This window comes from Heptranchias perlo, chromosome 5 (assembly GCF_035084215.1).
Source record: "Heptranchias perlo isolate sHepPer1 chromosome 5, sHepPer1.hap1, whole genome shotgun sequence".
NCBI lineage: Eukaryota > Metazoa > Chordata > Chondrichthyes > Hexanchiformes > Hexanchidae > Heptranchias > Heptranchias perlo.
This window is the reverse complement of record NC_090329.1, coordinates 50,907,334-51,051,512: the sequence shown is the minus strand read 5'-3', so window position 1 is coordinate 51,051,512 and position 144,179 is coordinate 50,907,334. Positions and strand designations below refer to the sequence as shown.

Here is a 144,179-nt window from a genome sequence, read left to right as displayed (position 1 = left end):
AAATCTGTGCTGGCTTTCCTTAATTAATCCACACTTGTCCAAACAACTATTAACTTTGTCCCAGATTATAGTTTCTAAAAGTTTCCCCATCAGTGAGGTTAAACTGACTGGCCTGTAGTTGTTGGGTTTATCCTTTCAACTCGTTCAAAAAAAAAGGGGTGTAACATTTGCAATTCTCCAGTCCTCTGGCACCACCCCTGTATTAAGGATGATTGCAAGATTATGGCCAGTACCTCTGCAATTTCCACCCTTACTTCCCTCAGTAACCTACGATGCATCCCACCCAGACTGGATGACTTATCTACTTTAATTACAGCTAGCCTAATACCTCCCATTATCAATTTTTAGCCCATCCAGTATCTCAACCACCTCTTTTACTGTGACTTTGACAACATCTTCTTCCTTGGTAAAGACAGATACAAATTACTCTTAGTACTTCAGCCATGTCCTCTATCTCCACGCATAGATCTCCTTTATGGTCCCTAATCATAAGAAATAGGAGTAGCCATACAGCCCCTCGAGCCTGCTCCACCATTCAATCAGATCATGGCTGATCTTCAACCTCAACTCCACTTTCCTGCTTGATCCTCTTATCCCTTGATTCCCCTAGAGTCTCAGCCTCTAACCCGTCAAGCCCCCTCAGAATCTTATGTTTTGATGAGATCACCACTCATTCTTCTAAATTTGAGTGTATAGGCCCATTCAACCTCTCACAGGACAACCCTATCATCCCCGGAATTAATCTAGTGAACCTTTGCTGCGCCATCTCTAAAGGAGAGTATATCTTTCCTTAGATAAGGAGACTAAAACTGTGCGCAGTACTCCAGGTGAGGTCTCACCAAAGCCCTGTACAATGGTAGCAAGATTTCTTTACTCTTGTATTCCAACCCCCTTGAAATAAAGGCCAACATGCCATTTGCCATCCTAATTGCTTGCTGTACCTGCATGCTAACTGTGTTTCTTGTACCTGGACACCTAAGTCTCTTTGGAAACCAACATTTAATAGATTCTCACCATTTAAAAAATATTCTGTTTTTCTATTCCTCCTACCAGAGTGAATAACCTCACATTTCCCCACATTATATTCCAGCTGCCACCTTCTTGTCTATCACTAATCCTGTCTATATCCCTTTGCACCTAAATTTGTATCAGCAAACTTGGATACACTACACTCAGTCCCTTCATCCAAGTCATTAATATAGATTGGGCCTCAGCTATTTACAATCACTGATCCTTGTGGTTGCCCCACTAGTTACATCCTGCCAACCTGAAAATAACCCGTTTATCTCTGTTTCCTGTCAACCAATCCTCTATCTATGCTAATGTGTTACCTGCAATCCCATGAGCCCTTATCTTGCTTAATCTTTTATGTGGCAGGTCCCACCCTTCCTCTTACTACCCGTTTACATCACTATAGAAGACTTTTGGATTCCCTCTTACGTAGCCGCCAATCTATTCCCACTATCTTTGCCCCTTGTATTTCCTTTTTCACTTCTCCTCTGAACTTTCTATATTCAGCCTGGTTCTCACTTGTATTATTAGCCTGACATCTGTCATACACCCCCTTTTATCTGCTTCATCTTATTCACTATCTCTTTCGTCATCCAGGGAGCTCTGGCTTTAGTTGCTTTACCTTTCCCCCTCGTGGGAATGTACCCGAACCATCTCCTCCTTAAAGGCCGCCCATAGTTCAATTACAGTTTTGCCTGCTAATCTTTGATTCCAATTTACCCGGGCCAGATCCGTTCTCAACCCAATGAAATTGGCCCTCCTCCAATTAAGTGCTTTTACTTGAGATTGCTCCTTGTCCTTTTCCATAGCTAATCTAAACCTTATGATACTATGATCACTGTTCCCTCAATGACACTTGCTCCATTTGACCCACCTCATTCCCCAGAATCAGATCCAGCAATGCCTCCTTCCTCGTTGGGCCAGAAACATACTGATCAAGAAAGTTCTCCCGAACACACTTCAAAAATTCTTCCCCCCTCTCTGCCCTTTACACTATTATCCCAGTCTATATTAGGATAATTGAAGTCCCTCTATCACTACTCTGACTCTTGCACTTCTCTAATTTCCCTGCAAATTTGCTCCTCTATATCCTTCCCACTAGTTGGTGGCCTACAGAATACACCCAGTCGTGTAATGGCACCTTTACTGTTTCTTAACTCTAACCAAATAGATTCTGTCCTTGACCCCTTCAGAACATCCTCTCTCGCCAGCACTGCAATATTCTCCTTAATCAATACTGCCACCAACACCCCCCCCCCCCCACCCAATTTCTATACTCACCAGCACATGGCATCAGGAGTAATCTGGAGATAACTATCTTTGAGGTACTGCTTATTAATCTCTAACTCCCTGCAGGACCTTATCCCTCTTACTACCAATGTCGTTACAATCCCGCTACAAAAAGCCACATGGACTGCAGCTAATCACCACCTTCTCAAGGGCAATAAATGCTGGCCTTGCCAGCAATGCCCACATCCCATGAATGAATAAAAAAGTAAAATTACCAACACGAATCTAGTTCATGTAATATTTACATTATGGTGTTAACTGTATATATATTCAGTACAGAATAAACTCAATTACTGAATATCAATTAAATGACCACCTCTTCTGTTTTCAACAAGACAGGCTAATTAGAAAGTTTTGCATTAAAAAGGTAGAATGGGAATGCCTTGAGTAATATAATGAGCTATGTTATATGAAATTATTAGCAAGGCAGTGAATAGTTTCTTATTATTCAATGATTCTGAAAAGCAGCACTATTAACATAACAAAGAGAAATCAATTATAAAACACATTAGGTGTTAGCCATGGCTGAGTGGTAGAACCCACATCCGAGTCAGAAGGTTGCGGGTTCAAACCCTACACCAGAAACTTGAGATAGTGCTGCACTGTCGGAGGTGCTGTCTTTTGGATGAGACGTTAAACCACTTCTGGCTTCTCAGGTGGTCTTAAAGGGTCATGACACCTTTCACAGAAGTGCAGAGGAGTTCTACCTGTGTCCTGGCCAATTTTTAATCCTTCAACAAAGAACAGATCAGGTCATTTATCTCATTACTGTTTCTGGGATCTTGCTGTGCACAAATTGGCTGTCTTGTTTCCCTATATTACAAGTGATTACACTTAAAAAATAATTCAGTGGCCGTAAAGCATTTTGAAGCATCCCGTGGTTGTGAAAGATGCTATATAAATTCAAGTTATTTTTTCTTTAGAATAGAATTCCCACATTCTAGCACTCCTTTAGACTTAAAAAAAACTTTAAATGCTCAGATTTCAAAACTTCTACAGCACCATGACATCTGCTTTTGCAAATCAAGCCAAAATTATCCATTGCATATTTCAAGAAGTCTCCAAAAGGTGCCTCAGGGTCTTAGTACCACCAAAGAGACCACCGTTTATATTTTACAGCAACAGGATTAGCAGCAAAACTGCAGGTTCATAGATTTGCATGAAAAGGTTCAGATTACTATATGGCCCTTCAAATCTCATTTATCTGGTACTCCTATTTATCCCGCCTAACAATTAATTGCATTTTGTATGCCCTCATCTGACTATTGGATATAGGTTTGATTATTCCATGAATTCTTCACCCTCTGCGTAAAGAAAAGCTTTCTAAGTTTTAAATTTACTCACTAGTGGATCTCGTGATTTTGCTCATAGAAAGTTAGGACAATACAAATTTCCCCCAGTATATTAGTGATGCTGTAGGTATGGGGATATGCAGCTTGTAGAGCTCCAGCTGGTGGAAGACTATGGCTACAGGCATGATTGTCACAGAATGTTGATGTCCAAATATGGAGTGCATGACATACAAAGCAAAATTACAGGTAGATTTAAAACTTATGCCACTGTGTCCTACTAGCCAGAGTTAAATCGAAATAATGCTTTTCCATACCAAACCAAGTATGATTTGGAATTAGTACAATTATCATTGGTGCATTGATAGCTAATTCAATCAAAGCTGATGGTAATGTCATCTAGGAGAGTGCTCAATATTCAAATATAGGCACACTTATAGGCAAAATTTTCTACTTATTAACTACAAAGTTGGAAAATCAATTCATCTCAATCCAGGGACTTGTGGTCTTCAGTTTTCCACATATTGCTACACAAGATGGGACCATAGGTATGCAATGAAATCTCATGCATTTCACTAAAGACAGTTTCTAAGAATGGTAAGAGCTGCCGAAAGGTATGGATGGTGTCTGTTTTTAAATTATCAACCCAAAAAGTGTGAGTGCAAGATTAATTATTGTGCCCAACTGCATCTCACCTACTTTTCTGCTTTTGAGAGTAAATCTGGACAGTAGTTTTAGCCTCTGATGGGTCTTGTGCTTTTTTTGCCTTCTGGAGGTGATGGGAGAACATGGGCAATCTACACAACTTCCAGTAAGTGATTTAGGGTAGTTATACCAAGGGAAGAATAAAGATTAGGTTTTGATTACTAAGACACTCTGGTGTTGACAGCCAGAACAGTATCCATAAGCAGAACAAAGGTGCTGGGGAACTAATAGTTCTTGCTGTTGCTCCAAGGTCTTTCAAAAGTCTTCCTGTGCCAATTTTTTCATTGTAAAACCATGTTCCTGATTTTTTAACACCCACCCACCCCATATTATGTAATAGTTAAATTTTTAATACTAAAATTAATTTGCCATGTCTAAATCAATTGCGTAACAGCTAAGTCCTCCTGCAAATCCATATCTGGTTTAACCATATTAAGCATCATTAGCCAAAATTACCCATTATTCCAAGACTTTCCAGAAGGACAAGATAAACCCCAGGCTCCTCTTTTCTTTCCCCTTGTCCTGCCCAGACCGACCACTATCGTAAACCTCTATCATCTTCCACTACCCCCTCCCCCAAACTCTTCTAGCCTCACCTCAAACACCAAATCAAGTAGCTTATGAACTTAGTCTTCAAGATATTTGGAAGTTGTACAAATCATTAGCAATTTTTTTAATTATAAAAAAAGGTGTGAGATGTAGGCGAAGTTGCCATGGCCACATTACCCATCCCTAATTGTCCTTTTCCTTGAACTGCTGCAGCTCTTCTACTTATGCTGCTACCATGAAGGCGTTAGGTAGGGAATTCCAAGATTTTGACCCAGCTACAATGAAGCAACAGGTCAGTCTAGTGTGGGAGTTGGAGCAAAACTTGGACATGATGGTGTTCATGATCTTGCTGCTTTTTGTCTTTGGTGGTAGAGGTCACAGCACAGTTACTGTCAAAGTAAGCTTGGTGAGATGCTGCAGTGCATCATGTAGATAAATACATACTGTACAATGGCAAAGGGGGTGGATATAGGAACAGGAGTAGGTCATTTAGCCCCTCGAGCCTGTTCCGCCATTCAATGAGATCATGGCTGATCCGTGACCTAACTCCATATACTCATTTTAGCCCCATATCCCTTAATGCTTTGGTAATAATTTTCCAAAATTCTCTGGACTCAAAGGTCCTGGCAGATTGGAAAACTGCTAATGTAACACCCTTATTTAAAAAGGGTAGTAGGCAGAAGGCTGGAAATTATAGACCAGTTAGCCTAACATCTGTGGTGGGTAAAATTTGAGTCTATTATGGAGACAGTAACGGAACATTTGGATAAACATAATTTAATAGGACAAAGTCAACATGGGTTCACGAAGGGGAAGTCACGTCTGACAAATTTGCTTGAGTTCCTTGAGGACATAACGTACAGGGTGGATAAAGGGGAACCAGTGGACGTAGTGTATTTAGACTTCCAGAAGGCATTCGACAAGGTGCAACATAAAAGATTATTGCTCAAGATAAAGAATCACTGGATTGGGGGTAATATTCTGGCATGGGTGGAGGATTGGTTATCAAACAGGAAACAGAGTTGGGATAAATGGATCATTCTCAGACTGGCAACCAGTAGCCAGTGGTGTTCCGCAGGGGTCGGTGCTGGGTCCCCAACTCTTTACAATCTATATTAACGATTTGGAGGAGGGGACCGAGTGTAACATATCAAAGTTTGCAGATGATACAAAGATGGGAGGGAAAGTAGAGAGTGAGGAGGACATAAAAAACCTACAGGGGGATATAGACAGGCTGGGTGAGTGGGCAGAGATTTGGCAGATGCAATACAATATTGGAAAATGTGAGGTTATGCACTTTGGCAGGAAAAATCAGAGAGCAAGTTATTATCTTAATGGCGAGAAACTGGAAAGTACTGCAGTACAAAGGGATCTGGGGGTCCTGGTGCAAGAAAATCAAAAAGTTAGTATGCAGGTGATCAAGGCGGCCAACGGAATGTTGGCTTTTATTGCTAGGGGGATAGAATATAAAACAGGAGGTATTGCTGCAGTTATATAAGGTATTGGTGAGACCACACCTGGAATACTGCATACAGTTTTGGTGTCCATACTTAAGAAAAGACATACTTGTGCTCGAGGCAGTACAAAGAAGGTTCACTCGGCTAATCCCGGGGATGAGAGGGTGGACATATGAGGAGAGGTTGAGTAGATTGGGACTCTACTCATTGGAGTGAAGAATGAGAGGCGATCTTATTGAAACATAAGACTGTGAAGGGGCTTGATCAGGTGGATGCAGTAAGGATGTTCCCAAGGATGGGTGAAACTAGAACTAGGGGGCATAATCTTAGTTTTGAAAGAGCAGCCCCTTATTCTGAGATGAGGAGAAACTTCTTCATTCAGAGGGTAGTAGGTCTGTGGAATTTGCTGCCCCAGAAAACTGTGGAAGCTACATCATTAAATAAATTTAAAACAGAAATAGACAGTTTCCTAGAAGTAAAGGGAATTAGGGGTTACGGGGAGCGGGCAGGAAATTGGACATGAAGCTGAGTTCGGATCGGTCAAGGCCCTGTGGGTGGCGGAGTGGGTCCAGGGGCTGAGTCCTGCTCCTACTTCTTGTGTTCTTTAGATTTGAGGTTAGGATCAGATCAGCCATGATCTTATTGAATGGCAGAGCAGGCTCGAGGGGCCGATTGGCCTACTCCTGCTCCTATTTCTTATGTTCTATGTTAATACGTTTGATGAATTTTTGTTAACCAATCTCAGATTTAAAATTCACAATTGAGCTAGCATCAATTGCCGTTTGCAGAAGAGAGTTCCAAACTTCTATGATCCTTTGCACGTAGAAGTGTTTCCTAACTTTACGCCTGAAAGTCCTGACTAATTTTTAAGCTATGTCCCCTAGTCCTAGACCCCCAACCAGCAGAAATAGTTTCTCCCTATCTACCCTATCAGTTCTCCTTGATATTGCAAAAACTTCAATCAAATCACCCCTTAATCTTCTAAATTCCCAGAAATACAATCCTAGTTTGTGTAATCTCCTCATATTTATCGAGTCCAGTGGCACCAATCAAGTGGGGGTATACATGCAGAAATGTTGAAAAGTAGTCATGTCCAAATAATTTCTGTACAATTGATCCTTCATAAAAGAAAAACGGCTCCAATAGGCTATAAAAGCAATTTCATGCATTTTAGAATCTACTGAAAAGGGGCTTAATCACACTACTGTGTTATATTCGGACATTAGACTGACTGGATTGAAATTATCATTCCCTAGCCTTAGTCTATACTTACATAAGTTGAGGAGCAAACAATTTTAGTCTCTCCAAACAGACCAACAAAAGTTAGGAAATTGGAGCCAACTTGAACACAGGCCAGGGTGGGATTTTCTGAACTGAATCTAGCAAGAGTTACCTCTTCCGGGAGTGGCTTATGTATTCCTGCAGTTCAATATTGATTTCTGATGCAGAATACAGTAAACAGCAACTGTGTGCAACAGACCAATAAATTGCACAAAAAGTCTTAGTATATTGATATCCAGTTGAACATACTGAAGAACCTCACACTTATAAATTAGAATCAAGAAAGCAAAAGCCAGAACACAATGGGGACAGAACCACAGGGGCAGGAAAAGTCATTGGAATTAAGATCTGAGACCCTAAAGGGGAAGGCAAAGCACCAGGAAAGTCAGTGACAAAACTACTAACAAAAATACAAAAAGCAGGAGGAAGTAATGCTTACAAACTATTGAAGCAATGAGTATTGGTGTCAAAACCTAAAGTTCTGTGAAATGAGGCTATATGGACAGCCTTCCCCACCTCCTACAACCATTAGGCCCACCCTACCAGTTAAACAATACACCCTCAAACACCACCCTTCACAATCACTAGTAATACTAACTCCTGGGGAGGCAAGAAGCAGAGGGGAAAAGACCTATGGTCAATTTAATAACCTTGGGACATGCCTCCACAACACCATAAAGAAATCAAGTTTCAAAAAGATTATGGTTACCCACTTTCTTCCAACTCATTTTATTCAGTTATATGGTTCTTTTTCAGGTTCTTTTAAAAAAAAGGATCACTCAATAGCTCAGACAGTAATCAATGAGGTATGGTACTAAGCCTTGCAACTTATATTCACTGCCTTTAACATAGCAAAACATCCCAAAGTGCTTGACACCAGAGTCTTTTATTTCTCAGGATGAGGTAGTAAGGTCACATTTACTGCTCAACCCTAGTTATCTGAGAACATGGTGGCCCACCACCTTCTTGAGTTATTCTTACAACTGAGTGGCTAGCTAGGCCACTTCATAAGGCATTAAAATTCAATCACAGTGTGGGACTGGAGTTATATGTATGCCAGACTGGGTTTTTACAACAACCTGGCAGCTTTCATAGTCACTTCTGGTGCCAGCCCACAAATAAGACTAAAATTTTACAACTTGCCATGAAAGAATTTGAACTCATGACCTGGTACATACTGCCCACCAGCAGATGGAAAGGTAACAAAACACCAAACATGAGTTAGAAGAGGTGACCAAAAACATGGTCAAAGACAGTTTTTGAACAGGCTTTTGAAGATGATGAGTGTTGTAGCAAGGGTAACAGGTTTAGGAAGAAAACTCCAGAAGGCAGGTGCACCACTGATGTGACAGAGATAACACACAGTAGGCCAGTGTCCAAAGAACAGAAAGTGAGCTGGAATGTAGCTCTGGAGGTTGAAGAGACATGACGAGAGAGCATGGAGGGATCCATAAACAAGGATAAGTAGTTTGAAATCAATACATGTTATAGATGAGCAGGATTTGACATGGGATAACACATCACCAGCAGAGTTTTGGACAAGTCAAAGTTTGTGTACAGTAAAACAAACTTGCACTTATATATCACATTTCACAGCCTCAGTGTTCCAACACACTTTACAGCTAATTAAGTACTTTTGAAGTGTAGTCACTGCCCTGGGTACTAGCAAGGAGAGCAAATAAGTGAAAAAGAGATAAAGCTGGAAACACTATGAGAGGGCAGTCAGCATTTCAGGTGCACACCTAATTAGAAAACTTAAGCCTGAAGATGACATCAACATGAAAAAAGTTTCAGTAGTGGTAAAGTAGAAACAGAATTACTGATAGCAACAAAGACAGTGGATTTTCTAGGATTCCACCAAGCCTTGGGGGGGGGGGGGGGCAGCAGGCAGTGGGCATGGGCTCAGGAAATTGGACTGAACAGGGTCAGGCATGACACGTGAACCACTAACCCCTTTATGCAAGATAGTCTCTATTGAGACTAGCATTTTTAGGTGGGCTAACAATTGAATTCAGCTACACCAAGCAAAACACTAGAAAAGATGAAACAGTAGTAGCAAACCAAATCCTTCAGTTAATTTAGTGAGCCTTTTCAAAAAGTACAAGAAAATATTAATACTTGGATTCACACTAGGCAGTGTCATCAAGTTAGTTTGTTCTCTTAAATCATATATGGAAGGAGATATTTTGATACTTGTTTTCATTTAAAAAATCTCACCCAGAACAAAAACTCACATCGATAGCATGTAAAAAGTTGTTGATCTTTAAAAATTGACTCCTATTTCCCAGTAATGACATCAACCAACGTCACACAACCAGCTCAAGTCCAAAGATGGTGAACTCCGCATTTTCTATCTCCGCTCCCATATTATTGCAAGCAGTGAACTTATACAACAGTTCCAAAAGCGCTCGGCCGACAGACTTGGGCTCTATAGACTTGGGGGTTATTGGCATTTATTGCATGGGAGGGTAGAAAAGAGGCTCGAGGTCCCAATTGTAAACGGACACGTCGAGTGGATCTGTAAACCCGAGCGGAATCGGAGTCTGTGACTCTAACAGGGGGAAGGAGGGAGAGAGGGAGGGCGAGGAGAGAGAGGGACGAGGGACTGAGGACAGACCCCTCCAGTGAAGGCGGTCACACTCTCGGGCCAAGCGACACCGGCTCCTTTTCACCCTTTAAACTCATCACTCAGTCCGCTTACATCCCACCCTGGGAGGAGAGGAGGTGCGGGGGAAACCTCCTCGCACACCGCTGCCCTTGCCTCCTTCCCCAATAACTTGCCCCGGATCCGTACACAGGATGTGGGCCTGGGCCGGGGCCGGGCCCAGTCGGCCGTTTGTTTATACGACACTGCCCGTTTCCCCCACTGCGCACATTAAAATCCGAGCCGCCGGACCCACTCACCATGTACCAGGTGCCGAGGATAATAGTCCCGGTGCGAACATGACAGAAGACGCAGCACCGAGTGCTGTACAGGCGGCTGCCGACCGATTTGAAAGTCATGACTCCGTTCAACGACCACTGCCCGACTCCGGCTACTGCCACCGTCTCTCACCTGACCAGGCACACGTCACCCGATTGACAGCCAGCCTCCTCCAATCCGAGCGGTGCGCAGGCTAATTACGTAAGCGGGCCAATAGGAAAAAGGCGATGGGGCGGGACTTGAGCGATGACGTCATAGAGTTGCACTTTCCATTCATCATTTCCCATCCTCCGTCAGTGTGCGTAGTGACAGGTGGCACTGGGTGGAGGCCCGCCTTGCAGCGATGGGTGGAGTACAGAAGTACAGAAGTACAGAAGCAAGGAGGTGATGATGAACCTTTATAAAACATTCTTCCTAAAGTGCGGTGCCCAGAATTGGACACAATACTCCAGTTGTGGCCGAACCAGTGTTTCATAGCCCTTATTGATCTATCAGCTCCATATATGCAGTTTTTTGTAAAATAATGTACTGGTTAACTACTGATAGTTACATAGAATTACAGATAATAGAATTTTGTAATTGCTGATGGTGCACTACCAATTCATAATTGTAAACAATTTTACAACACCAAGTTATAGTCCAGCAATTTTATTTTAAATTCACAAGCTTTCGGAGGCTTCCTCCTTCGTCAGGTAAATGTTCAGGAGCTCCTTGAAGTCTACGCATTTATACATCACAGAACAATACATGGTGTCTGTAAACACCATGTATTGTTCTGTGATGTATAAATGCGTAGACTTCAAGGAGCTCCTGAACATTTACCTGACGAAGGAGGAAGCCTCCGAAAGCTTGTGAATTTAAAATAAAATTGCTGGACTATAACTTGGTGTTGTAAAATTGTTTACAATTGTCAACCCCAGTCCATCACCGGCATCTCCACATCATGACTACCAATTCATAGGTTGTGATCATCCCACTATGGCAAGTTGTGAAACTGAATTCAATAAAGTTGTTAATTTGTGAGCTGTAAAGAGCATCCCAACTGGTTCAGTCATGTTCCATTCCCTAAAGGACATGTCACCCTTATCTGTCTGGCCCATTTGGATGGAACAGCCCCGAAACCCTCCTCTGGGTCTTACATCTGACAACTTGAGCGTTCTTTTGCAAATTCACTCCATGCCAGTCTGTCCTGCATGGAGAGATTTCCTCCGTGCTGATCCACACTCTTAACTTCCTCACCCTTGTCCTCATACCTGACGCATCTTAGAATCATAGAATGGTTACAGCACAGAAGGTCTGTTGAGTCCGTGCCGGCTCTCTGCAAGAACAATCCAGCTGGTCGGACTCCCCCGTCCTTTCCCTTTGGCCCTGCAATTTTTTTTCTTTCAAGTACTTATCTAATTCCCTTTTGAAAGGCACGATTGAATCTGCTTCCACCATCCTTTCAGGCAGTGCATTCCAGATCATAACCATTTGCTGCGATAAAAAAGTTTTTCTTCAAGTCGCCTTTGGTTCTTTTGCCAATCACCTTAAATCTGTGTCCTCGGGTTTTCAACCCTTCCGCCAATGGGAACAGTTTCTCTCTATCTACTCTGTCTAGACCCCTCATGATTTTGACCACCTCTATCAAATCTCCGCTCAACCTTCTCTGCTCCAAGGGGAACAACCCCAGTTTCTGCAGTCTAGCCATGTAACTGAAGTCCCTCATCCCTGGAACCATTCTAGTAAATCTTTTCTGCACCCGCTCCAAGGCCTTCATTCTTCCTAAAGTGCGGTACCCAGAATTGGACACAATACTCCAGTTGTGGCCGAACCAGTGTTTTATAAAGGTTCATCATCACCTCCTTGCTTCTGTACTCTGCCTCTTTTTATAAAGCCCAGGATCCCATATACTTTTTTTAACCGCTTTCTCAACCTGCCCTATCACCTTCAATGATCTGTGCACATATACCTCCAGGTCTCTCTGTTCCTGCACCCCATTTAGAATTGTACCCTTTAGTTTATATTCTTCCTACTAAAATGTATCATTTCGCACATCTCTGAGTTAAATTTCATCTGCCATGTGTCCACCCATTCCACCAGTCTGACTATGTTCTCTTGAAGTCTATCACTATCCTCCTCACTGTTCATTACACTTCCAAGGTTTTTGTCATCTGCAAATTTTGAAATTGTGCCCTGTACACCCAAGTCCAAGTCATTAATATATATAAAGAAAAGCAGTGGTCCTAATACCGACCCCTGGGGATCACCACTGTATACCTCCCTCCAGTCCGAAAAACAACCGTTCACCACTACTCTCTGTTTCCTGTCACTTAGCCAATTTCGTGCTGCCATTGCCCCTTTTATTCCATGGGCTTCAACTTTGATGACAAGCCTATTATGTGGCCTTTTGGAAGTCCATATACACCACATCAAACGCTTTGCTCTCATCAACCCCCTCTGTTACCTCATCACAAAACTCAATCAGGTTAGTTAAACACAATTTGCCTTTAACAAATCCGTGCTGGCTTTCCTTAATTAATCCACACTTGTCCAAGTGACTGTTAATTATGTCCCGGATAATTGTTTCTAAAAGCTTCCCCACCACCGAGGTTAAACTGACTGGTCTGTAGTTGCTGGGTTTATCCTTACACCCTTTTTTGAACAAGGGTGTAACATTTGCAATTCTCCAGTCCTCTGGCACCATCCCCGTATCTAAGGATGACTGGAAGGTTATGGCCAGTACCTCTGCAATTTCCATCCTTACTTCCCTCAGCAACGTGGGATTGTGACTTATCTACTTTAAGTACAGCCAGCCTTTCTAGTACCACCTTCTAGTCACTTTTAGTCTGATCCCACCTAATACCGTACTATTTCTTACTCTAGTGCTATCTGTCTCTCCCAATCCTTTGTGCACCTTGTTTCTCCTTTCCAATGCTACATCCTGGTGCCCATCCCCCTGCCAAATTAGTTTAAACCCTCCCCCACAGTACTAGTGAACCTCCCCGCGAGGACATTCGTCCCAGCTCTGTTGAGGTGCAACCTGTCCGGCCTGTACAGGTCCCACCACCCCCAGAGCTGGTCCCAATGCCCCAGAAATCTAAAGCCCTCCCTCCTGCACCATCTGTCTGGGCACGCATTCATCTGCTCTATCCTCCTAGTTCTATACTCACTAGCGTGTGGCACCGGGAGTAATCTGAAGATTACTACCTTTGAGGTCCTGCTTGTAAATCTCTTTCCTAGCTCCCTAAAATCTGCCTGCAGGACCTCATCCCTCTTTCTACCTATGTCATTGGTACTGATATGGACCACGACCTCTGGCTGTTCCCCCTCCCCCCTCAGAATGTTCTGCAGCCGTTCAGTGACATCCTGGGCCCTGGCACCAGGGAAGCAGCATACTATCCTGGAATCCCGTCTGCGGCTGCAGAAACGCCTGTCTGTTCCCCTAACTATTGAATCTCCTATCACTATTGCTTTCCCAATCTTCCTCCTCCCCTCTTGTACGACTGAGCCAACCGTGGTGCCGTGGATTTAGCTCTAGTTGTATTCCCCAAGAGGAACTTTCGCCCTCATCAGTATACAGAACTCAATACCGGTTAGAGAGCGAGATGCCCTCAGGGGACACCTGCATTACCTGCCTGGTCCTCCTTGTCTGTCTGGCAGTCACCCAGTCCCTCTCTGCCTGCACTCTCTTAAGCTGTGGGGTGATCAACTCCTGAAACATGCTATCCATGCAGCTCTCAGCCTCGCGGATGCACTACAGTGATGCCAGCTGCTGCTCAAGCTTTAAAACCCGGATCTCGAGCTCCTCCAGCTGACGACACTTCCTGCACATGTGGTTGTTCAGAACATGAGAAGTATCCTGGAGTTGCCACATGGCACAGGATATCCATTTGACGGGACTGAGGTGTCCTGCCATGACTAAGTCAACTTAACAGGAATCAACTAAAGACTTGAAATACTCTTATCATTAATTTACTTACTGTTTACATACCCTGTTTAACCTACCCCTTTTTAGTTTCCCAGCTCTTAGTTTAAACCAATGTCCTAGTTTAGAGAGAAAAAAAACGGTAATACTCAACCAACCAAACACTTACCTGCTGTCCTGTGTCGTCACTCCTTGATTTTTTTGTTGGTGTTTTTGATCAGCTCGGGTCTGCTCCGCTCCGGTTTCAGGCCTCAGGTCCGCTCCGCTCTAGTCTCAGGCCTCAGGTCCGCTCCGCTCTGGTCCCAGGCCTCAGGTCCACTCCGCTCTAGTCTCAGGCCTCAGGTCCACCGCCGCTCTGGTCTTGGGCCTTGGTTCCGCTCCGCTCTGGTCCCAGGCCTCAGGTCCACTCTGCTCTAGTCTCAGGCCTCAGGTCCGCTCCGCTCTGGTCTCGGGTCCCCTCCACTCTGGTCCCAGGCCTCGGGTCTGCTCCGCTCTGGTCTCAGGCCTCAGGTCCACTCCACTCTGGTCTCGGGTCCCCCGCCGCTCTGGTCTCGGGCCTCAGCTCCACTCTGCGCTGGTCCCGGGTCCCCCGCCGCTCTGGTCTCGGGCCTCAGGTCCGCACCACTCTGGTCTCCGTCCTTGGGTCCGCTGCCACTCTGGTCTCGGGCCTCGGGTCCGCCGCCACTCTGGTTTTGGGCCTCGGGTCTCTCGCCTTTGGTTTCAGGCCTCGGGTCCGCTCTGCTCTAGTCTCGGGTTGCCGCTCTTTATATCCCCGTTCTCAAGCCTCTCTCCTCTGGTCTTAGAAGAACATCCTGCCTACTGGGAGGGTGGCACTTGTAATGATATTTTTTCTGATGGCGTTGAGCTCATGCCCAATGTCACCCTAAGTGCCCAGGTAAAAATAGAGCCAGTAACCCAAGAACAAATAAAATGACATCTTTTCTGGGACTATCTAAGAATCATTGTGATTGTCACCTCAAGGTTTCATTTATGTACTTTTACTTTTGTCTGTTGAGTTACATAAGATAGAAACAAAATTCTGAGGGATTTCTATAGCGCCTTTCAGGTCCTCAGGATGTTACAAAGTATTTCACTGCCAATAAATTGCTTTTTTGAAGTGTAATTACTGTTGTTATTTAGGTAACTAGGAAGTCATAAGTTTTCTGAACTTATCAATTTATTTATGTACTCTTGATAAGTGACAGCCTAATGCTTTCAGCCTCCAGTGCCAAATCTATTTCTTTTGCATAGAAATATTAGGGAAATATTTTGAGCATATTTGTCACATAGATGAGATATTCACAGTCATATGGCAAGTATCTGTTATAAAACAGTAGGGCATGAATTTTCACAGGTGTCAGCTGTGGCTCAGTGGTAGCTCTATCATCTCTGACTCAGAAGGTTGTGGGTTCAAGTCCCACGTCAGAGGCTTGAGCACAAAATCTAATCTGACACTTCAATGCACCACTGAGGTGCTGCACTGTCGGAGGTGCTGTCTTTCAGATGAGATGTTAAACTGAGGCCCTGTCTGCCCTCTCATTAAAAGATCCTATGGTGCTATTTGAAGAAGAGCAGGGGTGTTCGGGCCAATATTTATCCCTCAACCAATATCATTAAAAAAAAAGATTATCTGGTCATTATCACAACCTTGCTGTGTGCAAATTGGCTGCTGAATTTCCTACATTACAGCAATAACTAAAGTACTTATGCTGTGAAGAGGTGGATGATTAGAATATAGAAAAGGCCAGATGCGAGGCACTTAAGAGTCAGACATCACGGAAAGTATCTCCTATCTACATGCTCACACCCACTCACCATGTCTAACTTAGATTTTTCTGACCGTCAGTGCCTCAGAAGTTTGTGCTTCTCCCCAGAGGTTATTGGGAAAATATACCAACTTGCAGCCCACTTCCACCAGGAGAACAGCATTGTCTCTACCAGTCAAGGTCACCACTGCCTTGAATTTCTTTGTGTCTAAATCCTCCCAGGCAGCTTCAGGTGAGCTTTGCAAAATTGGTCATGCAGCTGCTCATCATCTGGATCACTGATACTCTATTCAAGAGGACTGTAGAATTCATATCCTTTCTAACGGAAGCAGACAAACAAAGAGAGCTGTCTAATTCTATAAACTGGCAGGGTTCCCACAGGTATAAGGAGCAATTGAGTCACTCACAGGCCTGTTCTTTCTCCCCTTGTAGAAGGGAATGCAAAAGGCAAGGGAGAGGAGTGGAACTGGAGGGGGTCCACCACAAATAGTCCAGTTGACAGATGCGGAGGAGGGGGCCATGGACATCAATTGGACGGTTGCATGCCTGGCCGTCGGAGATGGCGAGACTGTCAACCCACAGATGGCTGGTGACAGAACTTTAACATCCTTCGCACACATGATGAATTGATGTTATCAATGACCTGTTCCACACCTCAGTAGAGTCACTGGAAAGATTTCACTTCTCCGATGAATAATTAATATTGGTTTATGTTGTCTTCCATAGCCTTCACGGATTCAAGAAGAATCAGCCGCTTTGGAAGAAGGAGAGGAGCTCAATCCTTCTGAGGGTGCCCCATCACATAACATCCAGCCATGCACCAGCGCAGATACTGGCACTTTGGTGGGTCCTGTTAGCCAGTTAGTTGGGTTGTCACCTGGTGATTCATCACTTACAAGTCTGCACAAGAAGACATTGGTGGCAGGGGCAGCTGTGGAGAGTGGGGGGGACGCACTCCTCTCCAAGCTTTGCTCAGCTGGACACAGATGCTGAACCCTGAGGGCCATTGTTGAGATTGAGAATGATTGAGGTAAAGCTACACCTTTGCGAGGTACTGGAAAACATGCCACGCACACTCTCCACAAAAGCGGAGAGGATGGAGGTGTCCAACTGCATCGCTGGTGGATTGGTGGCGCAGGTAAGTGCAGGAATGTCTGCGATGGAGAGAATGATATCTTCTATTGAGCTCTCTAATCAGTCCATTCAGGCCATGACAATGGCCATGCGAACTCTGGATGCCAACATGTCTGCCGTCTTAAGCAGGCAGACCGAAACTTCATCCATGGCCTTGGAATGTGGCACATCTCCTCAACAGCCTGCTGTCCAGCAGAGTGATGGGAGTGATGTTGCACTGGCCCGGGAGAGGGATGATGGCGAAAGAGGACATAGAATTGGGGACAGCAGTTAAAGCGCTCCCACTTATCGCTCGTTGCCCCACCCTCAACCAGTACCTGCAATGCTGCCTCCTCTCCTGATGGCCGAGTCTGCCCTTACCTAGGTGCAGGTGGAGCGGTCTTTAGCAGGACTCTCACGGGCTCCAAAACCCAGAGGTCATAGGCCGAGAGCATCTCAGCAGTCAGGGCAGGGATCTGAGCAACCTGCCACGACCACTGCTGAAGCTATAGGGGATGCAACACGTGAAAGCATTGGGAAAAGGAAGGCGAAGGAATTGTAATTTACCAAAGGTATGCACAAGGGTGTCTGATGAAATGTCATGTTGTTAATTTATATATTTTTTTCTTTATGTCACATTAAATGTTATAATTCTCACCACCACTGCCACGTCTTGCCCATTATTGAGTCCCTTTGTGAATTCGCACTTTCATGTGCTTCATCATGATTGCCAAGGCATGATGCCACCCATTGGGCATGTGCGCAATGGGTATATGCGTGGTTGAAGGACTGGTTTGTGCAAAGGGAGGGGATGGGCGTTGGTGGTGGTGGTTGTTCCAGGCGGACTGAGTAGTTCAACGTCTTCATTTTGCGGATCTCATTATGAGAACCTGTTAGGGATGAGGGAATCCCTAGCATCACGGGTAGCTATCCGCGCTGCTGCTCTGACGATGGGTTCCCCATCTTCATTTTTCTCCTCCTCATCCTCTTCTTCATTGTTGCCGGTAGATGAGGATGCTTCATGAGCGCATTTGGCCTCCTCCACCTGTAACCCTCTCTGCTGAGCTATGTTGTGCAGGACGCAACACACAATGATTATTCTGGACACCGTCGCTGGTGAGTACTGAAGGGCTCCCCCAGATCTATCCAGGCACCTGAAGCGCATCTTCAGTATTCCTATGGCTTGTTCAATGACAGACCAGGTGGTGACAGACCAGGCTCTGGCTGTTGGCTCTCTGCCTCATTGATGGGGTTTCTCACATGCGTCATGAGCCATGTCTGCAGGGGGTATCCCTTGTCTCCAAGGAGCCAGCCCTTAAGTCTGTCTTGTGTGTAGAAGAGGTCCTGGATGTTGGACTTGTGCAAAATGAAGGAACCATGGCAACTGCCAGGGAATTTGGCTCGCACCTGCAGAAACCTCCTCTGGTGGTCGCAAACCAGCTGTGATGGAGTGATATCCCTTTTGGTTTATGAACAGTACTGGCTCATATGGAGGTCCACAAATTGGTACATCTGTGCGATCAATTGTGCCCTGCACCCGTGGGAAGCCAGCCAGAGAATGGAAACTCACTGCCCTCTCAGTCTGGCTGATGTCGTCGCAGGGGAAGTTGAAGTAGTCGGATGCCCTGGCAAACAAGCCATCTGTTACCTGACCTGTACACTCATATGCAGACAACTGACACACCCTGGAGATGTCACCGGTGGCACCCTGGAAGGATCTGGAGGCGAAGAAATCGAGGCCAATGGTGATGTTAACTGCGACGGGCAATGCGTGGCCACGAAGCAGCAAGCAGATTTCTGCGACCACCTGGCAACTCCTCAGAGAGATTCAGGAAGCTCAGCCTCTGCCTGTACACCCTCTCATGAGGGTGGTACCTCCTGTGAACTTGGCCCCTCCGTTGGTCCCCTCTCTGCTCTTCTCCAGGTCCTTGTGCCTTACCTCTGTCTTGTGCACCTGCAAATCCCAGAACTGCGCACCGTGCCTGCCACTGATGGTGATGTGCCTGCTCTTCAGATGTATTGTGGAATACATCCATTGCGCCCCCCGTCCCCCCCGCCATCCTGATGTTGTCAGTTTGAGGGGCTCCAAATATTGGTAAGTTTGTGTGAACACAAGAATTCTCAGTCTCAACAAAGAAATCTGAGTCTAAACACAAAGAACTCTCAGTCAAAGGTTTGTCTGAGTGAACTGAGTGCCCAGCTGCAATACCTCACCTTTTATTGAGATGTGTCAATCGCTGGTTTAGAGGGCCAAATGAGCTTCGGCTGCAACTCACCTCCGTTTCTATGGCGTGTTTCAGAAGCCATGGGAGACACATTCAGGACAAGTTAAATTCGATTCTGTTGCAGAATCCACAAAAAGTTAAACACTGTAAGTCTTTCAAGTGCCTAAATTGGTCCTTTAAATATCTAAAGCCGGCAGGACTTCCAGGTGTCTGTTGCACGAACACATCCAAACGCGCCCGGGTCAAACCCGGAAGTGGGCGCGCTGGAGCCGGGATGCGGTCCTGCTCCAAAAAGTTGGCACTTTAACCTCCCACCTGCCCTCAACCCACCTGTTCTTGTTGGTTAGAATTACCCCCATAATATTTTAATTCAGAATCTACTAGCCTCTATATTAACCATATATGTATATCAAATAAAGCAAGCCTATCTTATGATGATTACACTTTCATTCTATATCTATTTTACTTTTATGACTATGTTTCCATTCTAAATCTGATCTTGTAACAATTTGCATCAAAACCATTGTCCTCCATAGTCAAAAGTAGGTAAGATAATGACAAGATAGTGAAATAGAAACATAGAAAATAGGAGCAGGAGTAGGCCATTCGGCCCTTCGAGCCTGCTCCACCATTCAACATGATCATGGCTGATCCTCTATCTCAATACCATATTCCCGCTCTCTCCCCATACCCCTTGATGCTTTTTGTGTCTAGAAATCTATCGAGCTCTTTCTTAAATATATTCAGCGACTTGGCCTCCACAGCTTTCTGTGATAGAGAATTCCACAGGTTCACCACCCTCTGAGTGAAGAAATTTCTCCTCATCTCAGTCCTAAATGTCCTACCCCGTATCCTGGAACCCCCAGCGAGGGGAAACATCCACCCTGCATCCAGTCTGTCTAGCCCTGTCAGAATTTTATATGTTTCAATGAGATCCCCTCTCATTCTTCTAAACTCGAGTGAATCCAGGCCGAGTCGTCCCAATCTCTCCTCATACGACAGTCCTGCCATCCCAGGAATCAGTCTGGTGAACCTTCGCTGCACTTCCTCTATGGCAAGTATATCCTTCCTTAGGTAAGGAGACCAAAACTGCACACAATACTCCAGGTGTGGTCTCACCAAGGCCCTGTATAACTGCAGTAAGACATCCTTGCTCCCATACTCAAATCCTCTTGCAATGAAGACCAACATACCATTTGCCTTCCTAACTGCTTACTGCACCTGCATATTTGCTTTCAGTGACTGGTGCACAAGGGCACCCAGGTCCCTTTGTACATCAACATTTCCCAATCTATCACCATTTAAATAATACTCTGCCTTTCTGTTTTTCCTTCCGAAGTGGATAACTTCACACTTATCCACATTATACCCAATCTGCCATGTATTTGCCCACTCACTCAACTTGTCTAAATCGCCTTGAAGCCTCTTTGCATCCTCCTCACAACTCACAATCCCTCCTAGTTTTGTGTCGTCAGCAAATTTGGAAATATTACATTTGGTTCCCTCATCCAAATTATTGATATATATTGTGAATAGCTGTGGCCCAAGCACTGATCCCTGCAGTACCCCACTAGTGACTGCCTGCCACCACGAAAAAGACCCATTTATTCCTACTTTCCATTTCCTGTCTGTTAACCAATTTTCAATCCATGCCAGTATATTACCACCAATCCCACGTGCTTTAATTTTGCACAACAACCTCTTACGTGGGACTTTATCAAAGGCCTTCTGAAAATCGAAATAAACAACATCCACTGGTTCTCCCTTATCTATTCTACCAGTTACATCTTCAAAAAACTCCAGTAGGTTTGTCAGACATGATTTCCCTTTCATAAATCCATGTTTTACTTTGTCTAATCCCGTTGATATTTTCTGAGTGTCCTGTTATCACATCCTTTATAATAGACTCAAGCATTTTCCCTACTACTGATGTTAGGCTAACTGGTCTGTAATTCCCTGTTTTCTCTCTCCCTCCTTTTAAATAGTGGGGTTACATTTGCCACCCTCCAATCTGCAGGAACTGTTTCATAATCTATAGAATTTTGGAAGATGACAACTAATGCATCCACTATTTCCATGGCTACCTCTTTTAGTATTCTGGGATGCAGATAATCAGGCCCTGGGGATTTATCAGCTTTCAGTCCCATTAATTTCTCCAGCACTATTTTTTTTACGAATACTAATTTCCTTTAATTCCTCCTTCTCACTAGTCCCTTGGTTCCCTAGCATTTCTGGGAAGTTATTTGTGTCCTCTTCCATGAAGACAGAACCAAAGTATTTGTTTAATTGCTCTGCCATTTCCTTGTTCCCCGTTATAAATTCTCCCGTTTCTGACTGTAAGGGACCTACATTTGTCTTCACTAATTTTTTTCTTTTCACATACTTGTAGAAGCTTTTACAATCCACTTTTATGTTCCTTGCAAGTTTACTCTCATACTCTATTTTTCCCCTCTTAATCAATCTTGTGGTCCTTTTTTGCTGAATTCTAAACTGCTCCCAATCCTCAGGCTTGCTACTTTTTCTGGCAACTTTATATGACTCCTCTTTAGATCTAATACTATCCTTAATTTCTTTTGTTAGCCATGGTTGGGCCACTTTTCCTTTTGTGTTTTTGCGCCAGAAAGGAATATATAATTGTTGCAATTCATGCATTCGTTCCTTAAATGTTAGCCATCGCCTATCCACCGTCATGCCTTTTAATGAAGCTTCCCAATCTACCATAGCCAACTCACTCCTCATACCATCGTAGTTTCCTTTTTTTTAGATTTAGGACCCTAGTTTCGGATTGGACTAGTTCACTTTCCATCGTAATGAAGAATTCTATCATGTTACAGTCATTCTTCCCCACAGGACCCCGCACAACAAGATTATTAATTAACCCTTTCTCATTGGACAATACCCAATCTAGGATAGCCTGTTCCCTAGTTGGATCCTCAACGTACTGGTCTAAAAAAACCATATCTTACACACTCCAGGAATTCATCCTCCACAGTATTATTGCTAATTTGGTTTGGCCAGTCTATATGTAGATTAAAGTCATCCATGATTACTGTAGTACCCTTGTTACATGCATTTCTAATTTCCTGTTTGATGCCGTCCCCTACATTACCACTATTGTTTGGAGGCCTATAGACAACTCCCACCGGTGTTTTCTGCCCCTTGGTGCTTCTTAACTCCACCCTGACTGATTCTACATCTTGATTTTCTGAGTCAATATCCTTTCTCACTATTGCTCTGATTTCATCCTTTACTAACAACACCACTCCACCTTCTTTTCCTTTTTGCCTGTCCTTCTTAAATATCGAATACCCTTGGATATTCAGCTCCCAGCCTTGCTCACCCTGCAGCCATATCTCTGTAATTGCTATTATATCATATCTGTTTACATCTATTTGCACTGTTAATTCGTCTACCTTATTACGAATGCTTCGTGCATTCAGATACAGTGCCTTTAGATTTGTCTTTTTAACAGTTTTAGACATCTTAACATTTTTTTGTACTATGGCCCTATTTGTCTCATTACCATTTTTTCTTACCCGGACACTATTTGATAGCGCACTCTTTTGTTTGTACGCTCTGTCCCTTCCTGACACAATCTGTTTATCCTTACCCCAATCACTTTCCTGCACTGCTTCCTTGTCTTTTCTCTTTAGCATTCTAGAATTCTCTCCACCGGGATCCTCCCCCCTCCCCGCCTTATTTAGTTTAAAACCCTATCTACCTCCCTGGTTATTCGATTCGCTAGAACTCTGGTCCCAGCATGGTTCAGGTGTAGTCCGTCCCAAAGGAACAGATCCCTCTTTCCCCAGTACTGGTGCCAGTGCCCCACGAATCGAAACCCACTTCTCCCACACCAATCTTTGAGCCACGCATTCATCTCTCTGATCTTATTTACCCTATGCCAATTTGCTCATGGCTCAGGTAATAATCCAGAGATTATTACCTTTGTGGTTCTGCTTTTTAATTTCGTCCCTAGCTGCTCAACCTCTCAGCAGAACCTTTTTCTTAGTCCTACCTTTGTCGTTGGTACCTATGCGGACCACGACAACTGGATCCTCCCCCTCCCACTCCAAGTTCTTCTCCAGCTCGGAGGAGATGTCCTTAACCCTGGCACCGGGTAGGTAACATAGCCTTCAGGACTCATGCCCCTGGCTGCAGAGAACAGTGTCTGTCCCCTTAACTACACTGTCACCTACTACAACCACCTTCCTTTTTACTCCCCCCACTTGAACGGCTTCCTGTACCATGGTGCCGTGGTCAGTTTGCTCGTCCTCCTCACAGTCCCCGCACTTGTCCACAAGGGTTACAAGAACCTCAAATCTATTGGACAAGAGCAGGGACTGAGGCTCCTGCAATACTACTTCCTGGATCGCCGTACCTGCCTCACTCGCAGTCACACCCTCCTGTCCCTGACCACGTGTCAATTCTAAAGTATTTAATCTAAGGGGTGTGGCTACCTCCTGGAGCAAAAGGTCCAGGTAGCTTTCTCCGTCGCTGATGTCTCGCAATGTCCGCAGCTCAGACTCCAGCTCCTCAACTCGGAGCCTAAGTTCCTTGAGCTGCAGACACTCACTGCAGATATAGTCACCCTGGACAAAAATACTTCCCTTATAACTGCAGGATCAGCAAGGGCACACGGTGCTGAAAATGGGAGAATTTATGAAATCCTTACTTCACAAGCCATTTGTGATACAATAATGAACTGTGACAGTCTGAAGTACCTCCTTTGCAAATGAGTATTATAGCATTTAAACTGAGCTTTTAAACAAATGTCAAAGACATTTTGTTCTGAACTATCAGGTATCCCATAATTTTGCTTATGGTGAGTTGAAGGATACTCTGTTTTATAACAATAGAGAATTATTAAAAAGATATTTATAGAGCGCTTCATCGTGACTCTCAGAAAGTCTCAAAGTGCTGCATAGACAATGAAGTACTTTGAAGCATAATGACTTGTTATTCTGTAGACCATATGGTTGTAGACCTCATTTGAGTTTTACTGGCAGGCTCTTACAGACTCGTGAAATAGGATGCCCAAAGCCTCAGTGGCACCAATGATAGCGTTCATGAGAGAAAGCCGTTCTACATTTGTTCCCTCATGATTTGGGGCTGCCACTTGTTGCATGGTACTAAGCATTTCCTTATGTCTATCACCGTAGGACTTCAGTGATGTCAGAGCTGTACATTTTTGGACAGCTGCAGTAGACTGCTCTTGACAGAATCAAAGGATATAGCAAATCACCTTTTCTTGGCTGTGTGGTTGATAGTGAGGAGGAAAGCTGTAGACTGTAGGAAGATATCAATGGACTGGTCAGGTGGGCAGAAAAATGGCAAATGGAATTTAATCTGGAGAAGTGTGAGGTAATGCATTTGGGGAGGGCAAACAAGGCAAGGGAATACACAATAAATGGGAGGATACTGAGAAGTATAGAGGAACAGAGGGACCTCGGAGTGCATGTCCACAGATCCCTGAAGGTAGCAGGACAGGTAGATAAGGTGGTTAAGGAGGCATACGGGATACTTGTGTCATACCTAGCACAAAGGAAGATGGTAGTGGTTACGTTACTGGGCTAGTAATCCAGAGGCCTGGACTAAAATCCAGAGTCATGAGTTCAAATCCCGCCACGGCAGCTGGTGAATTTAAATTCAATTAATTAATTAAATTCAATTAATTAAATAAAAATCTGGAATTAAAATACTAGTATCAGTAATGATGGCCATGAAACTACCGGATTGTCGTAAAAACCCATCTGGTTCACTAATGTCCTTTAGGGAAGGAAGCCTGCCGCCCTTACCCGGTCTGGCCTATATGTGACTCCAGACCCACAGCAATGTGGTTGATTCTTAATTGCCCTCTGAAATGGCCTAGCAAGCCACTCAGTTGTAAAATCTCGCTACGAAAAGTCATAATAAGAATAAAACCGGACGGACCACCCGGCATCGGACCACAAGGCACCGGACACGACAACGGCAAAACACCAAGCCCAGTCGACCCTGCAAGGTCCTCCTTACTAACATCTGGGGACTTGTGCCAAAATTGGGAGAGCTGTCCCACAGACTAGTCAAGCAACAGCCTGACATAGCCATACTCACAGAATCATATCTTTCAGCCAACGTCCCAGACTCTTCCATCACCATCCCTGGGTATGTCCTGTCCCACCGGCAGGACAGACCCACCAGAGGTGGCGGTACAGTGATATACAGTCAGGAGGGAGTGGCCCTGGGAGTCCTCAACATTGACTCTGGACCCCATGAAATCTCATGGCATCAGGTCAAACATGGGCAAGGAAACCTCCTGCTGATTACCACCTACCGTCCTCCCTCAGCTGATGAATCAGTCCTCCTCCATGTTGAACACCACTTGGAGGAAGCACTGAGGCTAGCAAGGGCACAAAATGTACTCTGGGTGGGGGACTTCAATGTCCATCACCAAGAGTGGCTCGGTAGCACTACTACTGACCGAGCTGGCCGAGTCCTGAAGGACATAGCTGCTAGACTGGGCCTGCGGCAGGTGGTGAGCGAACCAACACGAGGGAAAAACTTACTTGACCTCGTCCTCACCAATCTACCTGTCGCAAATGCATCTGTCCATGACAGTATTGGTAGGAGTGACCACCGCACAGTCCTCGTGGAGATGAAATCCCGTCTACGCACTGAGGACACCATCCAACGTGTTGTGTGGCACTACCACCGTGCTAAATGGGATAGATTCAGAACAGATCTAGCAGCTCAAAACTGGGCATCCATGAGGTGCTGTGGGCCATCAGCAGCAGCAGAATTGTATTCCAGCACAATCTGTAACCTCATGGCCCGGCATATTCCTCACTCTACCATTACCAACAAGCCAGGGGATCAACCCTGGTTCAATGAGGAGTGTAGAAGAGCATGCCAGGAGCAGCACCAGGCGTACCTAAAAATGAGGTGCCAACCTGGTGAAGCTACAACTCAGGACTACATGCATGCTAAACAGCGGAAGCAACATGCTATAGATAGGGCTAAGCGATTCCACAACCAACGGATCAGATCAAAGCTCTGCAGTCCTGCCACATCCAGTCGTGAATGGTGGTGGACAATTAAACAACTAACGGGAGGAGGAGGCTCTGCAAACATCCCCATCCTCAATGATGGCGGAGTCCAGCATGTGAGTGCAAAAGACAAGGCTGAAGCGTTTGCAACCATCTTCAGCCAGAAGTGCCGAGTGGATGATCCATCATGGCCTCCTCCCGATATCCCCACCATCACAGAAGCCAGTCTTCAGCCAATTCGATTCACTCCACGTGATATCAAGAAACGGCTGAGTGCATTGGATACTGCAAAGGCTATGGGCCCCGACAACATCCCAGCTGTAGTGCTGAAGACTTGTGCTCCAGAACGAGCTGCGCCTCTAGCTAAGCTGTTCCAGTACAGCGACAACACTGGCATCTACCCGACAATGTGGAAAATTGCCCAGGTGTGACCTGTCCATAAAAAGCAGGACAAATCCAATCTGGCCAATTACTGCCCCATCAGTTTACTCTCAATCATCAGCAAAGTGATGGAAGGTGATGGACAGTGCTATCAAGCGGCATTTACTCACCAACAACCTGCTCACCGATGCTCAGTTTGGGTTCCACCAGGACCACATGGCTCCAGACCTTGGTCCAAACATGGACAAAAGAGCTGAATTCCAGAGGTGAGGTGAGAGTGACTGCCCTTGACATCAAGGCAGCATTTGACCGAGTGTGGCACCAAGGAGCCCCAGTAAAATTGAAGTCAATGGGAATCAGGGGGAAAACTCTCCTGTGGCTGGAGTCATACCTTGCACAAAGGAAGATGGTAGTGGTTGTTGGAGGCCAATCATCTCAGCCCCAGGGTATTACTGCAGGAGTTCCTCAGGGCAGTGTCCTAGGCCCAATCATCTTCAGCTGCTTCATCAATGATCTTCCCTCCATCATAAGGTCAGAAATGGGGATGTTTGCTGATGATTGCACAGTGTTCAGTTACATTCGCAACCCCTCAAATAATGAAGCAGTGCAAGCCCGCATGCAGCAAGACCTGGACAACATCCAGGCTTGGGCTGATAAGTGGCAAGTAACATTCGCGCCAGACAAGTGCCAGGCAATGACCATCTCTAACAAGAGAGAGTCTAACCACCTCCCCTTGACATTCAACGGCATTACCATCGCCGAATCCCCCACCATCAACATCCTGGGAGTCACTATTGACCAGGAACTTTACTGGACCAGCCATATAAATACTGTGGCTACAAGCTACAAGAGCAGGTCAGAGGCTGGGTATTCTGCAGCAAATCACTCACCTCCTGACTCCCCAAAGCCTTTCCACCATCTACAAGGCATAAGTCAGGAGTGTGATGGATTACTCTCCACTTGCCTGGATGAGGGCAGCTCCAACAACACTCAAGAAGCTCGACACCATCCAGGACAAAGCAGCCCGCTTGATTGGCACCCCATCCACCACCCTAACCATTCACTCCCTTCACCACCGGCGGACTGTGGCTGCAGTGTGTATCCACTGCAGCAACTCGCCAAGGTTTCTTCGACAGCACCTCCCAAACCCGCAACCTCTACCACCTAGAAGGACAAGAGCAGCAGGTACATGGGAACAACACCACCTGCACGTTCCCCTCCAAGTCACACACCATCCCGACTTGGAAATATATCGCCGTTCCTTCATCGTCGCTGGGTCAACCGGAACTCCCTTCCTAACAGCACTGTGGGAGAACCTTCACCACACGGACTGCAGCAGTTCAAGAAGGCGGCTCACCACCACCTTTTCAAGTGCAATTAGGGATGGGCAATAAATGCCGGCCTCGCCAGCGACGCCCACATCTCATGAACGAATAAAAAAAAACTTGCAATTGCTATGTGCAATTGTGTCCTCCACCCTCTGTTGTATGCAAGAGTGGTGTGAAAAAGGGAAAATGTTCTCTGTACACTCTCTCCCTTAGAGTGCAGGATAGAAATAGATCTTCTGAATGAAAAGTGTTTAAGAGAGGACACTTATCTGGGCATTTCTCCATGGTGGGTGTAAGGACTGGGTGAGATCATATGAGGGAATGCTAGTGCTCTGGGGAGTGGAGGGATTTTTGGGCACTAAAGGAATCAAGGGTTATTGGGATAGGGTGGGAAATTGGGGTTGAGATCGAAGATCAGCCATGATCTTACTGAATGGCAAAGCAGGCTCGAGGGGATGTGTGGCATACTCCTGCTCCTATTTCTTATGTTCTTATGATTCTTCAAGAGAACTTCTCTTCAATAATTTGCAGGCTGAGAGCTCTGGAAAATGGAAGCATTGCTCTTCCTCTGGAGCCTCCACCTCCTCGTTCCCTTCTTGCTGTTTCTGCTCCAGATTTCCTCCTTTGGCAACACCAAGGCTTCCCCCGTTTGTATTGCAAGGTTATGCAGATGGAATGGACGACTACAACTCTTGACACTTGCTCTGGGCTGTATTGAAGAATGTGCCCCCAAAGCTGTCCAGGCAGCAGAATGGGTTTTAAGACCCCTACAGTCTGCTTTGTCAGAACTCTGATGGTTGCGTGGCTCCCGTTGTAGCAAAGCTCTGGGTCTGTGCCCAGGTTCCTGACTCGAGTCATGAGCCAGGTGTTGTGGGGATACCCCTTGTCCTCAAGCAGCCAGCCTTTGACCTGGTGGTCTGTGTGGAAGAGAGGGCTGGCACAGGATCAAAGCGTCACGACTAATGCCAGGAAACCAGGCACAGACCTGCATTATTCTCTGCCTGTGGTCACAAACGAGTTGAACATTCAACAAATGGAAGCCCTTCCTGTTGTAGAAAATTCCTGGTTGATGACAGGGAGCTAGTGGGTGCAGCTTTTAACTCCCTGCACCTGTGGAAACCAGCAATTTTAGCAAATCCCAAAGCTCTTTCCTGATGCCAGCCTCCATGGCGAAGATGATGATGAATTCTTGCCACTTCGCAAGTAGTACATCTGTTATCTGCCTGATGGAAGTGTGCACAGCAAACTGGCTTATATTGGTAATGTTCCCTGATGGAGTCTAGAATGGTCCAGTGGCATAAAAGTTTAGAGCTAGTCACTCATGTTGCCACAGGCAGTGCTGTGCATGCCCCTGATGCTGGGCTCCAATTCCTGCTGCAACAGGTGACACAGTTCAGTAACTGCCTCTCTGCTGAAGCAGTGCTGCCTGACATGCTGCTCCTCTGTCAGGTTCAGGTATGATAGTCTGTTCCTGAAGACTCACATGCTGTAGTGTCTCCTGCGCCTTCCTCTCCTTTGCTCTTCTAGCAGCCTCTCTTGCTGCTGCTGCTCTGCCTCCTCATTTGGCAGTCTCAAAGGCAACCCAAGCAGCAGCCCCATCTTCCACGACTGTACAGAAGCCAATCCTGGAAATGATTGCAGCACCTCCCAGAACTCACTCTTCAAAACTACTGGACACCGAAACATCAGCCAAGATGGGCATAAAATTAACCCAAAGCCCTCCAGTAGCTTATAAAGCATAACCAGAGACTTACCTTAATGGATGTGAGGATCCCTTGAAATATTGCTGCTGTAGCCTCCTTCCCGACTGTTAATGCCATGTTTTGCTGGGCGGTGTTAAGAACTGACAAATCAGCCGCCCCCAGACACAAATTTCAAAAAAGGCTCCCGATTCAGGCGCAGGGCCCTTATTATCATATTTTAATTAGGCCAGCATTTGTTTCAGGCAGCCACCAGGAACGCCTAAGGAGCGCCCGAACCAATATGTTGTCAGACATACTTATGGCGCCGTTCAGGTGCAGGATGCTGTGCTACTAAATTGGTCATTTTTGCTTCCGTTTTATGCCCAAAAGCAGGTGAAACGGTGTCCGATTTCCTCCCACAGACACAGAACTAAAATATTTGGCAGGCTTTCAGAAAATGCTGTATCTTATCTGCTAAATAGATCTTTGAAAAAATGTTCTTGCTATGCAATGAATTGTAGGTCCAGTTAGTTGTCAACCTAACAAAGAACAAAACACTTGACTTTCCTTTTGACATGATTTGCCATTTATTTAAAATGGAAGATGCACAGACTGATAGCCTCATGAACTATAATGAATGCCCACAATTATATATATGCGTATTAAAGGGCAGGTCCTCAGAGTTACAAACACTGCATGATCTGACATGTTTCTACATATTTCCCATTAGTTAAAACAAAGCTAAAAATGACACGATTTTCCAAGTTTACCTTTTGGCTTCAAAATATTTAAACTGAAGTTTCAAAGAAAATGTGCAGTGTTTGAGAAGGCAAAGGTATTTTTAAAAGACAGTATGACTTTTGTTGACCTACATCACATTATTTCCTACATCTGCACCTTCTGATGATATCTGTGGTAGTGATGAAAGAATACAAGAGAAGCACTGTCACGATAGTTGACAAATTTTTGGGTAGTTCAACTATGAAAAGGTGAAGGAATAAATTCTTCTCTGTCAATTTTCTTTCCTCTTCTCGTCAAGGCACTGACTCACCCAGAAATATTGTTCCAAGGGCACCAGCAGCCCTCCGCACTTTACCTAAGTGGCCATTTTTCAAATGTCAGCTTAGACAATGAGTGCAGGTAGGCTACTTGACTACAGGGGGCATCACAGTTGAGGCTGATTCTTTCATCACCAGACTTCCGCATGATATGTTTTCCAGCAACAATCAATAGTGGGAACCCTGGTTGATGAGGCTAATTGTAGTGCCCCTACCATCATCTTGGCTGAGATCAGTTAACTTAGCACAGATTAAGGATTGAACCTAGGATCTTCATAGGTCAGAGGAATATATTTTAAAGGCACACTGCATAAATCAGATGATTGTTAACCATAGCCTGAGTAGACCAATTGATGTCTAGAGAAATTTTTTTCAAATGTCGTTCTGAAAAGCAGTTTATGTAGGACTAACAAAAGGAATACTGGCTTTTTACCAAAAAAAGATGAGACTTTCAATATCAGCTGTCAAGTAAAGTATCACTCTCTTTACACATTAAAAAATTATCAAACATTTAACAGCATTTGCTGAGAAAACCTTCACCATATTCACTGTATCGCAAATCACAATTCCACTGTACAAATTCCACTTTCACAGCTACATATGTAATGTAAAGTTTGAGAAATACATCCAAAAGTATTGCAAAAGGCATGTTAAAACAATTATTCTACATAAATTAACATAATGCAATGATTACACCACACGTTTGGTTTGCTATCATGAGATATTGTTTTACTATCCTTTTTAAGACCTTCGTGAAATGCAGGTCTATCTTATGGAAAGGATCAAATGTGTGTTCCACTATTCCCCATTGTGTAGCGTATTTATCTCTTGATAAATACTTGTTCTTTTTAACAAATTGTTTTGTTACTTTGATTGTTTTAACATAGAACATTCATCATATAACACAAACTAAAAATATCGCACAAACTCTACAATAAAGTGCAAACATATTATACAGTAATGCAGACTCATACTGAAAAAAAATTGTCCATTTTATCAAAAGACCAGCAACTTATTTCTAGACTAGCTTTAACCAAATGTCTGTTCAGCATTTTCCAAGTAGGAAAGCAGTAAGTTTCAGAAACCCAGAATTCAAATATGAAAATCAAAAAATAATTAAACTATTGTAAAAACGTAATTCCCTTGTTAAATCTTCTTTTCCAGCGTAAACCTACTGTAAAATCTGGTGTATATATTACAACTTCCTGCACATTTTTAAGTTTCCCAAACTGTAAGGGAATGACTTATATACTGATTCATCTTGCAACAGTTCTGTTACAAAACCAGTAGCTAAAACAGAGAAATTCTATGATTCTATGACTCTTACACTAGTGTGATTTATACACTAGATTTTAAGATATATATAGGTTTGAGTAAAACACCTCTTGACAGCACTAACCAAACTCTTATCATTATTTGCTACAGTAGCATTTCAAATTTAATCTAATAATAATTGATGTAGCAAATTATCATTGCAGCTCAAGATGTTTATAAAAAAAAGTCAGCTACTCAACTAAACACAAAACAGACTTAAAATGTAACTTTACAGCAGAATGAAGTCAGATGATATTTTGAAAGAAATGTATCACAGAAGTACATCGTAATCCTATATAAACCATTGCTGTTGGGGGAGGAGTACGAAATAAAGCACTCCAAGTTATAAAAAGGAAAGAATTGCTGTCTCACAAGAACGCACTAGTGAAAATTGTTAAATCTTCTTCTATAAAACTGTTAAGTCAGCATTAAGGCTAATGTGGCCACCACATGACCAGTTTAAAAGTTGTATTTTTGCACAGCAGGAAACAAAACAATTTTTTATGCAGTTAGAACATTCAGAACCTTGCATGGATTTATCACTGATCTTTAAAAAAATGTAACGGGTGAGCAACTGTAGCAAACACCTTTGTAAATCTGGATAGTTCAGCTCTTTGCAAATAGTAAATGCTATATTTAAGGATACTGGTTTAGGAGGTATTGGTTGTATGTTAACTAGTAGGCTATTTACATAAAACACTATGTTGGCTTGATTTCAAATCTCTCTTTAACTGATTTATCTTAAAAAAAAATTGGAAATTCTGCCCTATCGTATACAGTATTATGTCTAATATTCAATACTCTAGCAAATAATACACAAGGTATACACCTGGGGAAGTCACAAGTGCTGAATTACTTTCTAAGATAATTTGATGTGTGTGTTCTTGCCTCTAGTCAATTCTGTCGGATTACTTGTTGACTTCTTCACGCTTTGACAGCATCGACTCAGGTTTTGATGTTGTCAGCTTCTGTCACAGTAAGTACACCCCTTTAGTTTAAACAATTTTCATTATCTTTTAGGTTGTCACATCTCACAGGAGCTTACACTATTTGTCACATTACTGGTCAACAGTTCACTTCGTGTGAGCATACTGGATGAAACTAGAAAATAATGCAAGTCTATTAATTAAAAAAAACATGTAAATAGGCTTTAAGTTTCAGAAGGCAATGAACAGGTAATTATATTGTAAGGCTGAGTGTCTATGACTGATGCTTAATTTGGGAAAATGATCATGTTGCACCTTGAAATAGTAACATTTCAGAGTAACAAAATTATGCAAAAAAGTGGATTTTCTCAAATGGTCCCAATGATCAATTCAGCTAATTCTTACACTGCTATATTTGTAGAGCAACCCTGATTGGGTTTACATTAAAATGTTTTAAAATTAGCATATTTCTCAGAACTATATATCTTCAATGCTATTTAGGGCAATAACTGTAACATCAATCCAAGGATTCTCTTTTTATTAGAATAAGAGGTAATTTTATCAACTGATCAGATAACCTTAGTCTTTAATATCTATTTTAATTTTGGGGATTACTTCCCTATTTGTTTAATATAAGGATTTACAAATAAATCAGTCTGACTGATACAGAACACTTTTAAACATGATAGTAAGGATTTGTCAAAAAACAAAGTCTGAAAGTATCGGGACCACTGACGAAAAGGTACAAAACATGTTGGGTAGGTTGGGGTTCTACGGCATACTCCCCTGCACATTTCGCAAAAAGGATTTAGTGCATTTTCGTCCCAAAAGATGCAAAATTATATTATTTAAATATTAAATCTGGACAAGCAAGGTTACTGAGTAATACCTGAAGTACTATAATATTGCTATGAGCTGACAGTGGACAAATGGCAGGCTTTGTTCTTAGTATGGAAGTTACTCCACATGTACACCTCAACACTGTCAAGAGAAACCACCTCTTAACCTATATGATCCTACCTGCAAGAAACCGGTAGTATGATTTAAGACACAGACAGGCAGCCATGGTTAGTTTTAAAGTACAGTTTCACAATAAGACACAATGCATCTATTCTTGTATATATCAAGTGAACATGGACAGTTTTAAATGGATTTCAATTATATATGCAAAAAAAAATGATGTCTAGCCTGTTTCTATACTGCCATAAACCGAGGCTGCTTGGAACTGGCAAAGCTATTTTGCATTCCATGTTGTGCTAGAATAGAAAAATCTACAAAGTACGTAGGAAATACATCCCTTTCGTGACTGAATTTCACCCCAGTGACAATAAGCACTTGGCTTCAACAGCTCCATTTATTTTGCTCTGTGGTTTCCATAACTAGACCAGAGATTCCTACTGTTTTGTCCCTTTGTTCATTTTATGGACTTAGTGCAATGCTTCCTGCAGCGGAACGCTTGTAGCTAATTTAGCAGTAACTGGTGACAATATCAGAGTTAAAAACCTGAACCATTTGCACGAATAAAAAGGCAGCGTCAAGTTTCCCTTCTGGCCTTCATTTTCTTCTTCTCTGTTTTGGCACAGTCTAAAGTGAAGCCATTATCTGTGATGAATAAAAAAAAACTTGAGATTAAATAAGTTTTGCAGAATAATTTCTCAGCTGTCTACACACTGTTTATGGTTCCCAGTTTTGGGGACAATCTGGTAAAACCCAATAAAATAACCCCCTCTACTGAAAGTTGTTGAAATTGGTCTTTGTTCATTAATGCTGAAGAAAACAACTAAAATGCAGCATGTGATATTACAGATGTATTCTTAACATAAAATTTGAATTGTGGTATGAAAGATCGACAGAATAAAAACTCTTGCAGCAGAATAAAATTTACATACTCAATTCAAACCCCAATCCCAGCTCTCTGCTCCACCACACCCCCCAACTCACCCCTCCATGACTCTCTCAGACTCCATGGGCTGGATATTAACTCGGAGCCTGGAAGAGAGCGGCGGGGGAGGATTTTTGGACTCCGCAATTCATGACGATTTTGATGGTGGGATGTCTTTTACATTTTTTTCAACCGGTTTCGTGCCCGATAGCCAGCCAGATTGACAGGGTCTTCGGGGTTTGGATTGGGGGGGGTGGGAGGGTCGAGGAGAGATCGGGGTCTTCGGGGTTTGGATTGGCGGGGGTTGGGGAGAGATCGAGGTCTTTGGGTTTGGATGGGGGGAAGGGGCGATCACGGGGGTGGGGGGGGGGTCAGGGAAGTCAGACATCATGGTGGGGGTGGAAGGGGTGTTTAAAAGGTAAGCTTGGTGAACCGCGGGGAAGCACTCCTGCTCTTCCTGGCCCATAAGCAGTGTAATCCAGGTGCTTACCTCATGGATCCAGTCCTTCTCGACTCCTTTTACCTGCCGGGATTCCCGCGGTCCAGGAAACCCGTGCTGGAGGCATTAAATTCTAATGCTTGCTGAATTCAATTTAAAACCATCTCATTAACATCTGCTAATCATTTAAATTGCTCTGATAATTACTGACCTGCCTGTACTAATTATCGACCTGCCTCTGGCGAGTAGGTTACTCGCACGCTGCCAAATGCACCTCCGTTAAACTCAGAAGGGAGCCGGGTTGTGGTTGCGCTTCAAATTTCTATTACTTTAACTTCCTACCTGCCCCCAACCCACCCATTCTTGGGGTTGAAATTCCCTACCATGGCTCTCCTTGTTTAATGCCTGCTTTCCCAAGTATGAGGCTGATATTTAAAGGTTTTTGGCTTTAAACCAATTTTACGATGACTTTTGCTTTTGTTAACAATACAAAACAAAAGCGCTGATTAAGCATTGAATTTGCTGCAAATGAAAATGGTTAAAAATAACCACCAAAAACAGGAAAAATGTAATCATTGAAAACATGTTTAAAGGGCTCTGCTGACAAAACACAAAAACTGACAAATTTATGAAGATCAGGACAGCTGTTTGGCCTGTGTTTTTGTGCAATACTCATTGATGTTGCAAAATTACATCACAACCTCGCCCATCTCGAAAAGAAAAAGTTAAAAAAAATTATCTTCACTTCAGTATTTCATAGATCTACTTCCCAGCATTAAGATTAAAAGATTAAGGCCTAGAAATTCTAACGCTCCAAAGACAGCCCAAGCAGACCACCCATGACTGCGGTACAACTGTTGTGAAGGCCACCAAAAACAATGCCGCACTAGCAAAATCTTCACTGCAAAAAGAATTAAGTTTTCAGTCATAAAACAGGCCAAAAAACGCCCAGACGTTAACTAGTAGCCTTAAATGTCAAACCAGCAACTAACCTACAAGTAGCACTGCTGATGGGTCCTTCCTGCCTGTTAGTGCCACTAATTGCTGGGCGAGTTTATCACATGGTGAGTCAGGTGCTGGGGGCAGCCCAATATGAGAAAAGGATCCTGCAACAAGTGTAGGATCTTAATTTGAATATTTTATTCATTGTTTTAAATAGCTCTGGTGTCAACCCTGGACGCCTCTGGATACAATATGGCGGGCGGCGCATTTCTGGTTGCTATTGAGCGCACCCTGCCCGCCATTTTGGATGCTTAGGCACCCATTTTGTGCCTGAAAACCAGGCATGGCACCACTGGATTTCTAGGCCTATAGGCAAGATTTTAAATCCTGATGGGAGTCATACGGGCGGGGGCCGAAGCGGGCAGCGAACCGTCTGGGTGCTCGTAGCATGAGGTCTGGGAGATTTTAAGGTCTAAATTATTCTGGTCCCATCTCCATGCCCAGACTTAGGGCTACAAAAGCAATGCGCACCCGAAGCAAGAAACCTAAGGATCGATAGAAATCGGTCCTCGGGCCTCAACTGAATGATTGGGGCAAGCTGTCAGCGCCAGTTGCGCCTCCACAGGCAGCTCGGTCGACGTGGAAAAACTATTTCAGATCATCTGCTTAAACTAAAAACTGAACTTGCTTGGATGGTGAATAAAACGGAGTTCACTTCCTAATGGTGTTTTAAAACAGTCCTTCAACCAAATGCATTTAAATGACACTGATATTAATAGATGGAATTGTGTTTGCTTGCTTCAAACAAAGTGATTTGATAATATTTGGCACACAATCTGGTTCAAGCAAAGATGAGTATAAATGGTAGAGGATCAAATTGAATTGGGCTCAGCAGGTCAATGAGTTCAATTTCTCAGTTTAGCTGTGATGCAAGTTAGATTGTTCCAACAATTTCTATTTCAAGTTATGTCAAATTGAAATCACTAGTGTCCACTTAACTTGTATGGGTCATAAGCACAATCAACAGTTGTACTATTGCTATTTAACCAGCAGTTACACTGTTAGTTTACCACACTAATGATATGACATTTTCCAGGTATTCTGAAATCTTCATTTGCTAATTCACAATCTACGCACACAATGTCGTCCAAACAAGGGAGTAGGCCGAGGCATGGGGCAAGCGCAGGACCTTGAGGAGGTTGGGGGGAAGGAAAGGTCAGGACTTGGAGCCAGAGGCTGCAGGGAATAAAATTTGGGAGCTGGAGTTGGAAACCACAGAAAAGAAAGGTTAAGATCTAGAGCACGAGTCCAACGGGAGGAAAAATTAGGACCTGGAGCTCAAGCCTGCAGGAAGATTTTAGGAAGAAATTGAAGAAAAGACAAAAAAAAACTAACTGATGAAATTATTATAGTGCTGCTTATCAACAAGGAAAAACATTGGGGTTGAAGATATGGGTTTTCAACAATCAAAACAGCCTACAGGATTGACTCGTAATCGTAGACTACAGTGCACGGATACACCACCAACTGATTATGGCCATGAGAGCTATTTCAAATAGAAGCTACAGGTGCCAGGATAAAATAAATAAGCTCCCCTTCCGATTGCCTCTGCCCACCTCCGCCCTCCCCATCTACAATTGCGTGACAAGCATATTGTCATTTTAGCAATTGAGAAGTGAGCGTATTTTAGTCAACCAAAACTAAAAGTGGAACTACACCATATACTCATGTATACCCTCCACTACACATCTGCACGTAGAATTTCCACAGTGGTTCTTGGGCAGGAGATCGAAGAAACAGTGTAAATGGCGAAAAATTGCTGTTTATACTGTTTCTTCAGGGTTTCAAATTTTGTCTGATAACGCTCCTGTGAGGCGCCTTGGGACGTTTTACCACGTTAAAGACGCTATATGAATGCAAGTTGTTGTTTCTGCCAATCTTCTGCTGCAGGAGGTCGGAAAAACCCCAGAGAAATTCAGGGCTCTGCCCTCCGATATGAGGGAAGTAGCAAGCAATATAACACATAAATGAACACAGAAAAGAAATCCATCCCTATTCTAATGCACTAACTTGTACCATCTTCTTTAGAATACATTTATACCTTCCCAACCCTCCACCCCCAAAAAACTGTAATCTCACTTAGTCTGTTTATATTTAAATTGGAATTTTCTATTTCCACTTCCCCCAAACTCTGTAAACCTCACTCTCAGGCCCTGGGAGTCTGAGGAGTTTGTGAATACGTCACCAATCATTGTTGTGTCCAGGTATCTGCTGTCTTTTAAATAAAATTACTCTAATTAAATCCTGTTTTGTGTACTTATTAGGAGGTTAAAATAATGCTTATAGCCTGGAGTCTGGACGATATGCAGGTTTAATACCAATTGCGTAAAACAGGAATAGTGAAGGAAATTGTGTTTTTTTTATAAATTAAAAAATCTGCAGAATGGACCATATTTTACAATTTCCCTAAAATTGTTAGTAAAACTGCCTACTAATTTCCAGAATTAATGATTTGAGGAACTAATAGTGTAGTACTGGACAATTGGGAAGCATTGGGCCGTGTAGTGCCCGTTGTGTAGGCCCATTGTGCGGACTCCTAAGGACCCAAAATGACATCCAGAATGGCGCGCACACTTCTAGTGTGACGTGCGCCGGACGCTATATTGGTAAAGGCGTTCGTGCACGTGCAGATAACGAACGCTGGCACCATGTAAAGTAGGGAGAATATGCGGTAGATCAGTGTGTAACGCTGGTTTAAAGGGACAGATGCGATTTTGGAACTCAATGTTCCAGCCAACGCACTGTTTTAACCTCACACAGCTGAACGGGTCGTAAACAGCATGGACGACGTCCCACCAGCACTGTTTAAAGAGGTCATGCAGGAGTTACAGGTTAGTTGCTGGATTATTGCTTCTGGCTGCTTATGCATTTGTACCTATTTCTGGAGATCGCCTATACTTGAATACTAGGAATAGAGGACATAGCCTAAAAATTAGAGCCAGGATTTGCAGGAGTGAAGTTAGGAAACGTTTCTACACGCAAAAGGTGGTAGAAGTTTGGAACACTCTTCTGCAAACGGCAGTTGATGCTAGCTCGTTAATTTTAAATGTGAAATTGATAAATTTTTGATAACCAAAGGTATTAAGGGATATGGGGCTAAGGTGGGTATATGGAGTTAGGTCACAGACCAACCATCATCTCACTGAGTGGTGAAATAGGCTCGAGGCATTAAATGGCCTACTCCTGTTCCTATCTTCCTCTAATAAAATTTCAACACTCTACAGGGAGTGGGCTGGTTAGCTGACAGGCAACAGCAAGAGCACTGGCAGAGTGGCAGGGGTGGGACAGGAATGCTGTCATCCTGAGAGAGGACAGCAGGTTCATGTTCCATGGAGCCACTGCTATTTGCTGCCTCCTGTTATGCGCCACCTTCTCCTGCAAGAAAGCGGGACATGTTTCGGTGAATGTCCTGCAAGATGTTTGGGTGACGTGGTTGTCATGGTTGAATAACTGCCAGTGTGTGTGACCTGTGAGTTGTGGGTGTGTGGTTTGCAAAAGTGGTAATGTGTGAGGGTGAGAGGAAGCATCTGATTGGAAGAGTCGAGTACTGACTGAAAGAGTTTGTTGGTATGTGGGTGATGGGGGGTGTAGTGCATGGAGCAGTGGATGAGGCTAGTGGTGCAGTTGGTAGGAGATGCCACTTGACAGTTGACCTCACTCACCATGACCACTCGTGTCAAAGCACTGAACTTCTTCCTGCACTGCATCCATGTTCGTGGTGCTATGCGCCTGGCATTGACTTCGTTCCTTACTTCCTCCCACTGCCTCGGGAGCATATGTCTGGAGGGCCTCTTACCCCTTGCGGATATAGGATGCCCCTCCTTTTGTCCACCTCTTGCACCAACGCCTTTAGTGTATCATCAAAGAACCTTGGTGCATGCACTCTCGCAGGCAGATTGGAGGATGTGGATTTAATAGTGCGCAACCTTTATTCAATGTTTTAAAATGTTTAAAATGTTTTAAAGTATTTTATATTTTGCAAATATCAGTGTCCCGCAAACGTTGAGCAGCCCAGTTGTTGCTCATTAAAAATTCCAGAATTCCATGCTGCTCTATATTGCAGCACAGATTCACTTCCCAATTGATTTCCACCATTTCCTGCAGTCACAGTGCACCTTCCCTTTAAGAGGTGTAGGCTCCCTTTAAGTGGTGTTAGCCACTTGCAATATTGGGGTCCCCTGCTGGTGAGCAGCCACTCAACAGCACAGGTAGTGCTGGCTGTACGCAGCAATCAGGTAAATCACCAGGCAGCATGAATGTTATGTGTTGCCTGCATCTCAACGACCAGGCGCGGGTTAATCGTGCACCGTGACCCCTGTGCCCAGTTTCGGGGGTTAGCCAATATAACTCCCATTAACTTTTAATCAGCTTACTACAACTGCAGTGATACTGTAACCAGTAATTGAGAAACAAGTGGAGAATGTTTTGAATGAAGTAGGTTATTTTTGTTTGGGGAGGTCAATCTATGGAACAGGCTCCCTAGGGAAATGGTTGAAGCAGTTTCATTCAGAAAACAGATTTCAGAAAATAAAATTTTGGGATACTGTATATGAACAATCTGCGTCATGATGTGTGTAAGTGTAGCATGCATGGGAGGAACAGGTAACTTTGGACCTGTGGTTCCCAAAGCTCTCCACCACTGGGGTTTTCCTCACAACATGTCAGGGTCTGTTGTATACTAATTGATAGAGATTGATTGCTATGATTAGTCAACAACTCCATTATCATCGTATCATGTGACTACCAGGATGATCGAAGGCGAACCAGATGGACCTTGGTCTTTCTTCATCTAGCAATTCCTATGTTCCTAACTATAAATGAGGATTTTGAGGTTCTGAAGGTTGCCAAAATCGATGCCTCAGGTATAGTCGCATTTGATGCCCCCTCATAAAGTTGTGTTCCTTATTTTTAAATTGCAGCAGCAAGTTACAATATTGAGGTAAAGTCCTGTATATAAAAAAAAATTCAATATGCAAAAATAGTGCCCTCCACAGCAACAGAAATAATGCAGAGAACAAATGCAACTAGATATCAATGCTTCTTCGAAAAAAATAGTTTAGTATCAACTTTTCCAACACAAATCTAGCTTTAAGAATCCAACTTCAGCAGCCCTGGCCAGTGACTTATCCATTGCCCATTTTATATGGGTGAGGTGAGTACTGGGGGCAGAGCTCAGGGGAAAAAGGTGAAATTCAGCATGGGACCCGACTGCCATAATTATATTAAAATGAGACATGGCCTGCAGATTTTCTTTGCCACAAATGGTGGTGTACCACAAGCAGAGCCTCTCAAAATTGGGGCTAATGATTTGAGACGTTTCTTTACCCTCTCTCCCAATTTAAAAATGTTTTCCTCCCCCACTTTGATTCCCAAGTGCCATCTAAGAGCATAGGCAGGCGACCTGCTCCCAGATCTCTGCCAATGCTACTTCATTACCATCTGCTAGGAAGTTCAAGAGATCGTCTCAGGATGACTTGCCCTCTGATTTTTTTCCTTTCTTCCTCCCTTGTACCTCATTTCTCCTCTGTGCATGGAATGGCATCGCCAAGGTGATGAACTTTGGCACCGTGGGTGTGAACCCACATTCTACCAGACAGTGGCACTGGTTGATGTAATGCCAATGTACAGCATTGGCCTGAAACATTTAGGCTCCTTTAATAAATAAATACTTGCAATTATTAAAACTTCAAATTCTACAAAACAATATAATTCAAATGAGATAAAAACTGGAATGTTAAATATATTTTTAAAAGTGTTTAATTCACATTCCTATGGACACGTGTAAGATTGTGGCTCAGATGTTAGTTTTTCATATTATGTTTTATGAAAAACTGGAAGAGTAAAATATTTAGTCCTTGAATAAAGTTTGTTCCTACTTTAAATCACATGGCTTACTTTTACTAGGTGATGTGCTGGCCCCTGTATTCCATGGTTCAGTAAGAGCAATCTCTGTCGAACACTGTTCCACTCCAATTCCTGATCTTTCTAACACCATTCCCTTCGGATCCTCCTCTATTTGAATCTCCTTTTGAGAATCATCTCTGACCTTTCATGTAAAACAAAACAATGCGATATATTTTAATAGAACATGAAAACTTTGATGGGCTTACATTTTGGTCCTTCACATGATAAATCATTCAAGGATCATGGACTTTAAACTCAGAATCTTGATAATTCTGCCATTCCATTATTGACAAGCAGAAAATTACACTTTGAACAGTCAGGGTAGTTCTTTTTTAGCTTTCCTCCCAATCTCTCTTGATATTTCCCCTGGGCCCTTGGACCCCTCCGGTACCATGCTTAAATAGCCAGTCTTCAAGTGTGCGTCAAGACAATGATTGGAAGGCAATTCAACCATGGAAGGAGATCACAGCTGAACCTGATCCTGTCCTCAGTTGAGGTCTAGACACACAGGCATGCGTGCATTCATGCATTCACTTTGCAGTTAGGCTCACTAGTTTTTAATCAAGAGAGGGAACCATGGCTGACTTTTCCACTCTGTAGCCCAGGGACACCGAGGCCAATTGCTGCACTCTTACTGCGTCCTGGCTGTGATCAGATCATTCAGGGTCAAAATCCTGGAACTTCCTACCGAACAGCACTGTGGGAGTACTTTCACTACACGGACTGCAGCGGTTCGAGAAGGCGGCTCACCACCACTTTCTCAAGGGCAATTGACGATGGGCAATAAATGCTGGCCTTGCCAACCACACCCACATCCCATGAATGAATAAAAAAAAATTCTGTACAGACCAGGGCTTGAATATGAGTGTTCCTGGTCTGTATGGCTCAGTAGCACACTAGGTGAGTCATTATGGACCTTGTAAGGGTATTTTAGTGGTATTATTACCACTGCATTTCTGGGTTTAATACAGCAACAGTTATCAACAAACTAAAAGTACTAATTTAGACAATTAATGGAAGAAATTATTAACTTTGGCTAGTTTGATATTTTTCCATATATTAAATCTATTACTCAACCAGCACTATATGTCACAAATCAAACTTAAATAATTTTAAATCAATTCATTATTTTAATTTTTTTAAACTTATGGCAGAATTTGCAGTATAATATATTCAATGCAGGTGCTGTTGATTCATTCTGAACAGACAGCTAGCATATGCTGAATGGTCTTCTTCATTCACAACTATCTTGTGATCGTTCAATTATGATTTGTCTTGAAGCACTATAAATGGGGGCCAGAAATCATCAGTTGGCAGAAGCAGAGGAGCAGGCACTGATGACCTCAGCTGCTGACCCTGCTGAAGTATCTGAGGTCAGGGGAAGGTCACATTATTTACATGAAGGGGGCAGGCACCCACGACACTTTGGGGATATCTTCAACACCTGCATGGGGCGGGGGGTGGAGGTAGGAAAAGTGCCCCCACTGCAAAGATGGGGGTCAAAAAAAATTTCTGCCACCATATCAGGAGGGTCCAGACCTTAGTCTTGGCTTGGACATGAAGACAGCACTTCTGCCACTGCATGGACTGGGTTCATCCCAGAATGAGAATGCCTTCCGCTTGGCCTACCCTCCAACATCATGGGCCATGTTTGGGGCTGACTGAGGTGCCATCCCAAACAGGCTCTGATGGCTCTGCTGCCCAGGGCCTGGCATATTTGGGTTTTCCCTGCAGCCATGCTGCACTCCCAGCCAACTTATACCGAGAGTGCCGCTGACTCCATTTCATGGTTGGGCCTCATTTGAACGTGATCGCTGAGCTGCAGGAAATCCAGCAGCTCCTCTGCAGAGCGCAGCCAGAAGTTATCACTTAAGGGAGGGAGGAAGGGAATCCCGATGGGAAGGCATGGGGGCCCAGCAACGAGCTGGAAGGTATTAGAGGGGCCAAGAGGTTTTCAAAAAAAAATTTCACTATTTACAAAACAGTTTTTCAGTGTGAACAGGGAGCTAGTCAGATGAAAATTGCTCCCTTGGTCTCTATCCCGATGATGAGGAAAGCCATGAGCTCCTCGGACTTGTTATTAGAGGTGAGGGTGGAGGGACCAGGGGAGAGGAGTTTAAGGAGACAGTTGGTAGTAGAGGAAAGGAGCCTGGGGTTACCTTTGCTCTCCAGGATGATCCTAGAGTATTGGGCAGCTTTAGCAGAGGAAAGCGAGGGCCAGTAGAGCTTGGTGTGGAGATAACAGAATGAAGTTACAGGCCAGTCACTGTCTAAAGTGCCTTTACGACTACTGGGATGAATTTAGGGCCCAGGATTGTTATTGAGAAAATATTATGTAGACATTGCCACACACGGCTAATTTGGTCTTGTCAAAGTTTTAAGAGTAACAACCTCTTCTCCCTTGTCAATCTCAGTAAATCGCTTTGAAAGTGTATCCGTGTCCCAACAGTTTTTGAAACCAAAAGTTTCAAACTTTACTATGCTTCATATTAACAGAACAGAATACAGAAATAACTACTGTCACTTCAAAGACAATACAAAGTATTGCATTATCTCTGACATCATCTGAAAGATCCACAGACATAAAAATTATACCATACCTTATTTCTTTCAGATCCAATTAAAATCAAATGGACCTCAGAAGAGCCACTAATTACCAGATGGGTTTTTCCAAGTTCAGCTTGTGATTTAGTACTGCCTTTTTCCAGTATCACCTAGAATTGAAAGATCAATACCTCTTTTTTTTGTTTTATTTAATCTTCACTTTATTAATAATTGATATTCTAACACTTGTCAAAACCAAGGACAGCTTTTAGTACTTTTTTATCATGTATTCCTTGTCACTTTTCTTTCAGTTTTCTATGTGAAATATATTTCAATAATAAGCTCACAAATATTTGTAGAAATGATAATCTTCATGTTTTAGTCCTGTTTTTATTAACTCCTTGTGTATCGAATGGTGAATCAGAGGGGAGATAAGATTTTTTTTTACGTAGTGAGTTGTTACGATCTGGAATGCACTGGCTGAAAGGATGGTAGCAGACTCAATAATAACTTTCAGAAAGGAATTGGATATATACTTGAAAAAGAAAAATGTGCAGGGCAGGAGAGTGGGACTAATTGGATAGCTCTTTCAAAGAGCCGTCACAGCCATGATGGGCTGATTGACTTCCCCTTCCGGGCAGTATGATTCTATGTGGACTGTTTTACATCTAAGGCTTATAGGAAAGCTACTGAGGCTGCAATGAGACTGATATTGCCTCCAGACAGTAGTGGATCGTAGAGGAAAGCTGGATGGTTCGACACTGAGGGGCCGACAAAGTGGTCCCAGCGCAGACGACTTCTCATTAGGCCTCCGGGAAATTATGCAAAAAATGAGCTGACCTTGAGGTAAGCTCATTAAATATTTTAGTGGCATTCCCGGAGAACGTGACATGCCGGGGCCAGAAATGTCGGGCATCAGCAGCCAGTGAGAGGCTGCTGGCTGCCTGTAATGCAAAGATAACCCCCGGCTTCTCTTCTCCACTAAAAATAGGAACAGGAAATAGAGAGTAGTGGTGAGCGGTTTGTTTTTCGGACTGGAGAGAGGCGTACAATGTTGTTCCTCAGGGGTCGGTACTAGGAACACTACTTTTCTTGATATATATTAATGACTTGGACTTGGGTGTACAGGGCACAATTTCCAAATTTGCAGACGACACAAAACTTAGAAGGGTGGTGAACAGTGAGGAGGATAGTGATAGATTTCAAGAGGATATAGACAGGCTGGTGGCATGGGCGGACATGTGGCAGATGAAATTTAACCCAGAAAAATGCGAGGTGATACATTTCGGTAGGAAGAATGAGGAGAAGCAATATAAACTAAAGGGCACAATTCTAAAAGGGGTACAGGAACAGAGAAACCTGAGGGTATAAACATTGAAGGTGGCAGGGCAGGTTGAGAAAGTAGTTAAAAAAGCATATGGGATCCTGGGCTTTATAAATAGAGGCATAGAGTAGAAAAGCAAGGAAGTCATGATGAACCTTTATAAAACATTAGTTCGGCCACAACTGGAGGATTCTGTCCCATCCTGGGCACCGCACTTTAGGAAGGATATGAAGGCCTAAGAAAGGGTGCAGAAGAGATTTACTAGAATGATTCCAGGGATGAGGGACTTTCGTTATGTGGATAGACTGGAGAGCTGGGTTTGTTCTCCTTGGAACTCAGAAGGTTGAGAGGAGATTTGATAGAGGTATTCAAAATCATGAAGGGTCTAGACAGAGTAGATAGAGAGAAACTGTTCCCATTGGCGGAAGGGTCAAGAACCAGAAGCCATAGATTTAAGATGATTGGCAAAAGAACCAAAAGTGACATGAGGAAAAACTTTTTTACACAGCGAGTGGTTAGGATCTGGAATCTAACCAGAGGGGGTGGTGGAGGCAGATTCAATCATGGCCTTCAAAAGGGAACTGGATAGATACTTGAAAGGAAAAAAATTGCAGGGCTATGGAGATAGGGCGGGGAAGTGGAACTAGCTGGATTGCCTCTTGCATAGAGCCGGCCTGGACTCGATGGGCCAAACGGCCTCCTTCCGTGCTGTAACCTTTCTATGATTCTATGAAATCATCTTCTTAAACCTCTCTCCCCAGTCCCCTCCACCCTCACCTCCACAAAAATTGCGAGGAGCTCATGGACTTCTTTGTCACTAATATTGAGACCATCCGTTTAGCTGCCTCTGCCACTTTCCTCCCTTCCCCTAGCCTACCAAGCCAAACCTCCCCTAAAGACTCCCCCGGCCCTAGCCAAGAATTCGCACCTTTTTCTAGTTTCTCTCCTATCTCCCGATATGCCCTCTCCAAGCTCATCTTAACCATGAGACCCACATCCTGCTCCCTTGACCCTATTCCCACCAAACTGCTGACTACCCAACTGCCCTTCTTGGCCCCCATGTTAGCTGATATTGTTAACGGTTCCCTCTCCTCAGGTACTGTCCCCTTCCCTATCAGATCTGCCATCATCACCCCCCCTTTCAAAAAACCCACCTTCGACCACTTTGTCCTTGCAAACTATCCCCCCATCTCCAACGTTACTTTCCTCTCCAAAGTCCTTGAATATGTTATCGCCTCCCAAATCCGTGCCCATCTTTCCCGCAACTCCATGTTTGAATCCCTCCAATCAAGTTTAGCTATCCAGTCGTAGCCAGAGAATCACCTGTAATGGCTTCTCTTCCTGCTCCCACACTGTTACCTCTGGAGTCCCCCAAGGATCTATCCTTGGCCCCCTCCCATTTCTCATCTACATGCTGCCCCTCAGCGACATCATCCAAAAATGTCAGATTCCACATGTACGTTGGCGACACCCAGCTCTACCTCACCACCACCTCTCTCGATCCCTCCACTGTCTCTCATTTGTCACTCTGCTTGTCCGACTGGATGAGCAAAAATTTCCTTCAACTAAATATTGGTCCCAGCTGCAAGCTCCGTTCCTTAGCCACCGACTCCATTTCTCTCTAAGGCTGAACCAGACCATTCACAATCTTGGCGTCCTACTTGACCCTGAGATGAGCTTCCGACCACATTTCCCCTCCATCACCAAGACCACTTACTTCCACCTCCATAGCATTGCTCATCTCCACCCCTGCCTCAGCACATCTGCTGCTGAAATCTTCATCCATGCCTTTGTTACCTCTAGACTTGACTATTCCAGTGCTCTCCTGGCCGGCCTCCCATCTTCCATCATCCATAAACTTGAGCTCATCCAAAACTCTATCCTAACTCGCACCAAGTGCCGTTCACCCATCACCCCTGTGCTCACTGACCTATGTTGGCTCCTGGTCCCGGAACTCCTCGCTTTTAAAATTCTCATCCTTGTTTTCAAATTCCTCCATGGCCTCGCCCCTCCCTATCTCTGCAACCTCCTCCAGCCCTACAAACCTTCGAGATTTCTGTGCTCCTCCAATTCTGGCCTCTTGTGCATCCCCGATTTTAATTGCTCCACCATTGGTGGCCGTGCCTTCAGTTGCCTCGGCCCTAAGCTGTGGAATTCCCTCCCATACCTCTCCACCTCTCTCTCTTCCTTTAAGGTGCTCCTTAAAACTACCTCTTTGACCAAGCTTTTGGTCACCTATTCTTATATCTCATGTGGCTCGGTATCAAATTTTGTTTGAAAATCGCTCCTGTGAAAAGCCTTGGGCCGTTTTACTATGTTAAAGGCACTATATAAATGCAAGTTGTCGTTGTTGTTAAATGATGGAACACAAAATCCCCGTTGAAGAATAGGCTGTTGGAGACATGAGAAACAATGGAGGCAAGTAAGACTGGTTCTCAGTAAAGGGAGGGCGATCCTGGATCAAAGATTTTTCACAACTCACCGTGTAAAGAAATCCCTCCTAAATTCTTTATTTGATCTGCTAGTGGCTATTGTATATTTATGCCCCCATGTTAACGTTGTCAGTGAATGGGTTAAAATTAACCTGTGGTTGATATAAGGAGTACATGAATTGTTCTCATGCTGCGTACATGAAGGAAAAGCACTGAGACTAGATAAGCTGAGACTGGAGCATGACAGCAGCTAGCAATTTTGTGCCAAACAGGTCATGTGATATACTGCAGAACTAGACAGAACTGGTTTAAGTCAAGTTTAGACAAAGGGATAGCACATGGTGGTACAGTTACATCAAATCATATATCCAAAGTAGGTGTGCTTTAGTGAAAGATATAAATATGTGATGGAGCCATGCATTATTTGTTACTCAAGGCTAAGAACCACCTTGGATAGAAGCAGGTCTTAGTCTCTGATGGGTATCTTACTTGTGAGTATTTAGATGCATTACTTGCTTGTAATAATCTTTTAATGTTCAATAAATCTCTAAAGTTAATCTATCTCATGTCCAAGCCTGTTATTATACAGGGCTATATTGAAAGTCCTAACAGTTCTGGATCCATTAGAAAGCTGATAGGTATGTGGATTGTTTTTATATAATATAATAACATTTACATAACACCATGTCACATTGAGACACCTTAAGTACATTCCATAAGAAATGATTTATATGTCTGGTTTTGCAAATTATTCTGTTGTTTCTCTGTTGTTTTCAAATGGAAGATACTGACATAGAATAAAAAGAGGAAAATTATTACTTTGCCCAGCACTATTCTTCCTTATCCGAGTGAGCAGAAAATTCATCCAGAAATGTTAAAAAGATAAAAATCAGTGTCCGTTCCCTCTCCTCCCTTGTGGCATTTTAGACTATTAAAGATGCTAAATAAGTGCTGTTTATTGTTGTTACTCCAACAAAGATCAAGATGTTTCTCAAATTCTTTAAAAAATGCTTCACTTCTGACTTACTTGAAGATTAAGCAAACTGTTGGCCAGGGGCTGCAGTAACCTGAGATTCCCAGCTGCTGACACACAGGCAAGAGCAATTTTTGAACTGAAGTAACCTGAGTTCAGTTGCTGGCCTGAGCTGGCTGGAACCAGTTTGAATTAGCTAAGTTTTGTGAAAGACAAAGGAGATGTGATAAGACACAAGTCCTTATTTAGAAAAGGAGTAATGAGGTAATGCTGTCCTTGGGACAGAGCCAATGAGGAGAAGACACAAACTAGGCGAGCAAGCCTAAACCAAAGGGAGAAAGACAGCACAGCTTGAAGAGATAAGATTCGGAATAAGAATGAAGAATCTGGGGCGTGGAGCCAGAGCGAAGACTCCGGAGACCAACCATCGCGGAAGTGGAAGAACGTACGTCAGGGACGTAGAGACAACGTCGAAAGAGAGAACGGAAAGCCTGGCCAGCGTCAGCTCTCCTTTTCGGGTATTATCCTTTATAGTCTGTGACCACTCAGGGAGTGTCAGAGAAATCTAGTAGGTGTGCGTTTAGATCCTAGTTTGGGTATAAAACTGTATAACCTGGTGCAAACTGCATGTCTATATCTAACCAGACGTATTAGCTATATGTATATGATCTAACGGCGTGAATAAAGTGAATTGAGAGTTAAGAGAGAATTGACTCTTCTTTTTGTACTAAGCCAATAACCGTAACCGGTGACCTCCGGTCAACAAAACTAAAGCTTTTATTCTTTTTAGGCTTTCACAAAGTAAACATACCTCTTCGTTTCCAACAGAATCTTCTGTTTGTTTGCCCTTCTTCTTTTTCTTCTTTCGTTTTGATTTCCCACTGCCAGCAGGGTTCACCTGAGATTTTTCTTCTTCCTCTTCAGACACCTAGACAATGGAAAAAATGCCAACACAGGGAAGTCACTGGATTTGCTTTTTAATTACTGGTCTCTCCCTCACATTAGATGTATGGAGGGTGATTTTAAACCCCAAGAACGGGTGAGTTGGGGGTGGGTGGGAGTTGAAAATAGTTGTTTTTTTGGGTCACAACCGCAAAATTTTCAGACTTTGCATTCCCAGTGGAAGCCTGTACTTTTAGGCCCCGACGTTAAACCCAGAAATAAAGCCGGGTTGCGATTGCAACCCAAAAAACAACTATTTTCAACTCCCACCTGCCCTCAACCCACCCGTTCTTGGGGTTTAAAATCAGCCCCATCACTTTTGGGGGCATTCTTCGATGTTAAAGGTGCTAAAGCTTAAAGAGACTAGGCTAACACTTCAGTGCAGTACTGAGGGAGTGCTGCGCTGTCGGTGGTGCCGTCTTTCAGATGAGATGTTAAACCCCTCAGGTGGACGTAAAAGATGTTATGGAACTATTTCGAAGAATAGCAAGGGAATTCTCCCTTTGTCCTGGCCAATATTTATCCCTCAACCAACATTGCTAGAATAGAATATCTGGTCATTTATCTCACTGCTGTTTGTGGGATCTTGCTGTGCGGAAATTGGCTGTCATGTTTCCCAACATTACAACAGTGACTACACTTCAAAGATACGTGATTGGCTGTACAGAGGTTTGGGACTTCCTTGGTCATGAAAGTTTCTATATAAAAGCAAATTCTTTCTTTAAAAATGTACTTATGTCATCAATGCGAATTCCAGGGCTGTACTTTTATAATAGCCAATATTAAATTTGGTTAAAAAAAATTAGTCAGAAGGCTTAGAGTAAACGATACAAGCTAAATATTTTCAAAACATCAATCTGCACTATGCTATGCATAGCTCAGTCACATGCTGTCTGCTGTTTTTTTTTTATTCGTTCATGGGATGTGGGCGTCGCTGGTGAGGCCAGCATTTATTGCCCATCCCTAATTGCCCTTGAGAAGGTGGTGTTGAGCCGCTGCAGTCCGTGTGGTGACGGTTCTCCCACAGTGCTGTTAGGAAGGGAGTTCCAGGATTTTGACCCAGCGACGATGAAGGAACGGCGATATATTTCCAAGTCGTGTGTGACTTGGAGGGGAGCGTGCAGGTGGTGTTGTTCCCATGTACCTGCTGCTCTTGTCCTTCTAGGTGGTAGAGGTCGTGGGTTTGGGAGGTGCTGTCGAAGAAGCCTTGGCGAGTTGCTGCAGTGCATCCTGTGGATGGTACACACTGCAGCCACTGTGGGCCAGTGGTGAAGGGAGTGAATGTTTAGGGTGGTGGATGGGGTGCCAATCAAGCGGGCTGCTGTGAAGTATTCCAACTTACTTCCAGTTAAAAAGCCTAAGGTGTTAGAATTGAGTTGGAACACAAATCAAAAGCGTATTTTTGAATCATATTGTAGGACACGTTAAGAAATCCTGAATCTTTTCATTAGCAGTTCTGTTTAGGTAGTACCTTTTCATTATTACCTTCTGCTTCTCTTTCTCTATATCCTGGGCTGTTAAGGTTTCCTCCCCTGTCCAGTTGCCCCATTCCTCTGTCGGTGGGCTCCAATCTGAGTTAAGGTCAACTGCAAAGGGGTCATCTGTAAAACATAGGGATATCATGTTAACATATTCATGAATTTTTCTGTAATTCACTATAAAAACGATCTGAGAATATTGGAGGCCCATCATAGGTGTCCACTTCGGGGACAGGGGAAATAATTACACCACCAATGTTGAAATTAGGCACCCCCAATAACATGAAATGACCTCCTTAGGGCCTAGGCTTTGTCTCAGTGGAGGTGTGGAACTTGTTGCCGCCCAGTACCTGTCTGGCTTGGTTTGGGCTGGGAAGGGTCAGATGTGGTCATGTGGCCAATGCTCTATTTCTGTTCGTTGTGATACCTTTTATTGTCAGTAATTCTTCAGGGTTTGACTATTTAAATTTGTTAGGCCTGTTTTATGCGTTTGGTTCCTTACAAATCCTAAATCCACCAATGAAGGAGTAACGCTGAGAACAGGCCTGCCAAATCCAAAGTGGATTACTCCCAGTGCCGCCCGCTAATGAGTATAGGAATAGTAGGATAAGACAGGTAAATGCGTGGCTGGAGAAATGGTGCAGGAGGGAGGGCTTCAGATTCCTGGGGCATTGGGACAAGTTCTGGGGCAGGATGGATCTGTTTAAGATGGACGGGTTGCGCATCAACAGAGCTGGGACCAATGTCCTCGCAGGGAGGTTAACTGTGCTGTGGGGGAGAGTTTAAACTAATTTAGCAGGAGGTTGGGCACCAGGAGGAAACATTAGAGAGGAGAAACAAGGTGCAAAGAGGACTGGAAGAGACAAATAGCACTAGAGTAAAGAATAGCTCAGAAATAGGAGGGATCAGACAGGGGGCAAATGCGAGGCAAACTAAGATGAGTTTGGAGTGCGTGTGTGCAAATGCTCGTAGTGTGGTAAATAAAGTTGGTGAGCTAGCAGGCTCAAGTCGCCACACAGGATTATGATATAGTGCCAAAAACAGAAACCTGGCTCAAAGAAGGGGAGGATTGGGTACTTAATATTCCTGGCTACAAGGTATTCAGGAAAGATAGGGAAGGAAAGAAAGGAGGGGGGTGGTGGCAGTATTGATCAAAGAAACTATTATAGCACTGGAAAGGAATGATGTAGTTGAGGGGTCAAAGACAGAATCTATCTTGTTAGAATTAAGGAACAATAAAGAAGCTATTACGCTACTGGGAGTATGCTATAGGCCACCAAATAGTGGGAAGGAGATAGGGGAGAACATTTGCAGGCAAATTGCAGAAAGATGCACGAACTATAGAGTAGTGATAATGGGGGACTTCAATTATCCCAATAGAGACTGCGACAGTAACAGTGTAAGGGACAAAGAGGGGGAGGAATTCCTGAAATGTATATAAGAGAACTTTCTGGAACAGTGTGTTTCCAGCCCGATGAGGAAGGAAACAGTGCTGGATCTAGTTCTGGGAAATGAAGTGGGGCAGGTGGAACATATTTTAGTGGGGGAGCATTTGGGGAACAGTGATCTTAATATCATTAGGTTTAGAATAATTATGGAAAAGGACAAGGAACAATCAAATGTGAAAATACTTAACTGGAGGAGGGCTCATTTCAGTGAGTTAAAAAGGGATCTTGCACTGGCAGGCAAAACAGTGGGAGGCCTTAAGGGAGAGTTGGTTCAGGTACAGAGTAGATACATTGCTACGAGGGGGAATAGAAGGGCATCCATAGCTAGAGCTCCCTGGATGACTAATGATATAGAGATTAAAATGAAACAGAAAAAGGAGGCTTTTGACAAATGTAAGGTTCATAATACAGTAGAGAACCAGGCTGGATACAGAAAATATAGAGGAGATCTAAAAAAGGGAATAAGAGGGGCAAAGAAAGAGTGTAAGAATAGATTAGCAGCTAACATGAAAGGGAACCCAGAAGTCTTTTATAAACATATTAATAGTAAAAGGATAGTCTATGGAAGGGTGGGACCGATTAGGGATAAAAAAGGGGATCTTCTTGTGGAAGCAGAGGGTAAACAGCTGCCAGGACATAAGGAGGGCAGACAGAAGTGCCCGACAATCTTGGATGGAGTTTGCTGTTCACTACAAAAGGGGCAAAACTCTGGCGTGTCTGGGCCCCATCCTGTTATCCGACCCCTCAGTACAATTCCGCCAGGTTTGCGTGAAAGTGATCTTGCAATTTCTCCGCTCCAGCCTCTGCTTCTGTTCATATGCTGGAGTCCAGCTCTCAGTAGAATATGGAAGTGTCATCTGAAAAATAGTTTCATGCACTCTCCTCACATCCCATGATCCATCTCTCCTACTCCACAGTAGTTTCCATATGGTCTCTTAGCTGTCAGCTAAAGAACTGTGTTTCTTTCTCAATATTCCTGCTCATTGGACATACAATTTCCCATGATTATAAACCCACCTACCTCATCATCAATGTTCACTTTCCTTAGTTTTCCATCATCTTTCTCTGCTCACTCATGTACCACTGGCATCACCTTGGTCTTTGGGAAGCCAATGTTGATTCCCACTTCTTTAATTCAACACTCAGCTACTTTAGCATAATCATGGTGATAATTAAGGATCCAGCAAGAATGCCATCATCAGTATATTTTGGGTCATTTCAAAGGTTCTAACCACAAGGCTTACTGCTTAAAGTACCTCTACTTCCTTCTGCCTTGCTTATGAATTGCTCCAATGATAATGTTGATTGAAAGAAAGAAAAAGGAAAGACTTGCATTTACATAGAGCCTTTCACAACCTTGGACATCCCAAAGTGCTTCACAACCAATGAAGTACTTTTGAAGTGTAATCAATTGTAATGTAGGAAGATAGGTTTGATCAGCCACAGAGTGACGAGAGGGGAGCACTGTACATTTGTCTATAAGGAACTGACGGTAACAAGATGACGAGGGCGGAAAATAGTGCCCGGGTCTAAATGACGTCATTTGACTCCTACTTTCATGTACTCGTGAAGCTCTTGCTTGTTTCAGACAGGAGCTCTGGCCGTTAGGATTCATATCCACCTGAAATTAGAACTGCATGTGAAAGCAGTGGTCAGTGGGTGGGACCAGCAGCTGCTTTATTTTTAGGCTGCTACCACCCTGTTTTTGAGCGCAAACAAGATAGTATTGAGACAACAATCAGTTGCCTGATCAATGATGCAATTTATATTATTATATTATTATTCAATGGCCAAAGCAGAACACTGCACTTTTTTGGATTGTAGTGTACTGTATACATCAGGAAGTGTTTAGTGCAATACTCTATCATGCAAATATGAAGTTGTAATTTTATCAGGAAATCTGGTTTAAAGTGACATGTTTATTCTTTGTATTAAAAAATTGTGTTCCCCAAGATGAGGAATGCCATTTCTGGGGAATGGATCACCTTTCTACTTTTTGCAATTGGTGTAAGCATCAAGTACTGAATTCAGGTACAGCACAATCATATGCACAATTAAGTTTCTTCTGCTCTACCAACAATGTGCCTTACACCCAGCCATGGTTAAGCATTCCTACAGAACCAGCGTGAACTTTTCCACTCCCCAGTCACCCTGTTGATTTTTTTGAATGAGATTGTCAGCTTGTGCTCAATTGTGAGCTGTTCTGTGGTGTGGGCTTCCAAACCCTTAGGAGCTCAACCACAACTGTCCAATCTCATTTAAGGTAGGACCATTACAAATGGTGGTAAAAGGAGACTTTCATCATATCAGTCAGGGCTGGACATGAGCCTGGGTCCCATCGGTGGAAAGATATGAGGGTAATTATCACTTTGGGTGTGGCTGGAAAACTGGTGGTAACAGACTAGCCGCCCGTTTTACATCCCATCCGATTTGTCTTTCCATTGACTTCAATGTCTGGTGTGTTTTGATTGGTTGTACCAACTGAAATGAAGGTAAAGGGTTCACATGAATGCAAAGGAGAGGGTGAATCAAGTGATTCAGAGTTGTTGCACCACCTAGTGGTTCCTTAAGGTGCTGGCTGAATGAAAACAGTCATTATTTACTGATTTGGATTTCAAATAAAAACTTCAGCTTTCACTTCACCCTCTTTACAGCATACTTCATCGTGGGTGGACAGGCAAATGGCCTGCTTCTAGAGGTCTGCCAATGCTGCTTCATAATTGGCCACTAAGAGGTACAGGAGAACAGATTGAAATGACTTTCCTTCTGATTTATCTCCCTCGCTACGAGGAAGCACCCAGATTCAATTTAGCACTATTCCATGACTAAAACTATTAACTTATCATGCAGGGAACTCCACTGTGCCACTAAATGCCATTGAGCCAATTAGTGAAAAAAAGTTCAATATCTGATTAGATGCCATTTATGCATTTATTAAAATAGAGTTTTAATGTACTACCAAAGCAGTCAGTGTTTACGATCGCTTAAATGTCAGTTGGTGTAGTTTCTTAATATTACTTAATATTGAAAGGCACCAAAAGCCTGAAGAAAATGCTTTATCAAGTTCTGGGAAAAAAAATCACATAAAACATATTCATGTTATTGAGCTAAACAGTAAGGGGCCGAAATCCTGCAGTCCTTCCAGTACACTCCCGCCGTAACTCCAGCAAGAGTCCGGTGGAGGGGCCACAAATTAGACCCGGGACTCGGATAAGCCAGGTCCTGGACTTCCCCTGCATTGGAGCATATGCTGTCAATCTCCCTTATATTAACCAACTATTGAAAGTGCATCACTCTAATTACAATTAAAAAGAAACAGAAGATGACATGTCAGAAAGTAGTGGGTGGGTGACACCTAGCTTGGGTCTTAAAAGCCTGAGGATTGCAGCTGGAAGGGGAGGCTGAGGGAGGTTAAGTGTTCCACAGTTTTGAGGTCCTTGGGAAAGAATGAGTTAGAGTAGGAAACTGTATAATCAGTATTGATTTCAATAAAATGAGGATGCAGTGAGGAGAGACAGCAAATATGACTGAAAATCTTCAACTTGGCAGGAACAAGAGACAAATGTTTAGAGGAGCACAAGCCATAATAAAATGGAGACAAGATTGCAACAGAGATACAGGTTGAAGCTATTTCTTGCAGCCAGTCCAGGAGTGCGAGAGAAGCACCATCTTCCATTTTCAGTTCACCACCTTTTGTAAGTCAGTAACCCAATCACAAGATTTGCTGAGAGCGACTGTCAGAATGTTAAAAACCAAAGCATTCAATTCAAATGGGCATATTGGTATGTGAACCTGGTAACAAATAATTTGTGAAGTTGGACATTATTTTCACAAGAACTAAGACATTTGCTTTCAACTCTGTCCATAGCAACAGGCAGGCACTTTATCAAATTGTGTTATAATGCACATCATAAAGATAAGCTACGGTATTTTCCAATATGTCAATTTAAAATGTAAAAGTTGTTAGCTCCTTTACTGACTACATTAGGACTCTCATAGTGCAATAAATTTACGCTGGAAAAAGGATTTAAATAATGAGGCTCCCCTACCTAGTCCAAGCCATGCTTCATCAATTGTATGAGATGACAGTGAGGCACTCAAGTGACACCTGGACGGACTATCTTGAGATGAAGTATTGTCTGGGGTAACTTAAGGCAAAAAGAACATTTTTGTCAAACCAATTCACAATGTCCTCAAACGATAAGCTTGTAATATACCTCATAACACACGTAATGATGCCATCTCCATGTGCTAATTTACACATTTCATGAAGACAGTATCCAGTACCTCAGTTTGAAATAAATGACGTGAGGGAAAAAAGTATCACAAAATCCGTAATTTCGTTGATAAAGCTTCCACTGAAAATTAACATTTTCATTTCACCGTTTGTCATTTTAATTACTTACCTAATGTGATATAAATAGAATACATAATGTGGAGCCATGTAATATGATATATAATTACAGCTGTGGGGGTGGGTGTACTTTGGGGCAGAACCAGGACTGTTGGCTCTCTGTCCCATTGATAACTGTATGTGAAACTGCACTGGCTGCCTTCTTAAATCCTCATGGCAATGGCTGCTTTTACAAAACTGCAGCATGACGCACGTAAAAGTTTTGCAATCTTACATGTCTTGGAAGCCATTGTCAGGAGGATGCATTGTAAATCTTTCCCTTTCTCTTCCTTCGGGTTCTTACCAAGATGCGGAGGTCAGACAAAGCAGCGTCAGGTACTTTGCAGCATGTTGTGTACAGCACTTTATCTGCTCCAAGCACCAGCTCAGATACCAGCACCCTGGAGACTGTAGTTAGTGAGTTTGAAGAAGGGGCACTGGATAAATCACAAGTCACCAAGTGCGGAGCAAGATTTTGCTTTACAGCAGATAGTGGTCACTTTGGAGACTTTGGCTGGACTGTAGAGCAGGACCCCCCCACCTGAGCGATCCAGAATACGGAATCGTTGCTTAAGCATCCCTGTGGAGTGTTCCACAGTAATTTGGGAGGTGGCATGGCCTCATTGTAGCTGTGCCCTGCTGCTGTGTGCTGCTCTTCCAACTGGGACCATCAGCCATGGCTACAAATGGTATTTCTGGTCTCCATTCATTCACTCAGGATTGTCAAATAATATAAGCACAAGGGATTGCTGTAGAATGAATGCATGGTGGCTGCTCCCTGGATAATGGGCACTAGTGTGCAGGACCACATTTTTGTGGCCCTGTTAAAAGAAGCAAGGGAGGAAATTGCGGAGGCTCTCTCCATCATTTTCCAATTTTCACTAGATACAGACGTGGTGCCGGAGGATTGGAGGATTGCTAACGTTGTACCATTGTTTAAAAAGGGAGCGAGGGATAGACCGAGTAATTACAGGCCAGTCAGGTAACCTCGGTGGTAGGCAAATTATTGGAAACAATTCTGAGGGACAGGATAAACCGTCACTCAGAAAGGCACAGAGTAATCAAGGACAGTCAGCATGGATTTGTTAAGGGTAGGTCGTGACTGACTAACTTGATTGAGTTTTTTGAGGAGGTAACAAGGAGGGTCGATGAGAGTAGTGCATTTGATGTAGTCTACATGGATTTTAGCAAGGCTTTTGACAAGGTCCCACATGGCAGACTGGTCGAAAAAGTACAAGCCCATGGGATCCAAGGGAGAGTGGCAAGTTGGATCCAAAATTGGCTCAGTGGCAGGGAGCAAAGGGTAATGGTCGATGGGTGTTTTTGTGACTGGTAGGCCGTTTCCAGTGGGGTTCCACAGGACTCAGTACTAGGCCCCTTGCTTTTGTGATACATATTAATGATTTGGACTTAAATGTAGGAGGCATGATTAAGAAGTTTGCAGATGATACAAAAATTGGCCGTGTGGTTGATAGTGAGGAAGAAAGCTGTGGACTGCAGGAAGATATCAATGGACTGGTCAGGTGGGCAGAAAAGTGCAAATGGAATTCAATCCGGAGAAGTGTGAGGTAATGCATTTAGGGAGGGCAAACAAGGCAAGGGAGGATACTGAAAGGTGTGGAGGAAGTGAGGGACCTTGGAGTGCATGTCCACAGATCCCTGAAGGTAGCAGGACAGGTAGATAAGGTAGTTAAGAAGGCATATGGAATGCATTCCTTTATTAGCCGAGGCACAGAATATAAGAACAGGGAGGTTATGCTGGAACTGTATAAAACACTGGTTAGGCCACAGCTTGAGTACTGTGCACAATTCTGGTCACCACATCACAAGAAGGATGTAATTGCACTAGAGAGGGTACAGAGGAGATTTACGAGGATGTTGCCAGGACTGGAGAATTTTAGCTATGAGGAAAGATTGGATAGGCGGGGGTTGTTCTCTTTGGAACAGAGGAGGCTAAGGGGTGATTTAATTGAGGTGTACAAAATTATGAGGGGCCTAGATAGAGTGGATAGGAAGGACCTATTTCCCTTAGCAGAGAGGTCAATAACCAGAGGGCACAGATTTAAAGTGATTGGTAGAAAATTAGAGGGGAGCTGAGGAAAAGTTTTTTCACCCAAAAGGTGGTGGGAGTCTGGAACTCACTGGCTGAAAGGGTGGTAGAGGCAGAAACCCTCAACTCATTTAAAAAGTACCTGGATGTGCACCTGAAGTGCCGTGACCTACAAGGCTACGGACCAAGTGCTGGAAAGTGGGATTAGGCTGGGGGCTCATTTTCGGCCGTCACGGACACGTTGGGCCGAATGACCTCTTTTTGCGCCGTAAATTTTCTATGTATTCTATGAAACCACCTACCCTGACTGATTATATCATTTCCTGACCATGTGTGCATTTGGGGTGACACGTGGAGTCTTGATGGCCACATGGGTTCTTTCTATTATGCCCTGGACTCTTGGGATGCCTGCAGGTGGTAAAAATTTTGGGCCCAATGCAGTTGATGTCTCCTTTACAGTGGGAAAGTGATAAAGGTGCTTCCTTTGGCAAACATGATACCAGTCACTTGCTTTATACAGGAATGAACTGCAGACTGGCATATCCGGGAGATGTCCCCTGGAATTTCCTGGAACAATCCTGCTGCATAGAAGCTTAATGCCATAGTGATCTTCACAGCTGTAGAAAGAACCATCCCAGTCCTTAAAGTTGTCTGCAAATCAGCCTGCAGCAGCTAGTGTAGTTTGGTCACTGCCTCTTCGGTGAAGTTAAGGCACTGAAGAGAAGTGTCCAGTGATTTATCAAGGTAGGAGTGACTTGGTGTGTAAGCATGTGGTACTTGGGTAGTAATGGAATATACCCTTTGAGGTAATAACAGAAAATGCTGGAAAAGCTCAGCATGTCAGGCAGCATCTGTAGAGAAAGAAACAGAGTTAACGTTTCAGGTCGAAGACCTTTCGTCAGAACTGGAAGATGTTAAAGAGTTAACAGATTTTAAGCAAGTTCGGAGCCAGGGAAAGGGAGTGTGGGGGGGGGAGGGGAGGAAAGTACAAAAGGGAAGGTTTGTGATAGGGTAGAGGGCAAGAGTGATTAAATGACAAAAGGAATGATGGTGCAAGGCAAGGAGGGTGGTAATGGGACAGGTTAAGAAACAAAAGATGGGTCTAGGGGAGCTGTAAATGGCAACAGTGGAACCATTAACCAGTAGCTGCAGTGCCACAAAAAAAAGTGGGAGCAGTGGTTATGATCTGAAGTTATTGAAATCAATGTTGAGTCCGGAAAATTGTAAAGTGCCTAATCGAAAGATGAGGTGCTGTTCCTCAAGCTTCCGTTGAGCTTCATTGGAACAGTGTAAGAGGCTAAGGACAGAGAGGTCAGAGTGGGAATGGGACAGGGAATTAAAATGGCAAGTGACCGGCAGGTCAGGGTCACGCTTGCGGACTGAGCGGAGGTGTTGAGCAAAGCGATCATCCAATCTGCGTTTGGTCTCCCCAATGTAGAGGAGACCACACTGTGAGCAGCAAATACAATGTATTAAATTGAAAGAAGTACAAATAAATTGCTGTTTCACCTGGAAGGAGTGTTTGGGGCCCTGGACGGTGGGAAAGGAGGAGGTGAAAGGGCAACTGTTAACTCTTTAACATCTTCCAGTTCTGAAGAAAGGTCTTCGAGCTGAAATATTAACTCTGTTTCTTTCTCTACAGATGCTGCCTGACTTGCTGAGCTTTTCCAGCATTTTTTGTTTTTATTTCAGATTGCCAGTATCTGCAATATTTTGCTTTTGATACCCTTTGAGGTATTGTTGGGCCTGAAGATGTGCCCTCATCAATTGGTCTTCCTCATCCAATTCATCCAAGCACTATGGCAACAGCCAAAGAGATTTCCATCCACCAACTTTGTTAGCTGCAACGTGTACTGCAGCAGTAATTGGCAACTCTCCAGGAAAATGTGTCTTATCAAACTGGAACCTTCCACAAAAAAGCAAAATTTAGAGAGAAATAAAAGTATACAAGATGTTCAATGCACAAGATGAAAAATGCTCACTTTATCCAATGAAACTATAGCAACCTTGGTTTATGAGGTAGTCCAAAGCAGGCCAGGCCTGTTTTTCTGTCAAGCAACAATAGAGCCATATAGGTTTACAGCATAGAAAAAGGCCATTGGCCAGTTGCATTTGTGCCAGCTATTTGCTAAAGCAATACAAAACTAATCCCACACACCCCATAGCTCTCTACCTTCCTCCTATTCGAATATTTTTTCATTTTTTCCTTAAAGGATGCAATGGTCTCTGCCTCAACCACTTCCTATGGCAAAGCACTCAGTGTTCCATTTAATCCTCTATGTAAAGAAGTTCCTCCTAATTTCTCTCCTTACTTTCTTAGTGACAACTTTAAATTGTTGATCCCTCATTGCTGATTCTCCAACCAGAGGAAATAGTCTTTTCCTATTTACTCTATCACTACCCCTTCATGATTTTAAAAACATTTATTAAATCTCCTCTTAGCCTTCTCTGTTCTAGTGAAAATAGTTCCAGTATGTCAAGTCTTTCCTCATAACTATAGTTTTTCATCCCTGGAATCATCCTGGTGAACCTACATTGCACATTCTTTATGGCTTTAATGTCCTTTCTATGATGGGTCACCTAAAACTGCACATAGTACTCTAACAGTGGCGTAGCCAATGTTCTGTATAAATTCATCATTTCTTCCTTACTCTTGTACTCTATGCCCCTATTTATAAAACCAAAAATGCTGTTGGCCTTTTTATGACTTTGTCTACCTTCACTTTCAGAGAATTATGTATTTGAATCCCCAGGTCTTGCTGTTCATCTAAATCCTTCAGTGTCTTTCCATTGAACAAATACTCTCATTCCTTGTTTTTTTCCCCAAAAGATTTTATGTGGAGATACTAGAGAAGCTGGGATTGTTCTCCTTAGAGCAGAGAAGGTTAAGGGGAGATTTAATAGCGGTGTTCAAAATTATGAGGGGTTTTAATAGAGTAGATAGGGAGAAACTGTTTCCACTGCAGGAGGGTCAGTAACCAGAGAACACAGAGTTAAGATAATTGGCAAACAATCCAGGAAGGAAATTAGGAGAATTTTTTTTATGCAGCGAGTTGTTACGATCTGGAATGCACTGCCTGAAAGGATGGTAAAAACAGATTCAATGCTAACTTTCAAAAGGGAATTGGACATATACTTGAAAAGGAGAAATTTGCAGGGCTATGGGGAAAGATCAGGGGAGTGGGACTAATTCTCAATTGCCCTTCTCAAGGGCAATTAGGGATGGGCAATAAATGCTGGCCTCGCCAGTGATGCCCACATCCCATGAACGAATAAAAAAAAAATTGGATAACTCTTTCAAAGAGCCGGCACAGACATGATGGGCTGAATGGCCTCCTTCTGTCCTGTATGATTCTATAAGATATTACCTTGCACTTATACACATTAAATTACATCAACCTGAATTAGCATTCCTGAAGTCTTTCACAGCTGTCCTTGCTGTTTGCTAAACCCTCTACTTTTGTGTCATCAAAAAATTGCAAGGTTGTGCTCCCTATGCCCAAGTCAAAATCATTTATATATACCAAGAACAAAAATGGACCCAGCACTGACCCCTGGGGTACACCACTTCCAAAACTTCTCCAATCTGAGTGACACCCATTTACCCTATCTCTTTGTTTCCTGTCTGTTAGACCTTTTTCTATCAATGTTGCAAAATTTCCTCTTGTACCATATATCTGAATTATTCTAACAAACCTCTGGATAAGACACCTTGCTGAACGCCTTCTGAGAATTCATACACACTACATCTATTGACTTGTGCCCATTTTATATGGGCAAAGTGCATGCTGGGGAAGAGCCTTGTCCAGACTGGTGAAATTCAACGTAGAACCCAATTTAAATCATTTGCATATAGAAACGTGAGTTTTGCTTGGTAGTACTGATTGTTTGCTCCATCCAAAACTTCATATTGGAAAATTGGGCCCACAAAGTTGGGGCCCAATTTTTCAATCCAAGCTTACCACCAGCAAGGCTCCGTGCTACGTGTGGAGCCTCGGAAAATGGAGGCTATGTGAACTTAGTAAATTCACGTGATCGGTTATTAAAAACAACTGGTATTGTGTGTGGTGCTGTGTGGTATTCTGTGTGGTGAAAAGTCCTCTGTGAAATCCTGCATCACATGGCACTTCTTTAATACAGCAATCTATGACAACAAACAGTAAGGCTGCTGTTGATGCTATTTATTAAAAATATCAAAAATCCATTATCCTCTCAGCTTATGGCATAATTTAAACTCCTCAAGTGTATTATTGTTCTATGATTACTGGCTGCCATTCAGCATCCTCTATTTATAAAGCAGTTCGATGTAGCTCACTGCTGGCAATGAAATGAACGGAAAGTAGCATGTGGACGGGAGAATTCTCTGCCACTTACTTGCTTCAGGAGGATCAGGAGAGGCTCCAAAGGTCACAGGAGGGCTTTGTACACCTGCCTTGTTGTCCCATGTTCCTAAACACAAATCAGCAAGATCAATTCATGACAAAGCAACAAAACAGTTGCTTCTCAAATCACCGGGTTCGAGTTGCAAACCACAGATTACAATGTCATTTTGTGTAGGAGGACTCCAATTGTTCCGATACACTGGGAGTGGAATATGAGTGCTTATAAAAGGACTGATTCCCCAAATCAAGCATTTCCAGCATGTAGCATTACTTGCAGAAATTGCTGATTGGGAAATCATGGATTAGCAGCTCATTATTAAATCAGAGTTGCACCACTCCTTCATTTTCCCAACCAGCTCTCACTGCGAGCGTAGTTTCATGCCGAGAATGCCCCATCAGGGAAATCAGCCCTTTAAAATTTGTGAGATTCAGTGATTCCACATTTCAAGATCTGAAGTTTCAAGTTTGCAACAAAATTCTTGTTTGTAAACAAGCTGCCTGCTTAGCTCTTCTCAAGATATCATTAGAGTGTATGTCTCCTATATATACATTAATACAATTAGTTTGGAAAGTTTTTAACACTGCAATGTTGATGTAGAAGCTGCCACATGAAATCACATAATATTCTCAGCCAAACCTACTTGTACACGACTCCCACACTCCTAAAACCTTGCAGATAAGCAGATGTGCAAAGTCCATTTCTATAAATGTTGACAGTATCTGCCCATGCTCTTTAAAGTTTTCTATAGTACTATAGAGGGTCAAATAGCACTAAAGAAGAGTTCAGAAACAGGAGGGATCAGACAGGGGGCAAATGCGAGCAGACTAAGATAACTTTGGAGTGCATGTGCGTAGATACACGTGGCGTGGTAAATAAGGTTGGTGAGCTGCAGGCTCTAGTAGCCAAATGGGACTATGATATGGTGCCAATAACAGAGACCTGGCTCAAAGAAGGGGAGGATTGGGCACCTAATATTTCTGGCTACAATCTATTCAGGAAAGCTAAGGAAGGAAAGAAAGGAGGTGGGGTGGCAGTATTAATCAGAGAAACTATTATAGCACTGGAAAGGAATTATATAGCTGAGGGGGTCAAAGACAGAATCTATTTGGTTAGAATTAAGGAAGAATAGAGAAGATATTATGCTACTGGATCTAGTTCTGGGGAATGAAGTGGAGCAAGTGGAGCATGTTTCAGTGGGGGAGCATTTGGGGAACTCTGATCATAATATCATTAGGTTTAGAATAGTTATGGAAAAGGACAGGAACAATCAAATGTGAAAATATTAAACTGGAGGAGGGCTAATTTCAGTGAGTTAAAAAGTGATCTTGCCCAGGTGGATTGGAATCAAAAATTGGCAGGCAAAACAGTAATTGAACAATGGGAGGCCTTCAAGAAGGAAATGGTTTGGGTATATTATAGGCACATTTCTATGAGGGGGAAAGAAAGGACATCCAAAGCTAGAGTTCCCTGGATGACTAAAGATATAGAGATTAAAATGAAACATAAAGGAGGCTTATGACAAATGTAAGGTTCATAATACAGTAGAGAATCAGGCTGAATATAGGAAGTACAGAGGAGATCTAAAAAAAGGTATACGAGGGGCAAAGAGAGAGTATGAGAATAGATTAGTGGCTAACAGAAAAGGGAATCCATAAGTCTTTTATAATCATATAAATAGTAAAAGGGTAGTCAAAGGAAGGGTGGGACCGATTGGGGATAAGAAAGGAGATCTTCTTGTGGAGGCAGAGGACATGACTGAGGTAAGAAATGAATACTTCGCATCCATCTTCACTAGAGAAGAGGATGCTGCCATTGTAACAGTAAAGGAGCGATACAGGATAGGATAAAAATAGATAAAGAGGAGGTACTTAAAAGATTGGCAGTACTCAAAGTAGAAAAGTCACCTGGTCCAGATGGGATGCATCCTAGGTTACTGAGGGAAGTAAGGGTGGAAATTGTGGAGGCTCGGGCCACAATCTCCCAATCCTCCTTAGATATGGGGACAGTGCCGGATTACTGAAGGATTGCAAATGTCACACCCTTGTTTAGAACAGGGCTGAGGGATAAACCTGGCAATTACAGGCCGGTCAGCCTAACTTCGGTGGTGGGGTCATTTTTAGAGATAATAATCCGGGACAAAATTAATTGGCACTTGGAAAAGAATGGGCTAATAAATGAAAGTCAGCACGGATTTGTTAAAAGAAAATCATGTTTCATAGAATCATAGAAGGTTACAGCAGGATGGAGGCCATTCTGCCCATCGAGTCCGCGCCAGCTCTATTAGCATAAGCAATCCATCTAGTCCCATTGCCCCGTCCTATCCCTGTAGTCCTGCACATTTTTTCGTTTCAAGTACTCATCCAGTTCCCTTTTGAAGGCCATGATTGAATCTGCCTTCACCACTCCCTCGGGCAGTGCATTCCAGATCCTAACCACTCACTGTGTAAAAAAGATTTTCCTCATATCACCTTTGGTTCTTTTGCCAATCACCTTAAATCTATGCCCTCTGGTTCTTGACCCTTCCGCCAATGGGAACAGTTTCTCTCTATCCATTCTGTCTAGACCCTTCATGATTTTGAACATCTCTATCAAATATCCTCTCAACCTTCTCTGTTCCAAGAAGAACAACCCCAGCTTCTCCAGTCTATCCGCCTAATTTAAGTCCCTCATCCCTGGAATCATTCTAGTAAATCTCTTCTGCACCCTCTTTAAGGCCTTCACATCCTTCCTAAAGTACGGTGCCCAGGACTGGACACAATACTCCAGTTGTGGTCGAACCAGTGTTTTATAAAGGTTCATCATGACTTCCTTGCTTTTGTACTCTATGCCTCTATTTATAAAGCCCAGGAGCCTGTATGCTTTTTTAACCGCTTTCTCAACCTGCCCTGCCACCTTCAACAATTTATGCACATAAACCCCCATATCCCTTTGTTCCTTCACCCCTTTTAGAATTGTGCTCTCTAGTTTATATTGCCTCGCCTCATTTTTCCTACCGAAATGTATTACCTTGCATTTTTCTGCGTTAAACTTTGTCTGCTACGTGTTCACCCATGCCACCAGAGTGTCTATATCCTCTTGAAGTCTATCACTATCCTCCTCACTATTGACTACCCTTCCAAGTTTTGTGCTATCCGCAAATTTTGAAATTGTGCCTTGTAGTCCCAAGTCCAAGTCATTAATATATATCAAGAAAAGCAGTGGTCCCAGCACCAAACCCTGGGGAACACCACTGCACACCTCCCTCCAGTACGAAAAACAACCGTTCACCACTACTCTCTGTTTCCTGTCATTTAGCCAATTCTGTATCCATGTTGCTGTTGTCCCCTTTATTCCATGGGCTGCAATCTAATAGCAAGCCTACCATGTGCTACTTTATCAAACGATTTTTGAAAATCCACATTCACCACATCAACTGCATTGCCCTCATCTACCCTCTCTGTTACCTCTTCAAAAAACTCTATCAAGTTTGACTAACTTGACTGAGTTCTTTGATGAAGCAACGAAGAGGGTTGATGAGGGTAGTGCGGTTGATGTTCTGTATATGGACTTTCAAAAGGCATTTGATAAAATACCAAATAATAGACTTGTTAGCAAAATGAAAGCCATAGGGTTAAAGGGACAGTGGCAGCGTGGATACACAATTGGCTAAGGGACAGAAAGCAGAGAGTAGTGGTGAACGGTTGTTTTTCAGACTGGAGGGAAGTATGCAGTGGTGTTCCCCAGGGGTCAGTATTAGGACCACTGCTCTTTTTGATATATGACAATGACCTGGACTTGGGTATAGAGGGTATAATTTCAAACTTTACAGACGACACAAAACTTGGAAATGTAGTAAACAATGTGGAGGACAGTAACAGACATCAGGGGACATAGACAGACTGGTGAAACGGGCAGACACATGGCAGATGAAATTTAACGCAGAGAAGTGTGAAGTGATACATTTTGGTAGGAAGAATGAGGAGAGGCAATATTAACTAAATGGTACAATTTTAAAGGGGGTGCAGGAACAGAGAGACCTGTGGGTGCACATACACAAATCTTTGAAGGTGGCAGGATAAGCTGAGAAGGCTGTTAAAAAAGCATTTCGGATCCTAGGCTTTATAATAGAGGCATAGAGTACAAAAGCAAGGAAGTTATGTTAAACCTTTATAAAACACTGGTTAGGCCTCAGCTGGAGTACTGTCTTGAATTCTGGGCACAAGACTTTAGGAAGGATGTCAAGGCCTTAGAGAGGATGCAGAAGAGATTTACTAGAATGGTACCAGGGATGAGGGACTTCAGTCATCTGGCGAGACTGGAGAAACTGGGGTTATTCTCCTTAGAACAGAGAAGGTTAAGGGGAGATTTGATAGAGTCATGTACGGTTTTGATAGAGTAAATAAGGAGAAACTGTCACCAATAGCAGAACGGTCGGTAACCAGAAGACAAAGATTTATGGTGATCGGTAAAAAAGCCAGAGCCGACATGAGAAAACATTTTTTTACACAGTGAGTTGTAATGATCTGGAATGCACTGCCTGAAAGGGTGGTGGAAGCAGATTCAATAGTAACTTTCAAAAGGGAATTGGATAAATACTTGAAGAGAAAAAAATTACAAGGCTATGGGGAAAGAGCAGGGAAATGGGACTAATTGGATAGCCCTTTCAAAGAGCCTTCACAGGCACGATGGGCTGAATGGCCTCCTCCTGTGTTGTACCTACAATGATAATATTAAAGAAAAACTTCACCTACTTTAGAAAGCAGGGGTAGCAGCATCTTTGCATAATACATCTCTAACTATACAACTCCCAGCTTCCCTTAGAATTTCTCTTCTTCCCCAGCTTCCCCCACTCTCACTTGTGTTTTCTCCCTTTCCTCTCTACCCTTCTTCTCCAAATTTTGGCTTCTTTTGTTGCCCAGCTAGGTCTCCTTTACCTGCCTCCTTTCTCTCATCCATTCTTTCTCACAAATCCCAACTTCTGCACAAAATTCCAACAGCAGATACTGACAAATTAGAAAGTGATATAAACAATTCCTCTTGAAAGCTTCTCAGAAAAAGAAACTAGGATGAAAATCCTTTGGTCACTTTTTTTTTGGTAGGCAAATAGACCATCGGGTTTAACAGGCCAAAAAGAAATTATGTATTTAATGGAACAATTACTGCACACATCACTATCCAACAATGGCAGAAGACTGAATCAACAACTTGCATTTATATAATACCTTTAACAAAATAAAACATCCCAAGGCAGGTGAATTTTGTCCTTACTAAAGTCACTGCTTGGCATTGAATATATTTCTGTCCCATCCTGAGGCAGCCATCGGACTGTCTGACAGTCCCCAGGCCACAGTAGTGGCATCTCCTGCTCTCCCTCTTTGTAAAGTACCAGCTAGGTTGGTTTTGTCAGTGGCAGCCCCATGTCAGGTTTAACATGGGTTTGGTAAATTCCTCTCAGTGCTCCAACAATGTGCTTTAACTCCAACCTCAGAGGTTTCATTGCACCCAGTGTAAGATTTCCACTTTCAATCCACCTACGGACAATTTATTGTTGAATTATAGATAGTTTTGTGCATGGGGAATCATACTAACAAGGAACGGTATTGAGACTGCCTATACTTATCTCACTTAGGCTCCTAATCCCCAGCACAAGGAGGAGACTTTTGTCACATCAGTTTATACTGCCTGTCTGGGCTGTATTTTAATCAACTGCATCATCCAGTCCCTAGCTCTTACTGCATTTACAAACAACTTTAAGGATACTGACCTATGTTGGCAAAGATGTCCTGCTCGACAGAATCTACAGTATCCCAGTCAACCCCACTGCTGCTCAAGTCCTTAGCCATTACTCCCCAGCCTGAGGTAGCCATTGGTCTGTCTGAGAGTCCCCAGGCCACATCTCCTCCCCCTGTAAACTGCCAACCGCTGGCTTTGTCAGTTGCCTCATTCCAGCCGGACACTGTATCACCTAGAAAAGCAGGTGGAGTGTTCCACGTAATGATCTCTGGAAAAAATGAAAAGACAGTAGCAGGTTAAATATCATCTATTATAGAACCTGCAACATTTTTCAGTCTCTTTTACAGTTATTTATAAATCACAATTATTCACAATTCAGTTCAAGGCACAGATGTATAATTTCAAAAAATATTGTTTTTGCAGTGCATATCAAATTGTGAATGAGTGAACTTAATGCCAACATGTAAATATTCCAGGTAAATCTGAGATACTACAGAGCTACACATTTTCCATCATCGCCAACGCTGATATTGACTGGATCCTTTTCCTGGAAAGCAACAGTAAAAGAAGTGTTCTCAGAACAATTCTTTTATATAGCTTCGAGAGGTGCAAACCTGCTGCATGTTTGTGCTTTCACTTCATGTCTGACTAACTATTAAAAATCTCATACCTCAGATATGCCCAGTGTTGACAGATCTGCTCACTTTCTGCTTCATGGTCATTAAAAAAAAACCTCTTGGATTAGTTTTATCGCACAAGATGATGGGAGTACAAAAAATGTGGGTTTCTGCCTTCAAAATTAGAACAACCTTGGCAGGGTATTTAAGAGTATTTAAACTTTCGAGCTGATTTAGGGTCTTTGCCAGTTTAAAAACATTGTATGACCTACCACATTGGGAAAATGGAAAACTTCTGAGCGACCACAAATGAGGGAAGTGTGTGTAAGAAAGGAGAGAGAAACCAGGAAACTACAGACCTGTCAGTTTAACATCAGTTGTTAGGAAGTTACTGGGCTCTATCATCAGGGACAGAATGACTGAGCATTTGAACAAGCCTGAGTTGATCAAAGAGAGTCAGCATGGATTTGTGAATGGTAGGTCATATCTGACTAATTTAGTTGAATTTTTTGAGGTCACTAACATGGTGGACAGGGGAATGTCTATGGATGTTGTCTAAATGGACTTCCAGAAGGCATTTGATAAGGTTCTAGCAAAAATAAATGCAGACTAACTAGGAACCATATTGAGACTACCCAAAGTTATCTCACTTGGACTCCTAATCCCCAGCACAAGGAGGAGACTTTTGTCACATCAGTTTATCCCAACTATTTGCAGGTAACCTTGTAACATGGGTTGGTCATTGGTTGGGAGGTAGGATAGAGAGAGTAGGGATAAAGGGAATTTATTCTGATTGGCAGGATGTGACAAGTGGTGTTCCCAAGGATATATACTGGGGCCTCAGCTTTTCACCATGTATATCAATGATTTGGATGAAGGAATAGAGAGTTGTATATCCAAGTTTGCAGATGAGAGCAGGAAGTTACAAAAGGACAGTCAGATTAAGTGAGTGGGCAAAATTGTGGCAGATGGAGTTCAATGTGGGGAAGTGTGAGATCATCCATTTTGGATCGAAGAAAGAAAAATCAGAATATTTTCTTAATGGCGAGAGACTAGGAAATGTGGAGGAGCAAAGGTGTCCAAGGGTGTCCAGGTCACTAAAAGCTAGTGCACAGGTACAAAAAGTAATCAAAAAGGCTATATCTCAAGGGGGCTGGAATACAAAGGGAAGTGATGCTTTAGTTGTAGAGCCTTGGTCAGATCCCATTTGGACTACTGTGTTTAGTTTTGGGCATTGCACCTGAGGAAGGACACATTGGCTTTGGAGGGGTACAGCACAGATTCAGATTAATGGGTTAAATTAGGAAGACAGGTTGCAGAAACTTGGCTTGTATTTCCTTGAGTTTAGAAGGTTGAGAAGTGATCTAATTGAGGTGTTTAAAATGATAAAAAGATTCGAGAGAATAGATACAGATAAGCTAATTCCTCTGGTGGGGGAATCCAGAACAAGGGGGCACAATCTTAAAATTAGAGTTAGGCCATTCAGGAGTGAAATCAAGAAGCATTTTTTCACACAAACGTTAGTAGAAATCTGGAATTCTGTCACCCAAAAGGGTGGATGCTGGATTCATTGAAATTTTCAAGACTGAGATCGACAGATTTTTGTTAGGTATGGGTATCAAGGGATATGGATCAAAGGCGGGTAAATGGAGTTGAGGTACAGATCAGACTTGATCTAACTGAATGACGTAACAGGCTCAAGGGGCTGAATGGCCTACTCCTGTTCCTATGTTTGTGTGTGTGGGAATCTGAGTGCAACTAAATATGATTGGTGTTACACTTTGAATAACAGCAGTCAATACTTTGCTATATTTATTTTACAGTTGCAGCATACAACCACATTTTTTTGTCAACACAGATCTACAACTGTACTTTATGGATTATTTTTCCTAACTCATTTTCTCCCCCCTCCCCTTTTCTTTACCATCCAGCAACTGCGACTGAGAGGGGAAGTAGGCCATCTCATGCCAGATCTCCATCAATTCCTCTCTAATCCAGGGAATCAGAGGTGCATGAGAATAGTTTAGGGTTAATTCTTCACTGGGAGGCACCTGGCCTCCAGTCAACATTTGCCTACAGTGACATAGCCTCAATTTTGAATATTGAAGGCAGAGAGCAAAAAGATAAGTATCTGTTAAAACTTTCAGTGACATAAAGCTATATTTAGGTTCAAACAAAGAGTATGGTGCCTATGACTGTTGTTATCAATTTTGTAATCACAGTATCCATAATCATCCTCCGCAGCTATTCTTTTCACTGCTAGGTCTTCAATTTAATAACAGCTCTCAAAGGAGTTGTTGAACAAAAGCTCATTTCCCCCTCCACCTAAAGTGAGTTACTGGACCTTCATGCACGACAACATCAAGGAAATGCATTTTCTATTAAAGTTATATGAAGTGATGGTTGGCTGGCCAACCCAACCTCCCAGGGGAACTATAGGTCTTGGGAAAAAGACTTTAAATGTTGTATCTCAGACCATTTAAGTGTTCTCTTTGGAATTATGTCAATCTCCAGATGTTATCTCAAACACTAGCATGCTACTTTAACCCTCCATGCACATGCCATTGCATTCACGGTTGTGCTCGTCCTAGCTCTTTCCTAGCTATTCTGTTGGGAAGGAGTTAAATACTTTATTGGGTTTATTCTCTACTTCTCTTAAAACAGTGCTGTCCAATAGAAATTGCTGACTAGCCACAGGTATGGCTAATGGCGACACAGCTTCTTGGCCACATGCACTAATCTCAGCAGAAAACGCCGTACATACATCACACAATACAGGCAGATGTACTTCACATTTATATATTTATTTAACAAACATCTACCACTATTCAGTAACCAAGGAAGTAAAGTGCTCCCAACGATCAAAAAACACTCACAAACCCTACTTTTCATCCTACCATTTTACGAATGCTTTGCTGAAAAAAAGAAACAAGATACTGGATTGCATTAGGAAGGTAACAGAATATAAATCAAAAGAGGCTGTGGTAATGTGTACCGTTCTCCTCACCTAATCATTGGAAAAATATTATTGCTCGAGAGGGAAAGAGGCAATCAAAAAATTAAATCATTAAGAAAGGTTAAGGAAGTTGGACTTCTTGTCTTTGGATAAGAAGAGTCTTTGAGGAAATTTAATTGGGATTTTTTAAAGTATGAAAGAAAGGTTGGATTGCTGCTTGCCCTTTGCCATGATGTGCCCCGTTGGAGCTGTTCATCATTGGTTGGGTTTCTTTCTTCTGCTGGCCTGGAGTGGTTATTTTGATTAGTCGAGCTGACCACAACGACAGCTCGTGTTACAAACTATTTTAGCAGAAAACCAATAAGCAGAATTGGAAGGAAGTGTGAAATATAAAGAGGGCAGGCCTGAGCTGCAGTGAGAATTAATGAACATTTCCACGAATGACACTGATGGGAATACTCCGAAATGAAGCGGTCACAAGTGGGTCATTGCCAGCTTCATAAGTGCAGATATTTATCATCTCTTGATGACAGACATGACATATTCTTGTACACTTGAAATACATTATTTCAAGGAGTTTATGTTTTTGATAACATTGTAAATGAGGAAATATGTGAAGTTGTTATACAGTGCATAATGTTTTATACCTTGCACTACTGTAATTGTACTATCCATTTTTGTAGCTGTCACACTGCTGCTTTATAGGAAGTACTTAGGTCTGTTCTCTAAGTTTCTTTACATTTGTTTTTATGGCTACTCCAAACACACGTTAAATTTTACTAATGTGGTGACTGGTAAAATCCCAAGTTTGATAAATGCCAGATATAAAGATAGCAAGACTCTATGGTGCACCGACATGGAGTGGTACGAAATGTGCTTATGCCCGAGATTCTCCACACGGTTAGAGTTCAGCCTTGGCTCAGTTTATTGGGGAGGTGCTGAACGAATGCAAGGCAATTCTCACAAAAAAGGAAGCCAAATCAGCCACCTCCTATCAGTCCTCCTAACACAGCAACATTAGTAGAGGTTCCAAGGGTCTCCTGTTCACCCTAACAGATAGTGAATGGTGCATGGTAGGAAAGGGACCTCAAGTGGAAGAGGATTCTACTTTTTAGTGCAGATTTTACCATAATAATACAGCTTACCAGTGCAAATATGAGCCAGTGTTGGTATAAAAAAAGTAAAACTGTAGCACAATTGTTAGCGGCAGTACTTAGTTAACACCACAACATATAAATACAACATGATTCAACATGGATCAGTGCTTTAAGTGTCACAGATAAATAATTCTATTTACAACACAGAAAGGGTTTAAAGTCAATACAAATATAACCACAAACAGGGTGATGCAGCCAGGGCATAATGGCACTAATGCTCTTTAATTTAATAGGGGCTTCATGTAGACAATCCTGCCCAATATTGCTTACAAAATGGCAAACATGGCAGTGTAAAAAGCTATAACACATTTCATTAGTACATGGCAGTCTCAGGTTTTCTTTTGTGTTGCTCTATGCAGTATTAAAACTATGGGCTGGCACCACAGATCAATGGAAAGGAGAACAATTAGTGTCAGGGTGAGTGCCTACATGTAACTCATCCTGTATCAGTCCTGAACTGTGGGTATCAAAATCAGCCCTTTTATTTTATTACTCTCCTCTGCCGAAAGGCTCTTCTGTAAAGCCCAGCAGTCATACATCTTAATAAAAAGCTTACAGCATGGACACGCTCCAATGACACAGTACAGGAAGATTCACACGGGGAATGCCATCGGACAGCAGTGACTTTATTAGCATTTCCATTTATTAAGATAGATCACAAGCCGACTACTTGTTTTGAAACTTATTCCAGTTCAGTTTTATTATTTTAATAATCTGGAATACCATCAAACTCAATGCTGCCCAGCAGACACTCTCTACAGTGATCCTTGTACCCTACAGAGTGCACTCCACTGAAAATGCTGCAGTAAAATATATGACTCCTGGGCTCCTCAGAGAGAGCTTCAGCAGGGATGAGTTTGGTTACAAAACTGACCATTAACCAGTGGCCAAAACTTTACCTGAAAGTGCTCACCCTGAGTGTAGTGCTGGAGTTGGTGCGAGTATTATCTGTGACTACTTACAATAGAAAATTGTAATAACAATAGAAAATTCTGCAGATACGCAGCATATGAAAGAGGAAGGCAGGTTAATGCATTACAAGGGTCCACCATCAAATTTGAACAGTTAAGTATTTATCACAGCCGATGAAGAATCTCAGCTGAAAGGTTAACCAGTCTTTCTCTGTCAGATGCTGACTGACTTGCTGTGCCTCTCCTATATTTCATTTTTTTAAATTTCAGATTCCCGGTATTCAGTTTTAAAAAAATGTTTACCCTGACAGTAATGTTCGACTTTGTGCTATCTAGTAATAGATTCTTTTGTGGGTATTTTGTACTACTCTAGGGATACATGCTCGCCCCCAGCCCTGGTACTTTCCTTTGGCATCATTTACATCAAACCGTTGACCTCTACATGTAACCATTCGTGGAACAGTGCAAACACTGCATGTATTAGAGGATTATATTTCAGCCAGTCGCAATCCAGATCGGAATACAGTACATGACAGCCGCAGCTATTTATTACATTATCATCAGCCAACTCAGCTTCAGGCCTGCAGTTATAGGATTTCATCCCTCAGTCTAATCCAACATTGCAGGCTCTGAAACACCCGAACAAATCTGCAAGGCAAAAGATCCCAAACAATTTATCTTGGACATGGCTTTGTTTTTATCCAAAAACTGTTCTAAACATTTTTAATATTTCTAACTGTTTAGTAGCTTAATTGAGTCTTACACTAAAGATATGCCCATCCCATCGAATTCCAACCCAATACATTCTAAATGAGGAGTCTTATTATGAAAACAAATCCAGTACAAACCCATTCACTTGCTTGCTGAGAATTTGTATTTTGGTAATGAAAAAGTTATATTTTGGTTATGAAAAAACTGTTCCACTTTGCTTCTAGTTGGCGCTGTGCTAATTATAGCATCTGTGTTCTACAAGGTTATTTCAGGCAAACAGATGTTTACGAAGCTACAGGGATAAACTCTGGGACCGCCTAGTACACTTGCCTTGTCATCAGGAACACATCTTATTCCAAAGTCAGCGTCCTTCATTTACCAAACTTGCATTTATATAACGCCTTTAAAGTAGAAGAACATCCCAAGGTGCTTCACAGAATCGTAATGGATGGATGCTGTGCCAAGGAAGGAGATATTAGGCGGCGTGATTACAAGCTTGTCAAAGAGGTGAGTTTTAAGGAGGGTCTTAATGGAACAGGAGGAAGTGGAAAGGCAGAAGGGTTTAGAGAGGGAATTCCAGAGCATGGGCATGCGTGGTTGAGGGCGTAGCCACATAGTGGGGTGAAGGGAGAGGGCTGGACAAGAGGACAGAGTCAGAGAAACAGAGAGTTTCAGAGCGCTTTATAGCGCTGGAGGAGTATACAGAGATAGGGAGGAGCAAAACTATAAAGGGTTTTAACATATGCATGCAAATTTTAAATTTAAGGCACTGGGGGACTGGCAGCCAATGTAGGTCTGCTAGGACATGGGCGATGAGCAAGTGGAACTTGGTAAGGGATAGGATACAAGCAGCAAAGGTTTGGATGAGTCTAAGTTTACGGAGGGCGGAGGATGGGAGGCCGGCCAGGAGTGCATTGGAATAGCTGAGTCTGGAGATAACAAAGGAATGAATGAGCGTTTCAGAAGCAAATGGGTTGATAGAATCATAGAAAGGTTACAGCAAGGAAGGAGGCCATTCGGCCGATCGAGTCCGCGCCGGCTCTATGCAAGAGCAATCCAGCTAGTCCCACTCCCCTGCCCTTTCTACGTAGCCCTGCAATTTTTTTCCTTTCAAGTACTTATCCAGTTCCTTTTTGAAGGCCATGATTGAATCTGCCTCCAACAACGCCCCCTGGGCAGTGCATTCCAGATCCCAGCCACTCGCTGTGTAAAAAAGTTTTTCCTCATGTCTGGCTCTTTGATTCTTTTGCCAATCATCTTAAATCTATGTCCTCTGGTCCTTGACCCTTCCGCCAATGGGAACAGTTTCTCTCTATCTACTCTGTGTAGACCCTTCATGATTTTGAATACCTCTATGAAATCTCCTCGCAACCTTCTCCGTTCCAAGGAGAAGAACCCCAGTTTCTCCAGACTATCCACGTAACTAAAGTCCCTCATCCCTGGAATCATCCTAGTAAATCTCTTCTGCACCCTTTATAAGGCCCGAGGATGTAGGGGAGAAAGTGATGATGTTAGAGGTGGAAGTAGGCAGTCTTTGTGATAGGGAGGATATGGGACCGGAAGTTCAGCTGGATACTGAAGTCGAATAGGATACTGAGGTTGCAAACAGTTTGGTTCAGCATGAGATGGTGACTTAAGGAAGGTGATAGAATCATTAGCAACAGTACAGAGTTTGTGGTGGGGACAGAGACGATGTCTTCAGTCTTTCCAATGTTTGGCTTGAAGAAATTGAAGCGCATCGATATATAGGCCCCAATATTAGAGTGAAGGCAGGATGGCAGTGGGTGCGTGATTGGGTGTGTGGGTAACCCGCCCATTAAAAAATGTCTATTCCCCATGCGATCGCGAGTCAATTGGTGCCACTTAACGAGGCTTCCGGGTTTGCCGTCCGAAAGCTGCGCAGCGGGCAGACTGCACACGGAGTGAGGAGGAAGAGGGATCTGTTTTACCTGGTGGACGGGAGGAAGTGACCTGCCTCTGCCACCAAGAAGGCCTGGCTCGAGTTGGCAGAGGAGGTCACCAGCAGCAGCAACATCTCCTGCACCTGGATCCAGTGCAGGAAGCGCTTCAATGACCTAACTAGGTCAGCCAAAGTGAGTACACTTACTGATTCTCCTACATTTTGCCTTCCACATCATCGCCCCCATCCCCCAATTCATTCTGCACTGCCAACACTACTCTATCACATCACTCCTCACACCCACTTAAGACTCATCCTCAACTTACCTGCACTTCCTCACCTCTCCATTAGTCATCCCACCACTACCACTCAACCCAATCCTCATCTAATGTCATGGCTCTGTCTCATGCTCACCCTCTGATGGATCTCTTTCACGGTCAGCCGCACCCAAACCAACGCATTCATTGGTTAGCCACTTCACCATCACTCACTCACGCGTCTGTACTTTCTCCCCTTATAGGAGAAGAGAGCTCAGAATGCACGGGAGAGGGCGAGGACCGGAGGGGGACCACAACAAATCGGTGTCCTCACTGACGCGGAGCAGGAGGCGCTGCTGCTCAGCCGAACCCTTGAGTGCCTGTCCATCGGGAATGTCGCGACTGGCACCCATCTTCAGCAACTCAGTATGCTCATCGCAACATGACACATCTGTGATGATGCTAAATATTGCCTTATGTCCTCTTCCAGGGCCTTCAGCGACTGCTGTGACGGCAAAGGGCGATTCCACAGAGGACGTGCCGGCAACTGAGGGTGCAACATCACATCTTAGCAAGCCATCCACCAGCGCAGATACTCACACCTCGGTGGGTCCTAGTCCTCAGTTAGTTGGGTTGGCACCTGGTGAGATACCACACACATGAGCATGAGCAGACAGTGGTGGCAGGGGCAGCTATGGAGAGTCCGTGTCGGTGGGAGCACTCCTCTCCAGACTCTGCTCATTTGGACGCAGATGCTGAACCCCGGAGGTCATCCCTTAAAAGGAGAATGATCAAGGGACATTTGTGAGGTGCTGGAACAGGTGCCATGCGCACTCTTCACAATAGTGCAGAGGATGGAGGAGTCCAACTCCTGCATGAGTGGAATGGTGGCACAGGTATGGGAGAGAATCTATGAGATAATGTCACAGGGACGTGAGCAACTCTCTGAGATAGTGTCACAGGGACATGAGGGCATCTCTGAGATAGTGTCACAGTGACGTGAGCAACTCTGAGATATTGTCATGGGTAAGTGCGGGAATGTCTGCGATGGGGAGAAGGCTAGCTTCCATTGACTTCAAGCATGGCTCATAAATGAGTCCATTCAGGCCCTGACAATGGCCGTTCGGACGCATAGTGAACAACATTCTGCCGCCTTAAACAGGCAGGCGGATACACTAGCACTGGCCTTACAAGACTTCACACATGTCCTCCAAACTGTTGTCCAGCAGAGTGGTAGGAGTGATGTGGGGCTGGCCCAGGGGAGGGATGATGGCGAAAGGGGACATGGAAGTGCGGAAGCCACTCAAAGCGCTCCCACGTCTCACCCGTTGCCCCACTCTCAACCAGTACCCGCAATGCTGCCTCCTCTCCAGGTGGCCGCATCTGCCCCTGCACAGGTGCAGGTGGAGAAGTCGTTGGAGGGGCCCTCACAGGCTCCAAAACTCAATGGGCGAAGGCCCAAAGCATCTAAGCAGTCAGGGCATGAATCTGAGCAACCTGCCACTACCTCTGCTGCAGCCACAGGGTATGCACCACGAAGAAGTAAATGGAAGAGAAAGGCGAAGGTTTTCTAAGCACGAAGGGTATGCACAAGGGTGTTTGAAGGTTGGTCACATTTTTCATTTATATTAGCTTTTTGTTCAACTCACATTAAATATTATGATTGTCACCACTACTGCCACGTCTTGGCCATTCTTGACTGGCTTTTGTGATAGGGCCCTTTCATGAGGTTCGCCATGAACGGTGACACTTGATGCCACCCACTGGGTCCCTTTACAGTGGGTGTATGTGTAGTTTCAGGATTGTTTTGTGCAGGGAGGGGTGGGGGTGGCTGGTATGGGCGCTGCTCTTTTCAGGTGGTGTGAGGACTGGACTGATCACACTTTCTGATGTTAGGAGAACCGTTCACATATCAGTGACCCCCTGGCCTCATGAGCAGCCAGGTGAGCCATTGCTCTGCCCATGGGTTCCTCATCCTCCTCATCCTCTTCCACCTCCTCAATGTGGATGGCAGATGTGTATGGGGCCTCCTTAAGCGGTGCCCCTCTCTGTTTTTGCCCTCTGTGCTCTTGTGCAGGTGCCTGTGGTGCAGCAATATGTTTTGGAGCTCCAAGTGGCGGATGTGGTTGCCGTGCCTGGCGAGGCTGGTGATGTTGCTCATCCTCAGATGTCGTGGTGAATGCAGACATGCCGCCCCCCCATCCTAATGGTGTGAGTTTGAGGGGGTCCGCATAGTAGTTAAGTATGTTTGAACAGAAGAACTTTGAGTGGAAAGTAAGAATTTGCAGTGAAAAATCAAAGATCTTGCAGCCAAAACTTTGTCTGAAAGAACGGCATGCCCTGCTGCAATATGTGACCTTTTCTCCCCATCTGTCAAATAAGCATTTGAATGTCTCACTGGCTGCTTCTAACGTCTGCTGCAACATGGAGTGTTTCCCACAGCACGGGAAACACACTGGGGATGCTTCAAAATCGCACCCCTGCCTCAAAGTGGAGAAAATTAAGTAATTCAGCTCCTTAAACTATCTCAACAATGTCTTAACTGCATTCGGGAGGCGCGCGCGCACCCAGACACGTCAGTGGGGAACCCAGAAGTCTGCGGATTGGAGCCGGGTTGTGAACCCAAACGGGATTTCCCCGATTTTCGGAGCTCCCCCGCCCCCAACGCACCCGCAATTTCCCAGCAAAATCAAGCCCATAGTGTGTACATTTTGTAGTACCATAAAAAGATATGGGGGAAGGCAGAGATTGCTGCATTGATGCCTGCACCAACATACGTTAAAGAAAGAATTTGCATCAGTGTCAGCTTTAGACTGCCAAATGTTAGTGCACTGGTGAATAGGTCAAACCTCCACTGCCATTTTTTCATTTTTATTTACCTTCTACTGTTGCCCCCATACTATTCGGCATTTCCTGGAAGGTGGCAAACCTCTCCCTGTTGGTTAGTACCTAACATCCAAGCAGAGAATCATGAGTGTGAGCACGCACCTTATACTGGAATGCCACCTACCTCAATCACCTGTAACACACCTATAACAGCAAAAACGCTTTCTCTCATTTTATGTTAAAATAAGAAGCTTCAAAAATCTGGAGCCTCCTTTCTGGAGCATTGTGGTATAATGTATTGGAAAATAACATTTTGTGTCTGTAATTCTTTGGATGTTACGTTCCTGATCTCAACTATGACACAGTAGAGAGACACCCAAGTGGAAGTTAATGGTTTTCCACGGAAGGGTAAGAAAAATGAAAGCACCGTCAACCTGGGCAGCTCCTACACAGCTCCTAGTGCACAAAAATAGAGCAGCATTTATGGAGGCTGTTCCTGGTTGGGAAACCACAGGAGGAGTAAAAATAATGAAAAATAATTTACAAAAAAGGTTACAGGTGCAGTTTGAAAATTTAAATATTATTAGGGGGTTGAATTTCCGCTGGGGTTCTCCCGATTGTCCACCATAACTTCGGCGGAAGATCCGTGCAAGCCCTGGAGAAAAAGCATAACTGGCGTTTATGCCGTTCCTCTGAGATTTCCGCGGATTTTCCACTGAAGTTATGGTGGACGATCGGGAGATCCCCACGGAAAGTCAACCCTTAAGCACTCAATAATTGGACTAATTATTAGGTGTCTGAAAAAAGCAAGTTTGCCTTAAACAATATGTTAATACCTAAATGTCTAACATGTTTGAAAAGATCGCTGTCCTTATATTAACCAATTCTGCAGATTTAAAAATCAAAATCCAGCTGATTTAAAGGAAAATTGGGGGAATTTTTAGATGTTCACCGTACATTATGGTCCCTGACAAGCACTAATAGCAAACTTCTTTGGTGGTTGTTTAAATGTAAATTGGGATGGGACATTGTTAATCAGCACCTGCTCCTGAGTTTTGCCGCTGACAGTAAATTAAAACATTTCAATGAAGGCTTTCTGCCATAACTGGAAAATAAGCGGAGCAGAGAAAGCCTAATGGCATCCTTTTTTAAAAAAACGCCCAATTTGTTTTTTGTACATGTTTTATAAACTTCAACCTACATATGCAATATAGATCAGTGGTAGCGTTTTGTGATACCTTCTTGATCATCTGAGCCTCTGTTGTCCTTAGCTGTTCTTGAAGCAGTCCTGCTTCCATCGGAATAGAAAGGAAAGCTAGGATCGAAGAAACCGGTCACGTCACACTTCTTCTTTTGGCGCTCCTTTCTCAACTGCCGCTTCTCTCGATTGCTGATTTTTGTAACCCAGTCTCCTAGAAAATAATAAAAGAATAAAACTTATATTTATACAGCGTTTATCATGTTGAAACATCTCAATGCTTCATAAAATGAATTAATTTTGATGTGCAGGGAATGTTGTGATGTGGGCACAAAAAAAATTATTCAAAAAGTCTGCATCACAAATGTATAAACCAACTTGGATATGATAGATTTGTTGCATTCAAGGTTGTCATAACAAGAGAATGGACATTTGATACAAGTAACAGTTACCTCTAATGATAATTCTACCTACATAACATTTAGCAGCATTTTCATCTACTGCTGCTAACAAGTGTCTTACAATATGTAAGTGACCACCACCAATTTAGGTCATTGTTTGTCACTGCTAATGATAAAGGGAGGGCAGAAAATCCAACCAAGTTGTAAGTTTTGTCATTATTACAAAATCTAAAATGTGTTTACTGTTGTCTCGGTTATGTTTTCGGGTCTTTTCTACCTTCCTTACTCTAGCTTTCTCTGCTTCCATATTTTAGATTACGCTCCTAGGTGAGTCCCAACTCTCCATGATCTTGAGAGTATCTTGACTAGCCCTGATATCTAGGTAAGCTTTCAGCAGTGTCCATACAGAAAAAGCTGTTAATTACTTTAGACACTGAAATGATTCTATGGGCTCGATTTTCAAATGGCGGCGGGAAAGCAGCGGGATTGACAGGCTGGCTGCCGACAGAAGCTGCAACGCCGAGGGGGAGGGGGGATAAAGAGAGAGAGAGACATCATTGAGCGCTGGAACAGAGAGTGGTGGGGAGGGGAACAAAGATGGGGGGGGGCAGAAAGATCGGGGGAGACATCGGACATCATCGGGGAGGAGACATGTGGGGGGGGGGGTGAGATATCGGAGAAGAGACATCGGAGAAGAGACATTGGGGAGGGGTGAGATATCGGAGAAGAGACATCGGGGAGTGAAACATCAGGGGGTGAGACATCAGGGGTGAGACATCGGGGGGCGAGACATCAGGGGTGAGACATCGGGAGGTGAGACATCGGAGGGCGAGACATCGGGGGGCGAGACATCAGGGAAGAGACTTCGGGGGGTGAGACACGGGAGGGGGGGGTGAGACAGCAGAGAAGAGACATCGGAGAAGAGACATCGGAGAAGAGACATCGGGGGGGGGGGGTGACATCAGGGGGTGAGACATCGGAGAAGAGACATCGGGGGGCGAGACATCGGGGGGGTGAGACATCGGAGAAGAGACATCGGGGAGTGAGACATTGGTGGGGTGAGACATCGGGGGGGGAGTGAGACATCGGGGGGGGTGAGACATCGGAGAAGAGACATCGGGTGGGGTGAGACATCGGGGGGGTGAGACATAGGAGAAGAGACATTGGGGGGTGAGACATTGGGGGGGGGTGAGACATCGGAGAAGAGACATTGGGGGGTGAGACATCGGGGAGGTGAGACATCGGAGAAGAGACATTGTAGAAGAGACATTGGGAGGTGAGACATCGGGGGGGGGCGTGAAACATTGGACATCAGAGCAGGGGGGTGCAGGTGAGATCGTTTGAAAGGTAGATTAATTTATTTTTTTAACTTTGTGAAATGTTATTTAATTTAATTTGTTTAGTTTATTTTTCCCTGATCCAGCCCTTCACGCCTGGTAAAACCAGGAGTGAAGGGCTGGATCAGGGAAAAATAAACTAAACAAATTAAATTAAATAGCAAGTAAAACCAGGCGTGAATCGGAAGCCATGGGAAAGCCACCCAGGTAAGTTGAAAATCGTTGTAACTACCTACTATGTAAGAAATAAAGTACATTTGCTTCTTTAAATATCGTCCCGCCAGCTTCAATTGCCTGCGTGACATCCGGATTCCGGAACTGCGCGTGTACACAGATGCGTCTGTGTGAGACGCGGAAATTGGCGGGTTGGAGTCGGGTTCCTTACCCGCTCGAGATTTTACCGATTTTCGCTGCCCCCCCCCCGCCTCCAAACTTTCATTTGAAAATCGAGCCCTACGCCTCCAGATGATCTTTCTCCCGTCTATGAAAAGCAAAATTGCAAATATTGTTTCAGACTTTTGACTGTCAAGCAAAATTATTTTACAACAGGTAAATAGTGAATAACAGTAATATAACATACATATTTACAGTAGAATTTATACTTTCTAGCTTTTTGAAAGAAAAGCAACAAATGTTTGCAATCTCTATACTACATTACTATTGTTTAGAGTGATCCTATTCTTATATTTCTCACTGCATTGGTCTGATCCTAACCCTATTGTTAAAGAGGATACATCTTGCTTTCCATGCAAACAGTGTTTGTCGGGTTTCAGGCATTTTTTTCAAGGCTGAAGTCCTTTTTGAATGATTTGATTGAGGAGGATAGATTGATTGCTCTTCCATGGGCATAGTGAGCTCATCTCACTTACAGAAGTAACTGATTTGAATGACGATGAGGAATGGGAACCTTTTTTGGAAATCTATATCCTTGGCCTGCAACAGGTCTCTGTGGTTTGGTGGCTCCAAAGTATGTCTTGGCCAGTTTGAAGTAGGTGCATGAGTCTCCATGGAGTAAGAAAATTGATAATTTTTTGAAAACCACCAATCAAAATTCTCCTACAGCTAATATTTTCTTTCATGAAATGGGGGAACACTTTGGTGTCAAAGTACCTTCCCTAGACATTCAAGTAGGTAAATAAAGTCTTCCAAAAGTAGCAGTAGTGGATCAACTCTTGCTGCCAATTCCACCACTTTCATGGTTATTACCAGGAAGTTCTTCCAGATCTTTGTTAACTGAGAATAGTCCCATAATATGTGTGAGCATCTGCTTACTTTATTTTACTTCTTAGTATCTGAGCTAATTTTAATTAATCTCTCAACATAGCTTGCGTTAGTGATGGCATCATGGGCCATTGAAATCATCATGTTCTCTCTCTCAACCCCAAACTGTGTTTACTGGTCTCTTCCTTATGGGTATTTTGTTCACAATTCAGCACAAAACAGTTCTTTGATCTATTGACTGCCGAAGTAAAGGGAAAGCAAATGAATCCATGCCACAGAAAATGTTCCTCCCTTAACTGTACATTCTTAATTTCAGGATCCCATTTGTGGTTTTCAAACTCACCAGCTTCTTCCTCATTTTTTTCTCCATTTCCTGAAACACTTTGTTCCTTTGATCTTTCATCTAATCGCTGCCTTTTCTTCTTGGCCTATGAAAGAATAGAAACAATGCCTTCAGAGGTATGTAATGTGCAGACTGCTTTACTTAACCACAGGGGGTGGAGAACACAGAGTTTTCAAACACAAACACATACATAGAAAAAAACATTGTTTGATTGAACTTCCTGCTTGTGACTGCCTGTTATTTTCATATCACGATTAGATACTAATGGGGGTCCAGGGGCTGCAAATTACTAGGACATATTTCTAGTGGGTTGTCTCTGGGCCCTTTTTTAACTGGAATTTGGCTGAAGTACAGACCTCAAATGACAAGGTACACAGCAGCTTAATGCTAATTTCCCATTGTCAAGCCATCAAAATGCAGATGCTGTAAATTATCAGGGCTGTCATTCTTCGAGTTACTGTGTAAATGTTTACAATGAAATGTTTGAAACTGTGCCATAGCACCCATCAATTTACACCCACTTTTATCTCTGCTGCATGTCTAATAATAAGAATTTAAAATAATTAACATATTGAACATAAATATGGCAACCAATAGCCTTGTAAAGAAGTGGGACAGACTCTCAGCTGAAACAGTTAATGTGTTGAGTAACTAGTTTAAACAACAGCTGCAAGAATACCTGGTGATTTAGGAGTTATGAGGATAAGAGATCATTGTTTGCCATATGATACCTGAGCTGTGGGGATCATGGAAATGCCAAGTCAAGTCAAATGTATGATAGAAGATTGAATAGACAGACGTTCTGGAGTTTTGCTTTCTTGAGCTTTAGAGGGCAGCGAGAAATTTGCAGAACAGTTCCTCAGATTAAATAGGCTGGGTAGAGTCCATGATGGAACAGGCTATACATGGTCCATGGGAAGAACGGGCTTGATGTGTCACTGACTCAGACTGTCTGGATCTGAATCTCACCCTCGAGTCAAATGATTATGATGAACTGGGTTGTGGGTCAGTGGGGTTGTGGGTCCTCCCATCCTTTGGGGTGGGGGGAGGGGGAAGAGAGGGGATGTTAGATGCACAAGGCAAAACCATGAAGGTTCTGTTGCAGTTGCTCACTTGTATATAATTACTGGTTGTTATTAAATACACTGTTCTCCATACATAACAGTGTTTGAAGTTTTTCCTGGAAGTTGTTGAAGACTGTTATCTGGTGTTTATATGGGGTTTCACAAATGCCATTCAGTTCAGACACCTTCTACTTTTACCCGTTACTGGCCTGGCTTCCAGATGAACAGTCTCACCTTTGCAGACCACAACTAGGGGAAGGGAAGGGGGGGGGGGGTGGGTGGGGGTTGGCAAGAGGGAAACTAGATACCTAACCCGTTTCGCTGGGTGAATTTTCTTGTGACCAATATGCAATTGAGTTGATAGCGGATGCAGTGCACAGCTCAGAATATCCCACTTTCCAGCTGAAAAGTCCTGTTGGGATATTAGAAAGTAATGAACAGGGTAAAAATGTAAAAAGTACTCAAAAAGCCACGATAAAGTAATATTAAGTAGGTATCACTAGGAATGGCTGAAAGTACCATCCATTTGTCTGTCATCATGCTGGCCTGTAGCATCCAGATCTCTCAATATAAAACTCACTTTGATACCAGTTGTGATATCACTCCCTCTATATAGTGAAACCTGTAAATTAGGGACACATAAGGCACCTGCATCAGCTGTCCGTATTTTCCATATGGTCATTATATGTACAGTAAACCGGATAAGCCAAATATCCCGGGATTGGCTGTATCTTCTGCAGCGTTCCTTCCTTTTTTCGCCTTCACCTTAGACCGTGTCTAATTCTGGAGCCCTGCCAGCAGGATGTGATTTCAGTTCATCTTCTTTTCATTGGGCTCCCAGTTCATTGGCATCCATAGAGACATAGAAAATAGGAGCAAGAGTAGGCCATTCGGCCCTGCTCCGCCATTCAAAATGATCATGGCTGATCGTCTAACTCAGTACCCTGTTCCTGCTATTTCCCCATATCCCTTGATCCCTTTAGCATTAAGATCTATCTCCTTCTGGAATACATCTAATGACTTGGACTCCACTGCCTTCTGTGGTAGAGAATTCCACAGGTTCACCACCCTCTGAATGAAGAAATTTCTCCTCATCTCGGTTCTAAATGGCATACCCCGTATCCTGAGACTGTGACCCCTGGTTCTGGACTCCCCAGCCATCGGGACCATCCTCCCTGCATTTAGTCTGTCTAGTCCTGTTAGAATTTTACATGTTTCGATGAGATCACCTCTCATTCTTCTGAACTCGAGTGAATATAGGCCTAGTCGACCCAATCTCTCCTCATACGTCAGTCCTGCCATCCCAGAAATCAGTCTGGTAAACCTTCGTTGCACTCCCTCCATGGCAAGGACATCCTTCCTCAGATAAGGAGACCAAAACTGCGCGCAATACTCCAGATGTGGTCTCACCAAGACCCTGTATAACTGCAGTAAGACATCCCTGCTCCTGTACTCAAATCCTCTTGCAATGAACGCCAACATACCATTCGCCTTCCTAACTGCTTGCTGCACCTGAAAGCTCGCTTTCAGCGACTGGTGTACAAGGACACCCAGGTCTCGTTGCACCTCCCCTTTTCCCAATCTATCACCATTCAGATAATAATCTGCCATTCTGTTTTTACAACCAAAGTGGATAACCTCACATTTATCCACGTTATACAGCATCTGCCATGTTCTTGCCCACTCACCCAACTTGTCTAAATCACATTGGGGCCTCTTTGCATCCTCCTCACAGCTCAAATTCCACCCCAGCTTTGTGTCGTCTGCAAACTTGGAAATGTTACATTTAGTTCCCTCATCCAAATCATTGATATATATTATGAATAGCTGGGGCCCAAGCACTGATCCCTGCGCTACCCCACTAGTCACTGCCTGTCACCCGGAAAAAGGCCTGTTAATTCCTACTCTCTGTTTCCTGTCTGTCAACCAATTCTCAATCCATGCCAGTATATTCCCCCCAATCCCACGTGCTTTAATTTTGCACACTAACCTCGTGTGTGGGACCTTATCAAAAGCCTTCTGAAAATCCAAGTACACCACATCCACTGGTTCTCCCCCATCTATTCTACTCGTTACATCCTCAAAAAACTCCAGTAGATTTGTTAACATGATTTTCCTTTCATAAACCCATGCTGACTTTGTCCAATCCTGTTAATGCCCTCCAATTGTTCTGTTATCACATCTTTTATAATAGACTCTAGCATTTTCCCCACTACTGATGTTAGGCTTACTGGTCTGTAATTCCCTGTATTTTCTCTCCCTCCTTTTTTAAATAGTGGGGTTACATTTGCCACCCTCCAATCTGTAGGAACTGTTCCAGAGTCTATAGAATTTTGGAAGATGATCATCAATGCATCCACTATTTCCAGGGCCACTTCCTTTAGTACTCTGGGATGTAGATTATCAGGCCCTGGGGATTTGTCAGCCTTTAGCCCCATTAATTTCCATAGCACTTTTTTTTTACTAATAGTGGTTTCCTTCAGTTCCTCCCTCTCACTGGACCTTTGGTTCCCTAACATTTCTGCCAGGTTATTTGTGTCCTCCTTTGTGAAGACAGAACCAAAATATGTGTTTAATTGTTCTGCCATTTCTTTATTCCCTATTATAATTTCCCCCAGTTCTGACTGTAAGGGATCTACATTTGTCTTCACTAATCTTTTTCTCTTGACGTATTTATAGAAGCTTTTACAGTCAGTTTTTATGTTCCCTGCTAGTTTACTCTCATACTCTATTTTTCCCCTCTTAATCAATCTCTTTGTCCTCCTTTGCTGAATTCTAAACTGCTCCCAATCCTCAGGCATGCCGCTTTTTCTGGCAATTTTATATGTCTCCTCTTTGGATCTAATACTATCCTTAATTTCTTTTGTAAGCCACGGTTGAGCCACCTTTCCTGTTTTATTTTTGCACCAGTCGGGAATGAATAATTGTTGTAATTCCTGCACACGTTCTTTAAACATTAGCCATTGCCTATTCACCGTCATCCCTTTTAGTAAAGTTCCCCAATCTATCATAGCCAACTCGCACCTCATACTTTCGTAATTTCCTTTATTTAGATTCAGGACCCTAGTTTCGGATTCAACTACTTCACTCTCCATATTAATGAGGAATTCCATCATGTTATGGTCGCTCTTCCCTAAGGGACCCCGCACAACAAGGTTGTTAATTAATCCTTTCTCATTGCACAATACCCAGTCTAGGATCACCTTTTCTCTAATTGGTTCCTCAACGTATTGGTCTAGAAAACCATCACGTGCACACTCCAGGAATTCCTCCCCCACAGTATTATTGCTAATTTGGTTTGACCATTCTATTTGTATATTAAAGTCACCTATGATTATAATTGTACCCCTCTTGCATGCGTTTCTAATTTCCAGTTTAATGCCCTCCCCTACATCTTCACTGCTGTTTGGGGACCTATAGACAACCCCCACCAACGTTTTCTGCCCCTTGGTGTTTCTTAGCTCCACCCATACAGATTCCACATCGTGATTTTCCGAGCCAATATCCTTCCTCACTATTGCACTGATTTCCTCCTTTACTAACAACGCTACTCCACCTCCTTTCCCTTTTTGCCTGTCCTTCCTAAATATTGAATACCCCTGGATGTTCAGTTCCCATCCTTGGTCACCCCGCAGCCATGTCTCCGTAATCGCAACTATATCATAACCGTTAATATCTATCTGCACTGTTAATTCATCTAGCTTAGTGCGAATGCTCCGTGCATTAAGACACAATGCCTTTTACCTTGTCTTTTTAAGATTGCTTGTCATCTTATTTTGCACTATGGCCCTATTTGTTTTTCACCCTTGCCTTCCACTATTGCTTCTTCCCTTTCTGACTTTTGTTTCTATCCTTGTTTCCCCCTCCTCTGTCTCCCTGCTCAGGTTCCCATCCCCCTGCCATTCTAGTTTAAACTTTCCCCAACAGCACTAGCAAACACCCCCGCGAGGACATCGGTCCCGGTCCTGCTCGGGTGTAACCAGTCTCGCTTGTACAGGTCCCACCTTCCCCAGAACCGGTCCCAATGTCCCAGGAAACTAAATCCCTCCCTCCTACACCATCCCTGCAGCCACGCATTCATCTGGTCTATTCTCCTGTTCCTATACTCACTAGCACGTGGCACTGGTAGTAATCCTGAGATCACTACCTTTGAGGTCCTGCTTTTTAATTTATCTCCTAACTCCTTAAATTCACCTTGCAGGATCTCATTCCTTTTCCCTTTTTTTGAGGGAGGGATATCGTGATCTTGGGATCTGCTACATTGGCAGCCTGCACAGGGCGAGATGGCTGCTGTAGGGCCGGAGTGCCTGGGAGATTTCAGCCAAATTGGGGGGGGGGGGGGAATTAATGTCCTGCAGACCCATGTCCAGGACACCCTCCCTCTATGTGTTGCTGCTGCTAATGTTTGAAGTGCTTGGGGCTGTTAGCAGCTCATCATGTGTCTGTTTGTATAGTTTTCACTGTACTTAGAGTAGGTCAAAGACCCACATGCTCAAACTAGTAAAAGGCAAATTTATAACTGATCATGAAGTTCTTCTTCAGACAAAGTGCGACCAACACATGGAAAGGATTTTGAAGGCAAAACCCGCGAGGTCATAAATATAAGATAGTCACTAATAAATTCAATAGAGAATTCAGGGGAAACTTCTTTATCCAAAGCATGGTAAGAATGTGGAACGTGCTACCACAAGGAGTAGTTGAGGCAAATAGCACAGATCCATTTAAAGGGAAGCTACATAAGCACATGACGGAGAAAGGAATAGAAGGGTATGCTGATGGGGTTAGATGAAGTAGGGAGGGAAGAGGCCCATGCAGAGCATAAACACCGGCATACACCAGTTGGGCCAAATGGCTTGTTTCTGTGCTGTAGACTTGAAGTGACTCATTTATGAAAGAATTGGATGCAGTGATGGGGAGGGGGGAAACTGTTCGTTCTTTCCAGATGGATGAGCTAAAATGGGTTGAATGGCCATCACCGTTTCTAATTATGTTTGAAATTTGTTGAGAGGCACTTCTTTTGGTCTGCCAGGGCTGAGCAGACTGTAAATGTAGGCCAACATGCAGCCTTCTGCAACCCTATTTTTGCTAGATGCCTCATAGAGTATTGTATCTTAACGTAAATAACATGAATTTGCTGATGCTGGATGTCACATCAAATCAGTCTCCATCCCCTCCTTCTTCACAAATAATAGGAGATGGGCTGCAACAATTGGAGAGGGCAAAATAACAATTATTTGTCCAGTGCCAAAATGTATTTCCAGCATATCCTTTTCATAGAATCATTGAAAGTCACAGGACAGAAACAGGTCATTTGGTCTGTGCTGGTATTTTTCTCCACATGAGCTGCCTATTCTAATGCTACTCTTTTGCTCGTTCCCTCTACCCTTTAATCTTCATCTTTTTCAAGCAACAATTCATGGACTTTGCTTCAACAAAGGTTTGTGGCAGAGAATTCCACATAACTACCCTGTGTGTACACTTGCCCAAAGCAAATGTAATAGAATTTTATCTAAGCATTCAAAACTGGTTTATTGTTCCAGCAGTACATCTACCAGAGAGGTTTGCCCTTGACTGGTAGTGGAGCCTCATCTCCAATAGTATAAATTCAGGTTATGAGAAGGTGTCATTTATTGCTGGACTGCATTATTTATATGATTTCAATTACAAGAAGCAACTGTAATAATATCAAAATAAATGTACTGTTGTAAACAGTTCCACACAGCTTGTGCAGGAGGTGCCTCAATTGAAGGAGAGGTTTACAATGAAAATGTAGAGAACATATTTGACACAAATCAGACTGTTCCCAAGTCAACTGGATTTATTAACAGACCAATTGCATACCACATCCCTTTGGTAGCCACACACCACACTGAGTTGATCTTGATGGCAGATATGTGTGCATCTGTGGACTGACGTATAGACAAGGCTTGCTATCTCACACACGTTTAATGAACCACAGTCACTCTCTTTGGAGTTTGGTACATGACTTTTCTTAAACTTGCCTTCTTTTTTTCACACCTGACCAGTTGCTATGTGACCTAATGAGATCAATGGCATCATAAAACATGAATCACCAATACAACAAATGTACTTCCTAGGAGGTTGGAACGCCCATTTGAAAGATGTAGAGGGTGAAATATAAACAGTCATAAAAAACTGCAGAACTTTCCTGACAACCAGACAAAGTGAGGCGCAAAAATTACTTCATACAGCTGTTCTGCTGATATCCTGCAGACCCACAAACTGTATGTTTGCTCAAGTGACTGCTGCTCTAGTGGAATGTCTTTTAATGCTGCGAGAAGCAAGCTGGTGAGAGAAGAAAGGGAATATCATGCGACTTTAATCAAGTCTCTTCAATGGACAGATATATGGAACCATAGAAGTTTATATCACAGGAGGTCATTTGGCTCATCGTGGCAGATGGCCTTCTTTGAGACCTGGCGAATGGTCATCACAGGTATGTCTGTGAGGCCTGGCATACCGACCAACCAAGGGACAGCTATAGGAACCACATGGGGTTCCAGACTGGATTGTAGACTGGACCCCTCCCAAAGATGTAGCCAGTCATTTTTTTAAATTTTAGAATGGCCCCCTTTGTAAGGGGGCTGCAGGTGTTTCTTTTGTGGGAGGTTATCGGGAATCCAGCGGCCCCCCGCCTGGGACTCTTTGGCTAGACTTTCCAGCCTGGGGATGGGGATGTCCCAGATCCATCGCAGCCTGCTGAAAGTGTGTTAATTGTGGGACCTACCCCATAGTCTGTGAACTTTGGTGGGGTCAGTGACAAAGGCCCAGGGGAGGCGGATCATGGCATTTACATCAAGATGTGCAATCGCAGAGATTTTCAGGGCCCTTGCGTAAAACATGAAAATACCAAAGTACTGAGATACCAAAGTTAACACATTCTTAAATAGTCTACAATCTGTTTGCACAATTTTCTACCCTTATCGAAGGGCTATCCTGTGGATTAAACAGAGATGGTTTCCAGTGGACAAACCTTCAGTTGTCTTGGCCTTACACTCTGGAACTCTCTCCCTAGACTCCTCTGCCTTGCTACATCTCTCCAATACCTATTTTAATTTATACATGAAGTTACACTTATAGTTACTTGCACTTTTCTAAATGTTTTAAACATTTATTTCCATTTACCAATCCACTTGCTGATTGAGTGAGGAGTGACACTTTTGATGATGCTTTCATGACTGATGGTTGCTTCAGCATCTTGATATATTTAATGGGCACTTGCACATTGCAGAATGTTTATGAGCCACAAGAAAACATTTTGGTTGTCACTCACAGGAGGTACAAACCATTTAGCGCTAAGTTCTGACGAAAGGTCTTCAACCTGAAACGTTAACTCTGTTTCTTTCTCCACAGATGCTGCCTGACTTGCTGAGCTTCTCCAGCATTTTCAGTTTTTATCTAGCACTAAGTCTTGCTCACTCATCAATCCAGTCCTTCCTGACCCCTAGCATATTTTAAAATTAAACTCCCTTGTCCTCATCTTAGAATCATAATCATAGAAAGTTATAGCACAGAAAGAGGCCATTCAGCCCATCGTGTCCGTGCTGTGTCTTCAAATCCCTCCCCGGCCTTGCCGCATACCACGTCTTCAGCGACCTCCAGCCTTATATTCTTCTCTCCACCCCTCTGCATTCTTCTGTCCTCTGACTCTGGCTTTACGTGCATCTCTCCTCCCTTTGCTCCACCGCTGGTGGAAGAGGCTTCAGCTGTCTTGGGTGCACTTTCTGGGACTCTCTTCCTAAACCAATTCATCTCTCCACTTCTCTATCCTCCTATAAACGCTTTCTCAAAACCCATCTTTTCAACCAGGCATTTGGTGACCCCTCTTAATCTCTCCATCCATAGTTCAGCGACCATTTCCCTGTCAATTTGTATTTGTGAAGCACGGTGGGGCAATTTTTATATTAAAGGCTTTATAATGGTAGAAAGGCAATGGCTAGCATTTAAAGAATTAGTACATAACTTGCAACAAATATATATTCCTTTAAGGCAAAAAACCCAACAGGAAAAGTGGTCCAACCGTGGCTAACAAGAGAAATTAAAGATAGTATTAAATCAAAGAAAGAGGCATATAAAGTTGCCAGAAAAAGCAGTATACCTGAGGATTGGGAGAATTCAGAGGACCAAGAAATTGATAAAGAAAGGGAAAATAGAATATGAGAGTAAACTAGCGAGAAACATAAAAACGGACTGTAAAAGTTTCTATAGGTACATAAAAAGGAAAAGACTGGTGAAGGCAAATGCGGGTCCCTTACAGACAGAGACGGGAGAATTTATAATGGGGAATAAGGAAATGGCAGAGAAATTAAACAAATACTTTGTGTCTGTCTTCACGGAAAAAGACACAACAAACCTCCCAGAAATACTGGAGAACCAAGGGTCTGTCGAGAATGAGGAACTTGAAGATAATTAGCATTAGTAAAAAAATAGTACTAGAGAAATTAATGGGAATGAAAGTCGATAAATCCCAAGGAACTGATGATCTACACCCAGGGTTTTGAAAAAGGTGGCTATGGAGATAGTGGATGCATTGGTTGTCATCTTCCAAAATTCTATAGATTCTGGAACGGTTCCTGCAGATTGGAGGGTAGCAAATGTAACCCCACTATTTAAGAAAGGAGGGAGAGAGAAAACAGGGAACTACAGACCTGTTAGCCTGACATCAGTAGTAGGGAAAATGCTAGAATCTATTATAAAGGATGTGATAACAGGACACTTAGAAAATAATAATAGGATTTGGCAGAGTCAACATGGATTTATGAAAGGGAAATCATATTTGACAAAAGTTCTTTGAGGATGTAACTAGTAGAATAGATAAAGGGGAACCAGTGGATTTGGTGTATTTGGATTTTCAGAAGGCTTTCAATAAGGTCCCACGCAGGAGTTTGGTGAACAAAGTTAGAGCATGTGGAATTGGGGGTAATATACTGGCATGGATTGAGAATTGGTAAACAGAAAACAGATAGTAGGAATAAAAAGGTCTTTTTCAGGTTGGCAGAATTTGACTAGTGAGGTACCGCAGGGATCGGTGCTTGGGCCCCAGCTATTCACAATATATATCAATGATTTGGATGAGGGGACCAAATGTAATATTCCCAAGTTTGCTGATGACACAAAACTGGGTAGGAATGTGAGTTGTGAGGAGGATGCAAAGAGGCTTCAAGGGGATATAGACAGGCTAAGTGAGTGGGTAAGAACATGGCAGTTGGAATATAATGTGGAAAAATGTGAAGTTATCCACTTTGGTAGGAAAAACAGAAATGCAGAGTATTTTTTAAATGGTAAGATATTGGGAAATGTTGATGTTCAAAGGGACTTGGGTGTCCTTGTACATGAGTCACTGAAAGCTAACATGCAGGTACAAGCAATTAGGAAGGCAAATGGTATGTTGGCCTTTATTACAAAAGCATTTGAGTACAGGAGTAAAGATGTCTTACTGCAATTAAAAAGGGCCTTGGTGAGACCGCACCTGGAGTACTGTGTAAAATTTTGGTCTCCTTACCTAAGAAAGGATATACTTGCCATAGAGGGAGTGAAACGAAAGTTCATCAGACTGATTCCTGGGATGGCGGGATTGTCGTATGAGGACCGATTGAGTAGACTAGGCCTGTATTCTCTAGAGTTTAGAAGAATGAGAGGTGATCTCATTGAAACATACAAAATTCTTACAGGGCTCGACAGGGTAGATGCAAGGAGGACATTTCCCCTGGCTGGGGAATCTAGAACCAGGGGTCACAGTCTCAGAATAAAGGGTAGGCCATTTAGGACTGAGATGAGGAGAAATTTCTTCACTCAGAGGGTGGTGAATCTTTGGAATTATCTATCCCAGAGGGCTGTGGAGGCCCAGTCATTAGCACATTCAAAACAGAGATCGATAAATTTCTAGATATTAAAGGCATCGAGGGATATGGGGATGGTGCAGGAAAATGGCATTGAGGTACAAGATCAGCCATGATCTTGTTGAATGGCGGAGCAGGCTCGAGGGGCCGGATGGCCTACTCCTGCTCCTATTTCTTATGTTCTTACATAAATGCAAGTTGTTGTAGTATAAATCGGTACCTCCAGATGCTCCATGTATTGTATAAATTTGATTTTACTACATTATATTTTACAGGTTTGTTTTTGCAATTTTTTTCCCTGAAGGTGATGATTCTTGTTGGGGTATGGTTCCATTGGTGGCAATGCTCTTCCAGTACCTTAGCCAAGTAATCATTCTTCAAGCGTAAGCCTAAGCAGAAGTGTCAGCAGGCTTTTCAACTGGGAAGCTGAGCTCAATCCCCATCTCGCCCAATATCCTTATACTTGTACTTGCTAGCAAGGGTAATTGAATGGAATTAAGAGTGGGAATTCCTGCTATTTTTTTTCTATCTCTAGTCATGGGGCACTGTAGCATTGTATCACCCAACTACTGCTGCGGCTGAAACCTACTAAATGAGGACTTGAACTTGGCACTTTCTGTTCTACATAGGTATGATGTTATAAGGTGCATTCACCCACCGAGCCACTGAGGAAGCTCAACCAATCAAAGGTGAATTGAATGATGATTGTCTTTGACATACCTTAAGAACTTTCTTCTCTGCAGCTGGTGAACCTTTAGTTTCTTCCACGGCAAGTAGCTGTATGTCATTTGATAAGGGGGGATGTCCATTCACTGGCTCCTTCAAAGAAAAGTGGAAGTAGATTTATTAATTTTCCAATAAAAATAGAAGTACTTGGAAAATAAAATGTTTGTACTTAGCAAATACTGCAGTAGCAAATTCAAGCTCATTTTAAATATTAAAATGTTTGTATTCATACAAACCAAAAACTCCTAGTAGAGAAACTACTTTTTAAAAAGAGTAATGTGCAATTCCCATGTAGGTTAATAATACATTAAGCATAGACAACTTTTCTGGTTTGAAATCACTATCAGGAATACTGCTCATTTACCACTTGCTGTGCCCTATCAAGACTGCAGCAGGTATTCCTCGTTAGACCCAAAATATTGAATGAGTTTTTAATTCTAACTATCTTGCACTTACTGCAAAATACTCTCAAGTTGTGCTTCATAATTAATATCAACTTAAAAAACTGACAGAAAATCAGTTTTATAGATGTATAATACTTCAAAAGCTGATGATATTGAGACAGCTATTTTTGGGAGCAGTCCATTTGAATGGATCCATTTGAAATTGACACTGGTTCTGATCTTAGAATAATAGCTCAGTAAATTTCTTAGTAAGTTCAAGCATCATTTTACACTAGAATAAGACCCAAAGAATTGACCAAAACATGAGGTAGTCGAGTACCTTCATTAGCTTGAAGTTTCTATTCCAGCATAAAACATGCCGTACGGTTCCTCATGGCCCTCAGTAGATGGATCGTGATGTAACTATAATGCTTGTGGCAGTTGAGTTTGTTCCACAAGTGTAGACTTATCTTAATTGCAGTTCTTTCAGCCAGTGGGATTACAAGATTTGTTCTATGCAGTTTTATGTGGTTCAAATTGCATTTATTACAAGCTTTTGGTGAGAACTGTAACTCCTTATGCTAAATATTTATTATTTAATTCTTACAGAACTAGCATTTTTCCACATGAAATACATAAGGCAGAACAGTTTTTAAAAATGGCTTAAAGGAAATTATGTTTTATTATTATTCAGACTATTATAATGACAGGATTTGTTCCATTCTCTGCAGCTGACAGATGCTTGTGAAAACAACAGACTAGAGTATAGTTTGTAAGATAATGAAACTTTGACCTGAGTTGGCAAATTATAGTTTTGTCTGACAGACAAAAAAGAGTAGGGATTTTTCCCCTGCATGTCAATCGGCAATGTTCAGCCAGCTGCAGAGTCCAAATCTGGGGCTATGTCTCAGCAACATACAAGAAAAGCTCTGTCCAAACATGTAGATATGGACCTGGAAAAGACAATGGCTCTTTTCATCTCAGTTGGAATTAATACCGCCAACATCAGGCACCAACGTGCCTGGCATGAGTTTTGCAACGAGTGAGCGCTGTCGCCAACCTTGACTCACAGACCGTGGGTGAGATCAAGTGGTTCATTGATTTGCACAAAAGGACAAAGGTAAATCAACACTAGAACTTAAAAGAAGGGTTAAAGGATTGTGAGGTCATCTATGGCAACCTGCATGTTCTGTGATTGTCCTATTGCTATTACAAAGTGGTGTAAATATGGCGTGACAGTTAATGTGTAAATTGGCTACAATTATTGCAGACGCCCACATATGAACAAAACTCAACCTGACTTTTATTGCAAATTCATATCTGTAAGGAAAGCATAGTCTTTCCAATAATGTCAGATAACACTTTGAAAATAGAGAGAGAGAGATGTTATACGGGAAAGAAGTGTGCACATTCACTGTGTTTTAAATAGTGCGAATTACTTGGTTTGCCCTATGCATGACTTGACACAACAGGATATAAATGGCACATGTTCTCTCTGGATTCAAAATACTATCCCTGATTCTACCACACAGATAAAATGACTAAATCTGTGCACCTTCCTTTATCAATACCAATTGTTAAAAAGGAATGCCTTGCCTATTCTAGGCCAAGCTGATTTACAATACCAGAGCTAAAACTGGGACAATTCCAGGAGAAGACTCTGCTGTCATGGGAGGCTCATCTAGTTGACTCATCAGCCATAAAACTCCCGAGATGGAGGGCTGCCAATCCCACATAGGTGCGTGGGTGCATACCTACATGTCACAGATTTATTATACTCAGCGCATAGCAAATAGATCCTCCAACCCTCCCTTCCCCCACTCCTATTCTCAGACCTAACTAGACACCAGAAACTAGGATCACACAATTTATCTCAATCAATCCCTTAATCCACATTATTCCTAGCATAAGCAGTCATGCCAAAAAACCTGGATGTATTGATGCATTCCTCCCCCAAGTGCCATATAATCAAAAAGTACAAAGGCTTCATAAAATATATCTATGAATGTGCACCCTTGAGAATTCAAAAACATCAGCTCTGAAAACAAAAGGACATTAAGAACTCAGAAAAGCTTACTATATTGGTTGCGAAAAACTGCTTAATATGTCAGTGAAAGTTAAGTAGTTTATTGTTTTCCAATCTGCTGATCTATTTGTGTTTCTGTATAAGCTTGTTAATAAACACAAATTTGTACTTTATAGCCTGAAAAAAGTAGATGTACTGGTGGGCGTGGCCAAACAGCACATTAGGCACCTGATTTATGGCTCCCTGTATCAAATGGCAGCTTACCCCTGTGATGTCTCCCGTTGGGTCCAATAGCTACCAGAGGTATCGAAACTGAGAGCTGTCATTGTCTTGGCTACCACAAGGAGGCAATGCAGACCGACGACCTGCCTGGAATTTCCGCGGGGGTTCCTTCGATCTCCCGCTGTGACTTCGGCAGAAACCCCACAGAAACAGCATAAACGGCCACTTACAGCATTTCTATGGGATTTCTGTCGATCTTCCACCATAGTTATGGCGGGAAATCAGGGAAGCCTCTGCTGAAACTCTATCCCACTGTTCCTGCAGCTCATCCTTCAGTAAGTGTCACAGATCAGTAACCACCTCCCTGAACTGTCTGAGTTTTTGCATGCACTACTCTACTATTAAAGACAGATTGCTTTCTTGTCCTGTACACACAGCCCCAATGGAAGTTGATGCAATGGGCATTAAGAACATAAGAACGTAAGAATAGGAGCAGAAGTAGGCCATACGGCCCCTCGAGCCTGCTCTGCCATTCAATAAGATCAAGGCTGATCTTTGGCCTCAACTCCACTTTCCCACCCGATCCCCATATCCCTTGATTCCCCTAGAGTCGAAAAATCTATCTATCTCAGCCTTGAATGTACTCAATTACTGAGCATCCACAGCCCTCTGGGGAAGGGAATTCCAAAAAGTCACAACCCTCTGAGTGAAGAAATTCCTTCTCATCTCAGTCTTAAATGTCTGACCCCTTATCCTGAGACTATGCCCCTAGTTCTACACTCTCCAGCCAGGGGAAACAACCTCTCAGCATCAACCCTGTCAAGGCCCCTCAGAATTTAATATGTTTCAATGGGATCATCTCTCATTCTTCTAAACTCCAGAGAGTATAGGCCCATTTTACTTAATCTCTCCTGATAGGAGAACCCTCTCATCCCAGGATGTTAAAGTAACATCAGATCATCAGTGCTAATAACATTTTTCACAGCACTGAAAACAAAAAGATCATAAGAACTCTGAAAAGCTTTGGGTGCGGAAAACTGCTTAATGTGTCAGTTTAAGTTAAAGCTTGAAATGGCACCAAGGTTACCAGCTGATGCTGCTTGTCTTCTTGCATGGTGTTCTGCTCCTTTTAATGCCAAGTTCCATGGATGTTAGCAGTGGAAAACATGTGTGTGCCCTTAAAAACTATACAAGTTTTATCTAACATAGATCAGGTGCTCTACGGGACAAACACAGTGTGGTAACTTTCAAATCTATTTATAGATATTAACATAGGCTTTGATAGTTTGTTTTTTGTGTATGATTTTTGTTGGTGCATGTGTCAGAGATTCTGTTGAAAGTCCAGTACAGAATTATTCAGTGTGTTACTTGGCTCTATAAAAGTACACACCGGACGTGACAAACTATCTATGACCACAAAACTTACTAGTTGGTCTTTTTTGTAGATGTGTAATATTTGGCTGCAAAATGCCAATCAGGAATGGGCAGAAGCCATTTCAATTCAAAAAAGTCAATCGTGAAAGTGTGTATTTGGGGGCCAGCGAATGCTCGCAATGAATAGCTGAGCCATACGGATCAGAAAGATCCCAGATTTGATCCTCCGTCGGTACTGGATTAGCTGATCCACGGTAGAAAGACAATACAGGCATCAGAGTTGGCCTCTGCAACCCTCAATTAAGGAGACAAAATTGGCCAGGGATTCCTACTTCTGATTACTATGCAATGACTGCTGGAAATATGCGTATGTAGACATGGGGTGAAAACAGGACCAGGTTTAACTGTGCTATCCCAAAGGTTAAATGGTCTGCAGGCACTCACTATCTGTGATCACATGTGAGGAATGACTATACATGCAAATTAATGAAAGGCGACTAGTATCTGTGGCACTCCATCCAACAAGGAATCAACACCTTCAGGACAGGTGTAAGGAAGTATAGAAAATTGGTAGAAAAAGGAGAAATTTTGAATGTGCACTTTCTACACGTTTTATCCAATGTACACTAATGCATTCTTTAAGAGATATATATCCAGTTCAGCACGCCTCAAAATGATAGTCTTGAAACTATTGCGTGTGAAATTAGCATAATGCTTAACGCAGTCACACTATTTTGTCCACCATTTCATTCTCATATTATTGAACCACTGCTACAGATTTTAATCTCTTCCTCACAAGTCCACCATATAAGAGGGACTGGGGAACACCCCTGCTGGGAACAATGCTGAAAACAAAAACATTTGTGAGGGCACTTAATAACTCAACTGAGTAATAATAGCTGTCTGCCCACAGCATGCACTTTTGTAATTAAAGTAATGTTCCATCACAGGAAACACTACATCACACAAAGGGTTCTCCACATGACACTCTGGTTCTCTTCTGCTTAAACAGTATCTCTGACAGGTTGTCAGAATTTGTTGCAAATAGAGAGAAAACTTTATATCCAAATATTTTAGGACTTAGTAGGTTACAGTCTTTAGATAATACTCTTCATTAAAATAGTGTTACAGACTCATTGGTACGTAGGTCCCATGTAGAATAGCAGACATCCTGGCAACTTATTTTCAAGCCTGATTACGAGTAGTTTGATTTTGTAGATTCGATTAATAATCCTCCCTAAATTCATCATCCGCTTATAATTAGGGCTACTAGTTTAAGGTGACTAAGTCAAATTCTGCTTTATTACATGGGATTATGAGAATTTCAAAGATTTTTAACAGAGTTTTAGGTCATATTCCACGGTTTTTGAAAACCACAAATCAATAGCCTTACTCATCGACTCTGATCCATGAGATAATTGTATGTCTTTACATAAGTGGAAATATTAAAATTTATCTGAGTTCCAGTTGAGATTAAATGAGGCAGTGAAACTGAGAATGTGAATCATAAAAATTTACGGCACAGGAGGCCATTTGGCCCATCGTGTCCGTGTCGGCCGAAAAAGAACTATCCAGCCTAATCCCACTTTCCAGCTCTTGGTCCGTAGCCTGGTAGGTCACGGCACTTCAAGTGCATATCCAGGTACTTTTTAAATGCAGTGAGTGTTTCTGCCTCTACCACCCTTTCTGGCAGTGAGTTCCAGACCTCCACCACCCTCTGGGTGAAAACATTTCTCCTCAACTCCCCTCTAATCCTTCTATCAATTACTTTAAATCTATGCCCCCTGACTATTGAACTCTCTGCTAAGGGAAATAGGTCCTTCCTATCCACTCTATCTAGGCCCCTCATAATTTTGTACACCTCAATTAAAACTCCCCTCAGCCTCCTCTGTTATAAAGAAAACAATCCCAGCCTATCCAATCTTTCCTCATAGCTAAAATTCGCCAGTCCTGGCAACATCCTTGTAAATCTCCTCTGTACCCTCTCTAGTGCAATCACATCTTTCCTGTAATATGGTGGCCAGAACTGTACGCAGTACTCAAGTTGTGGTCTAACTAGTGTTTTGTACAGTTCTAGAACAACCTCCCTGCTCTTATATACCATGCCTTGGCTAATAAAGGAAAGTATCCCGTACGCCTTCTTAATCACCTTATCAACCTGTCCTGCTATCTTCAGGGATCTGTGGACATGCACTGCAAGGTCCCTCTGATCCTCTACACTTCTCAGTATCCTCCCATTTATTGTGTATTCCCTTGCTTTGTTTGTCCTCCCCAAATGCATTAACTCACACTTCTCCGGATTGAATTCCACTTGCCACTTTTCTGCCCACTTCACAAGTCCATTGATATCTTCCTACAGTCTACAGCTTTCCTCCTCACTATCAACCACACGGCCAACTTTTGTATCATCTGCAAACTTCTTAATCATGCCCCCTATATTTAAGTCTAGATCATTGATAAATACCACAAAAAGCAAGGGACCTAGTACTGAGCCCTGTGGAACCCCACTGGAAACAGCCTTCCAGTCACAAAAGCACCCGTCGGCCATTACCCTTTGCTTCCTGCCACTGAGACAATTCTGGATCCAACTAGCCACTTTCCCTTGGATCCCATAGGCTTTTACTTTTCTGACCAGTCTGCCATGTGGGGCCTTGTCATAAGCCTTTCTAAAATCCATGTAGACCATATCAAACACGCTACCCTCATTGACTCTCCTAGTTACCTCCTCAAAAAATTCAATCGAGTTAGTCAATCAAGTCAGTTCACTTTTGCTAAATCACATCTCAGCTTAGTAAAATTGGCCTTTCCCCAATTGAGAACTTTTACTCCTGGTCTGTCTTTGTCCTTTTCCATAACTATGCTAAATCTAACTGAATTATGATCACTACCACCAAAATGCTCTCCCACTGATGTTCCTTCCACCTGCCCAGCTTCACTCCCTAAAACTATGTTCAGAACTTCCCCCTCTCTTGTTGGGCTTGCTACGTACTGGCTAAAAAAATTCCCCTGAATGCATTTTAAGAATTTTGCGCCCTCTATACCTTTTACACTGATTGTATCCCAGTTAATATTAGGGTAATTGAAATCCCCTACTATTACTGCCCTATTGTTTTTGCACTTCTCAGAAATTTACCTACGTATTTGCTCTTCTATCTCCCTCTGACTGTTTGTGGTTCTATAGTACACTCCCAGCAGTGTAATTGTCCCTTTTGTTCTTCAGTTCAACCCTTATGGCCTCATTTGATGATCCTTCCAACATACCATCTCTCCTCGTGGCTGTAATTGTTTCTTTAACCAATATTGCAACCCCCCCTCCTTTTTTATCCCTCTCTATTTCATCTGAAAACCCTGTAACCAGGAATGTTGAGCTGCCGTTCCTGCCCCTCTTTAAGCCATATTTCAGTAATAACTATGATATACCTCCACGAGTCTATCTGTGCCCTCAGCTCATCTGCCTTATTCAGTAGACTCCTTGCATTGAAGCATATATCATTAAGTACTGCCAAACACCTTTGTTGTCTATTTTCTGCCATTCATTTCCAGCTCTGCTTTTTTCCCTTCTAAATCTAAGCTCAGGTTCCCATCCCCCAGCCAAGCTAGTTTAAACTCTCCCCAACAGCATTAGCAAACCTCTCCGCGACGATATTGGTCCCAGCCCTGTTGAGGTGCAACCCGTCCGGCTTGTACAGGTCCCATCTCCCCCAGAACCGGTCCCAATGCCCCAGGAATCTAAACCCCTCCATCCTGCACCATCTCTCCAGCCATGCATTCATCTGCACTATCCTCCTATTGCTATACTCACTAGCGCGTGGCACCGGGAGTAATCCGGAGATTACTACCTTTGAGGTCCTGCTTATTAATCGCTTTGCTAGCTCCCTAAAATCTGCCTGCAGGACCTCATCCCTCTTTCTAACTATGTCACTGGTACTGAATAGATGATAATGGAGCCATTAAGAATAAGATGTGGCAGCTGTTAATTGGATTTGTGAAAGACAATAAGAATCTCTTCTTTAAAGGATTAAAACAAACATTTTAAGTACCTCATTCAAGAGCATGGTGAAGATCTAGATATAGCGATTCAACCACTGCACATCAAGAAGAATGAAGCTTCTGCGCACTGAGGACATGCAATTTGAAGATGGGAAATGATGTAGAAGGGAATCATCCAAAGCAGTGGATGGATGGGGTTAGATGATGAGTGGAGGAAATCATTGGTATGGAAAGAAAAAGTGTTTGCATTTATATAGCATCTTATAATGTCTCTCCGAAACATCTCAAAGCATTGAATTAAATTGAAATGCAGTGAGTTTTGTTAGGTCGACAAATGCAACAACCCTTTTGACCACAGCAAGATCTCATAAACAACAATGAGATGACTAACCAGTCAACCTGTTTTGGTGGCGTGGGTTAAGGAAGGTGTGTTAGCCAGGCCACCAGCAGGATCCCCTGTCATTTTTCCTTTGGATCTTTAATGTCTACCTGAACTCACCAGAACAGGTAGATGAAGCCTGAGGAATAATAGAGTGGAAGAGAGATTGCTCAGAGAACCTTTGAGTTAATGGAGAGTCAGGAAAGGGTGAGCCATCAAATACAGCACAGATATAAGAGGAAATTAGATTGTCAGAACCAAAACCTAGGTAGAAGATCTTAATGGCAACTTGTGTAGAAATGCACGCGTACACAACTTTAGAAAGCACAACGCTTGAGACAATAGGTCAGTAATTTGATAAGTAATAGGTAACAATTTTCTTGGAATGAACACATGCACATTTCCAATATAAGAAAGGTAAACAGCATTCAAAGAGATTTGGACTAAATTAAGCAGATGGTCTAATGATTGACAGATGGATTTTAATGTAGATAAATGTACAGTAAAACACACTGAAACATCAAACACGTGTACACTTTGCTAAAGTCTTCAACGAAGATAATCAAATACAGGTAATAGGATCCATCTCAAAGATGTTTGACTATAATTTCAAAACAAGGTATTCTGACCTTATGTAGGTCACTGCTAAGACCACAAATGGAATATCGTGCACAGTTTTGGGCCTCTTTTCTTCAAAAGTACACTGATGTGTTGAAGGAGGTTCAGAGAAGAACAACATTAATATTCTAAGGCCTAGGGCTCTAAGTTAGGAAAAGAGTATAACAAAGCAGAAATTGTTTTCAGTGGAGAAAAGAAAATTGAGGGGGAAACACGATCCAGATTTGTAACTGTTTTAATCTGTGAGCATTGGGATCAAGAGGATGTAGGTTTAAGATTAACAAGCCTTGAGTGAGACAAGAAATTAGATAGAACTTTTCTCTCAGGATAGTGGACATGTGGAACACACTCTCGGAAAAAGCAGCTGATAATTTCTCAATTACCTTCTTCAAAAAGGAGCTGATAAATATCTGGCTGAGAACAGGATTAGAATTTAAAGGGTTAGGATGAGATGATTAAAAAATTCCATCAGAGATGTTGGCTCCTATGTTACTGGGGTTCATGGAGAGGAGAAGAGGAATAAAGGGAAGGGGAGTGTGTTGTCTGTGGAGAACAGTAGGCCAGAGGGATGAGCACAGATGAATATCTGAGAGATTTGATGGGTGAGGCAGATTTCATGATAGGGTAAATTTCACATGGGCTGGGAATTTCCTCGGCACTGCTCCCGGTCCACCGCGTAAGTGCAAAGGGAAAGCATCGGAAACCCCGTTTATGGGCATAAAGAGGGTCTGCGTGCACTTACAACAATCGTACGGTGGCGGAACGGGAGCAGCTCCAAAGAATTTCCTGACCATGATCCATGGGAAGAGTGAGCTTGTTTGACCAAATGGTTTCTTCCACATGCTTTCTTATGTTTTCTACTGCTGCTACCTTACTGCATCTCTGCTTCCTAATAGTCCGCCCAGTACTATTGTTGCCTTGTTCTCAGAAGATTTTGCATTATGCTACCTGTTTATTTTAATTATATTCATTTTTTTTCTCTGCACCACTGAAATTTTTTTCACAAAAACACATAATTTTTATTTTTTTTAAAGTGCTTAATGTAAATTTTTAAAAGGAAACTTTGCAATGATTTCCTACAATACTAAAACATAGAAGACTAAACAGTATTGTGGAAGTATAGATATGTTCAGTAGACTTCTATAGTTAAACACAAAAATATTCAAGTTCATCTTCAAAGTGTAATTTTCGCCAATATTTTGAAGCTATGTGCAATAGCAATGCACAGTGTAGCAGAAAATTGTGGCTAAGCCAATTTATTTTCCCAATACAATATGTACATAATAATGTTTAAATGTAATCTTTTAAAATAATTTATTCTGCAAACATTACAAATTAAGAGGTGTGCTATGGTTCTAGCTCTACAACATTCAGCAGCAGAAATTGGAGAAAATTGTTTTTGCTAACCTTGTGTAAAGGAAGAGAGCTGCATATTCTGAAGGCTCAAGGGAGTTCAATAACAAATGTAACATTTAATATATAAAGGAAAAAGGATTGTTTAGAGAAAGGAGATTGTAAAATCCCATGCAAGCCATTTTTCTATTTTTATTTGCATAATCCATGTGATAATTAGGCATTCACACATTCAAACTATAGTGAGAAACAACAGCAGTACTGTTAAAACAAGAGCTGTCACATCAGGACAAAAGTCTCTAGAAAGAAATGATGTGGAGATGCCGGTGATGGACTGGGGTTGACAATTGTAAACAATTTTACAACACCAAGTTATAGTCCAGCAATTTTATTTCCAGAAATAAAATTGCTGGACTATAACTTGGTGTTGTAAAATTGTCTAGAAAGAAACCAATGGTAAAGAGCTGTAAATTGAGAAACCACCAAGATTAGAAAAGTCAAAAACAGCCATTTGTTCTTTTCATTGGTATAGTACGCCTACTTCCAGAGAGAATACCACTGTCTGAATGCTGGCTTTCTTTTATAAAATGCCATTTGGGTGGTTCTTCTTGGGTGTTACAGGTAGAACTTAATTATTGTAGCTGATGGGCTTTTTTACAATCAGTAGTAACCAGTGTATAAATTATAGATGGTCTCAAATTGAGTTGTATCTTAAGTTTGATTTGAAAGCATGTTGGGCTGGATCTTGCTGGAAAGATAACAGCGTGTTAACGACGCACGCCGTTATTAATATGCAAATCGGCCAGCAAGTTCAGGGGATTAAGAGATACACTGTGAGTTGCGAATCTTCAGAACTTGCTGGTTGATTTATGCCATGGTGCCATTTGCTTTGTACAAACAGCATCTCACCCTTCGCCTCCCCATTATGTTTAAGAACTTGCTATATTTGCACATTAATTGCCCATTAAGCTCACCACAGAAAGTTAAGCCTGGCAATTAAGAGCGTAAGTACCTTTCTAACGATGTGATAATAATTAATGCAATTCCAATCAACCTCTCTGGCCATATTAAGAACAATTTAAAGTGTTCAATCTCATTGCTGCATGTAATCAACTGTTGTTTGAGATTATAAAAATGTCAATTTTTAAAAAAATTCTTGGGCATGATTTTAACTTGGAGGCGGGTTCTCAGCAGGGGGGGATCAATAATCGGGTGGGAAACCCGGAGAAAAAAAGTGTGCTGTTTCCCGTGCGATCGTGATTCAATTGGAGCCAATTAACTCAGCTTCCGGGTTTCGCGTCTTCAAGCTGTGCAGCGGGCGGACTGTGCACCTGCATGACTCATTTAAAACCCACTATTTAAAGGGCCACTCCAGCAATGCATTTGGAAGGAGAAAGGAAGAAAAAATGAGTGGAGAACGTCGTAGAGCAAAACCAGCACCTAGATTCTTCGATGCCGCCCTGCAGGCATTGCTGGGTGCAGTAAGAAGCAGGAGGGAGGTGCTGTACCCAGCAGACCGCAGCAAGAAACCTGGTCGTGTCACCAAGAAGTCGTGGCTGGAGGTGGCGGACGAGGTGAGCAGCAGAAGCACGGTGCCCCGGTCGTGGTTTCAATGCAGAAAGAGATTTAATGACTTAACGAGGTCAGGAAGAGTGAGTACAGTTACTGATTGACCTGCGTTCCACGGTGAACAATACCCCCCCTCACACTACCTTGCGAAGCCTACTCCATCACATCACTCCTCACATCACTTAAGGCTCAGTCTCGACTCACCTTCACTTTCTGTGCACTTCTTCTCCCCACCCCTCCCCATTTGTGTACCCACTTCTCCCAGTCACTCCAATCCTGATGTAATGTGAGCAATCTGTCTGATAGTCAGCCTCTGATGCATCTGCTGCACTGTCATCCTGACCCAAAGCAATGGATCCATCGGGTGACCACATCACCTTTACTCATTCACACTTTCTCCCCTTGTAGGAGAAGAGAGCGCAAAATGCAAGGGAGAGGGCGAGGACGAGGACTGGAGGGGGTCATCCACAAATCGTGGCCCTTATAGAGGTGGATGAGGAGACCATGGATATAAGCTGAACGGTAGAGTGCAGGGCCGCAGGAGATGCCGAGACTGGCATCCCGCAAATGTCAGGTGACAGAACTTTAGCATCCCTCGCACAGAACATGGATTGATGTTCTCAATGATTGATCTGTTGCACACCTCAGTATACTCATTGCATCATTACTTCTGCGATGATTATTAATATTGCTGTATGTTCTCTTCCAGAGACATCACGGATCGAAAACGTGGTCGAGGGCGATTCCTCAGAGGGGCTCCCTGCCTTTGAGGGGCCACTGTCACATCTTAGTGAGCCATCCACCAGTGCAGGTACTCACACCTCAGTGGGTCCTATCAGTGAGTTTGTTGGGTTGTCACCTGGTGAGTCACCACACGCAAGTGAGCATGAGCAGACACTGGTGGCAGGGACAGCTGTGGAGTGTCCGCGTCGGTGGGCGCACTCCTCTCCAAGCTCTGCTCAGCTTGGCACAGATGCTGAACCCCGGGGGCCATCCTTGAGAAGGAGAAGATGGAGGTACAGAAGCAACTTTGCGAGGGAGTGGAAAACGTGCCATGCACACTCACCACAATAGCGGAGAGGATGGAGGAGTCCAACTCCATCGCTAGTGGATTGGTGGTGCAGATAAGTGCGGGAATGTCTGCTATGGAGAGAATGGCATCCTCCATTGAGCTTCACGATTCACAAATGAGTCCATTCAGGCCCTGGCAACAGCCGTGCGGACTCAGGGCGAACTACATTCTGCTGCCTTAAACAGGCAGACAGATATATTCGCACTGGCCTAACAAGGCATCATACATGTCCTGCAAACTGTTGTCCAGCAGAGTGGTAGGAGTGATGTGGCCCAGGAGAGGGACTATGGTGAAAGGGGACATGGAAGTGGGGACGCCACTCAAAGCGCTCCCACGTTTCACCCATTGCGGCCCCCCCGCAACCAGTACTCGCAATGCTGCCTCCTCTCCAGATGGTCGAGTCTGCCCCTGCACAGGTGGAGGTGGGACAGTCTTTGGAGCGGCCCTCACGGGCTCCAAAACCCAGGGATTGTAGGCCGAAAGCATCTAAGCAGTCCAGGCATGAATCTGAGCAACCTGCCACTACCTCTGCTGCAGCCACATGGGATGCACCATGTAGCAGGAAGAGAAAGGTGAAGGTTCTGTAATCATTTGACATTGCTGCAGGAGTTCCTCAGGGCAGTGTCCTCGGCCCAACCATCTTCAGCTGCTTCATCAATGACCTTGATCAGAAATGGGGATGTTCGCTGATGACTGCACAGTGTTCAGTTCCATTCGCAACCCCTCAAATAATGAAGCAGTCCGAGCCCGCATGCAGCAAGACCTGGACAACATCCAGGCTTGGGCTCATAAGTGGCAAGTAACATTCGCGCCAGATAAGTGCCAGGCAATGACCATCTCCAACAAGAGAGAGTCTAACCACCTCCCCTTGACATTCAACGGCATTACCATCGCCAAATCCCCCACCATCAACATCCTGGGGGTCACCATTGACCAGAAACTTAACTGGACCAGCCATATAAATACTGTGGTTACGAGAGCAGGTCAGAGGCTGGGTATTCTGCGGCGAGTGACTCACCTCCTGACTCCCCAAAGCCTTTCCACCATCTACAAGGCACAAGTCAGGAGTGTGATGGAATACTCTCCACTTGCTTGGATGAGTGCAGCTCCAACAACACTCAAGAAGCTCGACACCATCCAAGATAAAGCAGCCCGCTTGATTGGCACCCCATGCACCACCCTAAACATTCACTCCCTTCACCACCGGCGCACTGTGGCTGCAGTGTGCACCATCTACAGGATGCACTGCAGCAACTCGCCAAGGCTTCTTCGACAGCACCTCCCAAACCCGTGACCTCTACCATCTAGAAGGACAAGAGCAGCAGGCACATGGGAACAACACCACCTGCACGTTCCCCTCCAAGTCACACACCATCCCGACTTGGAAATATATCGCCATTCCTTCATCGTCGCTGGGTCAAAATCCTGGAACTCCCTTCCTAACAGCACTGTGGGAGAACCGTCACCCCACGGACTGCAGCGGTTCAAGAAGGCGGCTCACCACCACCTTCTCGAGGGCAATTAGGGATGGGCAATAAATGCTGGCCTCGTGCACATCCTCGGTGATTTTTAAAAAATCACCGAGGATGTGCACAAACGTGTCTGACAGACTGTCATGTTTTTCATTTCTGTTTGGTTTATGTTAACAACACATTAAATGTTATGATTCTCACCATCACTGCCAAGTCTTGCCCATTCTTGAGTCTCTTTTGTGAAAGTGCCCTTACATGTGGTTGTTCATGAAAGGCGAGTTGATGCCACCCATTGGGTGCGTATGCAATGGGTGTATGTGTCGTTGTATGACTGTTTTGTGCAACTTTGGGTGGGGGGGGGGGGTTGTGGTTGTGGTGGTCATTACAGGTGGTCTGAGTACTTGGCTATAGCCACTTTGCATTTCTCCCTATGAGAATCTATCAAGTACGAGTCATTCCCTGGCATGACAAGCAGCCAGATGAGATGCTGCTTCACCAATGGTTCGCCCATCGTCGTCCTCCTCCTTCTCCTCCTCTTCTTCTTCAGTGTTGATGATAGGTGCAGCTGCTTGTGGAACGGCTGGGACCTCATCCATTGGTAACCCTCTCTGTTGAGCGATGTTGTGCAGGACGCAGCACACGAGTATTATTCTGCACACCCTCGCTGTTGAATACTGAAGGGCTCCCCCAGATCGATCCGGACACCAGAAGCGCATCTTCAGCAGTCCTATGGCTTGTTCAATGATGGACCTGGTGGTGATGTGACTGTCATTGTACCGCTTCTGTGCCTCACTGGTGGGGTTCCTCACAGGTGTCGTGAGCCACGTCTGCAGGGGGTATCCCTTGTCTCCAAGGAGCCATCCCTTAAGTGTGTCTTGTGCGTGGAAGAGGGGCCGAGATGTTGGATGCGCGCAGAATGAAGGAATCATGGCAGCTGCCCAGGAATTTGACACACACCTGCAGCAACCTCTTCCGGTGATCCCAAACCAGCTGCACATTGATGGAGTGATATCCCTTTCAATTGATGAACAGTCCTGGCTCATGTGCAGGTCCTCGGATTGCTACGTGTGTGCAATCAATTGCGTCCTGTACCCGTGGGAAGCCAGCCAGTGAATGGAAACCCACTGCCCTCTCAGTCTGGCCGATGTCGGCGATGGGGAAGTTGACGTAGTGGGATGCCCTGGCAAACAAGCCATCTGTGACCTGTCGTATACACTTATGGACAGACGACTGAGAGATCCTGGTGATGTCACCGGTGGCGTCCTGGAAGGATCCGGAGGCAAAGAAGTTGAGGGCAGTGGTGATTTTAACTGCGACAGGCAATGCATGGCCACCAGGCCCAGCTGGGAGCAGCTCTGCACGAAGGAGCCTGCAGATCTCTGCAACCACTTGGCGACACAATCTAAGCGGTAGGCACTGCTCCTCAGAGGTCCAGGAAGCTCAGCCTCTTCCTGTAGATCCTCTCACGGGGGTACTGCCTCCTGCAACGTCGGCCCCTCCGTTGTTCCCCTCTCTGCTTTTCTGCAGATCCCTGTGGCGCACCTCTGTCTTGTGGAGCTGCAACTCCCAGAACTGCATGCCGTGCCTCCTCCTCAGATGTAGTGCTGAATACATCCATTGTGCCCCCCCATCCTGATGGTGTCGGTTTGAGGGGGTCCAAAATGCAGGCAAATATGTCTGAACAGAAGAATTCTGAGTGTGAACAAAGAAATCTGAAGCTAAACACTAAGAACTTCCATCCAAAGGTTTGTCTGAGAGAACTGCTTGTCCTGCTGCAAAAACTCACCTTTTATCCCCATTTGTCAATCACTGGTTTAAATGTCCAAATGGCTGCCGGCTGCAACTCGTCTCCGTTTCCATGGCATGTTTCAGAGGCCACGGGAAACACGTTCAGGCAGAGTTAAAATAATTTCTCTGCCTCAATTCCCACAAATTTAATTGATTTAAGTACTTCAACTATCTTAATTCCCCCTTTAAATGTCATCCCACCAGTTTTAATTGCCGGTGGGACTTCCGGGTTTCCGAAGTGCACCCAGGTGTGTCTGGGCGAAACGCATTTTTCGATGTGTTGAAGCCGGGACTCGTTCCTGCTCCCAACTTTTACAATTTTTACTGCCCCCCCCCCGCCCCCAACCCACCTGTTCTTCAGGGTTAAAGTCATGCCCCTTACTTTTCCTTTCTGACCCTATTTTTCTCTCTCTCTTAATCCAAACGTTCTTTCCCTCTCTTTATTTCTCTTTCTGTACCTGATTTGATTCTAATCTACCCACTCTAATTCACCCTCCCTCTCCATCGTTACTCTGTTTCTTTCTCAATCCTTAAAATCTCATTAAGGAGATACACTGTTGGTCCCGTCGTTCACTAAGGTCACAGACGCCACGTTGTCCTCGACACATCAGCTCGCACTTCCAGCAAGTGACGGTGTAAAAAAATGTTGGAGCTGAAGAATGCAGAAAAAAGTCTAACAGGGCACGACAGAAGATGCCCCGCTCCAGCAAAATCCGGCCCATTATTGGGGGGGTGGGGAATGATTGTCTACATGATCTCATTATGATACGGTGAAGTTAAGCAGAAGTCAAAACATTCCTATAAAATAGTTGAGAAACAGCTGCATAAGAACAAAAAAGTCTCTCTTACAGACATACTTGTTGAGGACCTTTCAATTATATTTTATAAATTAGCTTTTAGCAAACAGTGTAGAATGTAAGAAAGATTAGACAAATGATGTGGTGGTGCAATTAACTGCATGCACTCTGCTTGTAAAGAAAATCGTACAGTTTCATCTTGTAGTGGATAAAAGTAGCTAGAGGCTGAGAAAGTACGACATATGGCGCGTGTGTGCGTGGGGAAACAGTTATTTACACTATTAACTAAAGATTTTAGAAGCACTGCATGTGCCCTTCTCTCTGTTGGTCCACAAGCAGTAACTTAAAATTCTAACATGCATATATGCTTACACCTAAGGATTTGCAAAATGATCACTGTTAGAGTCAACAATAACTCCACAATATAAATGAATGCATAGCCAGTACAAAAAGACTTGTGAGCCAAACTAGGCTTGTATCTCTACTATTCCACTGCTCTGAAGCAAAGCTACTTCATTCTCCCCAAACAAAACAAATGCAAAAAAAAGTCTTGAGTCCCAGAAGATCGGACTGGAGCAGACATGGAGGTTTGTGCACTGGGAACAAGAGAAAACTGCCTACATTCCACTCTTCTTACTTTGTTGCACATACTAATGGAGAAGGGCAGCTTTCAAAGTGTAGTTCCAAATATGCAAATTCCTGGCCATGATAAAGTAACACTATGCATAATTTAAAGTCACTATTTTTTTACCTATTTAATAACCTGTCCTCATTTAAATAACGTGTTAAAATATGTATCTCTAAAAGTTTTAAAAAGAGACTTTATTGACCTGATCTCTAAGATTGCCAGGACTGCCATTTTGAAATCAGAGCTCTTAAAAGCTCAGCCATCTCATCATGCATATAATGTAGCACCATATCTCTTATTTAAAATATCATGATTTATAAACACGAAACAACGGGGTTGCACAATTGGTTAACACATTGCTCTTTCATCTCTGGCGCCAGGTTTCAAATTCAATCCATATTAAAAGGATGAGTCTTCTTTTTCTAGCAGTTGTGAGAGTCATGTGTAAACTAAATTTGAAACAATCGTAGCCCAGTTTCTAGTACAAAAGTCCAGAAAGGTGGCTGATATGAGATGTGGTAAGTTACACAGAATTTACAGCACAGAAACAGGCCACTCGGAAAATAGTTTTCTATGCCGGCATTTATGTTCCACACAAGCCTCCTCCCACTCTATTTACTTCATCTCACCCTATCAATGTGTCCTTCTATTCCTTTATCCCTCATGTACTGATCTAGCTTCCCCTTAAATGCACATATGCTATTCGCCTCAACCACTCCACGCGGCAGCAAAAACTCACTGTTACAGTACTGGATGCTCTTATGAGCTGGGGTTGATGTGCATTTTTGGGGGCAGTGGAGATCGCGCTTTACTCTGCAATAAGCCATCCTATGCCTAACTTGGGAGTGGCTGATACCTATATTAAATGCCAAAACAGAAAACACTTAGCTTGAGGGGCATAAATATTCACTATAAAAAGTGTTGTTGTAAAGTACCAAAATAGGCATTCCACTGGTACTTTAATTAAAAATTATTGGTTAGAGCCATAATTAAATCATACAGCTGTTTTATAATACAGTTTGGGATTACAAATAAAAATGTTTTCATATCCTAACCAGCCCAGCAAGGATTTAGTTAACTCTGTTTGAGTCAATCCCTGAAACTCAGGTGAGCTTGGATTTTAGGTTCAGTCCAGTGAACAAGTGGCACACACCATAGAGTGCTGATTCATCATAACAAAAAATATAATGTTTGCAGTCAGGGGACAAGCTTTTGTTCATTTTAATGGAGACAGAAGAAATTGGTGGTGGGGGAGACATTTTTCAAATCACCAAAGATGCAAACTAATTATTACAGTTTTATAGTGCAATATGCATTGATTAAATTACTGCGGTTACTGGCTTGTTTTGTATTTTTAAAATAGTTTTCTGCAAACTGCTCTCTGGTACAGTTAAATGAGAACTCTTCTCCAACTTAACCACATATCTTGAGCAAGAGCACAATATCATGAAAAGCTTCACAGCCTTCCTATCTGTCTCATCTGTGGCTATGTAAACATGCAAGTAGTGAAAGACATGTCTATCACAATCTCACACACCAAGGGCTGCACTATTGTGCTTGAAGTAAGTGAGAATTCGGGATTATTTACTTGGTAAATATATAGCACCTGGTAAAATTAGCATTGACATTTAGCCTCAGCAACAACTTAAGTCAGCTCTCTAGGGAAAACTACCTACAGGCGCTGACCGCCTTTGGCACGGTTCGGAATGAAAATGTGAATTTTTCAAACTTGATAATTAACGATGGTCAAACTGTCAACAGAAAAGTGAAAATGTCTCTGATCACTGACGTCTTGAATGTGATGGATCTCTTTTCCTACATGCACAAAATGTATAATTATATAACATAGCTAAAGGCTGCTGAGGTGCAGAAACCTCATCGATAGTAAATCCCAGTACGAATAAAAAGGAGTGGGGGAGCAGTTTGTACTAATAGGTGAAAACTTTTTTTGTAGAATCAATCTCATACTAATAAAAAAAAAGGAAAAATGTGGTTCACTCAATTTATATGTCATTAACTAAGTTATATACAAACCGATTACGCGGTGTACTCTTCAACCACGATGTGCTTATATATATAACGGGAGGAAGAACAGATTACATATTCATGCAATACACAAGACTCCACTCTCCTTACTGGATGTTCTATTGTTAGCGGTTAATTATACTCATTACGAATGCCCGAAGCGGTTCTATCTCCCTTAGGCCCAATATGTGAAAGTTCTATCATCACAGATTCACAATGCTGGATTTGTTTTTTGTTGTTGCTCTGATTTTTGCCCAGTGTCTTGTGATGCTAAAGTAACGGTCCGGTGCAGACGCTACACTCCCATCACGTATTGTTCGGATGAAGCTCAGTTGATGCTTTTGAAAATGACCAGCTCCATCCGTTGCACATTGTTCTCTAATTTCCTATTTCCCCACACCCTTCCCTTTAGTTTTACCTTCGCTTTATCCTTCCTCCTTTTCTTCTTCGGCTCTTCGTGCTGCCTCGGTTTCTTCCAGACGGTCGCTGATTCCTCCAGCAATAAATGCTCCTCGATCGGCAGGGCCCTGCTCGCAGCAACAGAGGCTGCATGGCCTCGACCCTGCACGAAAACAACAACAACCAGCACCAGCACCACCACACCTACCAGCAGGCTGAGAGCGATCGCGGGCAAAATAACGAGAGCGGGATCAGAGAGACCGCCTCCGAACAGCAACTCACTGCCATGCAGCAGCAGCACCTGCAGCCAGCGAGCTAACGGCTCGAGCATGGCGAGAGACAATGGGTCGAGTGGAACGGCTCGGGGACTGCGTGTTCCAAATCCGAACCTGAGCCCAGGCGGATGGGCGCGCGGGCGAAGCCCTGGCAGCCTGCGAATCTTACACACACAAAAAAAAAGCAAAGCTTCACTTTCACGGGCTGCACAAACTTTTCTTCCTGCAATGCTTTTAACTTATGCGTACTACTGTAAATGTGACGGTGGCCATGAAAGACCAAATCGTTCAAAACACATTTCAAATTAAAGCTTGATTGTAGCCCGATAAGTGCAAGTAGTAATACCGTGGGAGGGGGGGGGGGGGAGGCAGTTGTGTTTACAGCGTTTGTTGGTTATTATTACTGTTTAACTCGTGGAAAAATTAATAACCATTTGGGGAAGGGGAAACTATTTCCATCGCCTTACGTGATGGCAACGTCGATTGGACGATTGCAATCGACTGTCTCGATTTATTACACCCCGCGATTGATTACAGTTTATATAGTGCTGCTTGCTGTAGCCTGTTAGATACAGGATGAACATTTGAGCTCTGGGAATTAGTCTCACCATCGAGCAAAGCAGATGAATTATGTCCTAATTGCAGTGTTCAAATTACACCCGTAAATTTGGAAAAACATAAGGTGATCATGTGAATACAAGCGTCAAATGTGCTTTTAACGGGAATGTTTTTGTCTCGCGGGTTACGTTTTCAAAACAAAACCCGTAACAGACCTCCGGGCACAGCTACATTGGAAGATTTTGACCTTATTCGAAGCGCGATGTGGAAAGGCTTTGTCTCCCTTTGGTTACTGAAGGGCCTTTTTCAGTTTGCAAAATATACACATCTTATATTCCTGTACAAAAATGACTTGCTGTAAATTTCTTGCGCTTCGATATTGGTATTAGCTACAGAGCCACGTAGAGGAGCCGCAGCGGGGAGGTGTGCGCTGTCATAAATTCCGACAAGAACGATTCCTCTATCGAAAGTCCAAACCGCCTACACCTGGAAACAGCGTCACAATGGAGTGAGAATTGCACCGTTGCTATGTGTGGCGATATTGCAGATATGAACATGAAGATTTCATCTGATTGATATTATTAGTGAAACCATAAACATGTTCTTTTGCATTTGCAATTTTACTAGAAATGCCCACCATAGGAAATCTTTATGATGACTCTTACAATGTCATTGCACATAGCGACCAGAGCAATTCTTACCCCAGCATGTATTAATCTTAACCTCAGAAGAACGCCAGTGTTATTTCTCCATTCCCTAGGCCAGCCATACAATTTAAGGGTAAAAATTCCACTCCTATCCTCCGGCATCAGATGAGAGCACATATCACAAAATTGTGCACTGCCAGCTTGTGATTTTCAAGCTATTAATGTTAGTGAGCGGAAAATCAGCCATTTTGCGATTTTTTTTACCCCTTATTGCCAAATTGTCCTGAACTTTGAGCAGAACGAACTGAGGATGTGGTCAGAACATGATTACATGCCGTCCACCCTCTATAAACTTGAGCTCATCCAAAACTCTGCTGCCCATATCCTAACTCACACCAAGTCCCACTCACCCATCACCCCTGGCTCCTCGTCCGGCAACGTCTCGATTTTAAAATTCTCATCCTTGTTTTCAAATTCCTCCACGGCCTCACCCCTCCCTGTCTCTGTAACCTCCTCCAGTCCTACAACCCTCTGAAATCTCTGCACTCCTCCAATTCGCAGCCCCGATTTTCATTGCTGCACCATTGGTGGCCATGCCTTCAGCTACCTAGGCTCTAAGCTCTGGAATTCCCTCTCTAAACCTGTCCACCTTTCTACCTCACCTCCTTTAAGACGGTCCTTAAAACCTACCTCTTTGACCAAGCTGTTGGTCACCTGTCTTAATATCTCCTTTTGTGGCTTGGTATCAAATTTTGTTTGATAACGCTCCTGTGAAACGTCTTGGGATATTTTACTACGTTAAAGGCGCTACATAAATGCAAGTTGATGTTGTTGTTTATGACTTCAAGGACCTTGCTATTGTACCATACAAAGTCATCTAGATTCTAGTGAGCAGAAGAACACTAGGCTCATTAACCATTCCCCCCACCCCCCGATTTTTGGATGGCTGGTTCAGGGAGCCTCACAAATCTTTGGAAGAGATTGAGTCTGCATAGCCATTTTAGCAGCTTATGCTGAGGAACATACATTACTATCCTTTGCCATTTCTCTCCCAGTCTCCTCTTTTTCACTGCTTAGGATACCCTGGCTCTAATAGTGGGTGCATGGGTGCATTTAGCCTAAATTACAAGTTCAAGCCACAAGTCTAAAGCTAGCTGTGCAGAGCCCATTGCCTATCCCCGATCCTGCTTGTTCTTGTTTTCACTATGCTCTTTTCAACGGTTGGATCTCTGTTCAAATTTAATTTCAGGGACTCATCCTGGATTCATCTGTCAACGGGACTAGGCTGCTCTCTGGACTACACTGTAGGACTCGGTTGCTGTGATTCTACTCTGCTACTCAGTTGCTTCAAGTTTTAAGTAACTTTTTCTAGGTTACACCTCCACACCTGTCTCCAAATCTGGTTATTAGTTCGTCGGTGCTCCAAGCTGATCCTACCTAATCTACAAATGAGCTTCATCCCACCACAGGACCTCTGACTTTAACTTTGGACTCTCTTTTATGGTCTCCTTCATATCCTCTGTTTGCAACCAGGACATATCTATCAAAATCTTTGCCATGCCTATGTAGCCTGAATTTCCTCTATGTTCATTCACATGCGGATCATGGTGCTGCACCTGACCCCAGCCCATTACTTCAATTTCCCTTTTTCCCTGTTACCCATTCATGCCTCCTTTAATTTCTCCCCCCAAGTACCTATCCCAACCCTTCACTATTCCTGAGCTTCCTACTTCCCTGTCGCTGTCCCAGGCTCGACTCCCTCTTGGATAAGCCCACAGCTTCCCTTTGTGCTTCTCTCGGCATTCTCCAAAGAGCCCCATTGAGGCACTCATCACTGCCTCCTTATGAGCAGCAACCCCAACTGCCTCATAATCCTGTCTCACCAACCTTCTCCACTGCACACCTCACCTTGTTCTATTCCTCTTATCTCTCCTTCAAAATCCTCCATTTTGCCCATTCAAGCCCCACTCCGAGTTTCTCTAAGGTGGTGGATGGGGTGCCAATCAAGTGGACTGCTTTATTCTGGATGGTGTTGAGCTTCTTGAGTTTTGTTGCAGTTGCACTCATCCAGGCAAATGGAGAGTATTCCATCACACTCCTGACTTGTGCATTGTAGATGGTGGAGAGGCTTTGGGGAGTCAGGAGGTGAGTCACTGCAAAATACCCAGCCTCTCACCTACTCTTGTAGCCACAGCATTTATGTGGCTGACCCAATTGAGTTTCTGGTCAATGGAGACACCCAGGATGTTGATGGTGGGGGATTTGGTGATGGTAATGCCAATGAATGTCAAGGGGATGTAGTGAGACTCTCATCGGAGATGGTCATTGCCTGGCACTTATGTGGCGCAAATGTTATTTGCCACTTATCAGCCCAAGCCTGGATGTTGTACAGATCTTGCTGCATGCTGGCATAGACTACTTCATTATCTGAGGAATTGTGAAAGGAGCTGAGTACTGTGCAATCATCAATGAACAGTCCCACTTCTGACCTTATGATGAAGGCAAGGTCAGTGATGAAGCAGTTGAAGATGGTTGGGCCTAGAATGCTGCCCTGAGGAGATCCTGCAGCGATGTGGTGGGGCTGAGATGATTGGCTTCCAACAACCACAACCATCTTCCTTTGTGCTAGGTATGACTCGAGCCGTTGGCCCTGATCCCCATTGACTTCAGTTTTACTAGGGCTCCTTGGTGCCACAGTCTGTTGAATGTTGCCTCAATGTCAAGGGCAGTCATTCTCAGCCTTTGACACGGTCAACCATGCCACCTTCTTCTAATGCCTCTTCTCTGTTGTCCAGTTGAGTGGGTCTGCTGTCACCTGGTTCCTCTCTTACCTATCCAATTGTAGCTAGAAAATCTCCTGCAATGGCTTCTCTTCCCGTCTCCACACTGTTACCTCTGGAGTTCCCCAACGATCTAACCATGGCCCCTCCTATTTCTCATCGACATGCTGCCCTACGGTGACATCATCCAAAGACATGACATCAGGTTCCACGTGTAAACTGATGACACCCAGCTTTACCTCACCACCAACTCTCTCAACCCCTCCATTGCCTCTGTGTTATCAGCCTGTTAGTCTGACATCCAGTCCTGGATGAGTCGCGATATCCTCCAATTAAAGCCATTGTTTTCAACCCCCGCCACAAACTCCATTCCTTCGTCACCAATTCCATTCCCCTCCCTGGCCAATGTCTCAGGCTGGACCAGACTGTTCGCAGCCTCAGCATCTTATTTGATCCTGAGCTGAGCTTTCGACTCCATATCCTCTCCATCACAAAGACCATCTACTTCCACCTCCGTAACATTGCCTGCCTCCATCCCTGCCTCAGCTCATCTGCTGCTGAAACCCTTATCCATGCCTATGTTACCTCTAGACTTGAGTCTTCCAATGCTCTCCTGGCTGGCCTCCCATCTTCCACCCTCCATAGACTTGAGCTCATCCAAAACTCTGCTGCCCATATCCTAACCTGAACCAAGTCTCGCTCACCCATTACCTCTTTGCCCGCTGACTTACACTGGCTCCCGGACCACCAACACCTTAAATTTAAAATTCTCATTCATGTGTTTAAATCCCTCCATGACCTCGCCTCTCCCTCTCCAGCCCTACAATACTCCAAGAACTCTGCGTTCTTTCAACTCTGGCTTTTTGTACAAAACCCAATTCCTTTGCCCCACCTTTGGTGGCCATCCCTTCAGCCATCTACGGCCAAAGCTCTGGGACCCTCTCTGTCTTTTCACCTCTCTATCCTCCTTTACGACCCTCCTTAAAACCTATCCCTTTCACCAAGCTTTTAATCAGCCTTCCTGATATCTCCTTCTTTGGCTCGGTGTCAATCTTTGTCTGATTACGCACCTGTAAAGCGTCTTGGGATGTTTTCCTACATTAGAGGGATTATATAAATGCATGTTGTTGTTGTTTCTTTTTTTAGAAAAAGAGGAGGAACATCTGAGTTTATGTCTGAAAATATCAGTCTGTTGCTAGACAAATCTGCTGGCTAAGTGATGGGTCTCACAGGTGTCTTCACACAGACTGAAACTTGTTAAAGAAGAAGTGTCAAATTATTCTCCTGTTATCAGTCACAGTGACAGGACTTATGAAAGAGGCATGATTCCATTTGCAGCTATTTCTTCAAAAGTGTTTTAAGAATGTTTGATCCTTTCTGTAATTAAAACTTATTTCAAACTTTTTATCGCAGTCAGGTTATAAATTGTATTTTGTAATTCCGTTGTATTTTGTAGACTACTGGGAAAAAAATGAAAACGAGTAATCTTTAGGACGTGTCAATTCAGCTCAGTTAGTAGCACCTTTACCTCTGGATCAGAATGTTGTAGGTTCAAATTCCACATCAGAATTTGAGTGCATTGCTGGAAGTGCTGGTCTGTGAAATTCAGGTCCAGTCCATCTGTAGGTGGATGTTAAAGATCCTGCAGCATAGTTCTCCTGGTATCTTGGTCAACATTCTTCCATCATTACTTATTATGAGATGTTGCTACTGCAGAATAGCTGCTATGTTTGCCAACATTGCACTTCCAAAGTAATTCATTAGGAACGATTTTACAAAATAGTATACCGGTAGGGAGCCAAACTCCCAAGAGGCTCATATCAGGAATGTAAACCTGAAACCAAGGGGAACACAAGCCTGAATTCCTGATATGTGTCACTACCAGGCAAGACTCATCACCAAGATTTCATAAAATCAGTCTCATGGAATACTTTAAAATGTTTCAATATGGCAAGTTACTATATCACAGTGGTGTCCAATTCTTTAGCCACATGTGGCTAATTGGGAACGCAGATTTGCATTTTTGATTAGTAAATAAAAAAATAAAGAATAGACACCGTCATTGGAATGTGATCTCAATACTCATATTTGCAGCATGTTTATTTTAGCCTTTTTTGTGCATTTGTTAGAAAAACAGTAAGACGAAAAGCAGATTGTGCAAGTGCTTTTTGATCATTGTGTGTACTTTCTGCTTATTGGTTATCTGCTAAAATGGCTTGTAACATGTATGAAAACACAGAACTTCAGCACCATGGAAACACCAGCAACATTGTATGGATAGGGCAGTTGTCATTGTGATCTGTTCAACCAATCAGAATAACCACTCAAGGCTAGCAGAAGAAAGAAAGCCCAACCAATAATGAGCAGCTTCAACAGGCCACGTGGAGAGCAGGGCGGGTCTGGCATGTCTCGTTGTGCGAGCCACCATTTTGAGCAATCACTCTGATGAAGTCATTGTACTACTCATAATTGCTGGACAAAAAGCTAGAAGCTGCACTAGGATGTGCTGTGTCCGAAAAATCCAAGCCAGAATTCCAAACTTTGGTGAATGAGAAAGACTGCAAAGTTCGGCACTGGATGATGGTAGATGTTTGTTAAGTAAATATACAAGTGAAATACATTTACCTGTGCTGCGTGTAAGGCATGTGGCTAAAACAGTGTCACTGTAGGGCAGTTGTCATTGTGATTTGTTCAACCAATCAGAATAACCACTCCAGGCTATCAGAAGAAAGAAAGCCCAACCAATAATGAGCAGTCAGCAATTTCTATTGGATAACACTGTTATATAAACAGTCAATGATCCCCAGGTTACTGAAATTCTTGTTATTGCTCATAAAATAATGCGGAAAAATCATTATAGTGCTATAAATACCACATATTTGTAAAAGATCAGTTTCAGCTTACAATTGAAGCAGTTGTGAATGCTGTGTAACTGATACAGCATTTTCATAATGCAGAATTTTGTCTACCCTTTGAGCATGAAAGTACATTACAATGTGTATGTCCTTCTATGTTTTCCATGTTGTTCTTTATTTTAATTTTATTTTGTGCTTATCATAGCTGGAGATGGAACACTTTCCACTTAAGGCAACAATTGTCAGCATCAAGCACTGCCAGGTCAGACATTGCACTGTTAAATGCAGAGTAAAGCTCTGACTACCCAGCCCTAATAATGTTCCTTAACTCCAACCTCAAAGAACATTCCCTATTACACCCGTGTGGAATTTTTCATACCACTACTAATGTCCACTACCTCTCCAGGAGCAGCTCCACAGCTAAGCTGGCCCATGAGATTTCTATGAATCTCCCTTTCCACCCTTCTTCTATTCTAATGGTGCAGAGGCTCACTGTCCTAAAGAGAAAGATAACTTTTGTGGCTCATTTTTCCCAACTCTATTCTTGATGATCTATAAAGAGCCTTCCTCTACTACTCCATTCAGTTCCAGCACAATGGACAATATCAAGTTTAATCCCTGCCGTGCCTATCAGATTCTTTAATCTGTTGACTCCAACAAATCCTCTGGTTCTTCCTATTAGAAGAACATGAGAATTTTGAGGAACAGGAAAAGACCATTTGTCCCAAGCTTAATCTCTTTTTAGAGATCAAGTACACTTACTATATCACCCAATCCTTTCGCTTTCCAAAAACACACCCAATTGTCTCTTGAACCTATTTATACTGTCTGTTTTCTTGCATTCCCTGGTCACTTATTCTATAACTCTGTCACACTTTGGATGAAAAAGTCCCACCTGGCATCTTATTGCTAACTTCCTGGGGGGCGGGGGGGGACTTTAGCCGAGATTCTCCGGCTCATCTGCCGTTTTTCAGGGCTTCCCATGGCTCTTCCTCTGAAGTTATGTCAAACAAGTAGAAGAACCTCCTCAGAAATTCAGCCCTCAATTCGTAACTTTTGTTCTCTGGTACAGGAACCCTTTACCATAAAGAACAATTTGGATCGATTTTGTCAATTTCTTTCATAATCTTAAAAATACCAATTAAATCTCCTCAAAGACTCCTTATCCAAAGGAAACAAGTCCAACTTAGTTAATCTTTCTTAATGATGTAATTTTTTGATTGCCTCTTATAATAATATTTTTCCTATGATTAGATGATGAAAACTGTACACAGTACCACAATCTCTTTTGATTTATATTCTGTTCCTTTTCTAATGCAATCCAGTATCTTGTTTCCTTTTTTTTAAACGTCAGCCAAGCATTGTGTTGACAGTTTCATAGATACATTCACTATCTCTTTTCCTGGCCAGCTCACTAAACCCTCTTTTGATTCCTTGCTCCCATACAAATTACTTTACACTTACGTTGAACTGCATCTACAACTCATTGGCCCAATTATCTAAAATATCGAAGTTCTTCCGAATCTGATTTTGCTTACAATAGTCCCACTCAAGCCATAAATGTATATTAAAAATATCAAGGATTCCAATACTGATTCCTAAGGTACTCTATATATAACCTCTTTCCAGCTGGAAAGGCTCCTATTTACGGATCCCATGTGTTTGCTGTTTTTAAGCCTACATCCTATCCAGTGATATTTTTACCTTCTGTTCCATTACTCCTTATCATTAGCTATTAATTGCCAATATAGAGCATTGTAAATAGTTTTCTGAAACCCCAAATACATATTATATCAACTGCATTTCCCCTGTCTACCATGTCAGTAATGTTTTCAAAACACTCCATCAGACGGTACAGAAGCGGATTGAGGAACCTGACTGGATGACATCCGTTTTGGAGCTGGAAAAAAAATCCTTGAGTTCCTCATACCTGGCATCAGAGATGAAAGGGTTTGTGAGAGAGGCCAAAGAAGGCAGTTTATGGTGAAGAAGAGTTTAATGTTGCCTTTGCCCACCAGGATGATCCTGGAGTATTGGATTTGGCCATAGAGAGGGAAAGGTGGCTTGAGGCGGTCAAGCCAGATCTGGCGATGAACAACTGGGCCATTGATGTGCCATGTGCACTCAACTGTGCAGCCCTTGAGGTCACAAAGGTGTATTGGGAGAATGGCAGGGTGGAAGACCATGACGGATATAATGGGAATAAGGGCATCTAAAGTGGAAGCAGGGCAACTGTTTAACATGATAATGAAGGCCAGAGGAGAGGGAGTTGATGTTAGAGAGGACATTAACGATGGAGATGGGGTAATTTTTTTTTCCCAAGGACAGATAATGAGGGCAAGGAGGTTGGAAGTAAGCAGGGAGGTGTGGCTGGTGAAGGAGATAGGGAAGTGATCAAAGAAATGGCCTTGTCAGGAATTAAGATCTTGCAGGGCGAGAAAGTGTCAGAGGACCAAGGGACAGGTTGAAATGGAACATGAAGATGAAACCAATTGGGCGGGAAAAACGTGAAATGTATCCAGGTGGAGCAGCCGCACTGAGGGGATCAGACCATGTTCCCATAAAGCCCAGCATGTCGATTGACTTATTTGGCCTGAACTTACAGATGGAAAGGACCTTATTCAGGACAATATGGAGTAGGTAGTAGGAAATAGATGGGATCACGGGTGGTGGGGTGAATGGAAAGAGTGATGGGAAGGAGATTGGAAAAGTTTAGTCCTGAAGAGCAGGGTGGAGGAGATCTGTGCCAGGAGAGAAGGATGGAACTGTGACTGTGGTAAACTATCTCTCCTCATCCTTCTCAATCTGTCTGCAGCCTTTGACACGGTTGAACACAAAATCCTCCTCCAACGCCTCTCTTCTGTCGTCCAGCTGGGTGGGACTGCCCTCGCTGAGTTCCATTCCTATCTATGCAGTCGCAACCAGAGAATCACCTGCAATGGCTTCTTTTTTTGCTCCCGCACTGTTACCTCTAGAGTCCCCCAAGGATCTATCCTTGGCCCCCTCCTATTTCTCATCTACATGCAGCCTCTCGGCGACATCACCGGAAAACACAACATCAAGTTCCACATGTACGCCGATGACACCCAGCTCTACCTCACCACTACCACTTTTGACTCCTCCACAGCCTCTAATTTGTCACGCTGCTTGTCTGACATCCAGTATTGGATGTGCAGAAATTTCCTCCAATTAAATATTGGGAAGACCAGACCCCGCCATAAACTCTGTTCCCTAGCCATCGACTCCATCCCTCTCCCTGGCCACAGTCTGAGGCTGAACCAAACTGTTCACAACCTTGGCGTCCTACTTGACCCGAAGCTGAGCTCCCGACCCCATATTCTCTCCATCACCAAGACCGCTAACTACCACCTTCGTAACATCACCCATCTCCGCCCCTGCCTTAGCTCATCTACTGCTGAAACCCTCATCCATGCCTTTGTTACCTCTAGACTCCACTATTCTAATGCTCTCCTAGCCGGTCTCCCACCTTGCACCCTCTGTAAACTTGAGCTCATCCAAAACTGCTGCCCATATCATAACTCGCACCAAGTCCTATTCACCCATCACCTACATTGGCTCCCGGTCCATCAGTGCGTCGATTTAAAAATTCTCATCCTTGTTTTCAAATTCCTCCATGGCCTCGCCCCGCTCTATCTCTGTAACCTCCTCCTGCCCTACCACCCTCTGAGATATCTGTGCTCCTCCAATTCTGGCCTCTTGCGCTTCCCCGATTTTCATCGTTCCACAACTGTGCCTTCAGCTGCCTAGGCCCTAAGCTCTGGAATTCTCTCCCGAGACCTCTCTGCCTTGCTACCTCCATCTCCTCCTTTAAGACACTCCTTAAAGCCTACTTCTGTCAACTGTCCTAATATCTCCTTATGTGGCTTGGCGGGTAGGTGTAGGGCCATCCGGGAGGGACTTGGGCCTGGGATGTGTCAGGAAAGGAAATTGGTGTGGGAATAGTGCTGCTGGTTCTGGCTGGCACTGACACTTGCAGGTGTATGGTTACATAGGCATTTGGTGCCGTGCCCAATTGGCCGTTCTTTATATGTGAGGCTAGACAATCAATGCCAGCTGACTGTTTTACCTTGAAGGACATCACAGTCAAGCCCAATATTGTCCTCACCCAATGTTAAAAATGGTACACTGATCAGAAACAGCAAATCTTATTGATGTTTCCCCTCCTTGATCCAGAGATGTTTTAAATCCCTCCATGATCCCGTTCCAACTCATCTCTGCAACCTCCTCCAGCCTATATCTCCTACTGTGCCATCCAGTCTTTCAACTCTGATTTCTGTGCCAAAAGCAAAATACTGCGGATGCTGGAAATCTGAAATAAAAGCAGAAATTGCTGGAAATGCTAGCAAGTCAGGCAGCATGTGTGGAGAAAGAAACAGAGTTAACGTTTCAGGTCAAAGACCCTTCGACAGAACTTCTAGAACTTCTGACGAAGGGTCATCGACCTGAAACGTTAACACTGTTTCTTTTTCCACAGATGCTGCCTGACTTGCTGAGTATTCCCAGCAACTTCTGATCTTCTATGCCTCCCTTGGCTGTCCCTACAATTTTCCACAGTCCCACTGTCCGAAACTTTTGCCTAATCCTCTTTGCCCCTCCATTTCTCTCGCCGCCTTTAGAAATCTTTTCAAAACCCATCTTTTCAACCATACTTTCAGGCATCTTTCCTTATTCTCTCACCTTGATATTCATTCCTTTAGTCATTTTATCTAATTTTTTTCTCCTCGTTTTGCAAAACATCTTGGGTCATTGCCTAGATTAAAGATGGTACATAAATACAAGTTTTTGTTGCTAACTTTGTACTGCTGTCAGACACCTGAGTTCTACTGAATAGCTACAATTTAACTATATCTTTGTGTCCTTAGGGGGTTATTTGCCAAGTTTGCGCTGGCAGCACGGAGCCTTGCAAGCCAGATGTACATAACAAGAAATCACAGCACGTTCCCCACAATGTTCCATCCATTCATCGAGCGAGGCTCCCCTTTAGCAGTGCGACCGTGGAAAATTGGCCCTTTACTTGTTTCTTCCTTTGTTTCTCATTTGTCTCCAGTTTGTAATATTTGCTGTTCCAGATTGGCCATTTTCTGCAGTTGATACTGATTTCTGTGATGTGTCACATGGTCTCTAATTCATTCTTCCTTCATTTCCCTATAGTCTATCATCTGCACTCTATCATGTTGGAATGCAGATGGGAGTAAGACAACTGCAGGTAATCAACAGTGACAGAAATTTTACCAATTTCCTTCAAACATCGTTTTACAAGTTAACACTTTCATGCTTTCAACTTCTAACAATATTGTATTTAAATAATTTTCTCATATTACTGAAACACATGGAATATGTGGCTATACTGAAAATATTTCTAGATACCTTTCTTTAAAAATGGTGTTTTAAATTCTTTCATCATGGTCTATAGCACTGCCAGATAAAATTTAAAGATTTCAATATTGACTACATTCAGGAAAATAGGCCTTAAATTTATGACTCTCCTTACTGAATGACATTAAAATTACTTTAATTGTGAATTGAAAGCTAACAGGAACGTAGGCAGCAAACTTAGAATTCTACACACATCTTCCAAATACTGATCGTTCCTACTCCCTCTCAAACAGATATTTTGCTTTGGATACTGTTGGGGGAGATGGCTTATCAGGGGAAAGCAGCAAGAGCCAAGTTCGTGGCACCACGGGTGGCTCTGCTGCACCGGAGGGGAGGAAGAAGAGTGGCAGGGCTATAGTGATAGGGGATTCAATTCTAAGGGGAACAGATAGGCGTTTCTACGGCCGTAAACGTGACTCCAGGATGGTATGTTGCCTCCCTGGTGCTAGGGTCAAGGATGTCACGGAACGGCTGCAGGGCACTCTGGAGGGGGTGGGTGAACAGCCAGTAGTCGTGGTCCATATCGGTACCAACGACATAGGTAAAAAAAGGGATGAGGTCCTGCAAGGTGAATTCAAGGAGTTAGGAGATAAATTAAAAAGCAGGACCTCAAAGGTAGTGATCTCAGGATTACTACCAGTGCCACGTGCTAGTGAGTATAGGAACAGGAGAATAGACAGGATGAATGTGTGGCTGCAGGGATGGTGTAGGAGGGAGGGATTTAGATTCCTGGGACATTGGGACTGGTTCTGGGGAAGGTGGGACCTGTACAAGCAAGACGGGTTACACCAGAGCAGGACCGGGACCGATGTCGTCGCGGGGGTGTTTGCTAGTGCTGTTGGGGAATGTTTAAACTAGAGTGGCAGGGGAATGGGAACCTGAGCGGGGAGTCAGAAGGGAGTAAAGTTGAGAGCAGCAAGAGAGGAGAAGACCCAGGGGAAATTTACAATACAAATAGTACAAACAGTTGTTCAAGAACAAGTGAAAGGGAAAAGCGTAGAGCAGCAGAAAGAAAGTGTACTTTAGACACTACAGATAAAGTGAAAACTAGAAGGCGTAAGGCGATTAATCCAGCATCAAAGCTGAAGGTCATGCTGGGGTTTGTGGCCCAAATAAGAGTTCTATATACAAATGCACGGAGTATAAGGAATAAATTAAATGAACTACAGGTTCAAATTCAAATTGGAGGGGATGACATGATAGCTATTACAGAGACAAGGCTGCAGGATGGTCAGGATTGGGAACTAAATATACCAGGTTATTAGGTCTACAGGAGAGATAGGGAAAATGGAAGAGAGGGAGGAGTAGCCTTAGTGATTAGAGATGAAATCAATTCAATGATAAAGGAGGATATAACGAGAGGTAAGCAGCCAACAGAGACCTCATGGGTTGAATTGAGAAATAGGAAAGGATCTAAGAGTATAGTGGGAGTTGTATATAGGAGCCCTGGCAACAGCTCTGAAGTGCTAGATTGTATAAATGCAAAGATTAGACAAGTGTGTAGCAAAGGCATTAGGTCTTAATGGGGGACTTTAACCTTCACATAGATTGGGGAAAGCAGACTAGCAACTGTCAGAAAGGTAGTGAATTTCTTGAGTGTGTCTGGGATAGTTTTCTACAGCAGTATGTCCTAGAGGCAACAAGGGGGCAAGCCATACTAGATTTAGGAATGAGTAATGAACCAGATTTAGTGAACAGCTTAACTGTGTGTGAACATCTATCCAATAGCGATCATAACATGATCGAGTTCAATGTCATGTTTGAAAGGGAAAAAAGTGAATCAGCTGCTAAGATTCTGGACTTGGGTAAGGCTGACGTCAATGGGATGAGACAGAGACTGTCCACAGTAAACTGGGCAAATCTGTTAATGGGTAAAACGACTGATGACCAGTGGGAAATGTTTAAAGAAACATTTAACGAGATACAGAACCGGTTTATACCCCCGTGGAGCAAGAACTCTACTTGCCAAAAAAAAACAGCCATGGACAACTAAAGAGGTAAGGGACAGTATAATACATAAGGAAAGGGCATACAAAAAGGCAAAAAATGGCACAGATCCTGGCGAATGGGAAAGATACAAAGAACAACAAAAGGTCACAAAACAGGTAGTAAGAGCTACAAAAAGAGAGTATGAAAAGAAACTTGCAAGGGATAACAAAACCAATACGAAGAACTTTTGTAGTTATATTAGGAAAAAGAGGGTGGTCAGGAGCAGTGTTGGCCCCTTAAAAACTGAAAGTGGGGATATTGTCATTGACAATGGGGAAATGGCGGACATGTTGAATAATTACTTTGCGTCAGTATTTACAGTAGAAAAAGAGGATAGCATGCCGGAAGTCCCAAGAAAACTAATATTGAATCGGGGACAGGGACTTGATAAAATTAACATAAGTAAAGCAACAGTAATGAAGAAAATAATAACACTAAAGAGTGACAAATCCCCAGGACCAGATGGTTTCCATCCCAGGGTTTAAAGGAAGTAGGTGAGCACATTGCAAATGCCCTAACTATAATCTTTCAAAGTTTTCTAGATTCAGGAACTGTCCCTCTAGATTGGAAAACTGCACGTCACTCTGCTTTTTAAGAAAGTAGAGAGAGGGAAACCGGGGAATTATAGACCAGTTAGCCTAACATCTGTTGTGGGGAAATTGCTGGAGTCTATAATTAAGGATAGGGTGACTGAACACCTTGAGAATTTTCAGTTAATCAGGGAAAGCCAGCATGGATTTGTGAAAGGTAGGTCGTGCCTGACAAACCTGATTGAATTTTTTGAAGAGGTCACTAAAGTAGTGGACAGGGGAATGTCAATGCATGTTATTTATATGAACTTCCAGAAGGCATTTGATAAGGTCCCACATAAGAGACTGTTAGCTAAGATAGAAGTCCATGGAATCGAGGGAAAAGTACGGACTTGGTTAGGAAGTTGGCTGAGCGAAAGGCGACAGAGAGTAGGGATAATGGGTAGGTACTCACATTGGCAGGATGTGACTAGTGGAGTCCCGCAGGGATCTGTCTTGGGGTCTCAATTATTCACAATATTTATTAACGTCTTAGATGAAGGCATAGAAAGCCTCATATCTAAGTTTGCCGATGACACAAAGATTGGTGGCATTGTAAGCAGTGTAGATGGAAACATAAAATTACAAAGGGATATTGATAGATTAGGTGAATGGGCAAAACCGTGGCAGATGGAATTCAATGTGGACAAATGTGAGGTCATCCACTTTGGATCAAAAAAGGATAGAACAGGGTACTTTCTAAATGGTAAAAAGTCAAAAACAGTGGATGTCCAAAGGGACTTAGGGGTTCAGGTACAAAGATCATTGAAGTGTCATGAACAGGTGCAGAAAATAATCAGTAAGGCTCATGGAATGCTGGTCTTTATATCTAGAGGACTGGAGTACAAGGGGGCAGAAGTTATGCTGCAGCTATACATAACCCTGGTTAGACCGCACCTGGAGTACTGTGAGCAATTCTGGGCACCGCACCTTCGGAAGGACATATTGGCCTTGGAGGGAGTGCAGCGTAGGTTTACTAGAATGATATCCGGACTTCAAGGGTTAAGTTACGAGGAGAGATTACACAAATTGGGGTTGTATTCTCTGGAGTTTAGAAGGTTAAGGGGTGATCTGATCGAAGTTTATAAGATATTAAGGGGAACGGATAGGATGGATAGAGAGAAACTATTTCCACTGGTTGGGGATTCTAGGAGTAGGGGGCACAGTCTAAAAATTAGAGCCAGACCTTTCAGGAGCGAGATTAGAAAACATTTCTACACACAAAGAATGGTAGAAGTTTGGAACTCTCTTCCGCAAACGGCAATTGATACTAGCTCAATTGCTAAATTTAAATCTGAGATAGATAGCTTTTTGGCAACCAAAGGTTTTAAGGGATATTGGCCAAAGGCAGGTATATGGAGTTCGATCACAGATCAGCCATGATCTTATCAAATGGCTGAGCAGGCACGAGGGGCTGAATGGCCTACTCCTGTTCCCATGTTCCTATGTGTCCTATGTTACTTGCAGTGTCAGGCATATTTCTTAGGGGAGGGCTTCAGAACATGCCCTACTGGGAAATTTTAAATTTCACATGAAAATAATGCATTTTGATTAATTATAAAACATTTTTTCTAATTTCACATCATAGATTTTTTGTTGCCCTCCCTCCCCCAGCCCCAGCACTGGGCAGGAGCAGTGGACCCAAAGTTAGATGCTCCTGTCCAAGCCTAGAAGTGTTGAGATGGGAGCACCCCTAGTGCAGACCTGCCCCTGGCCTGGTGCTGATAGAAAGGGCAGGGAATTGAAGCTCAATTGGAGGCCTCTCAAGCCTGCAGCTACTGTTGGGCATCCAAGATCAAGACCTTCTGGCTGCTGTAGGGATCAGCATTAGACCGTTTAGACCTAAATATTTTGGGGACGTGGGGGTTGAACTTTAGAAAAATCCTGAACCTTGGAGTCCTTCATCTGTCTCCAGGACCCCCATGAATGCTCTGATTGTCAGGGCTTTGGGGGTAGATCACAACAACCTGCACAGTGGTGCCCAGCCCAGCAATCCAGGGGGCTGGGAACACCTCCTCTCACCTCATTAACATTTGTAAACAATTTTACAACACCAAGTTATAGTCCAGCAATTTTATTTTAAATTCACAAGCTTTCGGAGATTTTCTCCTTCCTCAGGCAAATGTTTCAAGATCTCCTTGAAGCCTACGCATTTATACATATTGAACAATAATACATGGTGTTTACAGACTGCCCCTGCAACTGCCCGTTGCAGTCTGTAAACACCATGTATTATTGTTCAATATGTATAAATGCGTAGGCTTCAAGGAGATCTTGAAACATTTGCCTGAGGAAGGAGAAAATCTCCGAAAGCTTGTGAATTTAAAATAAAATTGCTGGACTATAACTTGGTGTTGTAAAATTGTTTACAATTGTCAACCCCAGTCCATCACCGGCATCTCCACCTCATTAACATTGGTACAATTAGCCTGTGCCTGCTGCAGCCACCGGCCTAGCTCTACCCCATCCCAGAAATGCTCCAGAAATTCTGGGGCAAAGTAAAAATTGTGGAAACCAGGCAAAACAGGTCTACGTCCCTTTTCACATCTGTGCATCCAGTGAAACAGATGTTCCGGGGGACAAGTGCCAGGAAAAACTAACTTCACAATCCATAGATTTTAATCTAAAAATAACAGGAAAAATAAATTACATTTGGGTATATATTGAAAAGCCTGACCATTGCTTCCTTAAAAGCTATCTGAACAGCAGTCAGCAGGACTGAGAATGTTACCTTCTTGCAAGATTAATTACAAAGCTAACCCTTGCTCCTTATTGTGGGCAGGCTTTGTGATCTTCACTATTTTACCTTCTTTCCTTTCAGACCCTTTTCCCTCATCCCCCGCCCCAAATCTTTCCTTTCATAGAGGCATCTTTTCCTCCTTCACAAAGAAACTCTCTTCCCTCCTGCCCGAGCCACTCTTCACACATCCCCAGAAACACTTTCTCTCTCTCTCCATTCACTCTGTACTCCTGATTTGCTTCTGATTCTTGGTTCCAGTCCCCACCTGATGATGTTACTTTGCTCTAGGAGCAGACTCTGCTTTGAGCTGCAGATGGAAATTCCTGATTTGGCTAAATCTGCTGTGAGATCATGAACTTACACCCATAGTGTATGGCAGAGTGTTTTCTCCTACCACGAAGCAAAGGTGTCGGGAACCAGGACCGAGAGGAAGAGCATAATGGGAGGGAAATGACAGGAAGGGCAGTGATTCTCCCCCTCACCCCTCCCCTTTCCCACTCTAGGTTGGATCATGATTCACAGGCTGAGAGCCACCATTGTACAGAATGAAAAGCCACCTACTTTGGACCCCATTACAGCCCTGCTCATGGAAAGGCCAATGGGTAAATACCCTTTGGGTCAGAAAATCACGTGTTTCAGGAGAAAAATGCATGCTCTGTATACGTGTGTTACACTGGTGAAAACTCAGGGAAAAAAATTTGTGAGTTTCAGCAAATTGCTTAGAGGAGGGAGGGAAAACTGTTCAAGGGATCATTATATTTCCACACTACAACAGGGTAACCAAGAGTGACTGAGAGACACCAGTGAGTACAGCATTTGTGATGATGGGCAGTTCAGTAGATTACCTTGAACCTATTTTAGCTTGTTTCTTGTGACATCAGAGCTTAGTTGCCAATTTTTTTCTTAAAAGTTGACAGACTGAGGTCACAGCACTGATGCTACATTCTCTATTGGCAAACAGTAGATGGTGCTATTTAATCATAACTTAATTTTTGATCTCATTAAAACATGGGGTTACTCTGAGGGCAAGCTAAGCAGCATGATTCCAGTGGCTTTTGATCAATTATCCTTTATTAGAAAATAATTATAATCTTCTGTGAAAAATTAACATTCTTTTGTCTTGTCTCTTAATCAACAATGACAATAACTTGTATTTATATAGCGCCTTTAGCGCAGAAAAACATTCCAAAGCACTTTTCAGAGGCATAATCAAAACAAATGGATGCCAAACCAACGAAGGAGGTGTTAGGAAGAAGGCCAGTAGTTGAGCTAGAGATGAGTTTTAAGGAGGGTCATAAAGGAGGGCAGGGATTTGGAGAGGCAGAAGGGTTTACAACAATAACAACAACTTGCATTTATATAGCGCCTTTAACATAGTAAAATGTCCCAAGGTGCTTCAAAGGAGCGATTATCAAGCAAAATTTGACACCGAGCCACATAAGAAGATATTAGGACAGGTGGCCAAAAGCTTGGTCAAAGAGGTAGATTTTAAGGAGCATCTTAAAGGAGGAGAGAGAGATAAAGAGGCGGAGAGGTTAAGGGAGGGAATTCCAGAGCTTAGGACCTAGGCAGCTGAAGGTACAACCTCCAATGGTGGAGCGATTAAAGTCAGGGATGCGCAAGATGCAAGAATTGGAGGAGCGCAGAGATCTCGGAGGGTTGTAGGGCTGGAGGAGGTTACAGAGATAGGGAGGGGCAAGGCCATAGATGGATTTGAAAACAAGGATGAGAATTTTAAAATCAAGACGTTCCCTGACCGGGAGCCAATGTTGGTCATGAGCACAGGGGTGATGGGTGAACGGGACTTAATAAGGGATAGGTTACGAGCAGCAGAATTTACAGAGAGTTGAGAATATGGGGCCAGCCAGGAGAACATTGGAATATTTGAGTCTGGAGATCAGGTGGATGGGCTGAGGTAGGAACTGAGGCTGCAACATTACAGAGGCAGAAGTAGCAGTCTTTGTGATCGAGAGAATATGGGGTTGGTAGCTCAGCTCAGGGTAAAATAGGATGCTGAGATTGTGAACTGTCTGGTTCAGTCTGAGACAGTGGCCAGGGAGGGGGATGGAGTCGATGGCAAGGGTACAGATTTTGAGGTGGGATACAAAATAAATGCATTTTCTGTTTCTCATATTTGTATTGTTTATTAATGAAGCTTTTAAAAAAAAAGTGTTTACCTAATATGTGGAGTCATTCTCTTTCTCTAATGTTTGAATTGAGAATTGTATGACTAGATTTAGGCTTATCGAAACACACCTTGTCTGGACCTTCAAGTACTAGACATGGTCCTGTTTGATCAACACTATTAGAGTTATTGCTGGATGTTCATCTGAATCTGAGTAAACCCAATCAACGTGAATTCAAGTCCAGTTGGATGTTTGTAATGGCTAGAGGTGGACTTGGACACATGTAGCCAGCTGAGTTTTGTTCAGCTCTAGACTACTTAACATAGAGGTAGTGGGTTAAACAAAATTATTATTTACTATAGAAATAATCTATATGTAATCTATAGTAAGCTGTGGTAAAAGGTTATACGTCTAAAAAAGAGATGTGAATCTAAGTTTTAATCCTGATTCGCTCAATCTGCTGGGAGCTGGATACTGTAGTCCAATTATGTTTTAATTAATAAATTGAGCACTTTGTTAGTAGACTTGGCAACTGCAATCCCAAACCCCCAAGCAAATGCCTAACCCAGGAAGTTCACGTTAAATCAGGCAATAGTGCACTAGAATAACAATGTGCAATCATTATTTCACAACATATCCTGTGACGGGCATGTCACATCTTACTCATTCAGGTTAGAAAATTGAAACCTGAGGGCTTGGGTGGTGCTGTGAGTTAGTACATCATCCTTTCACCTCTGGGACGTGGGATTGAAACCAACACAAACTGTTGGAATGAGTCTGCCCTTAGTCCCAGTTGTAAGAGTCCAACATGAAATAAGTTGAGACAATCTTAACCTACCCTTTAGTGGGTGGCCTCAATGTTGGGATGGGCACTAACATGTTATGTACAAATAAAATTGAGCTCTTTCACGCATAAAATTTCACTTGTGGTAAATACCTGCCCTCTGATGATTCTGACAGAGAGGGTGAGTGACAATCTGACATGCAATTCCTCTTTGAGCATTGATTAAGAATATATTGATAATATTTCATGTTATTGCTCATACCTATAAATTCACATCAATTTAATGAAGAGACTTCCCTAAACAAACTCTGTGAAACACTTTGGTAGGAAACTCCAGTCTATTGGAACCCTTTTTCCAATTCATGATTCTAATTTGCTTTTGAAACTTCTATAGGAGGCGAGCTATATTACATAAACTTCATTTTCCCCCTTTTCTCACTTCCTCCATCAATCTAATAGCTTTTAAAACCCCAGCAAGGTATTTTCTAACCATGACTTCTTGGCTCAGTTGGTTGCATTCTCACTTCTGAATCAGAATGTTATTGGATCAAGCCTCAATCCAGGACTTGAGCACATAATCTAGGCTGATACTTCAGCATCGTACCGAGGGAGCATTTCATTGTCAAAGGATGAGATATGAAACCAAAGCCCTGTCTGCCTGTTCCAGTGACTCAGGTGGATATTAGAAATCCCAAGACACTATTTAAAGAAGATCAGGAACTTTTCCCATTGTTCCTGCCCAATATTTCTTCCTCAGCCAATGACACAAAAACAAATTAATTCATCATTCATTTAATTTTTGTTTCTAGGACCTGGTTGTATGTAAAATGGCTGCTGCCTTTCCCTACATAAGAGTGACTATAATTTATGAAGTGCTTTGAAACATTTCTGAGAAGTGTGGTAAATGTGAGTTTTTTCTTTTTTGATTTATCTTGTTTTCTCCCCTGCTGTTTCAACCTTGGTAGTGTCCTGTACCAAGAGGCTTTAGACCTTCACCTAAGTTTCTCACTTAAACAAATATGTCAGGTTCCACATGCAGAGTCATGGCACAGTTTTCAGAATGACCACAGCCCCACATTTTCAGGTGCAAGCTTACAATGGGAGTGAATTTCCTCAGGGCTGCTTACGTTCCACTGCCGTAACTTCAGAGGAAGTTCAGTGGCAACTCCATAAATGGGGTTGCTGTCAAATTTCTGCTGAAGTTATGGTGGCGGAGTGGGAGAAGCCCTGAAGAAATTCACCCCCCAAATTGTTTTGTGGAATGGTGCAGATGTATATTTTTACACTCTGCTATCACTGCCTCTGAGCGATGACACAGGGGCATCATGTACCCAACCATTTTTGTGAGAAATCACTGAAGCTTATAGCAAATGCTGAAATACTCAGACCTGTGCTTGAATTGCCCGGTGCATAATACAACAGCAAACAAGTTTTGCTAAATAACTAAGTAAGTGTATTTAGAAGACATGGGTACAGCATCATGCAAGAGAATTTTTGTTATCTCGGATGATTCTGAGGCAGTAACACAATACACACAACACCTTAGAGCAGCTTAAGCTGCTATGGGTATAGTGACATACAAATTGTTAGTTAGGTTCAGAAATCCTCACTATACCAAAGTTAATCATCAACAAATCCATGAAACTTATAAAACTTGAAATTCAGTCAAAAATATTAGATCTGACATGTACAGGTATAAAAGAAGCAATGAGAATTTTTTTTAGAATTCTATATATACAATTGTAAACAATTTTACAACACCAAGTTATAGTCCAGCAATTTTATTTTAAATTCACAAGCTTTCGGAGGCTTCCTCCTTCCTCACCTGTTGTAAAATTGTTTACAATTGTCAACCCTAGTCCATCACCGGCATCTCCACATCATGGCTACCATCTATATATACAGGCATAACACAAACCAGATGAAGAATAAAGTTGCCTCTACTCTGCCATGGTAGGGATAATTTTAGGAGTGATAATTTTAAGAGCACATCAGAAATTTAGGCATATGCTGCCAATGATTTTATGACTATTAATTTTTTTCCACTTACCAAAAATTAGGAGATTGTATGATGCCATGTGATAAATTCTAATAAGCCAGAACACAGTGACGAGGGTTTTCTATTTTAATCTTAGAGTTTTGCTGAATTTGCAAAGGTTATAAGTTGAATTAGTTCCAAGAACTTGGTTAAGAGGCTCCACAGACATGAATTCACAATATAAAGCCAATTCTGATTTGGCAGATTGATGTCTAAGGTCTTCATAACAAGTATGCTAAACACAAATCACCAGTGGATTTGGAATGTGATGCTACGTGTGTGGATGGGGAAGGTGGAGGTTTTGATTATATTGTTGGAAGATTGTCAAGCAAATCCAGCAATGCCTGGCCACTCTACAATATATTCTTCAATGTACTACAAGTTTGCTTTAATATTCTTGGGATATGGGCATCGCTAGCAAGGCCAGTATTTATTGCCCAGCCCTAGTTGCCCTGGAGAAGGCGGTGGTGAGCTGCCTTCTTGAACTGCTGCAGTCCAGATGGTGAAGGTACTCCCACAATGCTGTTAGGGATTTCCAGAATTTTGATCGAACGACATTGAAGGAATAGCGATATATGTTCAAGTCGGGATGACTTGGAGAGTAACTTAGAGGTGATGGTTTCCCATGCACCTGCTGTCCTTGTTCTTCCAGGTGGTGCAGGTCATGGGTTTTAGGAGGAGGTCTTCCCAAGTGTTCCATAATATTGCATCCTTATCTTCAAATCCCCCCATGGCTTTGTCCATCCCTATCTCTGTCATTTCTTCCAGCCACATGTCCCTGCACATGCTTTCAATCCTCCTACACTGATCTACTTCTCATTCCCTACTCCTTTTGTTCCACCACCGGCAAGCATCCAGTCCTTCAGCCATCTTGCCCCCTCCCAATGCTCCGCTTTGCCAACTCCCTCCCTGCTTTCAAGAATTCCTAAAACCCTCCCCTTTGACTGTGTTCTTGCTGCTTCCAGTACCTACTTCCCACTTTCCTTCCCTTTCTTGGTGTTGACTCAATAGCTACTGCCCTATATAGCATTTAAGGGGGTAAAAATTCTGGGATATGCACTCCTGCAACTTCTGGCGGAATTTTTGCCCCATGACTACATTCTGTGTCTTATACATAACAGTTGGCTGGGAATTTGTTTAACACTGAATTACAAACTTAAAGTTCTAGAGATGTATTAAAGTGCTCAAGCTCTGGTCTTGCATCTTATGATGCCACCAAAACTCTTTGTTTGTGTTGCAGCATTGTAATATAGACCCAGTCAACTGTCGTTACATGTATCCAGATAGGGCACTTAAGATTGTAAAACAGTTTGTGGAGCATGCTATGAGGATGCAGAGAATTCCAGCATTAGACGAATAGCTAGAGTGTGATGACAGGTGGTATAAATTAAATGTTTTAAGCTGTCATTAAAATTAACACTTGCACGTTGATATGTTAGTATTGCTGGGCTATAAAGTGAGTGGTAATGGATTACAATCAGCTATTATCCTTTAAGGGGAATGGTTGCCATTTTGAAAAGGGAACATTAATCTCTTAGTTCTGGAAAAGTCAAGTGGGGTAATTTTGACTTTGGGTGATAATGTAAAACAGGCGACAGTGAATCGGCAGCCTGATTTACAACTCCTCTGATTTTGATTTCCATTGAAGTCAATGGAAATAAAAATCGGGAGTGATGTAAAACGGATTGCCGATTTGCTATCGCGTATTTTACAATATCGCACAAAGTTAAAATTACCTCCAAGCGTATTACTCATTGTGCTTCATGATAATGTCACTTATAATTGGCAGGAGTCAGTGAAAATAACATTTTGACAATGGAAATGGTGCCATTGCGTAATAAAGCTCAAGCTAACAATTTGACAGGCTTCTAGATGAAGCTCTACATTACTAGTTTGAGTTGCCCAGCATTTGCTTGAGGTGGAGTCTTGTAAAATTAATTCCCTGTTTAATTCCATCAAGATCCCATTGTACAGTGAGAGTTCACCCCTTCATACCTGTTGATCCAAACAGTTTGATTTCTCTTTTCACAAAGAGCTACAACAGAGAAAATAGAGATTTGAATAAATGATTCTCATTTCAATCATGTGGCTTAGTCAGTTCAATCTGGTGTTGGATAGGGGCCAGTTATAAACAAACTCAAAATTTGCACATTACTAACATTACTGTAGCCACAATTCAAGTGCAAAATTAAATTGGCAAGTGCTGATAGACACTAATGAGTCGCTGTGGTCTCTTGGAGCTTGTTTGATTGCCTCTGGCGTTTTGAGAGGAATTTTCCAGAGGTTTCATTGCTTGGTCTCAGGTTTTTTGTTCTTTTTTTGCCCCTCCCAGGAGATTGCATAACAGAGCGGGGGTGGGGGGGGGAGGGATAAGTTAATGGTGCACATGGGCTGCACCATGTGTGAATGGAATGGAGTTGATGCACAGATGGTCCTTTTTCATACATTCGTTGAACATCAGATTTATCTTAATCCTCCTATGCAGGCAATGCTTTGAGATTACGTTTATGGATTGATAATATCATTCCATTTATCAAAGGTCTCTAATTCTGCCGCATTTATAAACTTGGTCTTTACCAGATCTGACTGATTAATTACACAAGCCCACAGGCATGAAATACAGTGGTACGTGGCCAGTCATTTATTGTTACTTAAGCCTTATGAGTAAAAGTAGAAATAAGATTTCACAGCTGGCCATGAATATTTTTCATATAAATTTTAATTAATTTTTATCACTATAGGAGGGAAATAATGAGTCCTGATTACTGTGTAGCAATACCACTTGCTTCTGTGACATTACTAGAGCTCAACTCAATCCAGAAATGTTCTCAACTAATGGTTAGGTGGTACTGGTACTGACCATTAAATTGGAAAGAGCTGCTGTTTGTGTGGGACCCCCAGAAAAGTTACTGCCCACCTGGGAGATTGTTCTTTAAGGTATGCACATTTTTAATCTGTGTAACCATTTTTTAATTGGCAGTTTTTTTTTAAACTTATTTTTTGACATTTTATTTGTATGAATAATACTGGCCGCCTGTTTCTCACCTGCAAAACAAGTGTTCGGCAGAGGAAAATCAGGTGGGCACTGCTTTGATACCCTAGGCTTGCCTGGTTGAGTTTTTAAGTAGGCCTTTAAATGGGCACCCAGCACTCCCACTCCAAAAACAGCGGGTAGCTGTTTAAATATGCAAATTGAGGACGGTTGTAAGGACCACCCCAAACCCTGATTGCAATTTCCATGTACAAATGGATAGAGTGTACGCTGTGCACTCTAGGCCCAGTTGTATCAGGTGTTGAGCAGCCTAACCAGCAGTCCTTAAAGGGACTGCTGCAGGCCACTTAGGAAAAGGTAATATTTTGGGGTTTTTAAAAGTTTTTTTATGGGGCCAGGAGGAGTATGAATGTTGCTCTTGGCCTCACAAAACCTTCAGGTCATTGGCGGCTCTTTCTCCTCCCCTCCCCTCCCCCCCCTGAGATTGGTTAGTAATTAAGAAAGCTTCTTCTTCACATTGGAATTGTTTCCTTTGTACATTAAATTCTCAATGCTTAGAGAGTGATTCCTCAGCCCATTGGTGGATTATTCAATGGGCCGAGAGAACACTCTCAATTGCTGGAGCACTGTCATTGGGCTGAAGAAGCATTGAAGGAAGACACTCAATAGGCTGAAGTAACACACTAACCCTGGAGTAAGGGAATGTTATCTCA

The 144,179-nt window shown here is 43.1% G+C and overlaps 2 protein-coding genes and 1 long non-coding RNA gene across 3 annotated transcripts in view; all 3 read right to left on the bottom strand.

The window, feature by feature from the left end:
* The window catches only part of laptm4a (lysosomal protein transmembrane 4 alpha), a 31,968-nt gene extending 21,309 nt beyond the window's left edge, over positions 1–10,659 (bottom strand). Inside the window, exon 1 of the mRNA XM_067984348.1 lies at positions 10,487–10,659. Within this exon, the coding sequence (XP_067840449.1) occupies positions 10,487–10,585 (99 nt within the window). The 5' untranslated portion in view covers positions 10,586–10,659. The remainder of the gene's footprint in view (positions 1–10,486) is intronic.
* The window catches only part of LOC137321368 (uncharacterized), a 230,284-nt gene extending 203,852 nt beyond the window's left edge, over positions 1–26,432 (bottom strand). Inside the window, exon 1 of the long non-coding RNA XR_010962798.1 lies at positions 26,319–26,432. This is a non-coding gene — a long non-coding RNA (uncharacterized lncRNA). The remainder of the gene's footprint in view (positions 1–26,318) is intronic.
* Positions 26,433–30,495: 4,063 nt separating this feature from the next.
* On the bottom strand, positions 30,496–118,225 carry LOC137321744 (protein LYRIC-like). Its single transcript, XM_067984347.1, has 12 exons — positions 117,736–118,225; positions 97,616–97,714; positions 85,972–86,056; positions 82,710–82,883; positions 70,168–70,404; positions 64,416–64,490; positions 57,648–57,746; positions 52,158–52,273; positions 50,542–50,658; positions 45,058–45,171; positions 42,449–42,599; positions 30,496–34,832 (listed from the first exon to the last, which is right to left on the bottom strand). Exons 1-12 carry the CDS (start codon positions 118,045–118,047, stop codon positions 34,765–34,767), a joined length of 1,647 nt encoding a protein of 548 aa, XP_067840448.1. The 5' UTR covers positions 118,048–118,225; the 3' UTR covers positions 30,496–34,764.
* Between the last annotated feature and the right edge of the window lie 25,954 nt (positions 118,226–144,179).

Coding starts and splice junctions, on each gene's coding strand:
- LOC137321744 (XM_067984347.1), bottom strand. CDS start 118,047: ATGCTCGAGCCGTTAGCTCGCTGGCTGCAGGTGCTGCTGCTGCATGGC. Junction 86,057..97,615: donor CAGAGAAGAAAGTTCTTAAG/GTATGTCAAAGA, acceptor ATTCTTTCATAG/GCCAAGAAGAAAAGGCAGCG. Junction 57,747..64,415: donor TCCTGATCCTCCTGAAGCAA/GTAAGTGGCAGA, acceptor TTTTGCCTTAAG/TTACCCCAGACAATACTTCA.